Source organism: Oncorhynchus mykiss, chromosome 30 (genome assembly GCF_013265735.2).
Source record: "Oncorhynchus mykiss isolate Arlee chromosome 30, USDA_OmykA_1.1, whole genome shotgun sequence".
Taxonomy (NCBI): domain Eukaryota; kingdom Metazoa; phylum Chordata; class Actinopteri; order Salmoniformes; family Salmonidae; genus Oncorhynchus; species Oncorhynchus mykiss.
The window spans coordinates 13255598-13399776 of NC_050570.1; the positions used below are offsets into that span (position 1 = coordinate 13255598).

Sequence of the window (144179 nt, forward strand, 5' to 3'; positions counted from 1 at the left end):
TGGAGGCCAGAGGAAAAAAAGGGTCAAAAATCTGGTAATAGCATCCAGCCTAGCTGACGCGATGCTATCTGAGAATGAAGGTTACCTGACAGGCTTTCCATTGAACTCGCCATCTTTCTTCTCATATCCGGAGAACATAAAACAATATAGAGGAGAAGATAGATATACATTTTGAGACATGACATGTAGTATTTTAATATTAGTATGTGCTGTTCATATTACTGAAAAGTTTCTTCTTTTTCGAAGACTTCTCACAAAAACAAGCGTACAGTGGTTCCTCCTTTAAAAGTTGCGTCATACTGCGGCACACCTTGCGGGCTGCCGCAGCATTCTGTGGCACGTCATTTAATTGTCAGCCATTTTTTTCTGTTAATGCAAGTTAGTGCTAGTTTGACCACTAGAGGGCATTTTTGAGAAGCATTCAATAGTCTTCCATATTGCAGGTACGTGGGACACCGGGGTTCAATTCCCCACCGTGAGGAAGGAGTAGGCTGTCCTTGTAAATAATCATTTGTTCTTAACTGATTCCATATGTTATTTTAAAGTTGTGATGTCTTCACTATTATTCTACAACGTAGAATAAATCAAATCAAATCAAATCTAATCAAATTTTATTTGTCACATACACATGGTTAGCAGATGTTAATGCGAGTGTAGCGAAATGCTTGTGCTTCTAGTTCCGACAATGCAGTAATAACCAACAAGTAATCTAACTAACAATTCCAAAACTACTGTCTTATACACAGTGTAAGGGGATAAAGAATATGTACATAAGGATATATGAATGAGTGATGGTACAGAGCAGCATAGGCAGGATACAGTAGATGGTATCGAGTACAGTATATACATGAGGTGAGTATGTAAACAAAGAGGCATAGTTAAAGTGGCTAGTGATACATGTATTACATAAGGATGCAGTCGATGATATAGAGTACAGTATATACGTATGCATATGAGATGAATAATGTAGGGTAAGTAACATTATATAAGGTAGCATTGTTTAAAGTGGCTAGTGATATATTTACATAATTTCCCATCAATTCCCATTATTAAAGTTGATGGAGTTGAGTCAGTGTCAGTGTCAGTGTGTTGGCAGCAGCCACTCAATGTTAGTGGTGGCTGTTTAACAGTCTGATGGCTTTGAGATAGAAGCTGTTTTTCAGTCTCTCGGTCCCAGCTTTGATGCACGTGTACTGACCTCGCCTTCTGGATGATAGCGGGGTGAACAGGCAGTGGCTCGGGTGGTTGTTGTCCTTGATGATCTTTATGGCCTTCCTGTGACATCGGGTGGTGTAGGTGTCCTGGAGGGCAGGTAGTTTGCCCCCGGTGATGCGTTGTGCAGACCTCACTACCCTCTGGAGAGCCTTACGGTTGTGGGCGGAGCAGTTGCCGTACCAGGCGGTGATACAGCCCGCCAGGATGCTCTCGATTGTGCATCTGTAGAAGTTTGTGAGTGCTTTTGGTGACAAACCAAATTTCTTCAGCCTCCTGAGGTTGAAGAGGCGCTGCTGCGCCTTCTTCACGATGCTGTCTGTGTGAGTGGACCAATTCAGTTTGTCTGTGATGTGTATGCCGAGGAACTTAAAACTTGCTACCCTCTCCACTACTGTTCCATCGATGTGGATAGGGGGGTGTTCCCTCGGCTGTTTCCTGAAGTCCACAATCATCTCCTTAGTTTTGTTGACGTTGAGTGTGAGGTTATTTTCCTGACACGACACTCCGAGGGCCCTCACCTCCTCCCTGTAGACCGTCTCGTCGTTGTTGGTAATCAAGCCTACCACTGTTGTGTCGTCCGCAAACTTGATGATTGAGTTGGAGGCGTGCGTGGCCACGCAGTCGTGGGTGAACAGGGAGTACAGGAGAGGGCTCCAACTAGCTAGCTACTTCCAGACACAAATGAGACCACTCTGACCATTTTACTCGCCCTAGCAGAGCTGGTTAGGCAGTTTTCGTGTTAACCAGAGCTTTGGTGACTGTAACTGTGTTGCTGGAAACAATTTAATTACGCTTTTTTTTGCCAACGTTTACTGACACCGGCCATATTCAATGGGTGTTGAGCACTAGTAAATTCATTATTCTGCGCTCTGGTACACTCAGACTAGAGTGCTCTGAAATTGGAGTAGATAGCCAGAGCGAATTTACGAAAGCACCCGAATGTCCATTGAGAACACACAACGACTATACCATTTAGCTAAGCTAAGAATGACAAGAATAATCAAGTCAATAAATGTTGGGTAGTTAGCCTATAGTTAATATACTGTCAAGTTTGATGTATAACTACTAACGTTAGGTAGATAGCTAACATACCGACTCAGCGGCTTGGGCATGCTTTTGGTGCACAGTCGGTAGCGCGCTGGACTTCGGGCAAGAAGGTTGAGGGTTCGAAACCTGCTCCCTGCTTGTTTCATTTGAAGTCGTACACAATTATCAGTTTATTATTTGGTTTATATTGCCCATTCATTGTCAGTTAGAGACACAGTAGTGCATTGGGACCCAAAGCATAATCAGTGCTTTAACTCCCCCTGGGTCGTTAGAGCAAATCTGGTCTGTGATAGGACGGGTGTTTTTCACACCTAGCTCGGATATTAGATTATTATTTAGTAAACGCTGAATAGTCTATTGTTCAGCTATTAGCCCCCCTCCCCACCTTGCAACAAACGGATGTCTTTGTCAAAAGCATAACTTTTATTTTCAATAAAAAAAATATTGTTCTGAAAGCAAAAACGAGGCTTCAAAGTTACAAAAAAATATATTCATGATTATTCTATATATATTTATATTAATATTTTGTAATGGAGCAAAACTTTATTCATTTTATTCCCCTAAAATATTTAGAGAACAAAAAATGCATTTGAAAACAAAACTCCAATTTAATTTAGCTATCAACCACCCTCCATTTTGACAATTGTTTTAGTGTCAGTTTGGCTACAACCAATACTGTTCAGCCTTTCTTTCCGACACAAAGGAAGTCATAGCGGACACCTACAAAGGACTGTGTGATGATGGCATCTCAGGTAAGCAGCACTGGGCGTTCTTCCGTGCAACTTTTACATAGCTAGTAGTTAGCTCCTACGATTCAGTGTCGGTTCATAACATTCTACTATATTACATGCATACCGTAGAATGATAAATCATGCAATTATTATTCTCAAGCTAACCAAAAGCATTTAGCTCCGAACACCTGTTCTCGCCATTTTCAGTTGAATTAATCTAACTTTCTTTCATGGCAACTCATAAGCAGGCCATGTCCTATTTGTTTCATAGTCGATATAGGAGGAGGATGTGCTCAAGTTCCTGGCAGCCGGGACCCACCTGGGAGGTACCAACATGGACTTCCAGATGGAGCACTACACGTACAAGAGAAAGAGTGATGGTGTGTACATCATCAACCTGAAGAAGACATGGGAGAACATATTTCATGACAGTGTAACGGTTAGCTTTTTTTTACAGAAGGATGAAAGAACACAATATGTCTGTCAGGGAATGCTATTCTGATATGTCAGATGAAGAGTTAGACCAGAAAGTCAGCGCCATTAAGAGAAGGATGCCCCATGCGGGCTTTAGAATGGTCAAAGGAATTCTCAGAGCAATGGGCCATCGTGTACAATGGAGAAGAGTTAGGGAGTCTCTGCAGAGTGTAGATGGTGCATGTATCATTGCCAGAATGACCAAGCTTCGTAATATTGCTCAGCAAAAATACTCTGTTTCTGCTCCCTTGTCTCTCGTCCACATTGATAAACATCATAAATTGATAAGGTACTAAGATGTATAATGTCTCCATCATTTCATTCTTACTTATTTGTAGACACATTTTCGCTGATGTATGAAATTGGAGTTCTTCATCAACTGGTAATACATTAATAATGAAGCAAGTTAATAGGTTAAACATTTCACTTTAATTCCAATGCTTTTCTCAAGATACAACATTGTCATCTTTGGCGGTATAATGAACAACCACAATACCAGTCTGGTGTTCAGCTTTCTGTGCTGTATTGACGTATCCTGAAAATGACATCTGCTCCTTTAGATTGGACAGTCATATCTCAGTTATTGTTTTTGTATCTGAAAAAAATAAGCTGTTTTCTTTACTTTCAGAGTGCGAGTTGATCAAGGGGTCGAAAATGTAGACATTGCCAGATGTTCACTGTCCGAGGAACAGGCCGTGGAAGCTGTATTGCTGGCAAGTGTCCATAACCAGAGGTAATTAAACTGTTCCGTGTTCTTTTTCTCTCTTCCTCTCTGCCTGTCTTGTTGTACATAGAACCTGTCTCACATGCACAGTTTGGAGGAAGAAGGATACCTTGACCTGTCAAATTCTATCCACCTCTTCTGTGTGGGATATGTGTTCCTACCTCGTCTGCGGGCAGATCTGCAGTATTTCACAGAGTTGGAATAATCACCCTTTAAGTACAGAGGCGAACTTGACACCTCACAGGTGTGGCATATCGGAATGCTCCAAAGACGTGCACATTTTTGTTTTTGCCTTAGCACTACACAACTGATTCAAATGATCAAGTCATCATCAAGCTTCAAGTGGTATTTGTCTAAAAATGACTATATTCTATTGTTTGTCCTCGTGTGTCTGTTTTTCAGCAAGTACTGTAGCCACTTAGTGTGGACACCAGGTACAATAACAGTCGCTCTCCTTCACTTCATCCCTCTCCCCCTTCTCCTAAATCCTCTAGGTTATATCAGCTGTTGGTAAACCCCTCCCGCATCTGAACTGGCTGACAGAGGGCATAGCGTGGTCATAGGTGAGAGGTTTCCTGGTCGGGTCAACAGGAAGTATTATTAAAGAGATGCTTTACATCGAAATACAGATAGAGATGTAGTAGTCCCAGAGTTGATCCAAGGTCAGTTTTGCATTTCACCTCCTGATGATTATGATGACTGACCGTGTTAGAATAAAAAAAACAAGCTTAATCATGCTCTCTCTCTATCCACCTCTCTCATCTGCAAGTATGTTTTGATGTGAGAGAGGAAGCCAGTCCCGTCATCACCACCTCAACTATTATTAAGATAACCTTCGGGCCGACTGGAAATCCAAGGCTGGTTAGGAGACACCACTAGAGACACTGTAATTGTGATGAACTGAGAGAATATTAGGGTAGCACTGTAATTGTGATGAACTGAGAGAATGTTAGGGTAGCACTGTAATTGTGATGAACTGAGAGAATGTTAGGGTAGCACTGTAATTGTGATGAACTGAGAGAATGTTAGGGTAGCACTGTAATTGTCATGAACTGAGAGAATATTAGGGTAGCAATGTAATTGTGATGAACTGAGAGAATATTAGGGTAGCACTGTAATTGTGATGAACTGAGAGAATATTAGGGTAGCACTGTAATTGTGATGAACTGAGAGAATATTAGGGTAGCACTGTAATTGTGATGAACTGAGAGAATATTAGGGTAGCACTGTAATTCATGAATCATACGCTGTCTGCCTCTGTTCTTACAGCTTTCCCTTTCTGTCTTCTACACCTCTCTCCCCACCTCGTCTTTCTTCCTCATTTTATAATGCACACCCATATGTGCATTGAAGTACAAATTGAACTTGTATTTCTAATATACTATTAGAATTATCATCATTATAATGCATGTATTATGTATTTATAACACCTGGATAATTGACTTCTTTCAATAAAGCGTTTCACATTCTCAACTGGTTGAAATTAGTATCTCATATCCTGTGACATCAGATGAAGGGAGTTAGATAGGCATGTTTTATTTTCTGTATATATGAATTACTAATCAGCCTTTACTTCAATCATGATTCTAGTCTATTGCATAGTTACAATGTGTAATCATTGATGTCCCAGGAGTAGGAGTGGTAAATACTCTTGAAGTTTATTAATTGTAATACATAGATACAGACACAACATCATTCAAAGAACGGCACACTGAGCGTACTGCAAGCTTTTATTTTCAAAGCCTTTTAGTTCTATTTAATTCAGCTCGTGTCATGCTAATTCACCCATTTGCTTCCCGCGGAAGCAATTTGGAAGACGACGACCACAAAATGTGGAATGTAAAGTTTCATGAGATTATTATTGGATGTATTAGTTTTACGAAATCTGACTTTAGGATATGATGTTAATGATAAACTCAGCAAAGTCCTCACTGTCAACTGTGTTTATATTCAACAAACTTAACATGTGTACATATTTGTATGAACATAAGATTCAACAACTGAGACATAAACTGAACAAGTGTCGCAGGCATGTGACTAACAGAAACACACGAGCAGCATGGCACCAGCCATACTGCACACCAGCAGTATGGCTGGTGTCATGCTGGAGGGTCATGTCAGGATGAGCCTGCAGGAAGGGTACCACATGAGGGAGAACGATGTCTTCCCTGTAATGCACAGCGTTGAGATTGCCTGCAATGACAAGCTCAGTCCGATGATGTTGTGACACACCACCCCAGACCATGACGGGCCCTCCACCTCCAAATCGATCCCGCTCCAGAGTACAGGCCTCGTTGTAACACTTCCTTCGATGATAAACGCAAATCCGACCATCACCCCTGGTGAGACAAAACCGCGACTCGTATGACAAAAGAGCACTTTTGCCAGTCCTGTCTGGTGCAGCGACGGTGGGTTTGTGCCCATAGGCGACGTTGTTGCTGGTGATATCTGGTGAGGACCTGCCTTACAACAGGCCTACGAGCCCTCAGTCCAGCCTCTCTCAGCCTATTGCGTACAGTCTGAGCACTGATGGAGGGATTGTGCGATCCTGGTGTAACTCGGGCAGTTGGTGCCATTCTGTACATGTCCCGCAAGTGTGATGTTTGGATGTACCGATCCTGTGCAGGTGTTGTTACACGTGGTCTGCCACTGTGAGGACAATCAGCTGTCCGTCCTGTCTCACTGTAGCGCTGTCTTAGGCATCTGACAGTACAGACATGGAAATGTATTGCCCTGGCCACATCTGCAGTCCTCATGCCATCTTGTAGCATGCCTAAGGCACGTTCACGCAGATGAACTGGGACCCTGGGCATCTTTCTTTCAGAGTCAGTAGAAAGGCCTCTTTAGTGTCCGAAGCTTTCATAACTGTGACCTTAATTGCCTACCGTCTGTAAGATGTTAGTGTCTTAACGACTGTTCCACAGGTGCATGTTCATTAATTGTTTATGGTTAATTGAACAGCATGGGAATCAGTGTTAAAACCCTTTACAATGAAGATCTGTGAAGTTATTTGGATTTTTACAAATTATCTTTGAAAGACAGGATCCTGAAAAAGGGACATTTCTTTTTTTGCTGAGTTTGTTGGAGATAGATCCCACTGAAGGATCCAAAACATGAAGAATCAGATTTGTCTCTGTGAAATGTATTTTATTACATAAAATATGGTCAAAAAGTTAATATTCAGTTAACTCATACCCAAATAATATTGTTGATTCATCCTATACATGTAATTGTGGCCAAAGCATAAGTTGAAGAAAAAAACACTTCAAAAACACCACCTAAAACTTCTCAAACAGACAGTTTATAAAAATGCTGACTATTTCCTCATAGAGGATGATATCATCCTCCTGAGGAGGACGAGCTGGCCAATCAGCGGTCTACTCGCATGAATTATTTTGATGACCATGTTACAAATGCACAGAGGCTTATAGGGCTTTCTCCTATAGAGCTCAATTTTTATGGAATGGTCTGCCTACTCATGTGAGAGACGCAGACTCAGTCTCAACGTTTAATTCTTTATTGAAGACTCATCTCTTCAGTAGGTCCTATGATTGAGTGTAGTCTGGTCCAGGAGTGTGAAGGTGAACGGAAAGGCACTGGAGGAACGAACTGCCCTTGCTGTCTCTGCCTGGCGGTTCCCCTCTCTCCACTGGGATTCTCTGCCTCTAACCCTATTACAGGTTCTGAGTCACTGGCTTACTGGTGCAATTCCATGCCGTCCCTAGGAGGGGTGCGTCACTTGAGTGGGTTGAGTCACTGACGTGATCTTCCTGTCTGGGTTGGTGCCCCCCCTTGGGTTGTGCCGTGGCGGAGATCTTTGTGGTCTATACTCGGCCTTGTCTCAGGATGGTGAGTTGGTGGTTGCAGATATCCCTCTAGTGGTGTGGGGGCTGTGCTTTGGCAAAGTGGGTGGGGTTATATCCGGCCTGTTTGGCCCTTTCTGGGGGTATCGTCGGATGGGGCCACAGTGTCTCCCGACCCCTCCTGTCTCAGCCTCCAGTATTTATGCTGCAGTGGTTTATGTGTCGGGGGGCTAGTGTCAGTCTAATATATCTGGAGTATTTCTCCTGTCTTATCCGGTGTCCTGTGTGAATTTAAGTATGCTCTCTCTAATTCTTTCTTTCTCTCTCTCGGAGGACCTGAGCTCTAGGACCATGCCTCAGTGCTACCTGGCCTGATGACTCCTTGCTGTCCCAAGTCCACCAGGCCGTGCTGCTGCTCCAGTTTCAACTGTTCTGCCTGCGGCTATGCAATCCTGACCTGTTCACCGGACGTGCTACCTGTCCAAGACCTGCTGTTTTCAACTCTCTAGAGACAGCAGGAGCAGTAGAGATACTCTGAATGATCGTCTATGAAAAGCCAACTGACATTTACTCCTGAGGTGCTGACCTGTTGCACCCTCGACAACCACTGTGATTATTATTTTCTGACCCTGCTGGTCATCTATGAACATTTGAACATCTTGGCCATGTTCTGTTATAATCTCCACCCGGCACAACCAGAAGAGGACTGGCCACCCCTCATAGCCTGATTCCTCTCTTGTTTTCTTCGTAGGTTCTGGCCTTTCTAGGGAGTTTTTCCTAGCCACCGTACTTCTACACCTGCATTGCTTTCTGTTTGGGGTTTTAGGCTAGGTTTCTGTACAGCACTTTGAGATATCAGCTGATATAAGAAGGGGGTTATAAATACATTTGATTTGATTTGATTTTAATTTGTGCAATTAAACTGAACGTCTTTACTTCAGATCAACACAAACTTACTCATCCAATTCTCACCTCCGTACATTCGAAATGTGCCTGACAAATTCTTAAAGCAACAGTATTCAATACTCAACTGAGGTATGAAACCATATTACTGAACACAGCATCCCCCCAACCCCACCCACTCTAGTTCACATGGTCATTAAGCCACGAGGGAGGAGCTATTACCCGTTGGGGTCTCCCAGTGTTCAGAGGTGCGGCTGATGACAGGGGAACTGCAGGCATTTGAGGTGGAAGGGCCCTGAACTTAACCTGGTGTAGGGTTGGAGGTGCAGGAGCCCCTTGATCTTACTCATGCCCATAGTGAGTTGTGGACAGACAGGTCAGGAAAGGATACCCCACAGGCAAATGGACCTTTCTGAGGCGATTTGCATGCCAGCGGAATCCATCAAGAAGTTTGAATGTTGCAAGCCCTAGCCATCGTTCCACTTTCAGGGGCTTGGACCAAAATGAGGAGAGCTTGTTCCGACAGTTGTCAGTCCTGATCTGCACGCAGTCCTGGGCCTTCAGGCTTAGTTGTTTCACTCTGTTTCACTCTGTTCTGACTTAGAATATGTAGACAACTACAAATACCTAGATGTCTGGATAGACTCTCCTTCCAGACTCACATTAACATCTCCAATCCAAAATTAATCCTAGAATCGGCTTCTTATTTCACAACAAAGCATCCTTCACCCCTGGCTCCAGGTCATCTATAAGTCTTTGCTAGGTAAAGCCCCGCCTTATCTCAGCACACTGGTCACCATAGCAGCACCCACACATAGCATGTGCTCCAGCAAGTGTATTTCACTGGTCAGCCGCAAAGCCAATTCCTCCTTTGGCTGCCTTTCCTTCCAGTTCTCTGCTGCCAATGACGAACTGGAACGAACTGCAAAAATCACTGAAGCTGGAGACATATCTCCCTCACTAGCTTTAAGCACCAGCTGTCAGAGCAGCTCACAGATCACTGCACCTGTACTTAGCCCATCTGTAAATAGCCCATCCAACTACCTCATCTCCATACTGTTATTTATTTTGCTCCTTTGCACTCCAGTATCTCTACTTGCACACTCATCTTCTGCACATTTATCGCTCCAGAGCTAAAAATGTTTTTGCCACTATGGCCTATTCATTGCCTTACCTCCCTTATCCTACCTCATTTGCACACACTGCATATAGACTTTTTTTTGTATTTATTTTTTGTATTATTGACTGTATGTTTGTTATTCCATATGTAACTCTGTGTTGTTGCTGCTAACTCTGTGTCGCACTGCTTTGCTTTATCTTGGCCAGGTTGCAGTTGCAAATGAGAACTTGTTCTCAACTAGCCGACCTAGTTAAATAATGGTGAAATATATATATTTTTTTATAGGCACAGAGCCACGTCAAAAAGTTATCTCTCAGCCAAGTTGGCTGGTATTCCTTCCTTCAGGATTCTGTTCAAGCTTTCCACCCCCCTGTTTGCTTGAGGGTGGTACACAGCCGTCCAGATGTGCTTGATGGATTGCTTTTCAAGGTACACAGACTATTATTATTCGAGACAAGCTGGGGACCATTGTCTGTCGTGATGGTGCTGGGCAACCCCCACTGACAGAACAGCTTATCCAGTGTTTGGATGATCATCTGTGAGGTAGTAGAGGACAACGGCACGGCTTCTGCCCATTTCGAATGCAAGTCATGAATGACCAGTAGAGCCATAGAGACTTATGTCCAGAGCCCTGTGTGGCCAGCAGTGCTGTGAGGGTTTGATCGTCTGTGTGGAGTTTGAATGTTCTGCCTTACAATTACAAGTGCCAGCGCTCGCACACCCACATGCAAGCCATGGCGTCCTACTCTACCACATAGTACTTTTGTTAAATCGGAGACAAGGCCCGTGAGGCAAAGGCCACTGGCTATTCCACGCCTCCATGCAGTTGAGACAAAACAGCTCCAAAGGCCACTGCCGAGGCATTACAGGGGACAATAATTTGTGTTGATGTGTCAAAGTGAGCCAGTGTTGGTGTTGATGTAAGCTGCACCTTGAGCTCCTGCACAGCATCCCGACAGTCCTAGCCGTTAAAGAGGAGCAGTTGTTCACAGTCCTGAGGTCCATGCAGATCCAAAGATTGCAATTCTTCTTGGGCACAACGACCAGGTTTGAGACCCATGGCGAGGCGTCAAGGAGGTTGTCAAGTCCCTTGTCAATGGGCTCCCGAAGTGTCAGCGGAACCCTCCACAATGACTGGATTACTGGCTTGACCTCTTTGTTGACTGTAGGTCGGTGGACAAAACCGCTGAGGTGACCTGGCCCCTCAAACAGTTGTGAGTACTCCATAGGTACTGGTGCAGGCAACGTAGACCTGGCTGGCCGGTGTGGTTTTGTTGTTGAAACAGACTGGCAGTGATTGAGATCGGTGTGTGGTTGTAGCTGTAGAGGGATACTGCTGGCCTCTGCAGTGGAACATGTGAGAATAATTAGTCATAAGTGGCTTTGTTCAAATGTGACATATTTTCTTCAGTGTCAGTCACCAGTGAGGTTTTAACACCCTCGATGTAGCAGTCACATTGCTTGGCCACAACTGAGTCATCATGTACAGAGTTAATGGAGACTGGTGAACTTCGACATCTGCATTGCTTGCTGTTTGGGGTTTTAGGCTGGGTTTCTCTGCTGCACTTTGTGATATCTGCTGATGTAAAAAGGGCTTTATGAATACATTTGATTGATTGTTGCCCCCCAGTGGTTTTGTGCACCTTTTGGACTGGTGGCTCAGCCAGTGTGTGAAGCCCTGCCCCTTGAGATGCGCTCGGTAGGTCAGTGAGAACAACTTCCATTTGTTTTCCAACAGTAAGTCTTTAACAAAAATTTATCCCTCAGTGGAGAACATGACGTTGTTTTCAATGATCTGATCATATACAAATTTGTTTTCTAGTGGTCCCAATCTGCATGGTCCCACTAGGTACTGTGCTACGGACTCACCCAGCAGTTGGGCTCCTTGTCTGAAGAGAAAACAATGCATGATCACACTGCTTGAGCTACTGTAGTGTTCCTCGAGAGCTTGGGCAGCCGATGTAAACTTGTTCTCCACTGGCTGCAGAGTGGAGAAGACACATTGTCCCTCAGCGCCGAGGTAGCGGAGTAGAATCACCCGTTTGTGTGTGTTGGCAGCTCCATGCAGATTGATAGCTACCATATACAACTGAAAGGATTGAAACCAGTGATTCCATGGAACAGGTGGATCTCCAGGGACAGGGAGAAATAGAGATGGTGGAGATAAGCTAAGCCATCCTTGTCACCAAATGTTACAAATGCACGATGGCTTATTGTGCAACTAAACTGAACGTCTTTACTTCAGATCAACATGTTAACAACTAGTACCAACTCACCCATCCTATCCTCACACCTCCGTACATGCACAATTTGCCTGATACATTCTTAAAGCAAACAGTATTCAATACACAACTGAACTACGACACAAATTACTGAACACAACAGACCGGACCCATATTATTCTGTTGTTGGGATATGCGGATAAAATAAAATACACTGGTTGTAATAAATACACTGGTTAGCAGCACTAACCCGTCCATGTGGATGTTCCAGAGGTCCTTTGTGGTGACGTTGGCATAGTGGAAGTCCCCAGTGTAGTATGCAGGGTCAGTCCCACCCAGCAGTAGCTGTCCCCCTGGCTGGTTGGAGGAGATCCTGTCACAGAACAGTAGCGCCCATCAGAAGACAGCATCTGCAGTTCATTTCCAGTGGCACAAGTCGATTTCTAAAACTGCCATGTTAACTTACAGCTCATTCAGATCTCCCTTGGGAAAGAGTTCTTCTCAATGGGACTTTCTGGATAAATAGGTATAAAATACAATACTGATCTGCGTTCCACTTCACTATCGCCACTCACCTGTGGTTGAGGTAGAAGGAGAAAACATTCTCCGCCAACAGCTTCTTTTTCATTATGTTGTCAAAGACAGGGCTCATGGCATCATCTGTTGGGTAAGACATTCCCAGAACTCCATCGAACTTAGCACCAACGAAGTTCGCTCCATATATCTTGACGGCCTCACCAAACACCTGATCTTTTACGGATACACTTCCAATCTGACAGAAGAGCAAAGCAGATGATTTAAACCTATATAATCTGTCAGTGGCAGCCATTCATTTCTCCTCCTTTCCAAACTTACTGTGCACGTATCCTGGCTGAGGTACCCAGTTACACTTCCCAGTCCATAATGAATTGAAAACTTTCTTCCACCCTTGACATATGTGCTGGACTTGGTATCATTGTATTTCCGGTGAATCACTGCAATACAACGTTAAACATACATTATCAGTTTGATATGGTGTTTTCTGAACAAAAAACTAGCTAAGACAGGAAGTCACAATTCTCATGTTTATTCCTAGTATTGACATAAATGATGTCACTCAGACATGAAATCAGCCGTGGGTTTTAACTCTTAACTCTCTCTATCTTTATTTTTAAACCTTATATCCATTTACTTCAATGTGCAAAACATTAGAAACACCTTCCTATTATTGAGTTGCACCCCCTTTTGCCCTCAGAACAGCCTCAATTCATTGGGCTCTACAAGGTGTCGAAAGCGTTCCACAGGGATGCTGGCCCATGTTGACTCCAATGCTTGCCATAGTTATGTCAAGTTGGCTGGATGTCCTTTGGGTGGTGGACCATTATTTATACACACAGGAAACTGTTGAGCATGAAAAACCCAGCAGCATTGCAGTTCTTGACACATTCAAACCGATGCGCCTGGCACCTACTACCATGCCCTGTTCAAAGGTACTTAAAATGTTGTCTTGCCCATTCACTATTTGAATGGCACACATACACAACCTATATCTAAATTTATCTCAAGACTTTGAAAGTCCTTCTTTAGCCTGTCTCCTCCCCTTCATCTGCACTGTTTGAAGTGGTTTTAAAATATGACATCAACAAGGGATCATAGTTTTCACCTGGATTCACCTGGTCAGTCTGCCATGGAAAGATCAGTGTTCTTAATGTTTTGTACACTCAGTGTATATTTCCATACGCCTTTAACTTTCCTATACTCTGGCTGTGCTAACATTACATTGCAGTAACATATGATATACATGATATTCCTACAGTAAAAATGTTTTGTACTTTAAGTGTATATGCTACAGGGAATAGTCTAGCCATGTGCACAGTGCATGATGAGAGACTTACAGCATGTGATGTCAGCGACGGAGCACTTGGAAGAGGGCACCCAGAGATTGTTGGATCCAGTGTCAAAGGTCACCCTGACCATTTGAGGTGGGGTTCCTAAACTAATCTCTCCATAGAACTGAGCCTGAAGACACAATCACATCAACGATGAAGAAGATATATCAAAACCAATGCATAATGAGTAATGCATAATGGGTGAAGTATGACTTGAGTTACTGTGCATAAGGCCACTAACTGTGCAAATGAAATAGGACTTTTATATGACTTATACTGTGCATAAGGCGGGCAGACCCTTACGTCAACATAGTTCCTCAGAGCCACTTTGCTGGACCCACTGGCGTCATCGTCGTCAAAGTTGTCGGAGTAGGAATCATGGAATAGACGACTGAAATCCCCCTCTGAGTCAGACATAGATTGTCTCAAGGAGTTACACTTTGTGAGGGGTATACTGGATAGCAAAATAAACAAAAAAGGTACACAGGACATAAGGATCTTCTCAGTGCCTCTGGGACCTTTGTCGAGCCTTCACTAAGTATGAACGAAAAAGGTCTCTAGACAGCAGCAATCTATTTTTATCACTACATAATTCATATAGAATTACTGCATAATTTAGGTAATGTCCAGTTGCAAACCACACATTAATGCAGTTAATAATGCAGTTAATAATGCCGTTTTATAAATGAACTAGAAATGCTATTAAAAACACATCTGCCGTGTATCATACCGTATGAGTGACTCGGACGTCCACGTACATGCTGCTAACACACAGAGATATAGAATCTTCATTTTGAGTCTTTCTTGTGGTTGTTGTCAATGCAAATTCTGATGGCTTCTCTACCACTGCTGTGGCGTTGGACAGTAGAGTAAGGATCCATACACTGGATATCATCTCTCCTGAGAGCAGTTTATACAAATCATTGTTTGCTTGTTTCTGTGTACTTGTCACTCCTGTCATCCAACACATTACCTACCTGAGGCTAATTCACAGGTTCAAATATTGGAGCTAAGATAATTCTTATTGATGTAGACTATGCCGGCGGCAGGCAGCCTAGCATTTAAGAGTGTTGGGACAGCAACCAAATGTTGCTGGTTCAAATCCCCAAGATGACTAGGTGAAAAATCTGTCAATGTGCCCTTGAGCAAGGCATTTAACCCTAATTCCTCCAGGGTCGCCATCAATAATTGACTGATCCCTCGCTGTGACCTCACTCTCAGAGGGTCTCTCAGGGGGAGTTGGGATATGCAAAAATCACGTTTCCAATTCACACATGTATATAAAACACACTTGTGTGAAACTGGACAAATATATGCACCCACCTAATTATTATCAGGCACTGCTCCACCTGAGGAAGAATGTGTGTCATTCAGAATGCATTTTGTGCTTCTGCTCTTGGAGTTTATTCAATATTTTTACTTCGTTGTGTAAATGAATATTGAAATATTATGTTAATCTTGATTGTTTAATTTGTCAAATCTGTTTAAGCAGTTGCTTCAATGATATACTGAAGGTGGCAGCTGTTGTATGAATGATGAATGATAAACGTGACAGTGAAATATTTAAAACTGGAGCCAAAAAAAAAGCTTTGCAAAAAAAGTTAATCTGAAAATCTAACAGAAAAATATCCCAAAATATGCAGTATCTTCTCCCCATCCATCTGCCATCAATCATGACATCGTGGTGACCCCCTCCATGTGATACAGGCCGTCGAAAAATTAGAAAACAAACAACAACACGAAGAGTTATCTATCTAAAACAGTGATGTATGGATAACCACTTCTCCAATATTTTTGGCTCTATAACAAAGAACAAACAATAAAAACATATACACGATTAAATATAAATATTAGAATCAACTATTAAAGACTACCATAACTCACTGGATTCTCCAATTACATTGAGTGAACTACAGGACAAAATACAAACCCTCCAACCCAAAAAGGCCTGTGGGGTTCATGGTATCCTAAATTAAATGATAAAATATACAGACCACAAATTCCAGTTGGCTATACTTAAACTCTTTAACATCATCCTCAGCTCTGGTATCTTATCCAATATTCGGAACCAAAGACTGATCACCCCAATCCACAAAAGTGGAGCCAAATTTGACCCCAATAACTACCGAGGGTCAACAGCTACCTTGGGAAAATCATCTGCATTATCATTAACAGACTCGTACATTTCCTCAGTGAAAACAATGTACTAAGAATATTTTTAATTGGCTTTTTACCAAATTACCGTACGACAGACCACGTAGTCACCCTGCACGCCCTAATTGACAAACAAACAAACCAAAACAGAGGCAAAGTCTTCTCATGCTTTGTTGATTTCAAAAGCTTTCGACTCAATTTGGCATGAGGGTCTGCTATATGGAAAGTGGTGTTGTGTGAAAAACATACAACATTATAAAATCCATGTACACAAACAACAAATGTGCGGTTAAAATTGACAAAAAAAACAAAAATGTCTTTCCACAGGGCAGCTTAAGCCCCACCTTCTTCAACATATATATATCAAGGAATTGGCGAGGGCACTAGAACAGTCTGCAGCACCCGACCTCACCCTACTAGAATCTGAAGTCAAATGTCTACTGTTTGCAGATGATCTGGTGCTTCTGTCCCCAACCAAGGAGGGCCTACAGCAGCACCTAAATATAAAGCACAGATTCTGTTAGACCTGGGCCCTGACAGTAAATCTCAGTAAGACAAAAATAATGGTGTTCCAAAAAAGGTCCAGTTGCCAGGACCACAAATATAAATTCCATCTAGACACCGTTGCCCTAGAGCACACAAAAAAACGATACATACCTCATGCTAAACATCAGTACCACAGGTAACTTCCACAAAGCTGTGAACAATCTGAGAGACAAAAGGAATATAAAGGAACATAAAAGGAACATAACATTTCACATACCAATTAGGATCTGGCTAAAAAAATACTTGAATCAGGTATCGCACCCATTGCCCTTTATGGTTGTGAGGTTTGGGGTCCGCTCACCAAACAAGAATTCACAAAATGGGACAAACACTAAATTGAGACTCTGCATGCAGAATTCTGCAAAAATATCCTCTGTGTACAACGTAAAACACCAAAATAATGCATGCAGAGCAGAATTAGGCCAATACCAGCTATCAAAATCCAGGAAAGAGCTGTTAAATTCTACAACCACCAAAAAGGAAGCAATTCCAAAACCTTCCATAACAAAGCCATCACCTACAGAGGTCCTGGGGCTCTGTTCACAAACACAAACAGACACCACAGAGCCCCAGGACAGCAACAGTTAGACCCAACCAAATCATGAGAAAACATTGATGATTACTAGACACATTGGAAAGTTTTACAAGAAAACTGAGAGAACTAGAATGCTATTTGGCCCTAAACAGAGAGTACACAGTAGCAGAATACCTGACCACTGACTGACCCAAAATTAAGCAAATCTTTGACTTGCTATTGAGAATGGCTGCCAAAGGCAGACCTGGCTCAAGAGAAGACAGGCTATGTGCACATTGCCCATAAAATGAGGTGGAAACTGAGATGCACTTCCTAACCTCCTGACAAATTTATGACCATATTAGAGACTCATATTTCCCCATATTTCCCTCAGATTACATGGCTGGCTTTTTTTATGACGGATTTGGTGAAGTGGCTTCTTCCTTGCCTTTTTTCCTTGCCTTTCAGGTTATGTCGATATAGGACTCGGTTTAATGTGGATACAGATACTTTTCTACCTGTTTCCTCCAGGTCCTTTGCTGTTGTTCTGGGATTGATTTGCACTTTTCGCACCAAAGTATGTTCATCTCTAGGAGACATAACGTGCCTTCCTGAGCGGTATGACGGCTGCGTGGTCCCATGATGTTTATACTTGTGTACTATTGTTTGTACTGTTGAACGTGGTACCTTCAGACATTTGGAAATTGCTCCCAAGGATGAACCAGACTTGTGGAGGTCTATAATTGTTTTTCTGAGGTCTTGGCTGATTTCTTTTGATTTTCCTATGATGTCAAGCAAAGAGGCACTGAGTTTCAAGGTAGGCCTTGAAATACATCCACAGGTACACCTCCAATTGACTCAAATTATGTAAATGAGCCTTTCAGAAGCTTCTAAAGCCATGACATTTTCTGGAATTCTCCAAGCTGTTTAAAAGCACAGTCAACTTAGAGTATGTAAACTTCTGACCCACTGTAATTGTGATACAGTGAATTACAAGTGAAATAATCTGTCTGTAAACAATTGTTGAAAAAACGACTTGTGCCATGCACAAAGTAGATGTCCTAACCGAAACTAAAGAAATTGTCCTAACCGAAACTAAAAAAATTGTGGAGTGGTTGAAAAACGAGTTTTAATGACTACAACCTAAGTGTATGTAAACTTCCGACTTCAACTGTATATGCTGTATTGGGTAAATAAATGACACAAACTCCAGTAGGCTAATCTTTCTGAGTGTGAACTGTATTATTGTAGGCCTAGTGTATTGTTTTATACTGTATTATATGGACTGGAATTACGCTCCTCGTTCAAACCATGATCAAGTTGGGAGAGAACATGCAATTCTGGTGCAGCACATGCGAATTTGATTTAAATGTTGAATTATAATAGGGCCTATTTCTATAATTAGTAGGCTTGCATATATATACACCTTTTACAATATTTCCCCTAATATTATAGCCTACGTCCTCTTTCTCTCTCCATTGTTGCTTCATTCGTTCCTCGCTTTCAACGGTTCAATTAAATACGTTTCGTTATCCTTATCATCACAATTCTAATGACATGCTTGCATAATATAAGACTAGAATTAGATGCAGACAGCTTCTACTTCTCTTCACGAAGATTGAATGGTTATGGGGTCTGAATAAATAAATGCTATATCCTACGGGCCATCTCGCGTTCGCACTTCTTTCAAACTACCCATGAGTTCTATTGGCTGCTTCATTTAACATTCAGCAAACATGAGCTTGCATCCCTCATTGAATAGTCTATTGGTATAATAAATGCACACAAAAAATGACCAGCAAGCTATTATAGTCTATCTTTTCTTGCATGGGACTCAAAGAGCTAAGGAGCTTTTTTTTAGGAGAAAGGCCAGCGGAGCACAGGTGGTGTGCGTATTGCGCAAGATACAGAGGCTATAAGTTAGAAGCTTATTATGCATAGCCCATCATTCATTAGCTAAATATAAGGCTAAATCGGCATTGAATGTATTTCCTGAAAGTGGTAGGCTTGGACATCTATATACAGTATATGCCTATATGCATCTTAAACGGGATAATCTATTTTGGATGATTGACCAAACAGGGAGCAGAGAGAATTATTATTATTATTTTTTTTTTATTATTGGAGAAACACCAGTACACATACATACAATAACTATTTAAAAAAAACAGACTGTCACGCCTGCTCCCGCTCTCCCTCTCTGGCGCTCAAGGGCTACCCTTCATCATGCACACCTGTCACCATCATTACGCGCAGGAAAGCTCATTGGACTCACCTGGACTACTTCCCGTTGTTGATTGCCTCGTGTATAACTGTCTGCTCCCACGTTTGTTCCCTGTGTCTGCATTAATGCTGTCATCTGTTTACGTCCAGGCGCTGTCCTGTCCTGTCCTGTCCCATGTCCGTCGCAATTAAATGTTCCCTCCATGTACCTGCTACCTGTCTCTACCAGCGTCGACCCTTACACAGACAATGATAACATGTGCTAAGGGGTACAACAAATTACAGATTATACAAAGAACTTAAAAGATACACACATATTGACTGTTATAACAGCTTTCTTATTAAAATAATGTAGAATGGTCTTAATGTACTGCTCATTACTGAATTTACCACAATTAGATTTATGAGGTAAAATTGTTTTTCTTTATCCTTATTATAGTTAAGGAAATCGACCAGCACGTTCTCCCATAATAAGCAAAAGTCATCAACAATATTAACAATGATAAAACTATAATTATCTTGCCATGATTTCTTTACATGTGCCAAAATAAATGCAAAACTGTTTCTGGATGCTCAACACAAAAAGTACTGTTAATGTTAATGTCTTTTTTGAATTTCTTCAGGTAATGATTTGCTGGGTAATACTTATGGATCATTCTGAACGAGACCTCTTTAACCAAGCAGGTATTTGTTTGGTAATAACCATACATTTTTCCAACAGATATTATCAAATCAAAATCAAATCAAACTTTATTTGCCACATGCGTCGAATACAACAAGTGTAGACTTTACCGTGAAATGCTTACTGACGAGTCCTTAACCAACAGTACAGTTCAAGAAGAATAAATATTTACCAAGTAGGCTAAAATAAAAAGTAATAATAAAAAGTAAAACAATAAGAATAACAATAACGAGGCTATATACAGGGGGCACCGGTACTGAGTCAGTGTGCAGTCTCCGACAATTTTCTGGGCTTTCCTCTGACACCGCCTGTTATATAGGTCCTGGATGGCAGGAAGCTTGGCCCCAGTGATGTACTGGGCCGTTCCCACTACCCTCTGTAGCGCCTTACGGTCAGATAGCGAACAGTTAACGTACCAGGTGGTGATGCAACCGGTCAGGATGCTCTCGATGGTGCAGCTGTAGAACCTTTTGAAAATCTGGGGACCCATGCCAAATCTTTTCAGTCTCCTGAGGGGGAAAAGGTTTGGCATGCCCTCTTCACGACTGTCTTGGTATGTTTGGACAATCATAGTTCGTTGGTGATGTGGACACCAAGGAGCTTGAATCTCTCGACCCGCTCCACTACAGTCCCGTCTATGTTAATGGGGGCCTGTTCGGCCCACCTTTTCCTGTAGTCCACAATCAGCTCCTTTGTCTTGCTCACATTGAGGGAGAGGTTGTTGTCCTGGCACCACACTGCCAGTTCTCTGACCTCCTCCCAATAGGCCGTCTCATCATTGTCGGTGATCACTGTTGTGTCGCCAGCAAACTTAATGATGGTGTCGGAGTCGTGTTTGGCCACGCAGTTGTGGGTGAACAGGGAATACAGGAGGGGACCAAGTACACACCCCGGAGGGGCCCCAGTGTTAAGGATCAGCGTGGCAGACGTGTTGTAGCCGACTCTTACCACCTGGGGTTGGCCCATCAGGAAATCCAGGATTCAGTTGCGGAGAGAGGTGTTTAGTCCCAGAGTCCTTAGCTTACTGATGAGCTTCGTGGGCACTATGGTGTTGAACACTGAGCTGTAGTCAATTAACAGCATTCTCACATAGGTGTTCCTTTTGAATAAGTGAGAAAGGGCAGTGTGGAGTGCAATTGAGATTGCGTCATCTGTGGATCTGTTGGGGCAGTATGCGAATTGGAGGGGGTCTAGGGTGTCTAGGAGGATGCTGTTGATGTGATCCATGACCAGCCTTTCAAAGCACTTCATGGCTACCGACATGAGTGCCACAGGGCGGTAATCATTTAGGCAGGTTACCTTCGCTTCCTTGGGCACAGGGACAATGGTGGTCTGCTTGAAACATGTAGGTATTACAGACTCAGTCAGGGAGAGGTTGAAAATGTCAGTGAAGACACTTGACAGTTGGTCCACACATGCTTTGAGTACCCATCCTGGTAATCCGTCTGGCCCAGCGGCTTTGTGAATGTTGACCTGTTTAAAGGTTTTGTTCACATCGGCTACCGAGAGCGTTATCACAGTCACCCAGAGCAGCTGGTGCTCACATGCATGCTTCAGTGTTGCTTGCCTCAAAGCGATCATAAAAGGCATTAAGCTTGTCTGGTAGGCTCATGTCACTGGGCAGCTCATGGCTGGGTTTCCCTTTGCAGTCTGTAATAGTTTTCAAGCCCTGTCACCTCCGACGAGTGTCAGAACAGGTTTAGGATTCAATCGTCATCCTGTATTGACACTTTGTTTGTTTGATGGTTCGTCTGAGGGCATAGCACGATTTCATATAAGTGTCCGGATTAGTCACCTGCACCTTGAAAGTGGCAGCTCTAGCCTTTAGCTTGATGCGGATGTTGCCTGTAATCCATGGCTTCTGGTTGGGATATGTACGAACAGTCACTGTGGGGACGACGTCATCAATGCACTTATTAATGAAGCCGATGACTGACGTGGTGTATTACTCAATGCCATTGGATGAATCCCGGAACATATTCCAGTCTGTGCTAGCAAAATAGTCCTGTAGTGTAGCATTATAGACAAATGTATTCCATTATAGACAAATGTATTCCAGTACACAGTGGAATAAGGATACAGATACAATAGATACAATAGATACAATATCAATATATACAATATCAGATACAATATCAATAAATACAATATCAATAGATACAATAGATACAATATCCCTTTGAAATAAAGCACTATGGATATGTTGTTCTGAGGGAGCAAAGAGAAACACACGTTTCCAATTGGAGAGTCAACTGGATTAAGCGAGGGTAGCTCAAGAAGGTGAGGTCTGGTTACAACTCTAAACAACATGAGAGTTCCAGATGGAATAGCATCGAAGACTATGGCGAACTCTCAACAGTAGGTATAACAGGGATTCTGTAACGAGATACAAAATTCCTCATAATTGAGTAACAGTCCTTCTGCATTAAACAGTTGACTGACCAGTAGGATATGATTATTGAACCAGTTCTTAAAAAATAAAGACTTGATTCTATACAAAATATCTTTACTGTTCCAAATGAAATACCTATGCGGGGAAAAAGTATGTTCATATATTAATGACCACGCTAAGAATACTTGTCTATGAAAAGCAGATCATTTTGTAGGAATCTTATCAATGTTATATATACAGTGCCTTGCGAAAGTATTCGGCCCCCTTGAACTTTGCGACCTTTTGCCACATTTCAGGCTTCAAACATAAAGATATAAAACTGTATTTTTTGTGAAGAATCAACAACAAGTGGGACACAATCATGAAGTGGAACAACATTTATTGGATATTTCAAACTTTTTTAACAAATCAAAAACTGAAAAATTGGGCGTGCAAAATTATTCAGCCCCCTTAAGTTAATACTTTGTAGCGCCACCTTTTGCTGCGATTACAGCTGTAAGTCGCTTGGGGTATGTCTCTATCAGTTTTGCACATCGAGAGACTGACATTTTTTCCCATTCCTCCTTGCAAAACAGCTCGAGCTCAGTGAGGTTGGATGGAGAGCATTTGTGAACAGCAGTTTTCAGTTCTTTCCACAGATTCTCGATTGGATTCAGGTCTGGACTTTGACTTGGCCATTCTAACACCTGGATATGTTTATTTTTGAACCATTCCATTGTAGATTTTGCTTTATGTTTTGGATCATTGTCTTGTTGGAAGACAAATCTCCGTTCCCGTCTCAGGTCTTTTGCAGACTCCATCAGGTTTTCTTCCAGAATGGTCCTGTATTTGGCTCCATCCATCTTCCCATCAATTTTAACCATCTTCCCTGTCCCTGCTGAAGAAAAGCAGGCCCAAACCATGATGCTGCCACCACCATGTTTGACAGTGGGGATGGTGTGTTCAGGGTGATGAGCTGTGTTGCTTTTACACCAAACATAACGTTTTGCATTGTTGCCAAAAAGTTCAATTTTGGTTTCATCTGACCAGAGCACCTTCTTCCACATGTTTGGTGTGTCTCCCAGGTGGCTTGTGGCAAACTTTAAACAACACTTTTTATGGATATCTTTAAGAAATGGCTTTCTTCTTGCCACTCTTCCATAAAGGCCAGATTTGTGCAATATACGACTGATTGTTGTCCTATGGACAGAGTCTCCCACCTCAGCTGTAGATCTCTGCAGTTCATCCAGAGTGATCATGGGCCTCTTGGCTGCATCTCTGATCAGTCTTCTCCTTGTATGAGCTGAAAGTTTAGAGGGACGGCCAGGTCTTGGTAGATTTGCAGTGGTCTGATACTCCTTCCATTTCAATATTATCGCTTGCACAGTGCTCCTTGGGATGTTTAAAGCTTGGGAAATCTTTTTGTATCCAAATCCAGCTTTAAACTTCTTCACAACAGTATCTCGGACCTGCCTGGTGTGTTCCTTGTTCTTCATGATGTTCTCTGCGCTTTTAACGGACCTCTGAGACTATCACAGTGCAGGTGCATTTATACGGAGACTTGATTACACACAGGTGGATTGTATTTATCATCATTAGTCATTTAGGTCAACATTGGATCATTCAGAGATCCTCACTGAACTTCTGGAGAGAGTTTGCTGCACTGAAAGTAAAGGGGCTGAATAATTTTGCACGCCCAATTTTTCAGTTTTTGATATGTTAAAAAAGTTTGAAATATCCAATAAATTTCATTCCACTTCATGATTGTGTCCCACTTGTTGTTGATTCTTCACAAACAAATACAGTTTTATATCTTTATGTTTGAAGCCTGAAATGTGGCAAAAGGTCGCAAAGTTCAAGGGGGCCGAATACTTTTGCAAGGCACTGTAGCTACAAAATAACATACATTTGAAGCCACCAAAACGGAAGAAGATATAATGAGGGATGAAATTCCAACTTTAAGTTGGATTCTTTAAGAAATGTTTAGCCCAATTTATCTTAAAAGTCTTATTCAATGTAGAAAATGTTTTAAAAAATTGATACCACTATTTTCATGTGTTCATAATGACATATTTCCTAATATTATGTGTACAATTTCTCCAGATGATGTTGAAAAGCATCTGGTCAACGAGAATCCAGATTTAGGCATCACATATAATTTAACAGTTACATTTCACGTCATGCTGTTCATATGAATAATTTATGATAATTTACCGGTTTCTCGCAGTTATTTATATTCGGAAAAGGGAGTGGTTTTAGGTGATAAATCTTGGTAACTGGGTTCCTGCCCTTCAAACCTAATCGGGATTGCACACCATTAAAAACATCCATCTTGATAAAGCGGAAGAGAGTGAAAAAAATGAAAAAATAACCCAAACAATCTCATACTCCAAGTTTTTTTTATGAAAACAAAAGTAAAATGTCAATAGACTCGCAAATAGGCATTTGTGCACAATTGTCTTTTTGAATAGGCTATAATGACAAACTTCAGCATGTGAGGAACAAATAATGCAGAATAAGGAATCATTTGGAACAGTGCTTGGATCGCCTTTATATACTGTATATCCCACATCAGATTGCCCTACCTTGTTTGCCTTGCTACAGTGTTTTTCCGTACTGAGAAAAAGATACTGAACCAATACTGCTATCTGCTGCACAGGAGTAGTAGGACACGCAAAACTACACAAGTTATCCCCTAAAAACGAATATTATTATAATCAAGGTCATATTTGTACTCCAAAATTAATATTAAGAAAAACTACAGCTTAACCTTATTGATAAGATTCTTAATATTTGATTGGACTTGTTATGGAAACCATATAGCCACAGCGGAAGCTATGATTATTATTAGCAACTATTTAAATATGTATTTTTATAAATGCATGACAACTTTCAACATGAATAAAAGTCAAAGAGCTACACCTATAGAGCATATGTAGATTGAATATGATTGGAGATAAATATGAATAGTTATTTCCTCAATAAACAGACGATGGAGGGGTTGACTATTGACTCATGGAGGGACCGATGTTACTTTGTTGTAACTGAACCGGTTCAGTCTAGGCATCTTCTATGCTAATGCAAGTGTTTGAACCTTAGTTTCCTTTCAAGATGGAATATAATACCTTACTGTAGTATTGGTTCATCCCATGTTTACACAACATATCCAGACTGCTGTTATACTGTTCTACTGTTCTACTGTTCTACTGTTCTCTTCTCTAATCCTGAGGTGGAGCCAAACATTCCAATGCTGTGCGTGTTCCCTGACACACACACACACACACACACACACACACACACACACACACACACACACACACACACACACACACACACACACACACACACACACACACACACACACACACACACACACACACACACACACACACACACACACAGTGTGGTGTCACCGTGTGTACATGAGGCGTGATAGTGTGTTGAGGAAATACATCAAAACTCCCTATCATCTACAAGTTGTAACAACATGGAGGGAAGGGATGATTGGGATCAAGAAATAGACTGGACACATCATTGGATTTCACATTTCTGGAAACAAACGTGTCAATTATCATTGGAGAAAAGGTGAGTAAATCAATTTACCAGTGTGATATTTACACATTTAGAAGTAACCCACTCAATCACCATTACAGAAAAAAAAATTGTAAACCATAATACACAGTTTATTGAGCTGTTTAATATTAGTAAAAAGCATCGGTAACATAATTTACTCAAACATTTTATTGTAAATGAAAGTGTGATACTGCAGGACAATATTGAAGGCTACACCCTAACTGAGATGACCTTTCTTTGTTTAGCAATGAACTATGTGAAATGCATGTATTGGTCTAAGCAGAAGAATAGCTATTTATCTTCCACATGAGACCACTTCTTGATCAAACACTTTATACAGAATGTTTATGGGCCGATCCAGCCACTTTCAGGCTTTCAGGGCCAAGTGACTTCCTTCCCCTCATTTGTTATAATCCCTCCCTTTTGCTGGAGAACTGCATGGGTGAATGATAAAGTAATACAGTCTTCAAGTAGGCTACAGTAAAAAGGATACAAACTACGCTGGTACTGAAACAGTGAGTACTACTTTAGTTTTTACTTATACGTTTCCCTATATTGTAAGTAAACCCTGATTCTCTCAGAATACAGGTATCTGTTAATACAAAATGGTTTTTGCTGTTGTATGGTTGTTGGTTGTGTTCATGTGAACAAAGACTCAAGCTCTTGTGATACAAGCTCTTGTGGTACTCTGTTTTTTAATTACCTTTTGTTCTAACGCTCAAATTCTGTGTGTTCGAACTAGCAGCTACTGTATAAAACACCTTGTATTGGGTTTTAGGGACAATGTCCATTGGGTGTGAATTTCTTTGTATTGACTGTTCCTTACCTTTGACACATTCCAATTGGAAAGCACCTGTATGAATGCATTTACGTCATGTAAAGCAAAGAAAAGTAATCCGCCGTGCTGTGGTCATTTAGAAAGGGATGTTATCAGAGAGTGCAGCACACCCTGTTTTAAGTTGCCTGTGTGGAGCTGTCAGCACTCAACCATGCAGTTGTTTAACAATGGTGGTGGCTAAGTACTCTCCTCTGTCATTGCAACCAAGTTTTTGGAAGCAGAGGCACAATATTTTGTGTGTAAGAAAGAATGGGTGTTGGCCACAACTTGAGTTTAAACCAGTGGTGTAAAGTACTTAAGTAAAAATACTTTCAAGTACTACTTAAGTTGTTCTTTAGGTATCTGTACTTTACTATACAAAAGTTTTACTTTTCCTCCACTACATTCCTGAAGTAAATAATGTACATTTTACTCCATACATTTTCTCTGACATCCAAAAGTACTCGTTACATGTTTAATGCTTAGCAGGACAGGAAAATGGTCCAATTCACACACTTATCAAGAGAACATCCCTGGTCATCCCTGCTGCCTCTGATCTGGCGGACTCACTAAATATAATTGCTTAATTTGTAAATTATGTCTGAGTGTTGGAGTGTGCCCCTGACTATCCGTAACTTTTTAAAAACAAGAAAATAATTTAATCTGGTTTGCTTAATATAAAGAATGTGAAATGATTTAGACTTTTAATATACTTAAGTATATTTAAAACCAAATACTTTTAGACTTTTACTCAAGTAGTATTTTGCTAGGTGACTTTCACTTTTACTTTAGTAATTTTCTAGTAAGTTATCTTTACTTTTACTCAAGTATGACAATTTGTTACTTTTTCCACCACTGGTTTAAGTTTCAACATCAAAGCTATGATCTCCAAACAGTTATCTGTTAACCTAACAAAAATGGTTTAAGGCAAAGAAAATGATTAGTGCTTTATCTTACCAGAGGAGAGTGATGAGGATCAACAGTACAGTAACTGTGTTAAAGTAGAAGTTGGGGTCAATAAACACAGTAGCAACCTGAGCTATGAACTAATCAAATTGCTTTTCCTCATTGTCTGTGTTTTCTGTTTGCGCTCGATTCTAGGCCACCGCTACACCATGTTTGCTACAATCCCATTAGCTAAGAGCACCGTAACCCCTAACACTACAGCCAGCCACACTACCGCCGCTCCCGGGTTTATAGACCAACTACTGAACAAGATTCCCTGTGAGTAACCCCCTAAATCCCCCCGCCTCTCACTCTACCCCCCCTCCTCTGCCCCCCACCCCTCCTGAGTGGGCACCCCTATGCTGCCCCCCTTCTGTCCCACTTTCAACAGACATGGCAGGGGAGAGCTGCCTGCCCGGACACCTGTCTTCATGTGTCATATCTAATTCCACTCCCAACACACATTTCTTAGCTCTCCATTTTCACTTATTATACAAGTTTATATCTCCTGAATCTTGCTGACTGTGCTCTTGCTGCATGCTTCAGATGTGTGTCATAGTGAGACAAGTTGACTACACTGACTCTCTCAAGACTCGGCAGCTAGGGGCTGCTACTCTCACATAAATACAAGGCGTATGTCTTTTCGAATAGCTCTCCATTTCTACTTGTTACAAGTTCATCTCTCCTTAATCCTGCTGGCTGTGCTCTTGCCTCATGCTTCAGATGTGTGTCACAATGAGACAAACTGCTGTCTTTTTTTTTGTCTCACTCAGTGCCAAGATGGGCCATTTACACCATCTTTGCTGTCATTGTCTTGATGTTTTTGGTGTGTATTATATGCATCTGTGCGAAATGCTGCTGCAAGAGCAAGAAAAAGATCAAAAAGAAGCCGGACAATCAAATCAATCTACAAGGGGTGATTGGTTCCTCGACTACATCGCTAGTAAGTACTGGGAGTAGTAGTCGTCGTAGCTAGATCTTGGTGGGATAGCACAGAGCGTCTGCTCCATTCTATCCATTTATTTTTGTTTAGACTGGTTGCCATTGTGAAGAAGGAGTGAGGTAGAGGTGCAGCTTTAGCTCCTCATGTCTGTTAGGATGGGCCGCTGATTGAGGGATTGGTTGGCTGGCCGATGAATGTGATTGGCTGGTTCAAGGTATGACAGTGTTCTTGATGGGCAGGTCCAACATGGCTCGGATGATGCAGGCTACGGCTCAGCTAAAAACCGGGGGAGACTACTCTATTCTCTGGAATACAAGGCACAAGAGGTTAGAATGAACTTGATTAGTCTTTTGAACTTGTAACTTGATCAAAATACTGTAGCCACCACAAGCCATAGATCCAGAGTTCCCCTTTGATCACAGATTTAACAATATATTCATTATCACACATATAAAGATAAATGTCTTATTTTTCAAAATATCACTGAAGTAGAATTCAGTGTGTATTTATTTTTCTACCATACAGTGATATCGTGTTTTTCTGGAACCCTTATCTTCCCCTACTATCTTTGACTATGCTGCCATCTCTCATACCCTGCAGCTGACAGTGGGGCTGAAAGAGGCTGCAGCTCTGACAGCCATGGACCGGAGTGGCACCTCTGACCCCTATGTTAAAGTCTACATCACTCCCAACAAGTCAAAGACATTTGAGACTAAGGTCTACAGGAAAACCCTCAACCCTGTGTTCAATGAACACTTCACATTTAAGGTATTTGAAGGGTATTATACACATGTTATTATAGCAGTATTACCAGACAGTATACCAATTTGAGATGTTTTTAAACTGTTTTACATACCATACACAGTGTGAGTCTGTGTTTCTGCACCACTCTTGACTCGTGCCTGACTATCTTGTGTCCAGATTGACAAGGCTGAGCTCAATGAGTCCACCATAGTCATGAAAGTGTTCGACTTCGATAGATTCTCCAAACACGACATCATCGGGGAGCTGAGGCTGCAGCTCGGAATCATCGACTGGAACCATGTGATTGAAGAGTGGGAAGACCTGAGAGAACCCTCCAAGTTTGAGGTCAGGAGATTTACTTGATTTCTGGAACCAAATAGTGCAGGTCAAAAGTTTTTTTTCAAACAGCATTTGAATATCACAAAGTTGTTAAATCTAGCCATAGGCCTACTTTGCCTTGACATCTATAGGCCCACATACTGAATTTCCACATGTGATTACAGGATGAAATTCTGGGGGAGATCTGCTTCTCGTTGCGCTATGTCCCCACCACTAACAAGCTGACTGTTGTCATCCTGGAAGCCAAGAACTTAAAGAGTATGGACAAAGGGGGCTCATCAGGTAGGTGGAAGCCTGGCTCTCTGAGAGGAAGACTGAGTGGTTGTTTTGCTGAAGAGGCTAGTTATGATTAGCCTGGAATCCAGACCTGTTTTGTGCTGACATTCCACTCCTTGTTCTCAGTCAGTGTCATGCAACAAACATGTAACACGGAGAAACAAAGAGTGGAATGTTACCACAAAACAGGTCTGGATTCCAGCCTAAGTTATTAATTAAACAAATAACATTCTGTTATTATTGAGGCCAGTTTCAATTATCACAAATAATAGGGCATTATTTGTGAGGCAGTGGATGCTCAAAATACTCTCTACTGTACTCATGAACACTGTAGATCCCTATGTAAAAGTGCAGCTTGCTCTGGACAAGAAGAAGTGGAAGAGAAAGAAGACATCTGTTAAAAAGTCCACACTGAATCCCTACTTCAACGAATCCTTTACGTTTGATGTGTCATTTGAACAAATTCAAGTAAGTATGATCTTATCTCAGAATATGGCTAAGATGAGGCCAGTTACAAGCTCAACAGCCTGCATGCTATGGAGCTCCAGAAAAGAGGCCATCTCTTTACATTATAATGTTATTTTGTTGGCAAAATAATTTAAACAAAAAGATTATGGGACTGACTGTTCTCTGCTGTCGCTCCCTCTAGAGGGTTCACCTGATGATTTCCGTGTGGGACCATGACAAGTTGAGCAGGAACGATGCCATAGGGAAGATTTTCCTGGGTTGTGATGCTGCAGGGAACCAGCTGAGGCACTGGGCAGACATGCTGTCCAATCCCCGTAGGCCTGTGGCTCAGTGGCACAACCTGCTTTCCAACGAACAAGTGGACTCCACCCTCGACCTCAAACACACAGTTAGGATCCCCTTCATCAATAAGAACTTTTGAGAAATCTTAGACTCGCTTGCCAGACTCATGGCATTCAAGTGGCTATGGGAAGAGGTTGGAGAAAATCCTCCTCAATGGCCCGACATAACCAGATTCCTCCTTCTACTTCACTAAGCTAATAGCAGCTTGGAGGCCCTAGCACTTTTAAACGCTGCAAAATACAGTGCCTTCAGAAAGTATTCACACCCCTTGACTTTTTATACATTTTGTTGTGTTACAGCCTGAATTTAAAATGGATTATATTGAGATTTTTACGTCACTGTCCTACACACAAGACCCTATAATATCCAAGTGGAATGATGTTTTTAGAAATATTTACAAAAAATATTTTTATGAAAAGCTGAAATGTTTTGAGTCAATAAGTATTGAACCCCTTTGTTATGGCAAGGCTAAATAAGTTCAGGAGTAAAAATGTGCTCAACAAGTCACATAATAAGTTGCATGGACTGTGCAATTATTGTGTTTAACATGATTTTTGAATGACTACCTCATCTCTGTACCCCATACATACAATTATCTGTAAGTTCCCTCAGTCGGTTAGTGAATTTCAAACACAGATTTAATCACAAAGACCAGGGAGGTTTTCCAATGCTTCTCAAAGAAGGGCACCTATTTGTAGATGAGTAAAATTTTTTTTTTTTAAATCAGACATTGAATATCCTTTTGAGCATGGTGAAATTACACTTTGGATGCTGTATTAATACACCCAGTCACTTCAAAGATACAGGCGTCCTTCCTAACTAAGGAAGAAAACTGCTCAGGGATTTCACCATGAGGCCAATGGTGATTTTAAAACAGTTACAGAGTTTAATGGCTGTGATAGGAGAAAACTGAGGATGGATCAACAACATTGTAGTTACTCCACAATACTAACCTTATTGACAGAGTGAAAAGAAGCAAACCTGTACAAAATAAGGCAATAAGGCACTAAAGTAAAACTGCAAAAAATGTGGCAAAGAAATTAACTGAATGTCCTGAATACAAAGCATTACGTTTTAGGGAAATCCAACATAACACATCACTGAGTACCACTCTTCATATTTTCAAGCATGGTGGTGGCTGCATCACGTTATGGGTATGCTTGTCATCGGCAAGGACTAGGGAGTTTTTTGGGGGATAAAAATAAATGGAATAGAGCTAAGCACAGGCAAAAGCCTAGACAGAAACCTGGTTCAGTCTGCTTTCCAACAGACACTGGGAGACAAATTCACCTTTCAGCAGGACAATAACTTAAAGCACAGTTGCTTACCAAGCCAACATTGAATGTTCCTGAGTGGTCTAGTTACAGTTTAGACTTAAATCAGGCTTGAAAATCTAAGTAATGGCTGTCTAGCAATGATCAACAACAAACTTGACAAAGCTTGAAACATTTTAAAAAGAATAATGTGCAAATATTGTACAATCCAGGTGTGAAAAGCTCTTAGAGATTTTCACAGAAAGACTCACATTTGTAATCTTAGCCAAATGTGATTATAACATGTATTGACTCGGGGGTGTGAATACTTATGTAAATGAAATATTTCTGCATTTCATTTTCAATACATTTGCTAAAAACATGTTTTCACTTTGTTATTTTGAGGTTTTTGTGTAGATGGTTGCAAAAGAAAATCTATGTAATCCATTTTGAATTCAGGCTGTAACACAACAAACTGTGGAATAAGTGAAGGGGTATGAATACTTTCTGAAGGCACTGTAAATGCTGCCATTTTTATAGACATTTCATGATAAACACATGATAATTTAGGAAAAATAGAATTATAGAAGCTCAACTATTTTCTATGTAGTCCATTGTTTATTGGTTTTATCCTCAGTTTGAATAGCCTTACAGGCAAACTTGAACACTGCACATATGACTGGCATGTTCATAAAAAAGTAATTACAATTTGTCTCCGTTGTAGAACAACAAGTTATTCAACAAACACTGCCCCTATATGGAAATATTCTAAAACTCTTACTTGATGGTAATATGCAATAAATCCATGTATGGCTTCTAATTTCCCCAAAGCATCTGATTGAATGTGTCTGATTGAATCTCAGATGATGTGCCCTACCTTGAGTCAATTAACCTGAGTTCAGCAGCCTCCTCTCTCCCAGTTGACACAGGGTTGGTACAGTGGGAAATCAGGGAGCCACAGCAGTGTCAGCCTATAATACCTTTAGATTAACATGGATCCCTATGGGAGGGATAAAACAACAGAAGCAGAGCTTGGAGTCTGAGCCAGCGTTGTCAGCACCTACTGTGCACATGCTCATTACAGCTACCTAATTAGGAGCTATGTTTTGGACAGAGCACTGGAAGCACTGTGGCCACGACAAGACGGGATGTTGCTTACTGCTCTCACAGGTGGTCAGGTGTAACATATTGAATGGTATGAAATAAGTAAAGGAGTTTTTTCATGGCTTGAGTGCATGTTGTCAAACATACCCTTAATACAATAGTATTGCAACACATTTAGCAATATTGCAACAAATATGGAAGTTTGAGTATAACTTGGAAAGGTTTAGACTTTAAATCATGATACTTTGATTGAACTGGGTTCTAACCATGCTAGGTCAGTTATCATAGAGTGAAATTCAAAGAAGTGGCTATGCCTATAAGAGGAAATTAGAAGGATTCAAGGAAAAAGTCTTCAATCTCCAATTAAATTGGGTTTTTATGGTTGTATTGGAAATTAAATGGACCTTCCCTCATTTCCAATTATAATTTTTCAATGGAAATCAATTAGATTTTCTCAGAATCCTCTTCATTTTTCCGGTGAATTGTTACTTCCTGGAAAGAGATGAATGGATGACCAGTGTGTGTGAGAGCAGAACTGCACGTGTTTCCAGAACATAAGGATCTGAGTGATGATCCAACAGCAGAGCCAAACCAAAGGTCATCGCTCACGCTGCTCTGTTTTTCGCCCACTCTGTCCTGTGACACAGGCTCTCCCGCTGGGTGACCTGGCCTGTGGTGAGCCTCCCAACGCTGGGCACAGTAACATCAAAGAGCCCCTGGGAACCATGGAATATGCCTGTTCTGATCCTGACTACAGGCCTGATCAATAAACCATGGATAGCATACTCCCTGGTAGAGTTAGTGAGCCCACTCCCTGGTAGAGTTAGTAAGCACACTCCCTGGTAGAGTTAGTAAGCACACTCCATGGTAGAGTTAGTAAGCCCACTCCCTGGTAGAGTTAGTAAGCACACTCCATGGTACCAGACACATCACATGACACCAAGAGTCATTTAGCATGAGGCAAATGGGCAGAAAACAAGCAGATAATCTGTCAATGGGACTCCATCTAATTCATAATGTGGTTGTTAGTTCTCTCTAAGCATATTGTTTGAAGTGCTTCTGGAGTCATTGTTTGCGTAAAGACCCAAGCGTCACAAGCAGGTGTTGAATAATAGGTACAGAGGAGAGAGAAAGGCCTCGGAGAGGCAGGTGTCTTGGCAACAGGCAGGCAGGGCCTTCCCTTGCCGTCTCGCGGGGTTCTTATCGACACATATCTTGCACCTGAAAATTAAGAGCTCAGAAGCTTGAGGGGTTCTTTGAAATGTAAATGGCGCCCACCCACCTACAAATCTACCCCCCCCCCCCCCCCCCACCCACCTACACACCTACCCACCCACTCTCTGGACGTTGTGTGTCTGTATATCCATGCATTTGTAAGTGTCCAACACTACACCAACACTTCATTCACACCGACACCACAAATGCCCTGGACATTTCACAATGGCACCTCAGTCATGATGTTTGTCAGTAAATGTTAAGTATGACACACTGCTGGACTGACTCCTCTGTCATCATGACTATGAGATATTCACCTTAAATTATAAACCTTTTGATGTTACCTATTGCATGATGCATATTAAATAGAAAGAGGCGTGTGCAGCTTACAATGCTGACATAGAAATTGCTATTGTAACGTTTTCAAGGACACAGTTACAACATCTGGCCTACTATCTCCCTATGAACCACCCTATCTAGTGAGTTCCCTATGTCCTCCATAGTCAGATGGGCTATGTCATTGAGATTCAACTATTCCTTCACTATGGGCCTATGTCATAGAGATAAAACTATTCTATCACTATGGGTCTATGTCACAGAGATAAAACTATTCTATCCATATGGGCCTATGTCATGGAGATAAAACTATTCCTTCACTATGGGCCTATGTCATAGATAAAACAACTATTCTATCACTATGGGCCTATGTCACAGAGATAAAACTATTCTATCCATATGGGCCTATGTCATGGAGATAAAACTATTCTATCACTATGGGTCTATGTCACAGAGATAAAACTATTCTATCCATATGGGTCTATGTCATGGAGATAAAACTATTCTATCCATATGGGTCTATGTCACAGAGATGCAACTATTCTATCACTATGGGTCTATGTCACAGAGATAAAACTATTCTATCCATATGGGTCTATGTCATGGAGATACAACTATTCTATCACTATGGGCCTATGTCACAGAGATAAAACTATTCTATCTCTATGGGTCTATGTCACAGAGATAAAACTATTCTATCTCTATGGGTCTATGTCATAGAGAAAAAAGTATTCTATCACTATGGGTCTATGTCACAGAGATAAAAGTATTCTATCTCTATGGACTATGTGCTCAGCTGCTCTGTATGCAGCAGGGTGACATCATGTGACTAGCGTTTCCAGGATACCTGGAGTGCGGCTAAGCTGCCCAATTAAAGCTCGCCTTGAAAACCATTGCCTCATACAGTTTAAGTGATTGCTCTCGATGAGGGTTTGCTTCATGCAGATTGCAACCAGGGTATGACAAGAAGGATTATTTGTCAATTGAGAGACGACGAGAGAAAATCCAATAAAATCAGAGGCTATAACTACACAAGGTGAGTGTTTAAACCTTTTTGAATGTGAATTAGGCATAAGCAACTTAGTATCCCAGATAGTTAGCCTACAAATGATTAAGGAACAATGTGGGATAATATGATGCTCTATGGTAATTTAATCTAATGATATAACCATTTGATTATTGAAGAATATAATAATTATATGAGCACACTCTATTGTTACACAACATTTAAGGTTGTTTTCTACTTTTTTTTTGTTATCTGAATTCTTTAAAAAAAAGTGTCATGGACTGTCAGTCCCTTGAATCGATTGCCCAGACGAATTTGAGAGTTGCATTTCTCCAGACCATTTATACCAAACCATTGGGACTGGATCACTATCAGACCAAGATGTCAAGATTTATATTTTAATATTCCATCAAATCAATTGATGACATTTGATACGTCTAATGCAGGCAATATTTGTTCAATTTTGTTTTTTTGTATATTCAATACCATTTTTCCTTGACAGTTGTCAACACAGGGGCCACAACCGACCCAATTTACCGGGGGTGTATTTATTACGGAAACCGTTTACCGTTTAACAACCAAACGGAAGCAAACAGAGAAAATTGAACGAAATGGGGCGGGACCTATTTGATTTTGTCCAATAGGAACTCTCGTTGGCCTTTTCCTCTTGGAATGGACGGTTTTTGCAAAAAAAAATAACAGACGAAACGTTTTGCAACAGAATCGGCATAATGATTACACCTCAGTAGAATTCCTAATCTCGTTATTGAGGTGATTTGTCTACGTGAGCTTCCGTACTGTTCATTCAGCTGAGAGCTGCAAAGAGCGAGTGGATGGGGGGTTTGTGCTATCTGGAATTTCTATCCATTTCATTCTTGTTGTATGGACATCTATGCAATAGTGTACTGTTTGTCTACATTATTTCGAATGGGCATTTCTTGTGTGTGTGTCTTTTGCTGATTGGCAAGCATTCATTAAACAGCGACACTGCACCAACCTTTTCTGGCTAGCTAAATTTGCTAACAGTAGCTAGCTAACTAACGTTAGCAAGCTGTGTGCATACGGCATACCATAGCAGGCAGCAATATTATAATGCAATACATTAATTTAGCAGAAATATGCTATGCTAAAAATGATTTGATTAGGCTCGGTTAGTCAATGCACGGCTTGGCACACGTCCACAGGAATCCTACCGCTAGCTGATTAACTGGCTGGTAAAAACAGCAGCGAGCCGATGGCCACCACCACAACATGAGTCAGATTAACGTTAGATGTCGGACTCTTTGAATGCTCTCTCTGCTGCTACTCCTCATCATTCATTTCAGTTCTCCGGCGGCAGAGGGAGATTCTCTACTATGACAATTGATATATTTAGTTACCTAGGCTGTGTTGATTGATGGTTACAGATTGTCAGTAGCCATTATCAACACAGATATCGGATAGCTTTGGAAAATGTTGAAACCCATGTTGATCATCAGAATCCTCAATTAATCTGTCTGTCTTGTTCATCAGGAGGCAGAAAATGGAAACCGTGGAAAAATGGAACAAATGCCTAATATCACCTAAATTGTTGGATAGAAAAGTATTTCCCAAACAAAATGGCAAGACAGGTACTTGTTCTTCATGGGTTGCACTTTTAGTAATGTACACATAAAACAATGTTGCTTAACAAGTCATCGTGTATGAATGAATGGTAAATGAAAATACAGAACTGAAAATATAAATGTTATTTCATTCACAGGCATGATTGTGAAGCATCTTCACAACACATTCAGACTTCAACATAGTTTGCAGATACAGTCCATCAGTCGCTCAGAATGTGCCACTGGTAAGAAAATATTTGTCCTGAAACCTAGTGCCCTTTTTTATTCTGGTAATATTTCAATGTTGACAATTTTTTTAAGCACTGCATCTTAAATGTTGGGGTTGGGTTTTTGATAATCTGTTTTGGCACTATGCATTAGCTACAGCATATACAGAGGGTCCATTCTTATCATAACTAATTACATTGTAACACAGGTAAATATTCACACTGCCTTTGTCAATCAGGGATATCTCAGTGTTAATGTTTAGCCCCTCAGCAAGCAACAATTGGTCTAATATGAAAGGCTCCATTTTCTAGTACAGGGTTTCCCCAAACTCGATCCTGGCCCCCTCCCCGGGTAAACAGTTTGGTTTTTGCCCGAGCACTACACAGCTGCTTCAAATAATCAAAGCTTGATGATGAGTTGGTTATTTGAATCAGCTGTGCAGTGCTAGGGGGAAAACCAAAACGTTTACCTGGAGAGGGGACCAGGATCGAGTTTGGGAAACCCTGTACTAGTAGAACAGAAATGGCAACATTCACAGAGTGGTTGAGCTATTTATAAAACCACAGATGTGGCACTGTGACTATCCTTTTGCTTGTATGAGGCACTATGCTGCTGAGGCCTTTCTCGTAGTTTTAATTAAAATTGTAAATGAGAACTTGTTCTCAACTTGCCTACCTGGTTAAATAAAGGTGAAAAAAAAATACAAGTTCAAGAAACATTATAACAGCAAAGTTACAGAACTTGGCAAGGCCTAATCTCTGGATGTTTTCCTACCTGTATATGTAATTCAGGCTCCTGTCCAAATTTGATGATGAGTAGGAATGAGCACCACGAGCCTCGGCCTGTCCCTGTTGCCCTCACCCCCCAGCTTGTCCCAAGGGCCCACCGGCCCCTCTGCCTCTCCGTCTCCTCGGATAGCAATGGCCGCTTCAAAGCTCTGGAGACCCAAGAGTGGAAGAACAATCTCAAAGCCCAGGTATGTCTGTCTACTAGGCCTAAACTGGTGGGTTTCCCCATCAGTGACTACTGTTAGCTATGTGGGTGGCTGTAGTACTTGCATTGTAACCAGGGGTTGGAACCAAAATTCTTTGCCCAGAACCACAATTTCTTTCTTTCCGTTCCACTGTTTCGACTAGCAAAATAAAGTTTTGAACCAGTTCGAACACCAAAAAAGAAACTGTTTATCGTTCCTTTTTGTTCCCTTTTAAACCACTGAAATCAAATTACTTCACCAATGAATAGAGCTGCTTGCTATGGAGCTGGCAAGCTATGTACGTACATGCATTGGACAGACAAGTTTAGCGAAGGGTATGACATGTGACTGACATTGGAATGTCTTTGAACTTCAGAGTTGGCTTAACTAACGTTGGACCAGAGCTAGCCCTTGATTATGAGTTTTTTGAGAGCTAGACCAGAGCTAGCTAAAAAGCTAGCTATAGTGCAATTGGGAAGTATTCAGACCCCTTGACTTTTATCACATTTTGTTATGTTACAGCCTTATTCTAAAAATGTGTGAATTGTTTTTTCCCCTTATCAATCTATACACAATACCCCATAATGACAAAGCAAAATAGTTTTTTTATACATTTTTGCAAATTAATATAAACAATGAAAATAATATCACATTTACGTAAGTATTCAGACCCTTTAGTCAGTACTTTGTTGAAGCACCTTTGGCAGCGATTACAGCCTCGAGTCTTCTAGGGTATGACGCTGCAAGCTTCGCACACCTGTATTTGGTGAGTTACTTCCATTCTTCTCTGCAGATCCTCTTAAGCTCTGTCAGGTTAGATGGAGAGCGTCGCTGCACAGCTATTTTCAGTTCTCTAGAGATTTTGGATCAGGTTAATGTCCGGGCTCTGGCTGGGCCACTCAAAGACATTTAGAGACTTGTCCCGAAGCCACTCCAGCATTGTCTTGGCTGTGTGCTTAGGGTAGTTGTCCTGTTGGAAGGTGAACCTTCACCTCAGTCTGAGGTCCTGAGCACTCTGGGGCAGGTTTTCATCAAGGATCTCTCTGTGCTTTGCTCTGTTCATCTTTCCCTCGATCATGACTAGTCTCCCAGTTCCTGCCACTGAAAAACAACCCCACAGCATGATGCTGCCGACACCATGCTTCACTGTAGGGAGAGTGAAATGTTTCCTCCAGACGTGACGCTTGGCATTCAGGCCAAAGAGTTCCATCTTGGACCAGAGCATCTTGAGTCATTTCTTTGCCTTTTGACAAACTCCAAGAGGACTGTCCTGCCTTTTGCTGAGGAGTGGCTTCTGTCTGGCGACTCTACGATAAAGGCCTGATTGGTGGAGTGCTGCAGAGGTGGGAGAAACTTTTCAGAAGGACATCCATCTCCACAGAGTAACTCTAGAGCTCTGTCAGTGACCATCGGGTTGTTGGTCACCTCCCTGACCAAGGCCCTTCTCCCCCGATTGCTCAGTTTGGCGGCCAGCTCTAAGAAGAGTCTTGGTGGTTCCAAACTTCTTCCATGTAAGAATGATGTAGGCCACTGTGTTCTTGGGGACTTTCAATGCTGCAGACATGTTTTGGTAACTTCCCCAGATCTGTGCCTCGACACAATCCTGTCTCTGAGCTCTACGGACAATTCCTTTGACCTCATGGCTTGGTTTTTGCTCTGACATTCACTGTCAATTGATGGACCTTACATAGACAGGTGTGTGCCTTTCCAAATTATATCCAATCAATTGAATTTACCTCAGGTGGACTCCAAGTTGTAGAAACATCTCAAGGATGATCAGTAGAAACAGGATGGACCTGAGCTCAATTTTGAGTCTCATGGCAAAGGGTCTGAATACTTATGTGAATAAGTTATTTCTGTTTTATATTTGTAATCCATTTACAAAAATTTCCACAAATCTGTTTCCGCTTTGAATTTATGGTGTATTGTGTGTAGATTGAGGAGGAAAAACTATTATTTAATCAATTTTAGAGCAAGGCTGTAATGTAACAAGATGTAGAAAAAGTCAATGGGTCTGAATACTTCCCGACTGCACTGTACCAGAAATAAAATAAAATAACATGTCTTACACTTTCGTAGATAATAAATCCAATGTGAAACATGAAATCTATAGTGTCCTTAACTAGCATTAAAAAAGGTAATGCATTGTTCTCTACACTAAACAAAAATATAAATCCAACATGAAAAGTGTTGGTCCCATGTTTCATGGGCTGAAATAAAAGATCCCAGAACATTTCCATACACACAGTGCTTATTTCTCTCAAATTGTGTCCACAAATATCTTTACATCCATGTTCGTGAGCATTTCTCCATTGCCAAGGTAATCCATCCACCTGACAGGTGTGGCATATCAAGAAGCTGATTAAACAGCATGATCATTACGCAGGTGCACCTTGTGCTGGGGACAATAAAAGCCCACTCTAAAATGTGCTGTTTTGTCAGACAACACAATGCCACAGATGTCTCACGTTTTGAGGGAGTGTGTAATTGGGATGCTGACTGCAGGAATGTCCACCAGAGCTGTTGCCAGAGAATACAGTTTTAATTTCTCTACCATAATGTTGTTTTAGAGAATTTGTCAGTACGTCCAACTGGCCTCACAACCCACGTGTAACCATGCCAGCCATGGACCTCCACATCAGGCTTCTTCACCTGCAGGATCGTCTGAAACCAGCCATCCGGACAGCTGATGAAACTGTGACCTGACTGCAGTTGGGTGTCGTAACCGACTTCAGTGGGCAAATGCTCACCTTCGATGGCCACTGGCACACTAAAGAAGTGTGCTCCTCACAGATAAATTCTGGTTTCAACTGTACTGGGAAGATGGCAGACAGCGTCTATATAGCATTGTGTTGGCGAGCGGTTGGCTGATAACAACGTAGTGAACAGAGTGCCCCATGGTGGCAGAGTGCCTGTATTCCAGCCATGTGAAATCCTTAGATCAGGGCCTAATGCAATTATTTAAATTGACTGATTTCGTTATGTACTGTAACTCAGTAAAATCTTTGAAATGGTTGCGTTTTATGTTTTTGTTCAGTGTAAAATCTCTCCCTAATTTCTGAATGACGCCTGTAACATCAGTAGCTACAATAGACTATGCTTCGGGGAAGGGTCAGATACCCTACACATGCACACACACTGGCAAAGATTTCCAGCTGGCAGGCAGACACTGGAATTAGTTTCTGAGTTGACAGGGAGGGCTTTGCATAGGCACTTTTTTTTTTTTTTTGTGGGACTGGGAATAAATGTCCAGAATGTTAAATAACGTTAACCGGTTCCCATGCTTTTTAAAAAATAATGGCTCTGTTCCAGAACAATGTAGATCACATTTGTTGTCAGTTCTGGTTCTGTTCCTCTAAAATAAATTACCTTTTCGTTTCCAACCCCTCATTGTTACTAGTATTTTAATGTATTGCTGACATCCCAAAATTAATTTCTTTGAAAAAATCTGTGTCCTATCTTTTGGTATGGTGCCCTACTTCAGTATGCTTTGTGTGTGTGTGTGTTTGATGTTGTTTGTGTCTCACTTCAGATGGAGCAGGCCCACTGTGCAGGAGCAGCCAGCAGCACAGGCTCCCTGGAGAGGGCCTCATTGTTTTGTGCCTCTGGTTCCACCACAGCCTCCAGCTCTGGCCTATCCAGCCCTGTGGAGAACCTCACCAAGAGCAAGTCCTCCAGCCGCTTCTCCCTATTTTCCCCTCCCTGGAACAGTAGCTCAGAGTCCGATTCCAACCCCCCCTCCCGCTCCGGCTCCAAGAAGCTGCGTAACTACAGCATGAGAGCTGCCACAGGTCCGGCCGGGGTGGGGTCAGTGGGCAGGGCGGGTCCACCAGACACCCCAGACACGCCCAAACTGAACGTCCCGGAACACTTCCAGTACTCTGAGCCCGTCATCTCCAAGGTCACGGACTACATCTTCGTGGGCAACCTGAACGCAGCGTACAACGGGCGCACGCTGTGTCGCAACAACATTGACAGCATCATCGACATGAGCAGCATGCCAGGGGACTCCGGCCCAAGTCTCAGCCTTATCCCCTGCACCTGCTCCCGAGGAGCCCGCCACAGCTGGTCCCGCCTCAAGGTGGACATCTGTGATGTCCCAGACGCACTGGGCGAGGGAAGCCCCGCCCTGAAGCAGCACTGCTTCGAGGACATCAACGAGTGCATCGAGGCTTCCACGGAAAAAAGGAAACGAGTGCTGGTCCACTGCCGTGACGGGTACTCCCTGGCTCCGACCTGTATCATCCAGTACCTCATGGTGAAGCAGAATATGCGGCTGATCTCGGCCTACGAGCTGCTGAGGGCCAAGTACCCCGTTAACATCAGGGAGTGTCACCAGAATGTGCTGGTGAGCCTGGAGAGAGCTCTGCGGCCTGGAGGCAACGTGGACCCAGAGTGCTTCAAGCAGGCTATCTCAAGGAAAGTGGCCTGGACCTGACCTGGCTCCTCCCCCTCCACTCCCCTTTCCCTGTAGTTTGGCCCTCTTTATTTTTCTAATCTAACCGTGGCATTCAATGGATATTTTTCTATGGACAATTTTTGAAAGGCAGCTTTACTTTCTGTCATAGTCAACTGGATATGGAGATGTTGCCACTAACAGTGAGCTTCAAAAGTATTGGGACAGTGACACAGTTTTTTAATGTTTTGGCTCTACTTCAGCCTTTTGGATTTGAAATGATACGATGACTGAGGTTAAAGTGTCAGACTGTCAGCTTTCATTTTAGGGTGTTTTCATCCATATCTGGTGAACCATTGTAGAAGTGTTTAGAAACCATATTCTATTCTTATTTGCAATAAAAGTGACACTACACATTATTTACCATTCATTTCTATTGAGCACAAAATAATCTGAAACACCACCAAAGCAAATGCCTCTAACAAGTTCGTAGAGTCTCACAAGCTTGATGTAATCTTTGCGTGCTAGGAATATGGGACCAAATACTAAACTTTTGACCAGTTTAATGCAAATATAAGTGAATTTGTCCCAATACTTTTAGTACAGCACTTTTTGCACATACCTTCTTAACGGTTCACCAGATATGGATGAAAATACCCTCAAATGAAAGCTGACAGTCTGAACTTTAACCTCCATCGTCTCATTTCAAATCCAAAGTGCTGGAGTACAGAGCCAAAACCACGACAAATGTCAGTCCCAATACTTTTGAAGCTCAATGTACTTGCAACACATCAAAATTCTTGTGAAAATGTAAATGCAAGTTGATGTATTTGTCCTCTTCTGAGCCTGTGAATTTGACTTTGTGATGTTTCTCCATAAGCGATTAGATGTTTTACTCTTTACATCTGCTAGATATGGAAACTGTTTCATTCTAGACAGTGACTTCAGGCTGAATAAGCCCTGTGCTACCTTGGTTTTATTGTGGTTGTGTTTTTATTTCAGGGGAATTTGAATGGGAGTTCTCAGGAGAACTAATGATGATGTCATTCCAATATAGCTGCAAACACTGCTGATCTAATCTGAAAGCTCTGTGTGAATAATGGAGGATGCCACTGCTCTCCTGGATCTACATCGGCCAACCACAGGAGCAGATCATTACTGTACTATATCAGCGACATGCAGGGGACTTTGCACATAGATTCCGATTTGTTGTTGTTGTAAATCCCTCCCTCACACCTCAATTGGTCTGTGACCCTCCTGCCACAGACAGACATAACAATGTGGTAGCCTCCTCAAGACATTTTCCATCATGGTTCAGAAGACCAGGTGGAAGACAATGATTTATCATAGATCATCCTCTATGAGGAAAACTAACTTACATGACGTTCCCTATCACTTTAACTCACCGTTGTAAACATTTGCTGTGCTACTTCTTGGAAACTGTGGCTTTGTAATTTCAGCTGTTGTGTATGCAATGAAAATGGATGGTCAGTATCTATCTCTCTGGAATGTCAGTATTAGTATATTAAAAATCAGACTGAATGGTGATTCAGTGTTGTACTACGGGAAATTCTATTGCACTACCTAAAAAGGTTCTCCAGAAATGCACAGTTTGATGGGTATTAGAAAGCTGACATGAATCTAAACACCAGTTAACTTTTTTATTGTCATTGTTCTGTGGTATGGAAATGTATTTTTACAATGATTGTTTTGAAGACTTTGTGCTCTAGTGTTCGATTCAGTTAATTTGGTCCCAATATTTTTCCCTTAAAGGGACAGTTTGTTCAAAAGTAATATTTCAATTATTTGACTTATCTTGGAAGTAATAGACCAGTAGTGACTACGTCTAGGATTAGGGTTTCATTATTTGACTTATCTTGGAGGTAGTCATAGACCAGTAGTGACTACGTCTAGGATTAGGGTTTCATTATTTTGCTTCAGCCACAACAGGCTAAATGTTAGCATTCTCTACCTCAACACAAGGGTTGAATGTTGCCCATCTTTAGAACTGTCTGAATTGCAAAATCAACTCAAATTAACATAACATTGGAAAGCAAAACTTTATATCCAGGGAGTTGTGTAGAGGCTCATATGATTTATAAAATAGTTACATTTCTGTAAAAAAATATAAAAAAAAGATGGCTTGCTAAAGTAACTTATCATATTCATAAAATGCCACTGATCCAATGTTATTGTAGTATGATTATGATCATAAACCACTTTTATCTGACAGACTTAATATTAGAAATGCTTATTTTTGTCAGCAGTGGTTGTAGTACATGTTTGTTGTTCTGTGACCAGTATGGGTGGAATGGAAGCTTCAGTACATGAGTATGGTGCCTTTGCTTGAATTTGTCTTGTGCGACTGTACAGTGACACTTGCACACTTTGTATGCAGTTGTTGGGCGTTGATAAACATTTTTCTACTTTAAAATGTTGCCTATTGATGCTGTCAATGTTTTTAATTGGAATACACGACGTAAGGATCTTATGAAAGAATACAGTTATGTGAATTGGTTATTGCTGTAACATGTTTTGGTGGTCAGTGAGTGCACAGTCTTATGTACTATGCGAAATGTGGCTGTGACCATTCATCCATGATGTGATCAGGGTTACAGAATGACCCTAACTTTCCCAAAATTCCCAGGTGTTCCAGAAATCCTTTTTGGAGGATTCAGGATTTTCTGTGTATTTCCACCTGATTCCTGGAATCTACCAACTGGGATTTCTGGAAAACCTGGGAGTTTTTAAACCCTAGATGTGATGATTCAACATTTTGTGCACTTCTGCACGCCATACAATTTAGGCCATAGACGGATGTTTTAACATTTTCATGGTGAATATACTATATTTAAAAATAAACGGTTATAGAAGGTTTATTTGACCCTTGTGATGGTGTCTTTGGGTCGTCTCTCAACTTTGGTTTTAAAACGTGTTCTCAGGTGAGCTGTATGATGGCCCAGAATGTTTTGACTGAACTGTGTATGAAACCAGAATATGTGAAGCTACGCATTTCCTGTCGAGTTTTTAGTAGGTGTACATATTAAAAAAGACGTTACATCATTGCCATATGTATATTGTTTGACCGGATTATTCTGTATAGAAACGTAAACAAAGTTGAGTCTTTGTGTTCTCAGGGTTCTATTCATTAGTGTATACCATAAAAATAAGTTTCTTATCAGCTCAGGTTCAGGTAGTCCATCCCCATTTCTGTCCGTTTTCTTCCATTTAATGTCTAGTGAATTTACACGAGGCTAATCTTGGATTCCCCACATCAATATCAGTCGTGATGTGAACAAGTGCACTCGGGGAGGGCGGAAAGGGTAGAGAATCATAGGAAAATGGGGGCTTCAAGGTTTGAGGTCGAGCATCAGGAAACTATTATTCTGCTCTCTGAAGAGGAGACACATACACACAAAATACCCTATGCAGAATAAGGAGCCAGGCTCCAGTTTTAAAATAATCAGCTTTAAACACACATTCGTGAAGAAATTACATCTTGACGACATCAGACATTCCTGCAGAGGGTGAGGGGGGGCTTTCTGACCCTGACCCCATCACAGTATTATTAGCCTTATTCCACACACAGAGCTAACACACTGCTGCTGTGGCCTGTCTGTCACCAGCCTCCATGACTTCTATGACCTGCACGACTTCAGCTTTCCCTTCCTTTATTCCATCGCCCTGCCCCTCTTCTGGCTCTCACTGGTCCTTAAGTACTACATATCCCCACAGTTTGCCTCTCTCCTCCCCTCCCATCTCCCCCATTCCCAGGCCGCTGTATTCACTTATACCCACCTGTCCAACCCATTAGTGATGTGACGTCTGCATTAGAGCCTTTTTCATGCGATCGGGCATTTGATATCATTCCAACCCTTTGCCCATTGTAACACAGTGTTAGATTTAATGTAGTCTGGCTGTCTGGAAGAAACAGCTCTTCAGCTAACGTCATACTATGAATCATACCATACTGTATATGGCACTAAATTAAACATTCATATTCAGTGGCAGATATTACATATCATATTATTACTAAAACAAACATTCTTCTGTTTAGTATAAACACTTTTTCTCAGTGCTATGGTGACCGCCACCTCAACCTGATATGTTCTGGAAGAAATGCCAAAGCATGATGCTGGTATATATTGATTCTCCTCTAACACATCACCATTAACTGCTCACTGATTCTCTAAAGTAGCTTGCGCTGTGCTGTTGTTACTTCTGGTTAATTATACAAGTCCATTGGTCATTTCATGTACAGCTTCCTGAATAGTCTTCACTGTGCAGCCAAAACAAATTCCCTGGACCATTCTCACACCTGCTGCCTCCTTTACTTTCATCACTGAGCATTCCCTCGTTCTTTTCTTCAGCCTGCTCAAACTGGTGGTGGTGGTATCACACTGCCACTTCTCTGTAGAACTCTTTCTGAATGGTCATCTCCCTATCAAACGCACTAACAACCCTAGCCCTGTCTCTCAGTTCTTCACTCTTTCTGAAGCTAAAGTGGCAATCCGACTCACAGCAGTAAACCAAGCTACCCACAACTCATCAGACCACCACTTTCTTCTGTACTAAATAAGGCTGTTGTCTAAAGGAATTATCACATAACAATCACAATATCATCAGAGTAAGGTTATTTATAACGGAGGAGGTGGGAGTCAGATATAGTATTTCAGGTGCTTGCCTATTGGTCTGAGGATGAATCTACTTCCATAAACAGAAAGATGGGATTTCCTTGGCCATTGGGAATTGCAATATATACCATCTTATGATTCCATCTGCTGCTGTAGCCACTAGCCGGTCTCACCCAAAATCTGTCGCGCTCCTCTTCCTGCTCAGCTCCTAGGTGAGGACTGCTCTTCTTTCAGCCGGCTCTAGCTTGACTGCTCTGTGCTACTGGTGAATTGTTTGGATTTATTCAGTGGTCCATCTAGTTTCAAATGACTTTGTGCCGGTTTATGTATGGGTTCTATTTGAAGGATTTGGGACTTATTGCTTCTTTGTTTGGATGTGGTGGTTTCTGTGGTGGGTGTTGCCTATTAAAGCATTTTTCCTGGTTTTATGCAGTTTCAATGAGATATTGTCAATCCGTTGATGATTAGTGTAGGTTTTTATGGAAGTACAATGCAAACATTTGTGAAGGAGACATTATCCAGCACTTTCTACATTATACAAGGACAATGTAGGTTGTTCTAGACCTAGATGCTGTTTATGTGGGCTGTTTGAAATTACTAGACACCTTTAACTGATGGATGTGAAATGCGATACCCCCAGTGTTTATCTTGGTGTCAACGCAAACAATTTTTCACTATATAACACAGATGAGGATTTGGCTGGAACATAATCTCAAACCCGGAGGATGTTATGTTGGTTGTGGAGATGGGAAGGCAGGTTGCCGAATTGGATAATAAAGTAGATCATAGAGTGTTATACCAGGCTATCACTGAGGTAATATCAAGGGTAATGTGATGAAGTGATTGTCAGGGTTTCTAAACGTGTCTTTCTTTGTAGTCCTACATTTTATATCAATGTTTAATGAAGTGTGGCATTACACATCACATTTTAGATCAGAATTTAACACCCACAGTGTTAAATGTTACACTTATAAATGATATGTGACCCACCAAAATAGTGTAAAACTAACACTTGGTTCCCTAACACCATTTATTAGAGTTGATGCTGTTATACTTTCTCCGTGTTAGGGAATTACACATGTAGTGTTACAGTATTTGGGGGAGGGGGTTGTTTTAACACTGTAGGGTGTAATGCCATGTTTGCATATTTTCCAGCATGCCTTTCAAATCAAATGTATTTATAAAGCCCTTCTTACATCAGCTGATATCTCAAAGTGCTGTACAGAAACACAGCCTAAAACCCCAAACAGAAAGCAATGCAGGTGTAGAAGCACGGGGGCTAGGAAAAACTCCCTAGAAAGGCCAGATCCTAGGAAGAAACCTAGAGAGGAACCAGGCTATGAGGGGTGGCCAGTCCTCTTCTGGCTGTGCCGGGTGGAGATTAAAACATAACATGGCCAAGATGTTCAAACGTTCATAGATGACCAGCAGGGTCAAATAATAATAATCACATTGGTTGTCGAGGGTGCAACAGGTCAGCACCTCAGGAGTAAATGTCAGCTGGCTTTTCATAGCCGATCATTCAGAGTATCTCTACCGCTCCTGCTGTCTCTAGAGAGTTGAAAACAGCAGGTCTTGGACAGGTAGCACGTCCGGTGAACAGGTCAGGGTTCCATAGCCGCAGGCAGAACAGTTGAAACTGGAGCAGCAGCACGGCCAGGTGGACTGGGGACAGCAAGGAGTCATCAGGCCAGGTAGTCCTGGGGCATGGTCCTAGGGCTCAGGTCCTCCAAGAGAGAGAAAGAAAGAAATAATTAGAGAGAGCATACTTAAATTCACACAGGACACCGGGTAAGACAGGAGAAATACTCCAGATATAACAGACTGACCCTAGCCCCACGACACATAAACTATTGATTTCAATTTAATGTAAGCGATACCTACCCATGACTGTATTTGTAAGTGACAGATTCATGGTAGTTGCATTCAATAATTTTTAGCCCTGAAATGACCTCCTAAGTGAATGTGTTTACATTTAAAGTAAAGCCTTTATGACCATATATTATACATTTTGTAAGGCCTTTAGTTATGGCCTAGTTATCCTCGACATTGTGGTATGAAAATGCTTGCACATCAGACCTGCAAGTCACAATACACTGCTTTGTGAAGTGATTAGTAATTCCTATCGGAATCCAGCCAGATGGAGGAAATCCAACAATTTGAATATTTTATCACTCACAACCTGCAATGTAAGTCATTTATCTTTGATATAGTTTAAGATAAATCAATCAATGTGCATGCAGACACAGATATTAAAACAAACTTTTGCTAACAATCAATCTGGAACAAAGCTTGTTAGGAAATATGATAATGAATACCCCTCCCACTTGCTTTTCAATCAGAGATTTAACAGAAATGTCACTAGCAAACATAGTCATGGGTGGTACCTCTAAAATACACTTGAAATGCACCCTGGGAAACACATATGCAAATAAGACTTTACACCCTGCCTACAGTGTTAAAACAACACCCAAAAACCAGTTACTGTAACACCATAAGTGCTAATTCCCTAACGCTGAGAAAGCATCAACTGTAATAAAGTGTTAATTTAAATTGGAATTTGCAATACCCATAGTGTTAGGGACCCTAAACTCTTGAGGTGTTAGTTTATCAACACTTTGAAAAGTGTTAGTTTAACACTATTTTGGTAGGCCACGTATAATGACTAAGAAGGTGCTCAATTTAACACTGTGTTAAACACACACAATTTAACACAGTGTCCATGGTGCTATCTGCCAAAGATAAAGATTCAAAGCCACATCTCATTCTTTATGAAAGCACTGGGATTATCAATTTACAATACATTTTTTACAAGAGATACAGGTTCAAAAGATTTATCCAGAAGCTTTTATTTTGGTGTTTGACAGGTCTTCTAACCATAAAAGGGCAATCCGTGATTGGTACATCCATTTTTTTTCTTTTAAATTAAAGATATATAGCTGTTTTTTAATTTGAAAGTGATTACATTTCTCCAGCCCCATCCCACCGCTGTTTACCAAAACAGTGTTAGGGTGGCCACTTTATTAATGTTTGAATCCCCGATTGCCCCTTTAAACAGTCAAAGCTCTATTGAAGTGCTGGATCAAGTGGACTTTTCCAGGCAGATGAGCCCTTATTTCAGATGTGATGGTGTAACATCTCTGCCATCTCAGGGATATTCTAGAGGGTAGGCTGGGCATCAACAGAGGTGGTATCAGGTTGTTGATAATCTCCCAGCCTTCCATTATGGAGCTACTCAAGGAGAACAGCTGGCCTTCATATTCTTAGACTCATTTAGACCCTGCTGCTTTTCCAGGGCCAAATGGCCCTCACTTGTGTTGGGAGGCTATAGTGTTTCCTCTCAGCCCTCACGTGTGTTGGTAGGCTATAGTGTTCCCCCTCAGTGGAACAATTATGCATGACTGCCCTATATAAGGAACTTCCATGGTGATTAAACTCAGCATGACTTCTGATTGATCCTCCTTGAGAGATTCCTGGAGAGATTCATTGGTACATCTGTTTAGATTAGGTGAACAAAATAGTATCTAATTATATCCACCTAAATTCCATCAATGTTCGTCTGAAAAAGAAATAGAAAATACATCAACGAATTGATAGTTTGATAATCAACATACTCAACATTAGAACATGTCAACAGTTCTGACATTTGACCATTGTAGTTGCAGTATACATCACATACATTTACATAGTTGTGAATTGTGTTCTTATTCTTTGCCACTGTAAAACAAAGCCATGCAGTTGATAACAGAAAGTACACAGAAAAATAAATATGTTTTCCACTTGCAATTTGTAAACAGGACAAATTTTTGCAGCCTTAAGAAAATATTTAACTGACATGACAGGCGATTGGCAATGCAGTAAATGTATTTCTTTTAATTAGTTAGAAATTTATATGAAATAATGACCTCTTTTTTTCACAGAGTGTGAAATCAAACAAACGCCAAGATGTCGGAGTGAGTAATTTATACATTGATCACATCTCATATTTTTGGATGTCGATGTGTAATACATGAAAATGAACATGATATTTTCTCTCACCTTTTCATCATTTTATCTCTTCAGGAAAAAGATGTCTTCGAGTCGGAGGCATTACCTGAAGGTAAACACTTTCAAATATCGGATCTTAATTTGATACTTGTCAACAACTATCAATACAAGGAGAATAGAGGGGAACACAAGTATACAATATCTCAAGGTTCATGTTTTACACGAAATGTCCTAATTCTGTTATAGCTGGGCTTTTCACACGTGTAACCTGCATGCCTCATTGTCTCCCAGAGCTTGATGCTCTCCATTGCTAAAGGCTTACTGGAAGACGAGGCAAAGGAGAACGAGCAAGAGAGAATAAGATGGATGGCGGAGAACTGCCCTCCCCTGTCCCTGCCAGGGGGTACTCAACAGTTACAGGTAAACCAAACAAACAATCAATCAAAGCATTACTACATAATCCCACAATGTAAAGTGGTAGTTCACTCAACAATCAACATTTGGTCAAACCCCAAATCAATGTAAAATATATGCCTTCATATATATGATGATTACATCATTATTTACTGTATTCAAATGTATTGAATAAAGTGTTCACTATTGTTATTATGATTATTGTTATGAATAGTAGTAGTAGTACTAGTTGTAGTAGTCATAGTAACAGTAGCAGTAGTAGTAGCACTAATATAAGTAGCAGAAGTACTGCAGTAGTAGTAGCAGTAGTAGTAGTAGTAGTAGTAGTAGTAGTAGTAATAGTAGTAGTACCAGCAGCAGCAGTAGTAGCAGAAGCAGTAGTAGTAGTAGTAGCAGTAGTAGCAGCAGTAGTAACAGTAGTAGTAGAAGTAGTAGCAGCAGTAATACTAGCAGTAGTAGCAATAGTATTTGCAATAGTAGTAGCAGCAGTAGTAGTGATGGTAGTATATATTTGTTTTATTGGTATAATGATGATGATGATTATTATTATTAATGCTTGATTTTTATTGATATCACCTCAGGAGTTCTTGAAAGAGCTGCATCATAAGATTGACGTGATAGATGAGGAGAGATATGACCTGGAGAGCAAAGTGAACAAAGCCACTAAGGAGGTATACTGTATTCACTTTACCTCACACCAACTGAAACTTGGAATGCATTCCATGAGTAATTATGTGGTGCCAGTTAGATCAATGTTGTTGTTCTCCTCTTCTTCCATTGGTCAGATTGAAGATTTGAACATTAAAGTTATTGACTTGAAGGGCAAGTTCAAGAAGCCAACTTTGAGGAAAGTGCGTATGTCTGCTGATGCTATGCTCCAGGCTCTGCTGGGCTCCAAGCACAAGGTGTCCATGGATCTGAGATCCAACCTGAAACAAGTGAAGAAGGAGGTCAAAGAGGAGGTGGGTAACTGTTCAGTAAAATAGAATATTGTAGAGATGTCACCTTGGGTAATCTCTCGTGGATAGATGCACATAACATAGATGGTGGTAGTATCTGGTGACAGACTGTGCGATGCGACGACTAACAACTTTGTTGCAAGACTCAGATTTTTCATCACTGATCATTTGAATAAATCCCAATTTCGCAGGTGCTCGCATATTTCAAATTTCAGAAGGGGAGGGGACATTTGGCCCATAGACTTGTACAAAACTGGCTGAGAGTTTCTGTTTAGAGGGGTAGAGACTTCACGAGTCTCCTTAGTACAAAGTACATTTTATAACACGTCTCCCCCCAGGACTTAATCCAGCATCAATTTCACAAGATTTGTTCTGTCCGAGATTAGCCATTGGCAGACATTGTTATTGTCCAACCTGAGGCCTTGTTAATCTACTCTAAGAGGTGAAATGAATTCACACATAGATAAGCTCAGCAGAGCGCACCCATGTTATAAGGCTGTTCGATTTGATGTTGTATAGAGTGGCCAAACCACTGATACAGGGTCAGATATATTTTCATAGCTTTGGGTTCTTGGGTCATCTACAGTTATACAACTTCTGCCAAACAACTGCTCCACTCCGACATGACGACATGTTGTTTGGCTTCAGCACTCAAATATCTCAAGGTTATAATTTACTGAATTTTTAACCCTGAACCTTTGACTATGTTGCTATTGCAGGATAAGGAACTGCGTAATGTTGGAGACTGGCGTCAGAACATTGAAGACAAGTCCGGAATGGACGGGAGGAAGAAGATGTTTGAGTCCGAGGGTTAATTTAGTCTATCATTTCCCTGTATAGATCCCGCTAAGCAACACAAAACTCTCACTTTTTTGAACATTTCTCGTATTGAGCACTATGGTATCATTTGAACCAGTGTATGTGTGTAAAACGAAAGGACAATTAAATGTTTCGAGTGGAACAGTAACGTGCGTTAATAAATGCTTTTCAGATTGTCACAATTTCTTGTACCTGTGTGATCAGATCTATGTTTTGTCTCTGTCTTGTCTAAATGTACCTCTAGTCTAGAACATGTGTTATGTTTGTTAGTTCAAATATATATGACAAACATATTTTCTGCCAGTTTTTATCTTCTTTTGTTTTTCCTGATGTATCAATAGACACAATTTCCTTATTTTAACGATTGTCGTCTTCTTCTGATGAGGAGTAAGAGAGGTCGGACCAATTTGCAGCGTGGTAAGTGTCCATTTTAATAAGACAAACTGAACACTACAACAATACAAAATAACAAAGTGAAACAAACCAAACGGTCCTGTGTGGTAACAAACACTAACACGGAAAATAATCACCCACCACTCAAAAGTGAAACCAGGCTACCTAAATATGGTTCTCAATCAGGGACAACGATAAACAGCTGCCCCTGATTGAGAACCATATTTAGGTAGCCTGGTTTCACTTTTGAGTGGTGGGTGATTATTTTCCGTGCTAGTGTTTGTTACCACACAGGACCATTTGGTTTGTTTCACTTTGTTATTTTGCATTGTTGTAGTGTTCAGTTTGTCTTATTAAAATGGACACTTACCACGCTGCAAATTGGTCCGACCTCTCTTACTCCTCATCAGAAGAAGACGACGATTGTTACAGAATCACCCACCACCAAAGGACCAAGCAGCATGGTAAGGAGCAGCGCTATCTGGAGGAGGTTACAACATGGGACGAAATAGAGAGGAGGTCGGTCGACTCAGGGATAGTGCCGGAGCCCGGCTGGGATTCTCTGGAACAATGTGAGGAGGGATACAGGAGAATGGAGTTGGCATGGGGGTCAAGGAAGCCCGAGAGGCAGCCCCAAAAAACAGGGAGTGTGGCTAAGTCAGGTAGGAGACCTGCGCCAACTCCTCGTGCTTACCGTGGAGAGAGGTGGACCGGGCAGGCACCGTGTTATGCCGTGAGGCGCACGGTGTCCCCGGTGCGCAGGCATAGCCCGGTGCGGTACATAGCAGCGCCTCGTATTGGCCGGACAAGAGTGGGCATCGAGCCAGGTGCCATGAAGCCGGCTCAGCGCATCTGGTCTCCAGTGCGTCTCCTTGGGCCGGGGTACATGGCACCTGCCCTTCGCATGGTGTCCCCGGTTCGCTAGCACAGCCCAGTGCGGGCTATTCCACCTTGCCGCATTGGCCTGGCTACGGGGCGTATTCAGCCAGGTAGGGTTGGGCAGGCTCAGTGCTCGAGAGCTCCAGTGCGCCTTCACGGTCCAGTCTATCCGGTGCCACCTCCACGCACCAGCCCTCCGGTGGCAGCCCCCCACACCAGGCTGTCTCTCCGTCTCCTCCCTACAGGTGCTCCCGCCTGTCCAGTGCTGCCAGAGTCTTCCTCATGCCCAGCGCTGCCAGAGTCTCCCGTCTGTCCTGAGCTGCCAGAACCGTCCGTCTGTCCTGAGCTGCCAGAGTCGCCCTCTGTCCTCAGCTGCCAGAGTCGCCCATCAGTCAGGAGTTGCCAGAGTCGCCCGTCAGTCAGGAGCTGCCAGAGCCGTCCGTCAGCCAGGAGCTGCCAGAGTCGCCCGTCAGTCAGGAGCTGCCCTAGTCGCCCGTCAGTCAGGAGCTGCCAGAGCCGCCCGTCAGTCAGGAGCTGCCAGAGTCGCCCGTCAGTCAGGAGCTGCCCTAGTCGCCCGTCAGTCAGGAGCTGCCAGAGCCGCCCGTCAGTCAGGAGCTGCCAGAGCCGCCCGTCAGTCAGGAGCTGCCAGAGCCGTCCGTCAGTCAGGAGCTGCCAGAGGCGGACAAGGACTACGGTGGAGTGGGGCCAGAGCCGCCACCGAGACCCTCCCCAATAGGTTCAGGTTTTGCGGCCGGAGTCCGCACCTTTGGGGGGGGGGGGGGGGGGGGCCTGTCACGTTCTGACCTTAGTTCTTTTGTTATGTCTTTGTTTTAGTATGGTCAGGGCGTGAGTTAGGTGGGTTGTCTATGTTCGTTTTTCTATGATTTGCTATTTCTGTGTTTGGCCTGGTATGGTTCTCAATCAGAGGCAGCTGTCAATCGTTGTCCCTGATTGAGGACCATATTTAGGGAGCCTGTTTTCTATTGTGTTTCGTGGGTGATTGTTTTCTGTTGTGTGTCTGCACCAACAAGAACTGTTTTCGGTCGTTTCTCTTTGTTATTTTTGTTATTTCCGTGTTCATTTTAATAAATATGGACACATACCACGCTGCACCTTGGTCCTCACCTTCTTCCACCAACAACGGCCATTGCACTTACAGTACATGTAAGCCTGACTAGACTGTGCAGTATGATAGGCACAGTGGTATCACGTGATATGGAGTGAAGTGCCACCAATGTCTATCACTCTAGAATCATATTCACAAGTCCTCTAGAGGAATTGCCAGCCAGTGATTTACAACCTGACTGACAGATATAATGCGACCTGACCACATTAAATCTTCAGTAATAGCACATTCTGACCTTACCCACTGGGCATGGACGTCAATTCAACGTCTATTCCACGTTGGTTCAACGTAATTTCATTGAAACATTGTTGATTCAGCCAGTGTGTGCCCAGTGGGTAGAGGTTTGGCTAATTGTATGTTCTGGTTTGCTAGAGGTACAGTATCAGTTGATAGTAAACAGTATTTAAGAAACAAGCATAGCACTATTGGTTGTTGCCTGGGTAACCACTTATTAGATATAAAGAGATGTTGTCAGGTGGTGCAGCTGTGGAGGGTGGGAGTGAAGAAGAGAAGAACTCTTCTTGGGAAGTGGGGTAAGTGAGGCGAGCCGCAAGGCAGGCCTACTGCCTGGCCATGGCTCTGTTAATTGATTAAATATGTGAGAACTGATTACAAATGTTAGTAATTAGGTAGCATTGATGGATGGTTTCAAGTAGCACTCAAGATGTTTCCAGTTTCATTCTTTCATCCACAGTGAAAAGTTGAGTTAGTAGAGAAAAAGATATCCATGAACCATCCTTGTCCATCTTACTTGTCTTTCAGTGGGAGATCTGACAGTGACAGAACTGTCATCAGGTCCTTTGGGCGCCTCAGAAGCCACGGACATAAATCTCAGACACATGATGCCTCCGAGGTACTACCAGTTCAATAGTTTGCCATCCTTTTACGATAAACATCATGGGTGCCAGTTGCATGTCTGGCCTTCTGAAAATGTGTGAATTATAGCATTCTCTATTACTGTTGGTGTGAGTGGCCTTTAAAGTTCTGAGTACTGGCCATGCATGCTCCTTATGGGTGATGGCATATGCTAAATAAAAGATGATGAAATAAGAACAACCATCTTGAAGGACGTGTTATTTATACTAGAGCCGCTGGGGGAGGGGAGGGAACAGGGAAACACCGTACTGTATTTCATGACCTTGTCAGCCCATTGGTTTGGTCTGTAATCCGCTTCCATAAAGAGAAATGGAGGATTATAGTGAGGGATCAGAAAATGCAATATATACCTTCTTAACACTTGAGCTGCCTGCGATCAGTCAGTCAGTTGGGGATCTCTTAACAAGCCTGTGCTGCTCTCTTTAGTCCCGAGGTGAGAACCAACGTTTACAGTATGTCTGTCTGTCCTGTACTTCTAACTAGTTAGACACTATTTGAAGGAGAGAAGATGTATTAAGATTTTACTCAGGTTTTAGTTTTTGGAGAAACTACATTTTTTCTAGCTATGATATACAGAAGCAGTGCGGTCTTTGCGCTAACTTATTCATGAGAAATTGCAGAATTATAGTGATATGCCTATTTAATGTCAATACTTGGCTGTTGGTTGAGGAAAAGAAGATAGTTTTATAAAGATTTCAGCATGTGAAATGCATTTTAGTATTTGTATTGCACTGTAGCTAATTATTCATTTGTATTTGGTTGGTATTGTTGGCTCTAGTCCAAGAGTGTTAAATGTCTTTCCTGTAGTCATAAACTGATGTGTTTGGATTGTTGCTTTATGTAGTAATGCTCTTTTTATATGACATCTTATCCTTATTCAAATATATTTAATGTCTGTCACTAATGTTTAAATGACTGAAATTATATATAATTTTAAAAATATTAACACCAAAGTTTAAAAAATCATAACTGAATTACTTGGTTTATTTCAATACATTTTATTGATATTTTACTTGTTTAGTACAGTATTTCATGATTTATTTTGTCGGTGTATCTTAATTTGTAAACTTTCAATAGTAGTATTTGCATAAGAAAATGTTCTCAGGTACCAGTAGTGTTTTGAATATGTTTAGTGAGCATCTGTGCGGTGGTAAATGATAGATCTAAATGGACTCATGATGTGACATGCAGAAGGGTACACCACCACAAGACATAAATCTGAAAGCGATCGTCAAATGTTTTCCTTCCTCTCAACACCATATTTTAAACATACCTACACAGCCTGTTACAACGTTATAGACATCTCTGATACATCACCTAATTGGCAATCTGGACAAATATATACATATATATATATATATATATATATATATATATATATACAGTACCAGTGAAGAGTTCGGACACACCTATAAATTCAAGTGTTTTTATTTATTTTGACTATTTACATTGTATAATAATATTGAAGACATCAAAACTATGAAATAACACATATGGAATCATGTAGTAACCAAAAAAGTGTTTAACATATCAAAATGTATGTTATATTTTGGATTCTTCAAAGTAGCCACCCTTTGCCTTGATGACAGCTTTGCACACTCTTGGCATTCTCTCAACCAGCTTCACCTGGAATGCTTTTCCAACAGTCTTGAAGGAGTTCCCACATGCTGAGCACTTGTTGTCAGCTTATCCTTCACTCTGCGGTCCAGCTCATCCCAAACCATCTCAATTAGGTTGAGGTGGGGTGACTGTGGAGGCCAGGTCATCTGATGCAGCACTCCATCACTCTCATTCTTGGCCAAATAGCCCTTACACAGCCTGGATGTGTGTTGGGTCATTGTCCTGTTGAAAACAAATGATAGTCCCACCACTGCAGAATGCCGTGGTAGCCATGCTGGTTAAGTGTGCCTTGAATTCTAAATAAGTGTCACCAGCAAAGCACACCCACAACATCACACCTCCTCCTCCATGCTTCACAGTGGGAACCACACATGATCATCCGTTCACCTACTCTGCGTCTCACAAAGACACGGCGGTTGCAGGCAAAAATCTCAAATTTGGACTCCTCAGACCAAAGGACAGATTTCCACCAGTCTAATGGCCATTGCTCGTGTTTCTTGGCCCAAGCAAGTCTCTTCTTATTATTGGTGTCCTTTAGTAGTGGTTTCTTTGCAGCAATTTGACCATGAATGCCTGATTCACACAGTCTCCTTTGAACAGTTGATGTTGAGATGTGTCTGTTACTTGAACTCTGTGAAGCATTTATTTGGGATGCAATCTGAAGTGCAGTTAACTCTCATGAACGTATCCTCTGCAGTAGAGGTAACTCTGGGTCTTCCTTTCCTGTGGCGGTCCTCATGAGAGCTAGTTTCCTCATAGAGCTTGATGGTTTTTGAAACTGCACTTGAAGAAACGTTCAAAGTTCTTGAAATGTTCAGTATTGACTGACCTTAATGTCTTAAAGTAATGATGGACTGTCGTTTCTCTTTGCTTATTTGAGCTGTTCTTGCCATAATATGGACTTGGTCTTTTACCAAATAGGCTATATCACCTATACCTATTAACAACACAACTGTTTGGTTCAAATGCATTAAGAAGGAAATAAATTCCACAATTTAACTTTCAACTAGGCACACCTGTTAATTGAAATGCATACCAGGTGACTGACTACCTCATGAAGCTGGTTGAGAGAATGCCAAGAGTATGCAAAGCTGTCATCAAGGCAAAGCGTAGCTTCTTTGAAGAATCTCAAATATGAAATATATTTTGATTTGTTGAACACATTTTTTTTGAAGAATCTCAAATATAAAATATATTTTCATTTGTTTAACACTTTTTTCGTTACTGTATGATTCCATATGTGTTATTTCATAGCTTTGATGTCTTCACTACTATTCTACAGTGTAGAAAATAGTAACAATTATTTGTACTATTTTCTACATCTACAATACATACATACATACATACATACATACATACATACACTATTGTTCTAAGGTTTGGGGTCACTTAGAAATGTCCTTGTTTTTGAAAGAAAATATGTGTACTACTCCCTTCACAGAACAGCGCAAACTGGCTCTGAGCAGAATGGAAAGTGCACCGGAGCCTCCCACTCCTCTTTCTATTCTGGTTAGAGCCAGTTTGCGCTGTTCTGTGAAGGGAGTAGTACACAGTGTTGTACGAGATCTTCAGCTTCTTGGCAATTTCTCACATGGAATAGCCTTCATTTCTCAGAACAAGAATAGACTGACGAGTTTCAGAAGAAAGTGCTTTGTTTCTGGCCATTTTGAGCCTGTAATCGAACCCACAAATGCCGATTCTCCAGATACTCAACTAGTATAAAGAAGGCCAGTTTGATTGCTTCTTTAATCAGAACAACAGATTTCAGCTGTGCTAACATAATTGCAAAAGGGTTTTCCAATGATCAATTATCATTTTAAAATGATAAACTTGGATTAGCTAACACAATGTGCCATTTGAACCCAGGAGTGATGGTTGCTGATAATGGGCCTCTGTATGCCTATGTAGATATTCCATAAAAAATCTGCCATTTCCAGCTACAATAGTCATTTACAACATTATCAATGTCTACACAGTATTTCAGATTCATTTGATATTATTTGAATGGAAATTTGATTTTCTTTCAAAAACAAGGACATTTCCAAGTGACCCCAAACTTTTGAACGGTGGTGTATATTCAGTGTAGTTAATCATGGAGAATGGAGACAGTTGATGAGTACAATGAACTGACCTGATGGAGCAGCAGCAGTTATTTTTGAGACAAGGCCTAATGTCTTGGTCATCTAAGGGATGTTCTGGAAGGCAATGGCAGGGCTGGTGGCAGGGCTGGCACCACCAGCTGCGGTGTTGGGTTACTGTGACCTCTCGGAGACAAGCCTACAATAACACAGAGCCATTTTAGACAAGATCTGGGCCCAATTTAGATCTCCTCAACACAAGATAACTTCCCCATCTCCAGGGAAACGATACTCAGAGCCCAGACCAAAGATTTGGAGTCGACTGAGTTTAAGGAATTCGGAATGTATTCTTATCACTTGTCTCAATTACAAGAGCAAGTAAGAAGACCGTTGTAAATCATAGCTGCATGCCATGGCCCCCGTTGGAAGTAGGGCAGAACAGGGATAATTGTAAAAAGGGACAGATTCAATAACACAAATTCGAAATAGCCTAGAGTACTCTTATTCAATGTGCTTCAAAAATATATACTTTTTCAGATTTTGATTTTGACTACTTTTTTGTATTGACTGGTCTAGCATTCTCAATGTACCTTATCCTATATAATAGTATCAGTAATCTTACTGGTGTAGTTTTGTAATTGGTATAGTTGAGGATATACCAGTATTGTTGGTAAAATGTTAGCTGTTATGAGTACATAATTCATGATTACTATTGTTTTGCATTTCTAGGAAGTGACGACACAAAACAGCCAAGATGGCTGAGTAAGTATAGGCCAATACATTGTCTACATGGTGTGTTTCAAGTGTTTAGGTAGTTGTACTTAACCTGACTTTCTTTCCTTGGTCCAATAGCAAGAAAGGCAACGTGTCCTCAAGCCGTAAGCACACTCTGAAGGTAAGGAATCCCACACAGCCATTCCTTTAATGTTTTACGTAGAATAAAACATTTAATAATGTATAAAAATCACAATATATCATACTTTTAAAAAGTAGTAAAACAAAGGGAGATATAGGTCAATTATCTGTCAACTGTCATAATTTGTCTCCAGAGTTGTATGCTGGCACTTGCTAAGGATTGGCTTGAAGCTGAAGCATTAGAGAAAGTTAAAGAGAGGGAGAGATACATGGAAGAGAACTGCCCTCCTCTGGAGATGTCCCACTCCAAGGACGATTTGATGGTATGATATTCAGATATTCAAAGACAGACATTATGAAAACATATCATACCTGCTTGATACAGTGTGTTGTATGAATTGTGCTTCTATCCGGTTCAGCAGTACTAAGTTCAAGCATAAAAATTGGTATTATATGAAGACAGTTACATTTTCCTTTGTTGCATTCTTTCATTAGGAGCTTTGCAAAAAGATGTACGACAAAATTAATGTGATTGATGAGGAGAGATACAACTTAGAATATAAAGTGATCATGGTTTGCAATGAGGTAAGCATCTGTCTTGTCTGTTCATTTTTTTATGTTTCAATATAAATATACAGTGCCTTCAGAAATACTTATTCCACATTTTGTTGTGTTACAGCTTGAATTCAAAATGGATGAAATAGATTTTGATTCTCACCCATCTACACACACAATACCATGTTAATAACATGTTTTTTGACATTTTTTCAAATGCATTGAAAATGAATTACAGAGACATCTCTGAGTAAAATCACATTTGGCTGTGATGACAGCTGTGAGTGTTTCTGGGTAATTCTCTAAGAGCTTTCCACACCTGGATTGTGAAACATTTGCCTATTATTCTTTTCAAAATTCTTCATTCTCTGTCAAATTGGTTGATCATTGCTAGACAACCATTTTCAGGTCTTGCCATTGATTTTAATGTAGATTTAAGTCTAAACTGTAACTCGACCACTCAGTAATATTCACTGTCTTCTTGGTAAGCAAATCCAGTAATGATTTGGCTTTGTGTTTTAGGTTATTGTCCTGCTGAAAGGTGAATCAATCTCACAGTGTCTGGTGGAAAGCACACTGAACCAGATTTTCCTCTAGGTTTTTGCCTGTGCTTAGCTCCATTTCGTTCCATTTTTATCCTGAAAATTTGCCCAGTCCTTGCATTGGAAAACCTCCCTGGACTTTGTGGCTGAATCTGTGTTTGAAATTCACTGCTCGACAGAGGGACCTTACAGATAATCGTATGTGTGGGCTATAGAGATGAGGTAGTCATTCACAAATCATATTAAACACTATTACTGCACACAGAGTGAGTCCATGCAACTTATTATGTGACTTGTTAAGGCTTGCCGTAACCAAGGGCTTGAATACTTATTGACTCAAGACATTTTAGCTTTTCATTTTCTAATTGACTTGAAAAAATGTCGAAAAATAATTCCACTTTGAAATGATGGGGTATGGTGTGTAGAAACACGTTTATGAATGTTAAATTCAGGCTGTAACAAAATAACATTTTGAAAAAGTCAAGGGGTGTGATTACTTTCTGAAGGCACTGTATGTACAATATATATATATAAATATAACAGTATTGTTGGTATATATGGAATATGATAAATATATTTTATATATATACAGTTCCTCTGTTGAGCCCACCTGAATCACTGATTTCCCTGTTCCAAAATTACACCCACTAGGTTTTAGACCTAAACATCAAAATAGTTGACCTAAGGGGCAAGTTCAAGAAGCCAGCTCTGAAGAAAGTGCGTATGTCTGCTGACGCTATGCTCCAGGCTCTGCTGGGCTCCAAGCACAAGGTGACCATGGATCTGAGATCCAACCTGAAACAAGTGAAGAAAGATGAGAAGAAAGAGGTGGGTCCATTAGGTTGGATATCGCATTGGGAGACATTGTCAATGTTGAACGAACTTTAGGCCTTGATATTCTACACTTCATTGTCTTCTCACCCTTTCTACCATCACAGGATAAGGAATTGCGTGACGTTGGTGACTGGCGTAAGAACATTGATGACAAGGCCGGTATGGATGGCAGGAAGAAGATGTTTCAGGGAGATAATTAGATCATTGGGCTGTGTTTGTGTGATGTGACTGACTACTGTCCTGTAATGTCTTACTGTCAACCACATACTGATTGATACTCATTACAACCAGTATTGTAACTATATGACATATCTTTGTTTCTTTTGAAGACACAAAATAAATAGAAGGAAACAGAAACAGAGAGTAAGAAAGTCTAAGGAAGATGTGTGTAATGGTCTGTATGTTGGTTTAATGCTTTACTCCCTGTAGTAGAGTAGCCTACTGTACAGTGACAAACTTTTCAAATAAATTGTCTTAAGGAAATCATTCAAAATTTCTATTATTTCTATTTTGTCATTCTGATACACTAAGATAACTAAAATGCTAAATCTTGCAACCACTAAATAGAGTTTCAATAGAGTGGTTCCCTGCTAATGTTCTAGACTGGAGTGCCGAGTTGCCCATATCTCTTTCTTTTCAAAAGTCACATATCCAGATCACTCCTATAGTTAAAGATACGTTATAAAGGTTTTCATTCATTTCAGACAGCAGTTTTGAAAGTAGTGCTCAAAAGTCCAAACGGGCTCCTGAAAATTGTGCACAATTGTGTGCAACGTCACCCATTTTGTATGATACGTTACATCCTCCAAATTAAAAATAAGAATACTTTTAAAATCCCGTTCAATCTCTTTAATACTCGACTCCGATTTTCTAGTCTAATTTGTGCAGCATGTACAGTAACACGTTTCTAGAGGCTTTGAAATCAATGCTTTCTGTCATGTTGTACCATGTTATCTGGAACATTATTCAGTTATTGTTGGATAAAGAAAACTTTATGTTAAGTAAAATCATGAGACTTGTTTTATAGATTTTATTCATTCAACAGTTCAGGCTAATATGAGAAAAAAAAACCTGTCAACAATTGGGCTCAGCAATGTTTTCTGCAGTCTTTTTGAGGTCTTTGTCATTGTCACTGAAATTAAGGTGAGTTACTTCATTATTTTGCATTTTTCCCTTTTGTATTACAAAGTAAAAGCAAGTATATTATTTCATTGTTCACTCTTACAATTGAAACAAATTGACTAAGCAATTCTATGTTTTCAAAATTGTAGTTAAATGTTTCCTGTCTACAATTTGCATTTACTGTAATTTATTACTTTCCTACTCTCAACAGATAAATACTCACTTAAACATCAGATGGAATCTTATTGACGCTTCAGTGGTAAGTGTCTTTACAGTGCACTTGGAAAGTAATCAGACCCCTTGACTTTTTCCATATTTTGTTATGTTACAGCCTTATTCTAAAATGGATGAAATTTATTTTTTCCCTCATCAATCTACACACAATACCCCATTATGACAAATCTACCAAATAAAAAAAACAGAAATACCTTATTTACATAAGTATTCAAACCCTTAGTTATGAGATTCAAAATCTATCCCAGGTTCATCCTGTTTCCTTTGATTGGACATGATTTGGAAAGGCACACTCCTGTCTATAAGGTCCCACAGATGACAGTCAATGTCAGAGCAAAAACCAAGCCATGAGGTCGAAGGAATTGACCATAGAGCTCGAGACAGGATTGTGTCAAGTCAAAGATCTGGGGAAGGGTACCAAAACATTTTTGCACCATTGAAGGTCCCGAAGAACACAGTCGCCTCCATCATTCTTAAATGGAAGAAGTTTGAATCCACCAAGACTCTTTCTAGAGCTGGCCGCGCAGCCAAACTAAGCAATCGGGGGGAGAAGGGCCTTGGTCAGGGAGGTGACCAAGAACCCGATGGTCACTCTGACAGACTCCAGAATTCCTCTGTGTAGATGGGAGAGCCTTCTAGAAGGACAACCATCTCTGCAGCACTCCACCATCAGGCCTTTATGGTAGAGTGGCCAGACGGGAGCCACTCTTCAGTAAGAGGCACATGACAGCCCGATTGGAGGTTGCCAAACGGCTCCTAAAGGACTCTCAGACCATGAGAAACAAGATTCTCTGGTCTGATGAAACAGAGATTGAACTCTTTGGCCTGAATGCCAAGCGTCATGTCTGGACGAAACCTAGCACTATCCCTACAGTGAAGCATGGTGGTGGCAGCATCATGCTGTGGGGATGTTTTTCAGCGGCAGGGACTGGGAGACTAGTCAGGATCGAGGGAAAGATGAGCAAAGTAGAGAGAGATCCTTGATGAAAGCCTGCTTCAGAGCGCTCAGGACCTCAGACTGGGGTGAAGGTTCACCTTCCAACAAGAAAACGACTAAGCACACAGCCAAGATAACGCAGGATTGGCTTCGGGACAAGTCTCTGAATGTCCTTGAGTGGCCCAGCCAGAGCCTGGACTTGAACCCGATCTAACATCTCTGGAGAGACCTGAAAATAGCTGGTCAGCAACCCATCCAAACTGACAGAGCTTGAGAGGATCTGCAGAGAAGAATGGGAGAAACTCCCCAAATACAGGTGCCAAGCTTGTAGCGTCATACCCAAGAAGACTCAAGGCTGTAATCGCTGCCAAATGTGCTTCAACAAAGTACTGAGTAAAGGGTCTGAATACTTATGTAAATAAGATATTTCTAATTATTTTTTGCAAACATTTGCAAACATTTCAAAAAACTTGTTTTCGCTTTGTCATTATAGGGTAATGTGTTGAGGGGAAAAAAACAATTTAACAATTTTAGAATAAGGCTATAAGGTAACAATGTGGAAAAAGTCAAGGGCTCTGAATACTTTCCGAATGTACTGTATATTGAGGATTTGTATATATTCTTCTAGTAGCACAGTTTACATGAATATTATATTCTGACTAATGTAACAAGTTATTTTAAGACACAGTGGCCGTGAAAGGGGGTGTTGGGATATGCAAAAAACCAGCAGCGGGATATGAGAATGAAAAACCCAGCAGCATTGTAGTTCTTGACACAAACCGGTCTGCCTGGCACCTACTAACATACCTCTTTCTAAGGCACTTAAATATTTTGTCTTGCCGATTCACCCTCTGAATGGCACACATACACAATCCATGTCTCAATTGTCTCAAGGCTTAAAAATGTTTATTTAACCTGTCTCCTCCCCTTCATCTACACTGATTGAAGTTGACATCAATAAGGGATCATAGCGTTCACCTTGATTCACCTGGTCAGTGTGTCATGGAAATAGCAAGTGTCCTTAATGTTTTGTACACTATAGGACAAATATAAGCACCCACCAAATTATTCTTATTATATAGAAAGCATTTTGTCCAGATGTCTCCGCGGGTAATAAAGGAATCTGCAGAGGATCTAGCTAGTTTCAGTTTAGTTTCAAGTTTTATTAGTCGTATGTAAAGAACACGTAGTATACAAAGTCCAACAAAATGCTTACTTGCAGGTTCCTTCTCAACATTGCAAAACAATAAGAAATAATAAAAGATAAGAACATAAAGTAAATGGCATTTGACCATACATATATTACATGAAGGCACAATTTATAGTCCAATATGTACACGTGTATCAGGGAGGATTGGGGGGGGGGGGGCAATCTCTGGTGGTCACACACTTAGTAAACACCTACTGGGTTATGTACCTTAAGTGTGGTTCCCAGTCCTGGAAAGAAAAGTGACTGGAGACCAATATCTCCTCCATCCTGTCTGGGAAAATTCCAGGAAAGGTCCATTGTGAAGAGCTTCTACCTACAGTAGTTGCTCTTCAGGAATGCAAAAGCCAGTATGCATACTTGGCTAACCACAGCACAACAAATGAGCTGGTCAGAGTCACACACACCTGGCTTACAGAGACAGACTTAAAGCAAACCACGGTGGTTCAGGTTCTGGTGGCTGACATGTCACAAGCTTTTGATCGTGTCAACCATGCTAAACTCCTCCAGCATCTGGCCAGTCTGGGTCTGTGTCCAAGGCTACTCACCTGGCCTCACAGCTACACAACAGGGAGAACACAGAGGGGGATGGCACATGGAATGTACAGCTCATGGACAGAGGTAACATCTGGGGTCCCACAGGGTGGGGTTGTCTCGTCTTACCTCTTTCTGCTCCACATGTGCACTCGGAGAGTCATCTTTGATTTGTCCTGTTCTCTAAGGCTAGAAAACATTGAAAATGACACCTCAATGGAAGAGGAGTTGAAGTAACTGGATGAATGGGCGGAAGACAACAACATACTTCTGTCCAACTAATTTGTTTCTCTAGAAATCCCCACCAGCAGGCTCCAATGAACCTGGGTAGACAGGCTGTTCCAGTTGGAACAAAATACCTTGGCTTCCACTTGGACAACCAACTCAGTGGTAACCAACATATTGACCAGGCAGTGAAAAGGGCTTCAAAGCATCTACCCTTCCTGACTGTGATGGCAAGAAACAGTCTTCACACTGAGGACCTTGTGGAAATCTACACCACAGTGATCCCACCACGCCTTGAGTATGTCAGTATGTTGCTGGTGGGTGGCACAAAGAAGCAGCAAGCTGCACTGGACAGGGTACAGAAAAGGACAAGCAAGATAATAACAAAGAATAGAGACATCCCACTGACTCTTCACCCTTTTGCAGGAGAACTTTCCTGTAATGCAGGAAATGTAAAACTTCTAGTGTATTTGAGGTTTAAAAAGGCTTCTAATTCCCACTTGGAAATTTCAGACTTGATTTTCCCTTACGAAAAATGTATCAACCCCTACAAATATGTCCATTAATTATAATACACACAATACTACATATTTCCTGTTGCTTGCTGCAAGATTATTTTCCTGCTGTAGCAAACTGCCTCAAATTAAGATCCTACATCTCTACATAATCTCCTGCCACAGAGAAGGGTAGACAGTACTTGCAGAGTCCTCCGAAACCAGAACTAATTGTCCACCATCAACTCAAGGACAAATAGGCTGAATAATTCTGCTGTACAGTCTTGGTCTTCACTGTACGTTTGTAACTCATCTTGCAATTGACAGGCGGTTACATAAATAAGCAATACAACTACAATAACAATCTTGAAGGGTTGCTTATGTATATGAAGGCAGCAGGGAGGTTGGGTTGTGACTAGAGTTACAGCAGCTTGCTGAACCATTGGTCTGGAGCTGGACTTCAATCCAATTCCATAAAGAGAAATGCAGAGTTTTTCTGACCTGTCACAGTATCCCATTAAAACCCTCATAACATTTCAGTTGCCTGTCACAGTCCCAGACGTGTGTACTGCTCGATCGCCAGCTTTCTCTAACAGGTCTATCCTGACTCTCTATCTGCTCCCTGTTTTCAGCTTGGTTAAGAATCACAGGATTTCAGCAACTCCACTGGTTTTGCTGTTCTGGATTAGCACTCCTCCTTCGGTTTGGAAACCCTGCAATCAGCTGCACACGTGAGATCAGACCAGGTGTCTCTCTGTGTGCAAAAGCACTGTTTAAATCGGTTTAGATAAAGCTTTGGTGATAAAGAAACTAGTGATAAACCTTTAATGTTGGGGGGGGGGTATAGTCCTGTCAAAACACCCATATTATAGAGCATTGTTCAACGGTTGGGTCTAATCCTGAATGCTGATTGGTTAAAAGCGCAAACACCGGCTTCTCGAGCATTATCACTTATTTAACAACTTTGCTCACTTGTCTTTTAGTCATAAAATTATCATAAAATAAATCTCACAAGAAATAAGAATGTGCAGGGTTAACATGTTTATCTTATTTAATACGTTTGTTTGAGTTCAATATAGTCTGGAATGTAGCGTTAAATATATCTAATTGTGTAACTGACATGACCGAATCAGACCGTGGCAAATTCTGGCGAACATCGCTGTTCAATGAGGTGTAGCAAATTCTTGGGAACATTGCCAGCTACTTGATATTTTTAAACCATACTCCTACATGAGAAATTCATTTAGAAAGCTATACTCACTCGCCAGTCTCCTTTGACGTCAGTGGACATACATTTAATTTGATTTTGTCAGTTGTCATGTATTTATGTCATGTGCATCATGCCAAAGTACATTTGGTTTTGTTTACAAATGTAATGATTTTTTTGTAAGTTTATAATTACTAGCATTTCCAATTTGATTGTTGTTGGATCTTCAAAGAGTAGTTTGAAATCGTTTTAATTTGGAATGCGAATATGTCTTGGGTCGTCACATACATCACAGATAATCACCTCTGTCCTTCAAGACCACATCCTCAGTCACTGGCAGATGCTTACAAATATTGTAAAGTACATGTAGCATGTTTCATCATTTTGTCCAATCATTATTTTTTAGGGGGCGAAGGCTGCGTGGTTGTAAATCTATTGATTATTCTGTATGTTGGGGATGAAGCTCCTTCAAATCGTCGTCCTTGGCTGTCTCAGTGGTGTACTGTGCTACAGTACAGTTTGGAGGCACATGAGAAAGTGTTAGGTTATAATTGACCTGCTGATGACAACTGACAGTATCAGAAGAGAATCCCAAGAAGACAGCTGGCTCCTTCCTTAGACACAATTTTAGAAATGAGCTCCTTTCCCTGAACACAGCAGGGAAATAACTATCCTAACCCTCTTGCGTGAAACTAGCGTCAGTGTGCTGCTAACAGTGCTGTCCCTGTCCCCTTTCTGGGCTTGAACTACTGGTCCTCTGGTCGCAAACACACGTGACCGCCAAAACTAGTTGTGCTGTAGAAAAGGATCCAATTTGATAGCACCATTGGTGACATTTCAAGCTAGCTGTGGAGTGAGTTTACGGCACATTCTTAACTGTTACATGAGGGAGCACAATGTTACCTCTCATTCATCGAAGTCAATTCTGTTTGGTAAAGTATTGCTATTGGTATTCAAATGCTATTCAAATGAAAAAAAAAGTTGTCAAGAGTGCATAAATATTTGCAAGTTAGGGTTAGGGTTAGGGTTAGGGTTAGGGTTGAGTTTATTACATTGTTGTATTGTCGTTTCTTTCCAAAAGGGTCTTAAGCAAACAAGAGGCCAAGATGTCTGAGTAAGTTCCAATATGTTCCTCTGATTTTTATGACTATATTTGTCTGCCCTGTGTGAATAATATTAACTTCACTACTATATTGGTGTTCATCAATGGAATAGCCTCCCATTAGGGGCAAGTGGGGTAAGATGGGATATTTTATATATGCTCAATGTGGGAAAATAAATATAACATTCACTCTATGATGTATACTTCATGATCTTGGACATCCATGCATACAGTATCAATAAATTGCCTTTTTTTTTATTAATGGTTGGAAACTCATCTTTACCTCTCCAGTGCCCCATGTCCCATTTAAAAAAAATCAGAAATGTAAACATTTCTATGAAATTCACACATCTTTTGATCAACTCTTTTAGGAAAATAATGGCATCGAGTCACAAGCATCATCTGAAGGTAATTTGTCACGAGTAAAATTGAATTCAATTTTTTGTAATTAAACTTTATCTTGAGCACAATATGTTATAATGTTACATTATAATGAAAGTCTTTGTGCGTTGTGATGTGTATTCCACTGTTAACCTTCATCCAGTTGTGCCACTATTCCTGCTTCTCTCTCCTTCTCCAGAGCTTGATGCTCCAGATTGCTAAGGGCTTGCTAGATGCAGAAGCCATAGAGGCAGTGGAATATATATATTTTTTACATGGATGAGAACTGCGCTGCATTGGACATGCCTGGGTCATTGGCAGAACTGCAGGTACAGTATCAAATGCTTAAACTACATTTTCAATCGACACTGTTAGGAAATTCCCTTTCGTTGCGCCACAGTGCAGGTGGGTTGTTTTTATTACATTCAGTTCTTCATTTCAATCTTTAGTTGTTCAAGGTTCATTTTTGTTAATAACCTCCTGCAGGAAGTGTGCAAGACAATTCATCACCAGATTGATAAAGTGGATGAGGAGAGATACGACCTGGCAGACAAAGGGGGCAAGTGTGACAAAGAGGTACAGAAACCAAAGTTAATCTGTCAAATGAAATCCTATTGTAGCCATTTGAGGTTGATTATGTTTGTTGATTTTCTCTCTTGTTAAGAGTGCAGATCTAGTCTTTTTACTGACTTCCTCTCTTCACAGATTGAGGATTTGAGGATTAAAGTGATTGAGTTCCAAGGCTTGTCTGCTGACTCCATGCTCCAGGCACTGCTGGGCTCCAAGCACAAGGTGTCTATGGATTTCAGAGCCAACCTGAAAGAAGTGAAGAAGGAAGTCAAAGAGGAGGTGGGTATTTGTGTGGAAATCTACAAAGCAGAGAATTGGTATAATACTATGGAAGGATATCAGTGAATACCCATGGGAAGATGTAAAATGTTTTGAGTTGGGGGGGGGGGGGGTCACCTTTATAATAAAGCGTTGCCTGTCTCTATCATTGAATTTGCGTATAGTGGTGCAGAAGACAGAAGCAGAAGACATTCTATAATTTAGCAAAAAGCATTTCATGCAATTCTACATAATTTTACATGAAGGGAGACATTTTCAAAATATTTTTTAATACCAAACAAATAACACATAATGACAGGGTCCTCTGACTCTGAAATAACCATAACTACAGGGTACTCTGACCCTGAAACAACTGTAATGACAGGGTACTCTGACCCTGAAACAACCGTAATGACAGGGTACTCTGACCCTGAAACAACCGTAATGACAGGGTACTCTGACCCTGAAACAACCGTAATGACAGGGTACTCTGACCCTGAAAAACTGAGATCAATAGAAACAACTTAGTCTTGAATGCAACCAATAGCCTAGGCCAAGTATTCCCAAACTGGGGTACGCAAAATGCCGTCGAGGGTAGGTCAAATAAAACATTTAAAAAAATATATATATATATTTTTCCCCTCACATTTTCAAAAAGTCCAACGGGGCTATACATTTGGGTGAGGTTTTTTTCTCGCCTGAGTAGCCTTGTTTCACTGGCAAAAATTAAATGAAACCATCTAGTGTTCAGAGTAATAACAACACAATGTCAAATACAGGTAGCCTAGTCAAATAATTAATCACATTAACCGTTAATTCCACCAGTCAAATGTAGCTGCTGCTCATTTCGTTGGCTCGAAAATTGATAAATGCTGCCACGGATATGGCTGGGACAACGCTGGGGGAAAAGGCCAAAAAAACTATACAGACAATGTCTTCATCAAACAACACTGTTTCACGACGCATCAATGACATGGCAGGAGATGTTTTGAAACAATTACTGCTTCGCATACAAGCCAATGAATTCTGTGCGTTACAGCCGGAGGAGTCAACAGACGTGGCGGGCCTGGCACAGCTCCTGATAAATATCAGTTACGTTTATGGGGGCCATTAAGGAAGACATCCTCTTCTGGAAACCAGGACAACAGGAGAGGATATTTTGAAAGTACTGGACAGCTTTGTGATATCAAATGGACTTTGGTGGTCAAGATGTGTTGGTATCTGTACTGATTGGTGCAAGAGCCATGACAGGGAGACATAGTGGAGTGGTAATGTGAGTGCAAGCAGTTGCTCCTGACCCCACTTGGGTACACTGCACTTGGGTATTTTCTGCACTATGCAATGATATGGGCAGCGACCATGTAACGCTTTTGCAACATACAAAAGTGCGCGGGTTATCAAGGGGCAAAGTGCTGACACGTTTCTTGAATTGAGAGACAATCTTAAAATTTTCATTTGTCTGACCGCTTGCATGGTGACGAGTTTCTCACATGACTGGCCTATCTGGGTGATGTTGTTTCTCGCCTGAATGATCTGAATTCTAGGATTACTGGGACTCTCGGCAACTATATTCAATGTACGGGACAAAATTGAGGCTATGATTAAGAAGTTGGAGCTCTTCTCTGTCTGCATTAACAAGGACAACACACAGGTCTCTCCATCATTGTATGTTTTTTTTGTGTGCAAATGAACTCAAGCTTACGGACAATGTCAAATGTGATATAGCGAAGCACCTGAGTGAGTTGGGTGCGCAATTACTCAGGTACTTTCTCGAAACGGATGACACAAACAACTGGATTCGTTGTCCCTTTCTTGCCCTCCAGTCCACTTACTGATATCTGAACAAGAGGGTCTCATCGAAATTGCAACAAGCGGTTCTGTGAAAATGTAATTTAATCAGAAGCCACTGCCAGATTTCTGGATTGGGCTGCGCTCAGAGTATCCAGCCTTGGCAAATCGCTCTGTTAAGACACTGATGCCCTTTGCAACCATGTACCTATGTGAGAGTGGATTCTCGGCCCTCACTAGTATGACAACTAAATACAGGCACAGACTGTGTGTGGAAAAAGACTGAGACTCTCTCCAATACAACCCAACATTGCAGAGTTATGTGCATCCTTTCAAGCATACCCTTCTCATTAACCTGTAGTGAGTTATTCACCATTTTTGTTGATGAACAAATAAGGTTTTATATGTAAGATGGCTAAATAAAGAGCAAAATTATTGATTATTATTATATTGTTATTTGTTATATTGTGACAAATGTTTAATAAATATTGTATAGTGTGTGTGGCAGGCTTACAACGATGCCAAAAAACGGCATTTGAGAGTGTGCAAACCCTGGTGCTAGAGGGGGTACGCAGCTGGAGGTTGAATGTTTAAAGGGGTACGGGACTATAAAAAGTCTCTCAGTCCCTGCCGCTTAAAAATATCCCCACAGCAGGATTCTGCCACCACCATGCTTCACTGTAGAGTTGGTGCCAGATTTACTCCAAACGTGACGCTTGGCATTCAGGCCAAAGAGTTAAATCTTGGTTTCTTCTGACCAGAGAATCTTGTTTCTCATGTTTCGAGAGTCTTTAGGTGCCTTTTGGCAAACTTCAAGTGGTGTGAAAAGTGCCTTTTACTGAAGAGTGGCTTCCGTCTGGCCACTCTACAATAAAGGCCTGATTGGTGGAGTGCTGCAGAGATGGTTGTCCTTCTGGAAGGTTCTCCCATCTCCACAGAGGAACTCTAGAGCTCTGTCAGAGAGACCATCTGGTTTTTGGTCACCTTCTTGACCAAAGCTCTTCTCCCCTGATTGCTCAGTTTGGCCGGGCAACCAGCTCAACAAAGAGTCTTGGTGGTTACGAATTTCTTCCATTTAAGAATGATGGAGGCCACTGTGTTCTTGGGGACCTTCAATGCTGCAGACATTTTTTGGTGCTGTTCTGTGCCTGGACACAATCCTGTCTTGGAGCTCTATGGACAATTCCTTTGACCTGGTTTTTGCTCTGACATTCACTGTCAACTGATGGACCTTTTATAGACAGGTGTGCCTTTCCAAATCATGTCCAATCAATTGAATTTACCACAGGTGGACTCCAATCAAGTTGTTGCAACATCTCAAGGATGATCAATGGAAACAGGATGCACCTGAGCCCAATTTTGAGACTCATAGCAAAGGGTCTGAATACTTATGTAAATACGTTTTTTTTAAAAATGTTTTATACATTTAAAAAGATCAAAAAAATCTGTTTTTGCTTTGTCGTTATGGGGTATTGTGTGTAGATTGCTAAGGATTTTATTTTGTTTCATCTATTTTAGAATAAGGCTGTAATGTAACAAAATGTGGAAGAAGTCAAAGGGTCTGAATACTTTCCAAAGGCACTGTATGTGTGCTCAGCGGTGATGGCAGATGCACTCTTGCCAATAACCTATCCCTCAAAGATACTTTGTAAAACAATGCTGTTCGCTCAATATTGGGAGTTGATCAAATATCAGTAGTGGAAAAAGTACCCAATTGTCAAACTTGAGTAAAAGTAAAGATACCTTAATAGAAAATGACTCAAGTAAAAGTGAAAGTCACCCAGTAAAATTCTACTTGAGTAAAAGTCTAAAAGTATTTGGTTTAAAATATACTTAAGTATCAAAAGTAAAAATCTAAGTATGAATAATTAAAAGTTTTTCATATATTTACAAAATAAACGGCAAAGTGTTCTTGTTTTTTTAAATTGACGGATATCCTGGGGCACACTCCAACACTCAGACATATTTTACAAATGAAGCATTTGTGTTTAGTGAGTCCGACAGATCAGAGGCAGTAGGGATAACCAGGGATGTTCTCTTAATAAGTGTGTGAATTGAAACATTTTCTGTCCTGCTAAGCATTCCAAATGTAACGAGTACTTTTGGGTGTCAGCGAAAATGTATGGAGTAAAAAGTACATCATTTTCTTCAGAAATGTAGTGAAGTAAAAGTTGTAAAAAATATAGATAGTGGAGTAATGAACAGAAACCCCCCAAAACTACTTAGGTAGTTCTTTAAAGTATTTCTAAGGGTTTTAGGCTGGGTTTCTGTACAGCACTTTGAGATATCAGCTGATGTAAGAAGGGCTTTATAAATACATTTTGATAAATTTGATACTTCACGAGGCTATGTATCAGTGCCTACATACAGTCGTGGCCATAAGTTTTGAGAATGACACCAATATTAATTTCCACAACGTTTGCTGCTTCAGTGTCTTTAGATATTTTTGTCTGAAGTACAATTACAAGCATTTCATATGTGTTAAAGGCTTTTATTGACAATTACATGAAGTTGATGCAAAGAGTCAATATTTGCAGTGTTGACCTTTCTTCTTCAAGACCTCTGCAATCCGCCCTGGCATGCTGTCAATTAACTTCTGGCCACATCCTGACTGATGGCAGCCCATTCTTGCATAATCAATGCTTGGAGTTTGTCAGAATTTGTGGGTTTTTGTTTGTCCACCTGCCTCGAGGGTTGACCACAAGTTCTCAATGAGATTAAGGTCTGGGGAGTTTCCTGGCCATGGACCCTAAATATCGATGTTTTGTTCCCCGAGCCACTTAGTTATAATTTTTGCCTTACGGCATGGTGCTCCATCATGCTGGAAAAGGCATTGTTCGTCACCAAACTGTTCCTGGATGGTTGTGAGAAGTTGCTCTCGGAGGATGTGTTGGTACCGTTCTTTATTCATGGCTATGTTCTTAGGCAAAATTGTTTAGTGAGCCCACTCCCTAGGCTGAGAAGCAACCCCACACACGAATGGTCTCAGGATACTTTACTGTTGGCATGACACAGGACTGATGGTAGTGCTCACCTTGTCTTCTCCGGACAAGCTTTTTTTTCGGATGCCTCAAACAATCGGAAATTGGGATTCATCAGAGAAAATGACTTTACCCCAGTCCTCAGCAGTCCAATCCCTGTACCTTTTGCAGAATATCAGTCTGTCCCTGATGTTTTTCCTGGAGAGAAGGGGCTTCTTTGCTGCCCTTCTAGACACCAGGCCATCCTCCAAAAGTCTTCGCCTCACTGCGTGCAGATGCACTCACACCTGCCTGCTGCCATTCCTGAGCAAGCTCTGTACTGGTGGTGCCCCGATCCCGCAGCTGAATCAACTTTAGGAGACGGTCCTGGCGCTTTCGGTACTTTCTTGGGCACCCTGAAGCCTTCTTCAAAACAATTGAACTGCTCTCCTTGAAGTTCTTGATGATCCGATAAATGTTTGATTTAGGTGCAATCATACTGGCAGCAATATCCTTGCCTGTGAAGCCCTTTTTGTGCAATGTAATGATGACGGCACTTGTTTCCTTGCAGGTAACCATGGTTGACAGAGGAAGAACAATGATTCCAAGCACCACCCTCCGTTTTAAGCTTCCAGTCTGTTATTCAAACTCAATCAGCACTCACACCTGTGTTAACGAGAGAATCACTGACATGATGTCAGATGGTCCTTTTGTTGCAGGGCTGAAATGCAGTGGAAATGTTTTTGGGGGATTCAGTTCATTTGCATGGCAAAGAGGGACTTTGCAATTAATTGCAATTCATCTGATCACTCTTCATAACATTCTAGAGTATATCCATATTGACTAATATCACTATGAATACCCGTAAAGCTAAAATTTTAAATAACCTAAACAAATAGCTTAGATTCTCTATTGACCTGATCTCTCTGCTGTAACACCCACTCTACCCTTACAGGACAAAGAGGCAGTTGGTGACTGGCTTAAGAACATTGATGACAAGGCAGGCATGGACGGCAGAAAGAAGATGTTTGAGGCAGCATAATATCTGTGGCACGACTCAGTCCCATTTCACCTGCCTTTCTCTATGTCCTAATAATAAGTCAGTTGTTGTCAGCCATGGCTGTATTTTGTATTTAGATGTTAGATATATAAAGTAGTTTTGTGGTTAAGTCAGATATGGATTTGTATGACCATGTTGTCGACTAAGATCATTTCCCTTTTCACAGCAACTTGAACATATTTTGAAGAACACTTGCTGTATGAAGAAATGTACTTAAGTATATATGACTGAACATTAAATAAATATTTGAACCTTTACAACTGGAATAGCATTTTTATTTTGCTTGCATGTCTTTTAGGGTTTTGTGATGAATAAAAAGAGAACACGACTTATGCACTTACCTACTTGATTTGAGTATGAGTAGAACACTATTCAATGTTCAATAGCAGATGGCAATTAGAAGCTAGTTGTAAAAAAGAAATGTAACGACTGAAGGACTTTAATCTTAGGACATCATTTCTTAGAACATGTCACACAAACCAAAAGGTGTATGCTCTGTGCATGTTCTCTCTCCCTCTCTCTTTTTCTCTCTGCCGAATCCTGCTGTAATTATGACTCCTAGAATTGGTAGCATCTCTTTATTGTTTGGCCATCTTGTGCATGGAAACTGATACAAACATATTTAGGCTAGGATTTAATCAATTGTAGAGTTAATCAATTGTTCAATACTAATACTAATACAAAAATACAATCAGTAATTTTATATGAAAAATGAAGAATGAATATAGTGTAACATGTTATAACAACTTTCATGACTATGCATTACTAAACTATTTATAATATATTAGTAAATAAGTATTTCATTATTTGTAAACATTTATAAACATGTATACAAGAAACTATTACATTTCATAAGCATTAGAAACATGTATTTTAACTTTGGCCTATAATGGCTAATTCGTTAATTACCGAATATTGGATTGTTAGTATTTCTCACACAAAAATCAGCATGCATAGTGTGTTGACCAGGGTAGTTGAGTATTCATGATGTTTTCTTGTATTCATGATGAAAAAGCTATGTTTTCTTGTATTCATGATGAAAAACCTATGTTTTCTTGTATTCATGATGAAAAATCAATGTTTTCTTGTATTCATGATGAAAAAGCTATGTTTTCTTGTATTCATGATGAAAAAGCTATGTTTTCTTGTATTCATGATGAAAAACCTATGTTTTCTTGTGTCTTATGACACCATAGGTTGGTGTTGTATCTTGTGACATCTCCGCTGTAGCGAGAGCAAGACAGCGGTGGACTAGCATGGATATGACGCCCTCTACTGCCTCACCGTAGCACACACAGCTGCAGGTATGGGAGAAATAAGAAACCTGTTGGCTGGCCATGGTAATCAATTCAGATATGGATCATCTGTATAATAGATCTTCTTTGCGTTTTTGCCTACTACAGCTTTGATGTGATTTACTGACAAGTGCTTTGGTTTTATTGTCAATCACAGTGTAGAACACAATCTGGGTAGATGAAAAATTGAGAAATCTGGATAGATATATATATTGAATGGAAAAAGGATATTAGGTGAGTGATGTAAGGATTGTTTTTGGATCATGGTGCTTTATCAGATATAAAAGAAATGGTTGTAGTTGTGATTGTATTGTTAAAGCCTATTGGAGAAATAACTCTGTGTGAACAATGCATGACAATATCTTCTATAACTGATCAACCAGAGGATGCATGATTCCCATGTCTGTATCTTCTATAACTGATCAACCAGAGGATGCATGATTCCCATGTCTGTATCTTCTATAACTGATCAACCAGAGGATGCATGATTCCCATGTCTGTATCTTCTATAACTGATCAACCAGAGGATGCATGATTCCCATGTCTGTATCTTCTATAACTGATCAACCAGAGGATGCATGATTCACATGTCTGTTTCTTCTTCTTGCACATTTGCAAAACCGTTTCTTTTACTTTCAAGGTGACACTTTTCACTGGGTATCATATTTAACAATCTGTGTCTTTAAAGGACAAATTAGATGCTGCTTACAATATGTCCTCTGTGGTTCATTTGGTACTGCTTGGTGCTTGCAATGCCAGGATTTTGGGTTCGTTTCCCACGTGGGACCTGTGCGAAAAAATATTAAAATGTAGGTACTCACTACTAAGTCACTCTGGATAAAAGCGTCTGCTAAATAACTAAACTGTAATACAGAGCCACAGAAATATTTGCCACCACAAATTCCCCCAAAAGATTCCTAGGAGGGGCCATTACATTTTAGCAGATGGCTGGTGGATATAGAACTAGGCTAATTCTGGTGCCAAATGACCTAAATACAAAGTCAGGATGGAGGATAGTCAAAGCAGGGCCGGCTCCAGGCATAAGCAACATAAGCGGTCGCTTAGGGCCCCCAACAAATTATTATGATTTATTTATGACATTTTGGGGGGGAATTCAGTCGGATCTCAACTTACTATTTCAGAGTGAGAATAGTTGAATACCCCAGGTGCAATTTCGAAATGTGGTTGTGTGTCAGCAGTTTTTCTCTTGGTAGTTAGTCTAGCCAGCTATCTAAACTTGTAGAAAGCATGGCTGAATACCGACCGTGCACGCAGGGCTCGTGCCCAGGGTACCTGACCTCCAGAGGGGCCTCCATTGATTTTGTTAGTCATTCTCACTCATATCATATTAACACGGCATAAGTCCTTACACAATGTGTATAATTGCAGAAAATTTGCTTTAAAACTGCAAAAAAAAAGTATCTCCATCCATGGCAAAATAGGTAGATTGTGGGAAATTTGTTGTAAAACTAAAAAAATTAAAAAATGATCTCTGTCCCATGTCACAATTCATAGGATTGCAGTAAACTTGCTTTAAAACGGCAACATTTTCTCTATGCCCCATGGCAAAATGTGTAGAATTGCAGTGACTCCTAGTGACTCCTGCGATGCAGTGCGTTAGACCACTGCGCCACCCAGGAGGCCCTACTATGTCCTTTTTTTATTTGGCAAATTGCTCTTACTTTTAAACTCTGCATTGTTGGGAAAAGGGCTCTTAAGTAAGCATTTCACCTGTTGTATTCGGTGCAAGTGACAAATGAAATGTGATTTGATTTTGATTGTTTTCAATTAAAATTGTCAGTGTATTCCAAACTCATAGTATGGAAATATGTATAAAACAAAGGAAAATACACTGGGCCTTTAAAACAAGCATTTTTTTCTCCACCGTCAAGAGCGGTGCCTCTCAAATGTTTTGCCGTGATGTGGGGGGCCCCCCTACCAAATCTTGCTTAGGGCCCCCAAAAGGCTGGAGCCAGCCCTAGGTCAAAGTATGGGATCAGACCCCTATTTTTATTTTTTATTTAACCCTTATTTTACCGGGTAAGTTCCTACCATAAGATGCTTTATTTCCAATGCTTATTATATCTGGCCCTGTAGTGTAGGGCTACTTTGACCACATTCACTTATCATTCATCGATTAAGACTTGATCACAACAAGAAACTATAGAGGGGATGACATTGTGACAAGCAGTTGCACTTTGCTTGTTATTATTTAAGTTACAGCAAGATGTGGAAATATTATTGATACTTTAGTTATCTGGTTTGGAAATATGGAGCCTATATTTAGATAACGGGGCATGTTACAGGGCATGTATATGTTACAGGGCAGTATATCAGGCTGACAGGGGGCCGGCAGCATCACTGACCACTACCATAAAGACTGACCTACTGGAGTAAACATTACCATGTTGAGGGAGGGATAAACCACTGGTGTCCACCCATCAGTATTTAATACTGTGTACTCCCTCATTTAATCTGCTATTGGCTTGCCATCCTCTCCCTCTCCATCTCTCACAGCTGCTCTTCATTTTTCATCATTATTTTTCTCACAGGTGAGGATAATAGTGGGATCTTATAGTTCTCCAGCATGCATAATGTGCTCCTGTCTCTTGACTGCTTTGAACTGTATGTAGTGTTGCAGCTGTTGGTTTCTGCACATTGACAGATCATACGATCACCGTAGTAACATGGTCCTGTATGGCTCAGTTGGTTGAGGACAGTGCTTGTAACACCAGGGTTGTGGATTCTATCCCTATGGCCACCCACATGGTAAATGTATGCATGTGTGCTGGCTAAATAGTTTTGGGATATAAGGGGGAAACAAATACAGGTCTGTATTCTCACCTTTCTTTTTTTAAGCGATAGACGTTATTTTCAATGATTCATTATGTGCACATGATTGACAGATATTAAGGAATTTGAATGTTTTAATTGAATGAATTGAATTGCTGAATTGTTTTGTGTCACCAGATGTGAATCTAGCTATTCAGGAAGTAGAGCTAGCTCAACAGTTTGAGCCTTCTTGGTCACTAGAAATATTATACTTCGTAGGCTGATTGCATGTATCAGCCCAACATGATGCTCAAGGGGACCTTGTTACCTGGATGTTTTTGTTCTGCTCTGTGTGTGCAATCGTATGCCATTTGTTCCTGAACAGGTGGTGTTCTAGATGTCTGGAATCTACAGAAATTAAAAATAAATAACCATCAGAATATGAAACCTTTTGTGTTTCATGAATGAATAAAACATTTTACATGATTTATTTGCAAGATTTGAACATTCATGAGTAAAAAAAAGTGAATATATCACTGTTTAAAGTGATAGTTCACTTTTTGGAAATATTAGCGTATTTTCGACTTTAGGGTGTTTCCTCCAAACTGTATTTTAATTGGTTGGCTAGTTATTGGTTTCCTTCAAACTGTATTTCAATTGGTTAGCTAGTTATTGGTTTCCTTCAAACTGTATTTCAATTGGTTAGCTAGTTATTGGTTTCCTACGAACTGTATTTAAATTGGTTAGCTAGTATTTAACTTGGTTAGCTAGCTAGTTATTTTTAAATAGTTTGGAGAAAACAACAACAACTTAAGGAAATTGGAAGAAAAGCTACAATTTACATTATACAACATTATAAAGAGTGACTCATTGTTTTAACAAATTAGTAAAATTGTAGTTGTAGTTATATTCAAATGTAGGTCAGCAGCTCAATAATTAACTAGATCAAAGTTTAGCATGCCAAATACCAGTTTAGATTTGTCGTCCTCAGGGAAATAAGAAACTATCATTCAGAATGTATATATGTTTTGGCATCTGAATAAGTTGAAACACTATCTGTTTAAGAATAAAATTGTTCCAAGTGGCAAGCAGCAATATGATACATGTTTGTGAATACTTCATATCTGCATGCTTATATCTGCAATGTGAAACTAGTTGAAAGGTGTTCTATTGCCAATATCTAGCTGCCATAATAATATGCTAAAATCGCAGGTTGTCCAAATGTCCTGCATCAGCATAAAGATAAAAATAAGTACATGCCCAGTGAAGTGAGCCAGGGTAGACTCCTACTTGCTTAGTAATTAAAGTGATCTCTATATCTTATGTGTGCTACTGTTATTTTGTGGATTCATTTTGGCATTATGACTGCTCTTCTGAGTCTATCACAGTACAACATATACATTTATAACAACACTTGTTCTGTCAAAGTTTTGAATCTTTTAATTTCTGTCTCATACAAGGTGTGAAAAAATAAACAAGCAAGATGTCAGAGTAAGTATAATATTACATTAGTCTCAATAACATCTGAGAGGTGACTGATTGTCTGAGTGCATCGCAAACATCTCATGTATCTACTTCTTCCTCTCACAGGAAAAAGATGAATTCGAGCCGCAGGGGTCATCTGAAGGTAAACATACTGATTTAACCCAATTTCAGCTTCCAATATGAAAAACTGTTTTGTTCTTACTCTCCTTTGATTGAACATTTACAGTACCCGTCAAAAGTTTGGACACACCTACTCATTCAAGGGTTTTTCTTTATTTTTACTATTTTCTACATTGACGAATAATAGTGAAGATTTCAAAACTATGAAATAACACATATGGAATCATGTAGTAACCAAAAAAAGTGTTAAACAAATCAAAATATATTTTATATATTCAACGTAGCCACCCTTTGCCTTGATGACAGTGTTTTGCACACTATTAGCATTCTCTCAACCAGCTTCATGAGGAATGATTTTCCAACAGTCTTGAAGGAGTTCCCACATATCCTGAGCACTTTGTGGCTGCTTTTCCTTCACTCTGCAGTCCAACTCATCCCAAACCATCTCAATTGGGTTGAGGTCTGTTGATTGTGGAGGCCAGGTCATCTGATGCAGCACTCCCTCACTCTCTTTCTTGGTCAAATAGCCCTTACACAGCCTGGAGGTGTGTTGGGTCATTGTCCTGTTGAAAACAAATGATAGTCCCTCTAAGGGCAAACCAGATGGGATGGCGTATCACTGGAGAATGCTATGGTAGCAATGCTGGTTAAGTGTGCCTTGGATTCTAAATAAATCACAGAAAGTGTTACCAGCAAAGCACCCTCACACCATCACACCACCTCCTCCATGCTTTATGTTGGGAACCACACATGATCATCCGTTCACCTACTCTAAGTCTCACAAAGCCACAGCAGTTGGAACCGAAAATCTCAAATTTGGACTCATCAGACCAAAGGACAGATTTCCACCGGTCTAATGTCCATTGCTCATGTTTCTTGGCCCAAGCAAGTCTCTTCTTCTTATTGGTGTCCTTTAGTAGTGTTTTCTTTGCAGCAATTCAACCATGAAGGCCTGATTTACGCAGTCTTCTCTGAACAGTTGATGTTGAGATGTGTCTGTTACTTTGTTAAGCATTTATTTGGAAAGCAATTTCTGAGGATGGTAACTCTAATGAACTTATCCTCTGCAGCAGAGGTAACTCTGGTTCCTACTTTCCAGTGGTGGTCCTCACGAGAGCCTGTTTCATCATAGCGCTTGATGATTTTCGCGACTGCACTTGAAGAAACTTTCAAATTTCTTTACATTTTCTGCATTGACTGACCGTCATGTCTTAAAGTAATGATGGACTGTCATTTCTCTTTGCTTATTTGAGCTGTTCTTTCCATAATATGGACAAGGTATTTTATCAAACAGGGCTGTCTTTATCCAATGTATATCACCCCTACCTTGTTACAACACAACTGACTGGCTGAAACGCATTAAGAAGGAAATAAATTCTACAAATGACCTTTTAACTAGGCACACCTGTTAATTTAAATGCCTTCCAGGTCACCTTCCACCTCATGAAGCTGGTTGAGAGAATGCCAAGAGTGTGCAAAGCTGTCATCAAGGCAAAGGGTGGCTACTTTGAAGCATCTCAAATATAAAATATATTTTGGTGTGTTTAATGCTTTTTTGGTTACTACATGATTCCATATGTGTTATTTCATAGTTTTAATGCTTTCACTACTATTGTACAATGTATAAATAAATGTACAGTACATTTGAGAGTGCCTGAAATTGATGCTAGGCCTAACTTTGCACTGGTGAGTCCTACATGTTTCTGTGTAGTCGTGTTAGCTGCTCTGACACCCTTTCTCCCCCTGACATCCAGAGCTTGATGCTTGCGATTGCCAAAGACCTCCTGGAGAAAGAAGCAGCAGACTTGATAACGGAAAAGGCAGCTTTTATAGCAGAAAACTGCCCTGCTCCGGTATTGTCTGGGGGTCTTCCTGAGCTGCAGGTATTTTACCATTCTAACCAGTTCATTCTCATTTAGTCTGCTTTGAATGCCTGACATACAATAATTCATACAACCATACAATTGGTACCACAAAAATCGTAACCTATTTATCTTTCATGTTACATATTTGATTTTGAGATATGTGTTAAGGCTGCATTTGGATTTATTTGATTTGCATAGAAATGAAAATTAATTGAATGAGATTGATCTGTGCCAAAAGCTGAAGACACCATTAAGATACACTGTGTTTCTCATACAAATGATCTGTGATATGTTTGTGTGTCAACAGGAAATGCTTAAAAAGTTGGCCCAGACCATTGACAAGGTTGATGAGGATAGATATGACGCCGAGGCAAAAGTGAAGAAGACAGACAAAGAGGTACAGTACGTTGCATTCCATATTGTCCTCATCCTGGAAACATATAGCGCTGGTCTTGACTATGTGTTGACTCACCCTCTTCACAGATCGAGGACCTGAAGATGAAAGTGGTTGAGATCCAGGGCATAAAGAAGCCAGCTCTGAAGAAAGTGCGCATGTCTGCTGATGCTATGCTTGCAGCTCTGCTGGGCACCAAGCACAAGGCTTCCATGGATTTCAGAGCCAACTTGAAAGAAGTGAAGAAGGAGGTCAAAGAGGAGGTGGGTATTTGTGGGGAGAATTACGAAGCAGAGAATCACAGTACTTTAGGAGTTGGCGGCAGTTGTCCCGAATGTGCTCAGAACTTTGAGGAAATGATCAGTTACATGAATTTCATATTACATCCTCAAACACTAAGAATGTCACATCGTACATTTTATGTCATGCAGGAGGAAGTCGGTGACTGGCGTAAGAACGTTGATGAACAGGCTGGCATGGACGGCAGGAAGAAGAAGTTTGAGACCGCATAAATTACTGAATTTGTTTTTTAATACATCTTTTAGGTTGTTTTGTTATACCGTCACAGAGTTAGAGTCATTTTGTCAATCTATTTAACTTAAACGTATGTCTTATGTCAATAGTAAAAAGCTATTGAAGAAAACGTATTTTACCTATGTCCAACATTCATGCCAAAGCTCAGTAATTAAATAAATGCTTTGAAGAAGACAGTCTTTTTTTGTTACTTTTGACATGTATATTTCTTCAATACAGTGGAGGCTGCTGAGGGGAGGACGGCTCATAATAATAGTTGGAACAGAGCAAATGGAAGGGCATCAAACACATGGAAACCATACGTGTGTTGTATTTGATACCATTCCACCCACTCCGCTCCAGTCATTACTACGAGTCTGTGCTTTCCAACCTCCTGTGCTTGAACATTGTTATGCATGTTTATTTCTTTATTACTAATTTGGCACTGAAATAGTGGGGCATCCATAACTAGGGCTTTTCCAAATATTAATGGGTTGCACTTATGTCACTTATGTGCACCTACCAGACAGCTGTGTCAAGGTTCTCTATTCCCGCCCCCAAGGAAATATCGACCTATCAGGAACATTGAAAATCACAACCTGGCATAAGATACTACTGGTGTAAAAAGACGCCTAAGCAGAGTCCACACTTCCGGTTTCCAGGAGAAACTGAAGTTAGGTTGAAAACACTGTATCCCTAAAAAAACGGTAACATTTGCTTTTTGCAACCCCACAGTGAATTAATCTAATATATTTGTTGTAAGAATATATGATTATATTTCCTACAAACATTTCATCATAAATGTCAATGTCATTAGAGTATAATGTGTCATGCGAAATAACTTGATGAAAACACAATTTAATTAAAACTCAATAACGATTGGCTTGATTTAGTTACACATTTTAGATGTGTATTAATCATTTAAAAAATGTTTTATATTTAATTAAACCTTTCATATTTGAATAAAGAATATAATAAACCATTTACAAGAATATAGTTATGATATAATTAGTAATATAATATATAAATAAATAAATATCCTCTCTCCATCACTCTCTATCGCTCTCTCTCGCTCTCTTTCAATCTCTCGCTCCTTCTCCCCATCTCACCTTTGAGCAAAAGAGGGCTATTTGCTTGCCCACTTTTTTCTCAGGAATTTGTCATTATTTGTAGATATTCAATTTACAGTGTATTGCCATGCAATTGAAGTTGGATTGTGGAACTCTAGTCCTGCAAATGGTGAGTAACACTTTTTTCTACTTTAAAAAAATACTTAACAAAATGGATTCCAGAAGTCAAAAATGGTTCTGACAATAATGACAGACACAGAAATTGTTCACTTATATGCAATTGTTAGCATGGTTCCCTTGTTAAAGTTCACGACCCCTTTCCCTTTTTTATTTTACAGGTGCAATCTGCAATTGGTACTTCCATTTTTTTACTTAAAAATTATTTCTATATACACATTGATTGTTGAAGAACTTTTTGTCAAAACAGTAGCTGGGAAGTCACTTTTTATTGTTTGAACTGCAGACTGACCCTTTAACAATAGCCTTCTTATTATTGAAAATGGAATTATCATCAATCAACCAAAAGTGGTTCAAGAATATATCAACGTTGACCCTTGCTTACCCGGGTTTATCTATCCATGTTGTCCGTGCTTAACTGGGATGGCTTTGTCAAACCTTTCCAACGTCGTTGGAATGGAAGCCAAGTGGCAGCTCAGGTTTTGGGAGACACCTTGCAGAAAGGGAAATTTATGATGTGAGTTGGAGGAAAGGGTTGGTGGTATTTCAGGAGCCCACAGTTCCGTTGGCCTAAGGAGTCTCCACCACCACAAGGAGGTCTCTGGGTTTCTGCTGATTCATCACTAGTCTACATATATATACCCTGTTGGATTTGTTCTTTGCCTGTGACTTACCAGTTTCTCCCCTTCTTCACCAAGTGTGTCCTGTCCTCCTCATCGCATAGGTGAGAACCTCTCTTATCTTTCGATCACACAGGATCTGTCTTACTGATAAATAAGGTTGAATGTGACTTAATGATAAATGAAGGAATATAGTCTCACCGTGGAGGGGGGTAGTTTTACCTGTTAATTAAGTCTTACACAGTGCACATTTATAGACGTTGATGTAAAGGTGATTTCATGGCTACATTTACACAGATATTATTTTATTTTTATTTTTATTGAACCTTTATTTAACCAGGTAGGCTAGTTGAGAACAAGTTCTCATTTACAACTGCGACCTGACCAAGATAAAGCATAGCAGTGTGAACAGACAGCAACACAGAGTTACACATGGAGTAAACAATAAACAAGTCAATAACACAGTAGAAAAAAATTGAAAAAAAATACCCATTAACAGGTAGCACCTGGAAATAATCGCACTAAGTGACACCTGTCACAAGTTCACTACATTTGAATACAGGTGAATACATTGAGATAAATATATCAGGGTGGATACTATGAAAGACTATTGAGCCTGTCTAGACAGAATGATGTGGCCGACGGGCCTCTGTGTTAGACAGTGTGACCCTGTGTGGAAGGCGGGGGGGACTCCTGCTCAAGGGCTATACTCTCGCATGGAAGGCGGTTGAAGACATTAACTTAGCTATACCCATACCAAAAGCAAGTTGTTTTTTGTGGTATTTAAGGCATTACTTTTTTTTGTGATGTGTGTTGCTCAAATATTCAATGTGTATAACTGTCAAGGATAGCGAAATGGGATTTGTGATGGAGATCTAGAATTTTGATTATACTGTAACTCGAATGTGATAACTAGGTTACAGCAGACAGTGTTTACTGAATGGGGCTTCTAGGCCCTTGGTTGGTGGTCCGTTCCTCTTGGGCTACAGCTAACATTTGGTAACCTACAGAATAGTTTCAGATCCACTGGTCAGTTGATAGACATGGCATAACAGTTGAGCGTTGCAAGCACCATGCTCTATCAGGCATTTGAAAGTAACAGTTTAATACATATTTGGATTATCATGTATGTTCCTAGTTGAACAGATTGGAAAAGGATGTGTTGGCAAGAGTTTTTATTGTCAATTTCTCTGTTTGCTGAAGTATACTCAAAATAGTAGCATTTATTTGATCATTTGAATATGAATGAATTTGAACGTATTTGAACTGCATGTATCATTGACTTTAAACTAGAGAAAACAGAGAAGTTATTAAAAACATCATTCCTATTCTTAACATTGCTATTCATTGATGCGGTGGGGTTTAACAACAGTGTCTTACAACATTTGAGCCAATCTGTATTGCTTAAAATAATAATCAATGATTCGATTGAGGGGCTTTTCATGACAGAAAGTGTGCCCCCCAAAATGCAGTAGGAAAAGTGAAAGCGATGTAATGACGGGGTTCACTGAGAACGCAGGTTGTAGTGATTTGAGTGATACCAAGATGTTCTCAGGGTGGAGCAAGACGATGATGCCTGCAGAAGATTTGTGTGCTAATGACATCAATAAAGTAACAGCCCATGAATGTCAGGGGTGACTCTTGTCTCCAGCTGTCCACATTTAGCCTGATCAAAATTGTTCCAACAAGTTTTAATAGTCAAATGGATCAGATTTCCCCTCCCTTCCTTGAAGTGTCCAAATTGCTCCATTAGCAGCCAGTGTTCATTAATCATTCTTGAGCTGGATACACAAGCCTGTTCTAATTTTAGGCTTATGAGGCAAATAGCACCCTAATGCTAAAAACATTTCTCTTCCTCATTGTCTTGTTGTTACAGGGTCTGAAGCACACATTCCTCCATCATGTCTGAGTAAGTATCCATTACCTTGATGTTTGCCACATGTTATTCTTTTCACAGGATTTTAGATAGCGTTGCAAATATGCGGTAGCTTTCCAAAAATTCTCCAGTTTTCCAGAAATCATGTTTGGAAGACTCCCGTAATCAGGAGTGAATAAGCAGGAATCTGGAATCCTCCAACCAGAATTTCGGAAAAACCTGGGAATCTTCGGAAAGTTACAGATTTTTGCATCCCTAGTCTTAGACAAACATAGTGTTAGAAAGTAGGGATTTTTTTTATACCAAATCAGAATAAATAAACAAACAGACAAAGAAACATACAAACAAAAAACAAGCAGCCAACCCTAACCCTAACATCAAACAATTGCTAGTATGCCTAAACCGTACTCTAACATGGGTAAATATACACACATACAGTACCTTCAGAAAGTATTCAGACCCCTTGACTTTTTCCACATTTTGTTACATTAAAGCCGTATTCTAAAATGGATTTAAAAATAAAAAATCATCAGCAATCTACACAATATACCACATAATGACAAGGCATACCAGGTTTTTAGAATTTTTTGCAAATATATTAATATATATATATATATATAAATAACTTATTTACATAAGTATCTAGACCCTTCCCTATGCTCAGGTGCATCCCGTTTCCATTGATCATCCTTGAGATGCTGCTACAACTTGATTGGAGTCCACCTGTGGTAAATTCAATTGATTGGGCATGATGTGGAAAGGTACACACCTGTCTATGTAAGGTCCCACAGTTGACAATGCATGTCAGAGCAAAAACCAAGCCATGAGGTTGAAGGAATTGTCCATAGAGCTCCAAGACAGGATTGTGTTGAGGCACAGATCTGGGGAAGGGTACCAAAACATTTTTGCAGCATTGAAAGTCCCCAAGAACACAGTGGCCTCCATCATTCTGAAATGGAAGAAGTTTGGATCCACCAAGACTCTTCGTTGAGCTGGCTGCCCGGCCAAATTGAGCAATCGGGTGAGAAGGGCCTTGGTCAGGGAGGTGACCTAGAACCTGATGGTCACTCTGACAGAGCTCTAGAGTTCCTCTGTGGAGATGGGAGAACCTTCCAGAAGGACAACCATCTCTGCAGCACTCCACCAATCAGGCCTTTACGGGAGAGTGTGCCAAGACGAAAGCCACTCCTCAGTAAAAGGCACATGACCCCCCGGCTTTGATTTGCCAAAAGGCACCTAAAGACTCTCACACCATCAGAAACTAGATTCTCTGAACGCTTTGGCCTGAATGCCAAGCGTCACGTCTGGAGGAAACCTGGCAGAAACAGGTCTGCCAAGCTTGTAGCATCATACCCAAGAAGACTCGATACTGTAATGGCTGCCAAAGGTGTTTCAACAAAGTACTGAGTAAAGGGTCTAAATACTATAAATGTTATATTTCCATTTCTTTATTTGTAATACATTTGTAAAATTTTCTAAAAACCTGTTTTTGCTTTGTCACTATGGGTTATTGTGTGTAGATTGATGAGGGAAAAAAACAATTGAATACATTTTAGAATAAAGCTGTAACATACAAAAATGGGAAAAAAGTAAAGGGGTCTGAATACTTTACGAAGGCAATAATATGTAAATAATGTATGAAATAAATTACATAGAAATTGAGCAGGATGCTTACACTGAGCACAAATATAAATGCAACATTTAAAGTGTTTTTCCCATGTTTCAGGAGCTGAAATGATCCCTGAAATGTTCCATACACTCAAAACCTTTATTTCTCTCAAGTATTGTGCACTCATTTCTGTATTCCTAGTCATGTGAAATTCATAGATTAGGGCCTAATTAATTTATATGAACTGTAACTCAGTAAAATCGTTTAAATTGTTGCATGTTGCATTTCTATTTCTATTCAGTATACATTTTGCAATGATACCATATTGCTCATGGCCATCATAAAAACTATTGGGTTTGAGTCTTTCACAAACAACGTGAGAAAAGTAAATTAGATATTTTTTGACCTTCCCAATCTATTCAGCATGCTATAGAATATCACTGATACAAGCCTTGGTCAACATATTGACCAGTCATGTCTCTTCAGCATATTGATCAGTCATGTCTCTTTAGCATATTGATCAGTCATGTCTCTTCAGCATATTGACCAGTCATGTCCCTTCAGCATATTGGTCAGTCATGTCTCTTCAGCATATTGATCAGTCATGTCTCTTCAGCATATTAATCAGGCATGTCCCTTCAGCATATTGACCAGTCATGTATATAACAATCCAGTATGTCAAACTCACCTTTCTTCACAGGAAAAGGATGTGACAACATTCTATGTATTCTTATGCTTGGCAAGTTAGGTGCAAACTGCATTTTGTCAATGAGTTTCCTATATGAGCAGTATATGACTCTGTGTATGCCAATGTGCATTTCTATCTTTTTGACCTCCACTAAGCACATCAGCGTGTCCTGAATGTACACCAAGCCAGGTACTGGACTAGGTTTGGCCTCACTGTGCTTCCTTTTCCTCCAGAGCTTGTGTCTCTCGATTGCGGCTACTTTTCTGGCAGCAGAGAAAAAGGAGTCCATGCAAGAGAAAGAAGATTTCATGGCTCAGATCCCCATCATGGATTTGTCTGGAAATCAAGCGGCGCTGGTAGTACCATACTGTTTATTGATTTGAGTTTGTCGTAATGAGGTGGGATTCGTAGATGTATACACACTCCATTGTCTTCCTTTTGTGGTTGCTAATGTCTTATTTTAATTCCACAGCGGGGGATATAATTTCACACAGACGTCTTGGCAAAGCCTTCATCAGTATGTCAAATGAAAGGTTACCACCTCTCCCTCTGTAGATAGCTGTTGCCTGTAGAAAGTGGTTAATTCCACCCTCTTTAGCTACTGGTGCCATACTGATGCCTCTCATACAAATGATCTGTAGTGTGTTGATGTGCACACAGGAAATGATTAAAAAAAGTTGGCCCAGACCATTGACAAGGTTGATGAGGAAAGATATGACGCCAAGGCAAAAGTGAAGAAGACAGACAAAGAGGTACAGTACTTTGCATTCCATATTGTCCTCATCCTGGAAACATATAGCGCTGGTCTTGACTATGTGTTGACTCACCCTCTTCACAGATTGAGGACCTGAAGATGAAAGTGGTTGAGATCCAGGGCATAAAGAAGCCAGCTCTGAAGAAAGTGCGTATGTCTGCTGATGCTATGCTTGCAGCTCTGCTGGGCACCAAGCACAAGGTGACCATGGATTTCAGAGCCAACTTGAAAGAAGTGAAGAAGGAGGTCAAAGAGGAGGTGGGTATTTGTGGGGAGAATTACGAAGCAGAGAATCACAGTACTTTGCGAGTTGGCAACCTTTTCCCCACATGTATTCAGGGCTTTGATGAAAGGATCAATTACATTTATTTCATATTATATCCTCAAACACTGAGAATGTCATATCGTAAACTTTATGTCATGCAGGAGGAAGTCAGTGACTGGCGTAAGAACGTTGATGAACAGGCTGGCATGGATGGCAGGAAGAAGAAGTTTGAGACCGCATAAATTACCAAATTAGTTTGGGTGTTCAAAACTATGGAGGATACAGAGTGATTGATCTATCTTTTATGTTATTTTGTTGTGCTGTTACAGAGTTGGATATGGAAGACCTAAGGTCGAGATTTGAGGCAAAGACATGTTTATCTTACAGCATAAGATAAGCCCTTATACTAACTGTAAACTGTAATTGAATTGTAACTTATTTTCCAAATATATAGGCTTACTGGAAATATATACAACTGCCAAACTGCAGTAATTCAATAAATGTTGGCAACATGGTGGAAACATGAACATGGTGGAAACATGAACATGGTGGAAACATGAACATGGTGGAAACATGAACATGAACATGGTGGAAACATGAACATGGTGGAAACATGAACATGAACATAGTGGAAACATGAACATGGTGGAAACATGAACATGAACATAGTGGAAACATGAACATGAACATGGTGGAAACATGAACATGGTGGAAACATGAACATGGTGGAAACATGAACATAAACATAGTGGAAACATGAACATGAACATGGTGGAAACATGAACATGAACATGGTGGAAACATGAACATGAACATGGTGGAAACATGAACATGAACATGGTGGAAACATGAACATGAACATAGTGGAAACATGAACATGAACATGGTGGAAACATGAACATGCACATGGTGGAAACATGAACATGGTGGAAACATGAACATGAACATGGTGGAAACATGAAACATGGAAATGGTATCAATTTTATGATTCTGTGTTGTGGTAAATTATTTTACTCCTTTCAGATTTGGTCCCTCCATGCTTTTGGATGTAAGGTATTCTGGAGTATGGTTGGAAAAAAGTTGGCTTTCTGAAAAATCATCTTATTTGCTTCTTATTCTGGGAATCTTCCAACCGGGATTTCTGGAAAACTTGGTAATTTTGGGAAAGTTACTGGAATTTTGTAACACAAATTCTGGAGACACCTAGAACATCTGGGGTGGAGGTTATTTATTAAATACATCTATTAGGTTATCTATTAAACCACAAGATGTCAGTATAGTAGAGTACCTTTAATTTCTGCTGATTCTTCCTCTCTCTCTCAGTCACTCTGCCCAACTCTCAATTTAATACAATCCCCTTTCTCTGAAAGTATAGCAATGGAAAAATGGGGGAAGTTGGTGAGTTTTGAACAAACAATGGCAATCTGCACTGTTCCCCAAATGTAGCCAAGCATAATCATGAGTAGAGTAGCATTTCACTTACTACGTGTTATTTACTAGTTTGTTTAACTCCATTTGTCATGTGTTGGCCTGATTAAGCACTCAACATATTATCAATATGGCCTAACATATAATTCACAGTTGCTGTGCTTTTAGGTTTGAAGGAAACATGATGGAATTGAGGTTTATTGTGTTTTGTCTTTAAGACAATAAATCAATTTCTGATTTCAATACAATTTAAATTTCTGAGTGCTTTACTGATTCGATAAAATAACCACTTTTAAAACTGTATTAGGATTTTCAAGAACTTGTTTTTCTAGAATTGATAATATGATTCACTTGTTGAGTTATGTTACTATGATTCACTTGTTGAAGTAGACTCCCACTTCAATTAATTTAGATTTTAGAAATACAGTATCATATTTTTTATATTCACTCTTATCTATAAATACTTTCCCTATCCCTCCCATACTGAACTGTAATTCTATACTCACTGCTCAGAGCAACATATGTCTTGAAAGACATCTTGAAGGAAAGAACATTTATGAGGTGAACAGGGCTGGGCATAGTGTATTTCAGGAGCTCGATGTTCCATTGGTCTGACATGGAAACTACTTCCATAAAGAGGACCCAGTGTTTCTGCTGATGCATCATCCGACACCATATATACCGTTTTCATGTTTCACCGCATGTCGCTTGTCAGTGTGCTAGTCTTCCATTCTTCCTCCTGGTGTGTTCTGCCCTCCTCCTCCTCCTCTTCCTCTCATAGGTGAGAATCTCTCTTTTCCTGTCTCTCTATCAAACTCTCTGATTGTGTTGCATCACTGGGATTAAAAGCACAAGGAATAGAAATAGACTAAAGGGCCTCCCAACCAATGGCAATCTTAACAATCCAACACACTCACTGCACATGGGTGTATTTCTGTTTACCACTTTATGGATCATTACCAAATGGAGCATATGGAACAGATATAATCACCTGGCAAAACAGGTGAGGTAAATAAGTCAGACTTTCTTTCTTTTTGTAAAACTTTGACTAGGGTTCTGGTTAGGGGTTACACTCTAGCAGTCAAAGCTGGTAAAGACACAACATAAATACAGACTTCTGAGTTATTGAGTTTCAGATAAAGATCTCAGGCACAGAATGTTCTGTGTGAGATTCATTGATTACATTTAGATGATTGTTAATTCAATATAAAATGGTAAGTTCATAGTGTTATACACTGTGATGGAGAATATGATAGCTGGGAAAGTTTTTCGTTTTCCATTCAAAAAATGTGGTGCATGTTTATTTGAGGTGGTGGATGGAGTAACAGCTTTGTAATACTGTGTAATAGACAGCATGCTAAATGCCATGTTAATTGTCATGTATAGGTCAACAAAAATAAAAAGTGGAGTTTTGCGATAGATCTTAGCTTGCTAAATTGTGTAGTTGACATGATGATTTGAAATTAAATCATTAATTTGATTAGATTATGAATGACTGGGAAAGTAACGCTTTTTTGATGTTTTCAATTATCAATAACTTTTAACTGAGACTTACTTGGGGAAGAAAATAGCAAACCATTATATCCATTGATGAGTGTGAGGACCTTGATTCAACACAATCACATCTGTCTACAGAATGAAGAAGATGCTGTTGATTGATGTATTTAGGAAGGGTTTTCTGATATACAGCACCGCAGCAGGTTAATTAATCGAGACTTGCGTCTCTGAAGGCAGCAGCAGTTAGAGTTTATTAGGGTTTCACATTCTAACAACCATTAAACAAGTCAGACAACTGACTCTAGCAGTCCAGATATAGCTTTCTCGGAATTGCCTCAGACTCTAGCTCTGAAAATGTATCATATTTCCCCTAAGAACCTAGTTTGGCCAAGTGTTCCCCAATCTTCAGCTCAATATCAGAATATGATCTTTAGACGAGACATGTCTCTCGCTTTTGCACCTGTTGCACCTATTGCACCCTACTGATATTCTAAATGTTTATTTTTTAATCATAAGTATCAAGCACGCGCTCCAGCAGGTGTATCTCACTGATCATCCCTAAAGCCAACACCTCATTTGGCCGCCTTTCGTTCCAGTTCTCTGCTGCCTGTGACTGGAACGAATTGCAAAAATCGCTGAAGTTGGAGACTTTTGTCTCCCTCACCAACTTCAAACATCTGCTATCTGAGCAGCAAACCGATCGCTGCAGCTGTACATAGTCTATCGGTAAATAGCCCACCCAATTTTACCTACCTCATCCCCATACTGTTTATATTTATTTACTTTTCTGCTCTTTTGCACACCAATATCTCTACCTGTACATGACCATCTGATCATTTATCACTCCAGTGTTAATCTGCATTCGCCTACCTCCTCATGCCTTTTGCACACAATGTATATAGACTCTTTTTTTCTACTGTGTTATTGACTTGTTAATTGTTTACTCCATGTGTAACTCTGTGTTGTCTGTTCACACTGCTATGCTTTATCTTGGCCAGGTCGCAGTTGCAAATGAGAACTTGTTCTCAACTAGCCTACCTGGTTAAATAAAGGTGAAAGAAAAAAAATACAAAATAAAAAAAGCAAGTTTTCTCTGTTGTGCTTCCATTCAGGGTGTGAAACACAACAACAGCCAAGATGTCAGAGTAAGTCTTGAAATTTGTCTAACATTCACTAAAAGTGTAATTCCAGACTTCCAGCCTGACACAAAACATGTCCAATCCACCCTTATGTTCTCTCAGCAATGCACATAACTGTTATATCCCTAACAACATGTCAAATCCATGTTTTTTTCACAGTAAAAAGATGACATCGAGCCGCAGGCATCATCTGAAGGTGAACCAAGACAATGAATTATGGTCCATTGGATGAAACAAGTATTTCACACCAATGTCCAGTACTTGACTGAATTAGTTTGGGCACAAATTAGACTGGTTTTATAAATTTCAACCTCTTTAATCCTTTAGGTAATCTTTTGTGCCCCAATACTACATAGTAGACTGGGTTTGTCTTTACTATGTTTCTTTGTCCTACAGAGCTTAGTGCTCCAGATTGCGTTTGAGCTTATTGAAGTGGAGAAAAAGGAGGCTGTGCAGGAGAAAGCCAATTTCATGGCTGAGCTCCCCGCCCTGGATTTGTCTGGAGATCAAACGGCGCTGGTGGTACGATACAACGCTAATAATTAATTCATTTACACAAACTTCACGCATCTGGAGACCTACATTTCCCTCACTAACTTTAAACATCAGCTATCTGAGCAGCTAACCGATCGCTGCAGGATCGCTGCAGCTGTACATAGTCCATCTGTAAATAGCCCACCCAATCTACCTACCTCATATTGTTTTTCTTCACTTTGCTGCTCTTTTGCACACCAGTATCACTACTTACACACCGTCATCTGATCATCATCATCTGCTCATCTATCACTCCAGTGTTAATCTGCTAAATTGTAATTACTTTGCTACTATGGCCTATTTATTGCCTTACCTCCTCACGCCATTTGCACACACTGTATATAGACTTTCTTTTTTTCTATTGTGTTATTGACTGTACACTTGTTTACTCCATGTGTAACTCTGGGTTGTTGTTCGTGTCGCACTGCTTTGCTTTATCTTGGCCAGGTCGCAGTTGTAAATGAGAACTTGTTCTCAACTAGCCTACCTGGTTAAATAAAGGTTCAATAAAATAATAAAAAAACATCTACTCCAATGTATTTAGGCCTCACATTGGTGGTTCTTGTAATAAGCCGTGTGGATTTGCCTACAAAGTACACAGACTCTAAATAACTGTTGCCTAAAGAGACTGATTCCTTCAGGAGAGAAGAGTTTCTCATAGGGGTGGCAGGGTAGCCTAGTGGTTAGAGCGTTGGACTAGTTACCTGAAGGTTGCAAGTTCAAACCCCCGATCTGTCATTCTGCCCCTGAACAGGCAATTAACCCACTGTTCCTAGACCGTCATTGTAAATAAGAATTTGTTCTTAACTGACTTGCCTAGTTAAATAAATAAAAGAGAGTTACCCTGATGAAGACAGCTTGGCTGTTGAAACAGTGGTAATTACATTTTTGCATCTGAGCTCCTAGTGTGCGACTCTCTTTTATCTTTAAGTTTTCCACTCCGCTAGCCAGCACCTCGTCTTAATAGGTGTGCGTTTCTTTTTCTTCTAAATAAATACAAATTACCTGACTGATTTCATGTGTTTGTGTACCAACAGGAAATGCTCAAAAAGTTAGCCCAATCCATCGACAAGGTTGATGAGGAAAGATATGACGCAGAGTCCAAGGTGACGAAGGCAGACAAGGAGGTATTTTCTATTCCATCTTGTCCTCATCATGAAACAAACACATACCCATAGAATTTAAAATTGAAACACAACAAACACACAACCCTGGATTGAACAACCAATTATTATTTGCTATGTAACCAACCTCCTATTTAATCCAGATTAACAAATTGTTATCAGATGTATACCGTAGTTTGTAAAAAAAAAAACGTCTTACCCAAATTTCCTTGACTAACCGGTGCCCCCACACACTGACTCTGTGCCGGTACTCCCTGTATATAGCCTCGCTACTGTTATTTTATTGTTACTCTTTAATTATTATTATTATTATTATTATTTAAAAAAACTACAGTTTATTTGAGTAAATACTTTCTTAACACTTTTATTCTTAAAACTGCATTGTTGGTTAAGGGCTTGTAAGTAAGCATTTCACTTTAAGGTCTACACCTGTTGTATTTGGTGCATGTGACAAATCAAATTCGATTTTTGACACGGCAAATTTTATCTTCCTCCTGACTTGCTCACTTCACAGATTGAGGATTTGAGAATGAAAGTGGTTGAGATCCAGGGCATGAAGAAGCCAGCTCTGAAGAAAGTGCGTATGTCTGCTGATGCTATGCTTCAGGCTCTGCTGGGCACCAAGCACAAGGCTTCCATGGATTTCAGAGCCAACTTGAAAGAAGTGAAGAAGGAGGTCAAAGAGGAGGTGGGTATTTGTGTGGAAACCTACAAAGCAGAGAATCACAGTACCCGAGTATTGTGTCCCAAATGTGTTCTGAGCTTTGTGGAAAAAGGATCAGTTATTTCATATTTTATCCTCTATTTGTGACATCATAAACTTTCTGTCATGCAGGCAGCGGATGCAGTTGGTGACTGGCGCAAGAACGTTGATGAACAGGCTGGCATGGATGGCAGAAAGAAGAAGTTTCAGGGTTAAACACATTCCGTTTTCAGTCATAGCCGACTTTTGTGTTTTGTCGTATTGTGGTACAGAGACGGATTTATATGACCTTGTTGTTAGGTATCCCTGCAGGAAGAGGATCTTTGATTTTAAAATGCTATTATTTTTTGATACTGTAGGTTCAAATATGTATTTGACACTATGGTTTTGGATATCTCTCTCTCCCCTCTCCCCCACTCTCTCTCTCTTTTTCTCTCGCTGTCTCTCTTTCTTTCTATTTAACTTTTCAGTGTAATTTGCAAATGTTTTTGGCTATTGTATAGTGAGATGGAAAGGGTAAATATTTGTAGCTTCACCCACTCTTAACATCACACAGCTTCCCATCTGCATCTGTAACATTCACTAAAAGGAGTATATTCACTAACAGAAAAATAAAAATAAAAACAATTGTAAAAAGCGTGTGATTGTTTTTGTAGTGTTTTCCTACAAGATCATTGCCAGTTAGGCCAAAATTGTCACTGGGCGTGCTTCTGCCAGCAAAAACATTACACTCAAAGAATGCGTGCATATTTGCCCAGATGAGCCCTTAGATCACAATATCTTTGAGTCTGTAAGGTTCTGTAATTGATCCAGCAGCCTTGCTGTAGGATGTTGTTTGTGTTATGCCAAGCTTGCATTTAGATCTGGAAATTGGACCTGTGCAATGAATAGATCCAACCCAATGCATATAACTAACATTTACAGGATTCCATGGATCTAGATCAGAGGAAAATGATTAAATACTTAATATATCTATTTTTGTTATTTATATTTAGAATTTAAAATTGAAACACAACAAACACACAACCCTGGATTGAACAACCAATTATGATTTGCTAAGTAACCAACCTCCTATTTAATCCAGATTAACAAATTGTTATCAGATGTATACCGTTTGTAAAAAAACATCTTCTTAACATCTGTTTTAGCTAATGGAAAGGCATTGGGAAATGGTCATGTGATATTAGTGTACCATATTTGTTAACACATGAATGCCCTTCAAAAATAATAATAATAATAATAATATTAATAATGATGATGATAATAACGGATTTCATATATATAGTAATTTTCCAGATGCTCCACCAGAGGCCTCCACATGTTGAAATATTAGGAAGTTTGGGCTGCCATTGTCTTTTTACCTTTATTTTAGCAGGGAGTCTTATTGAGACCGAGTGTCACGCCCTGACCTTAGAGCGTTTTATGTCTCTATTTTGGTTCGGTCAGGATGTGATTTGGGGTGGGCATTCTATGATCCTTTTTCTATGTTTTTGTATTTCTTTGTTTTGGCCGGGTATGGTTCTCAATCAGGGACAGCTGTCTATCGTTGTCTCTGATTGGGAACCATACTTAGGTAGCTTTTTTCCACAGGGTTTTTGCGGGTAGTTAATTTCTGTTTAGTGTTTTGCACCTTTCTGGACTGTTTTGGTTATTGCCTTTGTTATTTTGTTATAGTGTTCTGTTTTAATAAAGAAAGCATGAACACTTACAACGCTGCACTTTGGCCCGATGAGTCCTCTTCTTCAGAAGACGAATACCGTTACAGAACTACCCACCATAAATGGACCAAGCAGCGTGGTAAAGTGGAGCAGAGGGTTCAGGACTCCTGGACTTGGGAGGAGATATTGGACGGACAGGGGCCCTTCAGTCCGGAGCTTCCAGAGGCGCCCTTCAGTCCGGAGCTTCCAGAGGCGCCCTTCAGTCCGGAGCTTCCAGAGGCGCCCTTCAGTCCGGAGCTTCCAGAGGCGCCCTTCAGTCCGGAGCTCTCTACGAGGGTGCCCAACCCGGGCCCGCAACGAGGGTCCCCAGTCCGGGGCCCGCTACGAGGGTCCCCAGTCCGGGGCCCGCTACGAGGGTCCCCAGTCCGGGGCCCGCTACGAGGGTCCCCAGTCCGGGGCCAGCTACGAGGGTCCCCAGTCCGGGGCCCGCTACGAGGGTCCCCAGTCCGGGGCCCGCTACGAGGGTCCCCAGTCCGGGGCCAGCTACGAGGGTCCCCAGTCCGGGGTCGGTGGTGAGGGTCCCCGCTCTAGAGGCGCCACCTAAGTGGGCCAAGCCAGAGGTGGAGCGGGGTCTACGTCCCTCACCAGAGCCGCCACCGCGGAGAAATGCCCACCCAGACCCTCCCCTATAGGTTCAGGTTTTGCGGCCGGAGTCCTTTAGGGGGGGGGGGGGGGGGGGGGGGTACTGTCACGCCCTGACCTTAGAGCTTTTTATGTCTCTATTTTGGTTTGGTCAGGGTGTGATTTGGGTGGGCATTCTATGTTCCTTTTTCTATGTTTTTGTATTTCTTTGTTTTGGCCGGGTATGGTTCTCAATCAGGGACAGCTGTCTATCGTTGTCTCTGATTGGGAACCATACTTGGGTAGATTTTTCCCACAGGGTTTTTGCGGGTAGTTAATTTCTGTTTAGTGTTTTGCACCTTTCTGGACTGTTTTGGTTATTGCCTTTGTTATTTTGTTATAGTGTTCTGTTTTAATAAAGAAAGCATGAACACTTACAACGCTGCGCTTTGGTCCGATGATTCCTCTTCTTCAGACGACGATTACCGTTACACCAAGGTTTGTTTTGACAAGACCAGCAGCAATTCCACATTGAAAGTTATACAAAAATAAAATTATAGAAAAACAATCCTCTGTGAAGAGGTCCTATACCAACAATGTGAACTGCCGAAAGGCACCAATGCATCCAACTGAAGGGTATTCTGAAGATTGTTCCATAAGTGAGGTACGATTAAAACTAAAAGATGCTTCAACTACATCTGTATTGACGGAAGGATTTCAAGAGTTAGCTATCCAAGTATGGTTTCTCGTAAATATAACCAGAGTATGTCAAAATAGATACATGTATTAAGACATTAGTGGATAAACATATGCAGCAAGCTATTTACCCATGAACATTATCAGTTAAACACGGATTTACTCAGATGTGCCCATCCTAGAACCAAACCAACCATTCATGCTCAATATCTGAACTGTGGAGGTATGTTAAATGCTTAGCCTTAGACTGTTCAGAGTATCGATATCAAACCTCCAGGCAGCCAGCTCCTCCCACTGGCATAGTGACACCAAAGCATTCCGTCTATGGTCATGAAGGCCTGCCTGTATTTAACGGCTCTCCAGCAGTAAGACCTGGGCTGGGCATCTTAGGTTACCTCCAAGTAGCTCAAATGCAGGGCTGAGACTGGAGGACTGGCTTAGTATATCCCTGACCCTGCTTCCGAATGCAAGGAGATGCCACAGTGCTATATTTGGATCATCTGACTTCACCAACTTTAATATTATTACACTTATCAAGATAACACCCCTGGTCATCCCTACTGCTTATGATCTAACGGACTCACTGAACACATGCTTTGTTTGTAAATGGCAGTGTTGGAACGTGCCCCTGGCTATGTGTAAATTTAAAAAACAAGAAAATGGTGCTGTCTGGTTTACTTAATATAAGGAATTAGAAATTATTTATACTTCTATTTTTGATACTTAAATATATTTTAGCAGTTATATTTACTTTTGATGATTAAGTATGCTTAAAACCAAATACTTTTCGACACTTACTCAATTATGATAGATCGGGTTCTTTTTCCACCACTGTTCAGGAGACTCCTTGGAGGAGATTTACTGTCAGTGATTTCCTGGGGAAGAAATGCAGTCTGCTGGACCTGGTTTAATGTGGCCTTGGTTCAACTCTAGTGGGGATGCGTTGATCATAATTTGGCTGCTGATCCTCTGTCTCCACTTCCAAATGGAGGATGTTTTTCTTATTACTTGAGAGGGGCAAAATGAGAAATTTAGTGAAGAACAGTTTTTTTAAAACTTGTATTTAATCAGGCGAGTCAGTTAAAAACAAATTCTTATTTACAATGACGGACTGGTTGTTATTGAGACAGTTAGGACCTTTTTAATGTTACAATTTTGTTGTTGTTCAGACAATTAGGGCCCTTTTAATGTTACAACTTGGTTGTTGTTCAGACAGTTAGGACTCTGTCAATGTTACGACCTGGTTGTTATTCAGATAGTTAGGACTCTGTCAATGTTACGACCTGGTTGTTATTCAGATAATTAGGACTCTGTCAATGTTACGACCTGGTTGTTATTCAGATAGTTAGGACTCTGTCAATGTTACGACCTGGTTGTTATTCAGATAGTTAGGACTCTGTCAATGTTACAACCTGGTTGTTATTCAGATAGTTAGGACTCTGTCAATGTTACGGCCTGGTTGTTATTCAGATAGTTAGGACTCTGTCAATGTTACGACCTGGTTGTTATTCAGATAGTTAGGACCCTGTCAATGTTACGACCTGGTTGTTATTCAGATAGTTAGGACCTTTTCAATGTTACGACCTGGTTGTTATTCAGATAGTTAGGACTCTGTCAATGTTACGGCCTGGTTGTTATTCAGATAGTTAGGACCTTTTCAATGTTACGACCTGGTTGTTATTCAGATAGTTAGGACCCTGTCAATGTTACGACCTGGTTGTTATTCAGATAGTTAGGACATTTTCAATGTTACGACCTGGTTGTTATTCAGATAGTTAGGACCCTGTCAATGTTACGATCTGGTTGTTATTCAGATAGTTAGGACCTTTTCAATGTTACGACCTGGTTGTTATTCAGATAGTTAGGACCCTGTCAATGTTACGACCTGGTTGTTATTCAGATAGTTAGGACTCTGTCAATGTTACGACCTGGTTGTTATTCAGATAGTTAGGACCCTGTCAATGTTACGACCTGGTTGTTATTCAGATAGTTAGGACATTTTCAATGTTACGACCTGGTTGTTATTCAGATAGTTAGGACCCTGTCAATGTTACGACCTGGTTGTTATTCAGATAGTTAGGACCTTTTCAATGTTACGACCTGGTTGTTATTCAGATAGTTAGGACTCTGTCAATGTTACGACCTGGTTGTTATTCAGATAGTTAGGACCCTGTCAATGTTACGACCTGGTTGTTATTCAGATAGTTAGGACCCTGTCAATGTTACGACCTGGTTGTAGGACAGATGCCGTGCGGATGCCGTGCGGAAATAAGACATGACATTGATAGATGAAAAATGCTCACATTTGGTAGTCATATCGCCTCTACTGGCATACCCAGTCTGCAGCCAAGCATGTGTTGATATTCTGTCAGTAATAGCATGACTTGCAGTGGGTTCCGTCTTATTTCAAACCCATGAGCATGTGAGAGAACACACTGCTGGTGGACCGTCAGCCCTAGAAACAGAGCCAGCATTCACAAGGTAGCATTTATCAGCTGGCTAGAGATACGGAATCAAGTCAACATATGGAAAAAATCTACTTCAGCTAAGTCCCCTTCTGTTTTCCTTATGATCATCATGGCCCTTATTTCACCGACCTGAACCTGCTTCTGACTGAAGCAAAGCCCAAAAAACAGACACCACTGGCGGCTTGCACAGTAAAGTTGGCAGAGATTTGAGTTGACCTTGTGTCCGTTTCCTGTCTCTTTATCCAGAAAGAACTGAAATGTCTCTATAATACCAACAGTTGACAGAGCCAACAGGGCCTTTGTGATCACCCAATGATACCCTCTGACATTCAGTCACTGTTTTATCACCTTCACTGCTGTACCAAGCTCACAGTACAGTGAGAGAATAGGAAGGGTTACACTGTACCCCAAATCCAGGTTAACCATAACAGGGTCACCATTACCAGAGCCACCAATGACGCATGTTAACTACGACTGTATCAGCAATTGAGGCATTTTCTGGATTGCCTTGCTGCCATGGATCGGTGCCAAATGCCCCCAGGACACAGGCGGCTCATAGCAGGGATATGAGGTCATACTGCTGCCAGCCTGCTCTAATGACCCATAGTAACCCAGTCAAGACTCTTCCTGTTTGATGTTGAGCCTTTCGCTTCGGCCTGTGGAATGTTCCAGGTCCTGAGAACATTGGGCTATGGCTATCATAAATGGCATCCTGTCAAAAGTAGTGCAATATATAGGGAATAAGGAGCCATTTTGGACACAGCCCAGGTCTCTAGGGTTATAGAAGCCTCTGTTCCCATAGAAAAGCCAGGGCCTCTGCCTGCTGCAGACTAGGAAGAATGTGCGCCCCATGGAGGATTGAATGTGAGACATACTGACCCTGGTGGCATTAGGAATTAGAATGGGAATGTAGTCTCAAAGCCCCATGCACTTTGTGAATATCTGGTTGATCACAGTTTTTTCCCCTGATGACGAATGACCATACATGTAACAGCCCAACTGGATACGATAAGGAATATGTACTTGTACTACCAAACTAGGCCCCAAATACAGGCCTTCAGACACACATTATTAACATGAATTCAAAAACAAGAGATGTGTCAATTACAGTCATTTGGTTTGCTGTGGTTAATTTGCCCCAATCACTCCATAGATTTCCGAGTTTTGCCTATAGTTTTAGTACAGTAATTTACCTCACTTCACCAGTCCCAGGAATGGTCAGCAGAGGGCATGTTTGCTCTTTTTAACTTAAACTTGTTTGGGTATCTAGCTGCTATGTTAGCTAGTACTATTGACTGAAGCTGTGCTGTTATTAAACAGCTGATCATGCAAAAAATAGCCGTTTGACCATAGGCTTTAATTCTGAGGTACATGAACACACATTACTTATACAAATAAACAAGGCACAAAATATCTCACGGATCAAAGAGCAATCCACCTTTTGAAAGAGGTTAATCAAAAGTATTCAGTCAATAGTGAAGAAATACATTTAACTGGTGTTTCCTGGTATTTTCTTTGTCTTTCCCTATGGTCGGTAGAATAATCAGCCATGCCATCCTTACCCTCCCTGGTTAGTCTCATTGTAGAAAAGGCCATGCCTGTGCACGTGACTTTCCCCACAGTTCCGTTCTTTAAAAAAAAATATTATTACATTTCAAATTACAGTATAATAACAAAAAAACCATAGGACATGACTACATGTATATTTTCTCTGAAGAAACATAAAATAACATTTAAGTAAAAAAAAAAAAAAATCATTACACATGAATTGAGTTTCAAAAGTACCTAAAATAAAATATATATAATAAGGTCAGGGGTTACAGTTGTACAACCCTATGATGGGGTTATAAGAATACAGTGTTTTTTTGTTATTAACTACTGCTAGAGATTTTATTAAATATTGGATTTCAAGTAAAAACATATTGCATTTGGGGACAGATTTCAAATATTTGTTTTTGTGTATATACATTTACCAGAGAGCATTCTGAAATTAAAGACAAATTCAGTAGTTTTGTTTTCATTTGAATAACAACATTTGACATATTTCATTGAAAGTACATAGGTCTTATTTATGAAATAAAAAATGTAAATACTTAACTCGGTCCAAAATAACTCCTAAAAAATGTGCATTATAGTTTCACCTTCTTTATCACAGATATGTCCTCTAAGTCCATTCATTTAGATGAATTTATTGCAAGGGTTTATTTTGTGCAAGATTTTAAACTGAATTTATTTTACTTTATTTGATATACAAAATTTGTGAGGGAGCAACCAAACTTTCTTCCATTCAATTTCAGTAATATATACATTCCAGAATAATTTCCCTCTAGGAGAGATCTTGTTCTTGGAGTTAAAAAGTTATCTAAAGGGGCCTCCCGAGTGGCGCAGCAGTCAGCATAATAAAATAATACAATAATAAGTTCAACATTTTTACATTAAAATAAACAAAATATTTTGCCCCTCCTCAACTATCCATCACATCCTCCTGGTTTCCATCAATCCCATGGCCGAATGCACATTTAGACTCTGACCCCTCCCACTCCAGGTCAGAGACTGGCTATCATTGTTGGCAGATGAAGACGCAAATTCAGCTGCAGATCAAGTTGTCATTGTGTTTACTAGGAAGATTGTGCGTCCATTCCTATGTATCACACAAAAATCACTTTCTAATAGAAGCAGATGTGTCCGTGTGTATGGTGGTAACAGACAATTGTCTAATAAATGGGCCTCAACATTACGTTCTGACAGGACAACACTGAATTGATTTTACTGAATCAGCATAAGTTACTAGTGGGTGAGGGCATTCACAGCCGACCGCTCAGACAGGTGAGGGCATTCAAAGCCGACCGCTCAGACGGGTGAGGGAATACCAGCCAACCTTTTTTACATTAATGTCACAACGTCCTTAAATATTGCTCCCCATTAGTCTCATAAACGTAACACAAGCTGAGCCGCATAAGTGACCCAGGTTGTAAAGTAATTTAAGGTCATTACGTGTCCACCCCGCTCAGGTCATCGTAAAGGTTCAGTGTGCTGTTAGATTTAATGCCTGCTCAAAATCTCATTACGTTTTTTCTCTATTTGTGTTGCGTCCAAGTCCCCATATGTTTTCATTTTGTGCAGACTGTAACCTACTGTACATGCAAGGTATAGCTTCTGCTTCCCTTGACTTGGCAGGATAATAGCTGCTTGAATATCAGTGTAACTCTGTATGTACGCACGCACAGACACACGTCAGACCTGGATTGATGAAGATTTATTTCTCATTCAATTCCATCCTGCATCTGATGTACTGTAATCTGTGTTTCCATGGCCAGAGAGTTAAGTGTGTCACTTCTAAAGTGAACAACACATCTGGTAGTTTAGCGGTTAAGTGTGTTAGGCAAGTAACTGAAAGGTTGCTGGTTTGAATCTTTGACCTGACTAGGTAAAACATTTGTCGATGTGCCCTTGAACAAGGCACTTAATCCTAAATGCTCTGGATAAGAGTCTCTGCTAAAATGTTTGTGTGTTTTTTTGTCATTCAGTAAGGGAGAGATTTAAGTTCTCTGTTTCAAAACGGTCCTGTCCTCTGGCTCTCTACTCTACCCCTGTTTGAGTAAGTACAGTCAGGTATCTGGATGTCAAATGTCTCAAACAAAAATGTTCAATAAATGGAGATTAAAAAAGAAAAGAAACATCTGGCGCCACAAAACAAATATTCAAGTCTATAAATATGTTGGCCGCGATTATTCAGGGGGCCACAAAAGGCAAATAAATGTTTGAGTGGATTGCAGGAGGCCGAGGCATTGGAGTTTTGGAGAGGAATGCATTCATCATCATCTCCAGGGGTCAATAATAGAGTTGTGGGAACTCAAAGAACCAATAAGCAGGTCTTAGTTAGCCAGGCCACTGCTGCAATGGAGAGATGAGGATACCTGATAATGGAATAATGAGACATTTTATTGTCTATACTGTCCCTTCCACACACTTTCCTCACAGTTTATTTACAAATAAGAAGGGGGAAGGACAGTAAATCTATTCTGGAAAAAAGTGAGTGGAGTGGTGGTATACAGAAGATTGCCCTATTTGGTAACAAGCCAAGTCCATATTATGGCAAGAACAGCGCAAATAAGCAAAGAGAAACAATAGTCCATTATTACTTTAGGACATGAAGGTCAGCCAATAAGGAACATTGCAAGAACTGCTCCCTCAAGAACTGCTCCCTCACAAATGTTGTATATCAAATAAAGTAAAATTATGTGATTATTGTATTATTTTATTATGCTGACTGCTGCGCCACTCAGGAGGCCCCTTTAGATAACTTTTTAACTCCAAGAAAAATATCTCTCTTAGAGGGAAATTATTCTGGAATGCATATATTGCTGAAATTAAACGAAAGAAAGTTTGGTTGCTTCCTCACAAATTTTGTATATCAAATAAAGTAAAATAAATTCAGTTTAAAATCTTGCACAAAATATACCCTTGCAATAAATTCATCTAAATTCATGGACTTAGAGGACATATCTGTGATAAAGAAGGCGAAACTACAATGCACATTTTTTACGAGTTATTTTTTTCAGCAAGAATGCCACCTGGTGATAGATTATGACAGTGATGTTGGTCTGGGGGAGTGCTGTGGTGTTGGGGTCAATTCCATTCAGAAAGTACATTTAAATTCCAATACCATCACACCTCCTCCATGATTCACGGTGAGAACCTCACATGCAGAGTTAATCTGTTCACCTTCTCTGCGTCTCACAAAGACATGGCTGTTTGAACCAAAAATCGCAAATTTGGACTCATCAGACCAAAGGACAGATTTCCACCGGTCTAATGTCCATTGCTTGTATTTCTTGGCAAAAGCAAGTCTCTTCTTATTATTGGTGTCCTTTAGTAGTAGTTTCTTTGCAGCAAATTGACCATGAACGCCTGATTCATGCAGTCTCCTCTGAACAGTTGATGTTGAGATGTGTCTGTTACTTGAACTCTGCAAGGTACAATCTGAGGTGCAGTTAATTGCAGATTTCTGAGGCTGGTAACTCTAATGAACTTATCCTCTGCAGCAGAGGCAACTTTGGGTCTTTCTTTCCTGTGGCGGTCCTCATAAGGAAATGTTCCTGATCATGTCCTAAAGTAATGATGGACTATTGTTTCTCTTTGCTTATTTGCGCTGTTCTTGCCATAGTATGGACTTGACTTGTTACCAAAAAGGACAATTTTCTGTATACCACCCCTACCTTGTCACAACACAACTGATTGGCTACAACGCATTAAAAGAAGGAAAGAAATTCCACAAATGAACTTTTAACAAGGCACACCTGTTAATTGAAATGCATTCCAGGTGACTACCTCATGAAGCTGGTTGAGAGAATACCAAGAGTGTGCAAAGCTGTCATCAAGGCAAAGGTTGGGTACTTTGAGAATATCAAATATAAAATATATTTAGATTTGTTTAACACTTTTTTTGGTTACTACAGTACATGATTCCATGACTTTATTGACTGGCTTTCATCAAGCTCCCCACTTAAGAAAAAACTGTAACCAGTGCCTGCAACCTGGTTCAGGTTGTCAGTCAACCTACCAGGATAGTTACAAACTGTACAGGAATGAAATCATCAACATGTATTGATCACATTTTTACTAATGCTGCAGAAATTAGCTTGAAAGCAGTATCCAGATTCTTCGGATGTATTGATCACAATCTAGTGGCCATATCAAGGAAAACTAATGTTCCAATGGCTGGGCCTAATATAGCGTATAAGAGGTCATGCAATACGTTTTGTAGTGATTCCTATGTTGTAGATGTAAAGAATATTTCTTGGTCCATGGTGTGTAATGAGGAACAAACAGATGCTGCACTTGAAATAGCTTATTCCAGTTACTAATAAGCATGCACCCATAAAGAAAATTACTGTAAAAACAGAATAGATAAATGGTATGTTTGAGAGGGATGAGGCAAAACGAAAGGCAAATAAGTCTGGCTGCACAACCGATTGGCAAAGTATTGCAAATTGAGAAAACATGTGACAAAGCTAAATAAAAAGAAGAAGAAACTACAATATGAAACAAAGATAAATGACATAGAGAATGATAGGAAAAAGCTTTGGAAAAAAGGAAAACTCAGCTCCATCATTCATTGAATCAAAACCAACTGATTTTTCTAACTACTTCAATTATTTTTTCATTGGCAAGATTAGCAAATTTAGGCATGACATGCCAGCAACAAATGCTGACACTACACATCCGAGTATATCTGAACAAATTATGAACAAATGTATTGTTGTCCATCAACAATGACAAGTCACCGAGGTCTGACAACTTGAATGGAAATTTACTGAGGATAATAGCAGACGATATTGCCACTCCTATTTGCCATATTTTCAATTTAAGCCTACTAGAAAGTGTGTGCCACCAGACTTGAAGCGAAGCGAAAATCATTCCACTACCTAAGAGTAGTAAAAACCCCTTTCTTAGCTCAAATAACTGACTAATCAGCCTGTTACCAACATTTGGAAAATATAGTATTTTACCAGATTCAATGCTATTTTACAGTAAACAAATTGACAACAAACTTTCAACATGCTTATAGGGAAGGACATTCACCAAGCACAGCACTTACATAAATGACTGATGATTGGCTGAGAGAAATTGATGATAAAAAGATTGAAAGGGGCTGCTTTGTTAGACTTCAGTGCGGCTTTTAACATTATCATAGTCTGCTGCTGGAAAAACTTGTGTGTTATGGCTTTAGACCCCTGATATATTGTGGATACATAGTTACCCGTCTAATAGAAAACAGAGGGTGTTCTTTAATGGAAGCCTCTCCAACATAATCCAGGTAGAATCAGGAATTCCCCAGGGCAGCTGTCTAGGCCCCTTATCTTTACTAATGACATGCCACTGGCTTTGAGTGAAGCCACAAACAGGGCAGCACGGCTGGCCCTTGGATGTACACAGAGAGCTAATATTAATAATATACATGTCAATCTCTCCTGGCTCAAAGTGGAGGAGAGATTGACTTCATCACTACTTGTGTTTATGAGAGGTATTGACATGTTGAATGCACCCAGCTGTCTGTTTGAACTACTGGCGCACAGCTTGGACACCCATGCATACCCCACAAGACATGCCACAAGAGGTCTCTTCACAGTCCCCAAGTCCAGAACTGTCCATGGAAGGCGCACAGTACTACATTGAGCCATGACTAAATGGAACTCTGTTCCACATCAAGTAACTGATGCAAGCAGTAAAATTTGATTTACAAACCAGATAGAAATACAACTTATAGAACAGCAGGGACTGTGAAGCAACGCAAACATAGGCTTAGACACATGCATACACACACATGATAACATACACACTATACACACACGTACACATGGATATTCTACTGTAGATTTGTGGTAGTGGTGGAGTAGGGGCCTGAGGGCACACTGTGTTGTGAAATCTGTGAATGTATTGTAATGCTTTTAAAATTCTCTGAACTGCCTTAATATTGCTGGACCCTAGTGACTTTTGTCCTCTGTTTTGTTTTTCATTATCAATTTTAGATGACGCACCTTCCAGGGTTACAGTCTGCAGTAGTAGAGTTGAGATGAATAATAGAGCCTTGCTATTGGGTAAAAGTGCTGGGATATATAGGTACGCCCTATTATTCAACTCTACTACAGACCCTGTAATCATGATCTGAGTCACACTGTCTGTCTACACACTGAGTCACACTGTCTGTCTATGCATAGTCATTTTACCCCTACCTACTCTACATGCACATATTACCTCAATTACCTCGACTAACCTGTACCCCTGCACATTGACTCGGTACATATTAAATATTATCCTTAGCTCTTATTTTTCTTAAAACTGCATTGTTGGTTAAGGCTTCACTGTTGTATTCGGCACATGATTTGATACACACTCGTATTCCGGAAGTTCATTTTTACTCAGGCTCCACTTTCTATACAGATTCTTCCTCTTTTCATGTCTGATCTTCTGTTGATGTTAAAGTTTTGAGCTAAATTGAGGATTTAGTACTTATATCATTGAGCAAGAGTTTAATCTCAAAACCCCCATGGATGTCTCAATCAGGCCTCATTGATACTCTGCGATGTAGTCTCTCTCTCTTTCCTACAGTTTCTCAAGCATGACGTAACACATTAAGAAACAGTAGCTTAATCTAAACCTACTGTGACATAACAAATCATTACTTCATATCCCACCAACGTGGAGGCGGGAGGTCAGGTGACATGACAGGTGTTTATCCTGTCAGCAATCAGTGTCACCTCTTCTCCTGTTATCCAACTCAATCGGAATGCACCCAGGAACACTCTTCCTGTTCCTCTGAAACACAATGAAACATTTGATCTCAATACAGTTTTCTGTTCCCAAAACTAGAATATTTTACAAACAGAGTAGCAAAGTTTTGTAGACTTTACCCTTTGCCAAAGTTTCATAATATTGCATTATTGCACACGCACATTTCACAGCGTAGGCGTTCCCTAATGGAAATATGCAAATTCATGCTAGAACGCGCCAATAGGATCTTGCTAGCTCAAGTTTGGCTTTACCCACCTCCTTGCTTGTTCTGCCCACTATGACTCATTTGTTCCCATTGGAAATGACAGGCGATGGTCTATCTTAGTTATACAAATATTTGACTAAGGTGAGGTTAATGACCCTCCTCTGTAGAATGTGCATTTTTGCAGCTGAGGTGGAATTAGTGAGGCATTACTCTGTCAGTACGCACATTGCCTACAATGTTGTAAACCTCTAGGAGGGGGTAATAAAACCCTACACTGCTGTAAAAACTACTCCCCCAGCACCTCATAAAACATGAGGGGGCTTAGGACCATGTGGGCAGTATTAGTACAGTACCCTCAGGTCTCTACACTGTTTATGTACCTTCATTCTCTAGCTGATTCTCTAACTACCTATATGCAGTCCTTAGGAAGAAGAAAAGTGCTGTAAGACAAGCTTGCTTTTCACTGGAGAGAGACATTTTGATCACAGATGTACTGATTAAATCAGTGAGGACATGAGCTTACAGATCGTGTGTTACTGTTGGTTTGATTTGTCTCTGGGCCCAGACCCCGATGAAGGAGTCTTGAAGGTTCCAACTTCCAGATGTGCCATCACACATGTTTGATCCACATAATGAAATAGTCATGTGATGTATCTCTATGGGTCTACTGGAGGCCATTAATTACAGAGCAGATGGTTGGAGTTACTTACTGTTATAGCACTATTATTATGGCTGTTCTGACACTTTTATGAATATATTTTTTATTCTTTCCACAAAAAAGAAAACAGGTATGAGATATTGTGTTCATATAGCAAGGAGAGATATTATGATGTAATTAAAGACGTCTGCGTCCAACTCACACTCCCAAACACTTAGATCCCCGGAAAGCAGCCCACTTTCCAGCTCACTCTCCAGATCCCAATCACCGGAATTCTAATCACCTGTTCACACACCTGCATGTCATTATGCCACACTATCTAGTTCAGTTCCTTGCACCCCATCTCTGTGAGATATTGTTAGTTTTGAGACACTTTTCGGAGCTCTGTTTTTTCCTGTCCTTCTCTCCTCCCCTGTATGATAATTTTGCCTGCCTCACTCACGACACCTTTTGCCTATTCCCTGCCTGTACTGTTGCCCTTTAAGGACCTACCGTGTATGACCTTCTGCCTGCCCCTGGACCCAGCCACCTGCCTCCTCCTATGGTCCCTTTCACTTAACACCTGCTGCACTCCGCGCTTGAAACCAGCTCACTGTCTCCCTCGTGTTCATTACAAAGACATATTCAAGAGGAAATAAATGCAATGACAAACAAATAAAACGACTGAACATAAGCAGTCTTTTTTGATCAGGTCTGTAGCTATTTACTTACGTATAAAATAAAATATCCTGACACAGCGTTGGACTGTTTGAATGAATTGGCAAACCTAGGTTACAATGATTACATTGATTAGTATACAGTGCCTTCGGAAAGTATAGGGGGCTTTTTGGAAAAACTAATCCTGTGAAAAGTTCTCTGGATTAATGCACAAACTGGGATTCCCCAGCCCTTGACTTTTTCCATATTTTGTTATGTTACAGCCTTAATCTAAAATGGATGAAAAAAAATCCTTGGCAATCTACACACAATACCCCATAACGACAAAGCAAAAACAGGTTTTTATAAATGTATAGAAATGTATTAAAAATAATAAATATGTTTTATTTATTTTGTATCTACGCCACTACCATTAATTTAAAGGTGTCTGTGACCAACAGATGCATATCTGTATTCCCAGTCATGTGAAATCCATAGACTTGGGCCTAATTCATTTATTTCAACGGACAGATTTCCTTCTATAAACTGTAACTCAATAAAATCTTTTAAATGGTTGCATGTTGAATTTGTACTTTAGTTCGGTGTAGATAAACTATTTGTTCATCGGTTAGGTCTAGGTGCGAAGCCCTATTCGGACAGGACTGTTATTACCAGATATTTTGGTAATGTCATTAGAATCCCAGTTTGTGCATTAATCCAGAGAACTTTTCACACAGGATTAGTTTTTCCAAAAAGCCCCCTATAATTTGTATTTTTCGTTCAATTGACTCTTATGATGAAAGCCTGGAGGTTTTCTGGGCGTAAAGATATTTTAACATAATGTCTAGAAATCAAATAAAATGTTATTGGTCGCATACACATATTTAGCAGATGTAATTGCGGGTGTAGCAAAATGCTTGTGTTTCTAGCATCAATAGTGCAGTAATATCTAACAATACACAATAGACACAAATCTAAAAAAGTAAAAGAATGGAATTAAGAAATATTAGGACGAGCAAAGTATTCAGATGCCTTGACTCTTTCCACATTTTGTTACGTTAGAGACTTATTCTAAAATGGATTAAAAAAAAAAATCTAATCAATCTACACACAATACCCCATAAGACAAAGCAAAAGCTGTTTTATTTTGATCCATTCTAGAATAAGGCTGTAACGTCTTCAGAAATGTTAGCATATTTATAAAAAATATATACAAAATACCTTATAAGTATTCAGACCCTTTGCTATGAAACTTGAAATTGAGCTCAAGTGCATCCTGTTTCCATTGATGATCCTCGAGATGTTTCTAAAACTAGATTGGAGTCAACCTGTGGTAAATTCAATTGATTGAACATGATTTGGAAAGACACACACCTGTAGGGTCCCACAGTTGACAGTGCATTTCAGAGCAAAAAAAGACACAACGTCATAGGGATTGCCGTAGATCTCAGAGACAGTATTGTGTCCAGGCACAGATCTGGGGAAGGGTCCCAAAAAATTCCTGCATCATTGAAGGTCCCCAAGAACACAGTGGCCTCTATCATTCTTAAATGGAAGAAGTTTGGAACCACCAAGACTCTTCCGGCCAAACTGAGCAATTGGGGGAGAAGGGCCTTGGTCAGGGAGGTGACCAAGAACCCGATGGGAAAATCTTCAAGAAGGACAACCATCTTTGCAGCACTCCACCAATCAGGCCTTTATTGTAGAGTGGCAAGACAGAAGCTCCTCCTCAGTAAAAGGCACTTGAAATTTCGCTTAGTGTTTGCCAAAAGGCACCTAAAGGACTCTCAGACCATGAGAAACAAGACTCTTTGGTTGGATGAAACCAAGATTATATTATTTTGGCTGAATGCCAAGTGTCACGTCTGGAGGAAACCTTGCACCATCCCTACAGTGAAGCATGGTGGTGGCAGCATCATGCTGTGGGGATGTCTTTCAGCGGCAGGGACTGGGAGACTAGTCAGTATAGTGGGAAAGATGAACGGAGCAAAGTACAGAGAGATCCTTGATGACAACCTGCTCCAGACGGCTCAGACTGGGGTGAAGGTTCACCTTCCAACAGGACAACGACCCGAAGCATACTGCCAAGACAACACATGAGTGGCTTTGGGACAAGTCTCTGAATGTCCTTGAGAGGCCCAGCCAGAACCTCTTCTCTGAAGAGACCTGAAAAAAGCTGTGCAGCTATGCTCCCCATCCAACCTGACAGTGCTTGAGAGGATCTGCAGAGAAAAATGGGAGAAAATCCCCAAATACAGGTGTGCCAAGCTTGTAGTGTCCTACCTGTAACGGTCGTCGTCTGGAGAAAGAGAGGAGGACCAATGCGCAGCGTGGTAAGTGTCCATTATTTTAATAAAACAACTGAACACTGAACAAAACAACAAAACGACAAACGAACAGCCCTATAAGGTGACAAAAAACACTAAACAGAAAATAATCACCCACAACTAAAATGGGGAAAACAGGCTACCGACAGCTGCCTCTGCTCTGATTGAGAACCATACCAGACCAAACACAGAAATACAACATAGAAAAAAGAACATAGACTACCCACCCCAACTCACGCCCTGACCAAACTAACACAAAGACAAAATAAAGGAACTAAGGCCAGAATGTGACACTACCAAAGAAGACTCAAGGCTGTAATCGCTGCCAAAGGTGTTTTAACAAAGTACTGAGAGAAGGGTCTGAATACTAATGTAAAGGTGATATTTCAGTTTTTATTTACGTATACATTAGCAAAAAAAAAATTAGAATAAGGCTGTAAAGTAACAAAATGTGGAAAAGTCAAGAGGTCTAAGTACTTTCCGAATTAATAAATATAAAGTTGAAGTTGGAAGTTTACATACACTTAGGTTGGAGTCATTAAAACTCATATTTCAACCACTCCACACATTTCTTGTTAACAAACTATATTTTTGGCAAGTCGTTTAGGACATCTATTTTGTGCATCACACCAGTCATTTTTCCAACAATTGTTTACAGACAGATTATTTCACTCATAATTTACTGTATCACAACAACAGTGGGTCAGAAGTTTACATACACTAAGTTGACTGTGCCTTTAAACAGCTTGAAAAATTCCTGAAAGTGATGTCATGGCTTTAGAAGCTTCTTATAGGGTAATTGACATCACTTGAGTCAATTGGAGATGTATCTGTGGATGTATTTCAAGGCCTACCTTCCAACTCAGTGCCTCTTTGCTTGACATCATGGGAAAATCAAAAGAAATCAGTCAAGACCTCAGAAAAACAATTGTAGACCATCACAAGTCCGGCTCATCTTGGGAGCAATTTCCAAATGCCTGAAGTTACCACATTCATTTGTACAAACAATAGTACTGTTGTGTCTTTGGCTATGCCAGATTAAGTGATATGACATGATATTCTATAAAATCCTTTCTCTGTAATCAATATTACCTGATTGAGCTAATCATGTAAATGTAATTAACTAGAAAGTCAGGGCACCACGAAATACTATTTATAGAGCAGTTAACTTCCGAATAAACTCTTAAAGACCTAGTAATATTTTACATCAATAGCAGTCAATATTAATTGTCACCTTAATTCAGTCTCATCTGAAAGCCGTAAATTCTTGGTTGATGTTACGAAGTTGTATTTTTAGTTGTCACTCTGAAATTTCCCCTGATGTTGGTCCCTGTACGGGGATCGCAGCCATAACAAGTTATCTTCACGAACCCTGGCTAACAAGTTGAATCAGCAATACAAAATTGGGTTTAATTATTTATTTACTAAATACCTAACTAATCACACAGAATTACATACACACAGAATGAACCATATACATTGATTACAAATTATGTCATAAAGGAAAACGGAACAGATATGATATGATATGGTCATAGAAAAGGGGGTTGGGTTTGAGTGAAAGAGCGGGAAGACTGATGGACAAAGGAAGAAGCGATGTCTCTATCGTAAATACAGGATCTTGTGCATTCTAAATTACAGCCCATTTGGAAAAGGAAAATGCAATGAATATTTACTCTGAGCTGCACTTCAATAGGTTGGTGGTAGATGGAAGGCCGAGTTGCCCAAGAGTTCTTCCATCCTTTGAAGAGCGTCTCTGGTGGTAAACTGTACCCGTTTTAGTAACGTCGTTGTGTGGTAGACGGTATACGTTGTCTGTCTTTTCCCAGTCCAAGCTTGGCGGCTGGAGTAAATCAGTGTTCAAAGTTCATACCCCGTTGTCATGCTTATATGCTCATACTATATTCTGGATTCAACGTGTCGATCGTCCTCTTCACGTGGGAATTCAATGCTAATTTCGTTAGGTAGCTGAGATTGGCTTTGCTCTGTAGGTGTCACCTGCCCTTCTAACGTCAAGGCCGTCGCCTTAATGCCCCCGGAAAAGGAAGTTATATTGTCGTCAAGGCATTACATAGGAAGGGAGAGGAGGGCGTGTTTCATAGTTTATAACCAATGTCTCTTCACGTGGGCGGGCCACTGAGTCGGGCCAAATTCACTCATGAAAACCCAATTCTCACATTTTAGAAGCTAAAATCACATTTCATCCCTCACAAATAATTTCATATTCAAACATTTAAATGTGTAGACTTTCCACTGTACAGTTTATGTCATCCTATCATTGATGAGAATGTCTCAGATGACAACCGAACTGACATCATATTCATTAAGTACCAACACATATGTTCAACTGGTTGGATTATCAAAATATGGTTAATTTCCCCCCACCTTCTGATGTTCCCAGAATCTCTATGTTAACCAAGTGATTTTCAATAGTCACATCAGTAGGGTAGAGAGAGGAAAAAAGGGGGGCAAGGTATTTATGACTGTCATAAACCTACCCCCAGGCCAGCGTCATGGCAGTACGCAAGTATAAACACCGTGGGACCGGGCAGCCGTCATGCCGCTCAGGAAGGAGACACGTTCTGTCTCCTAGAGATGAACATACTTTGGTGTGAAAAGCGCAAATCAATCCCAGAACAACAGCAAAGGACCTTGTGAAAATGCTGGAGGAAACAGTTAGATACGTATCTATATCCACAGTAAAACGAGTCCTAACCTGAAAGGCCGCTCGGCAAGGAAGAAGACACTTCTCCAAAACCAACATAAAAAAGCCAGACTACTGTTCACAACTACACATGGGGACAAAGATTGTACTTTTTGGAGAAATGTCCTCTGGTCTGATGAAACAAAAATATAACTTTTTGGCCATAATGACCATCGTTATGTTTGGGGGAAAAAGGGGGATGCTTGCAAGCTGAAGAACACCATCCCAACCGTGAAGCACAGGTGTGGCAGCATCATATTGTGGGGGTGTTTTGCTGCAGGAGGGACTGGTGCACTTCACAAAATAGATGGCATCATGAGGTAGGACAATTATGTGGATATACTGAAGCAACATCTCTTCCAAATGGACAATGACCCCCAAGCATACTTTCAAAGTTGTGGCAAAATGGCTCAAAGACAACAAAATCAAAGTATTGGAGTGGCCATCACAAAGCCCTTACCTCAATCCTACAGAAAATTTGTGGGCAGAACTGAAAAAGCATGTGCGAGCAAGAAGGCCTACAAACTTGACTCAGTTACACCAGCTCTGTCAGGAGGAATGGGACAAATTTCACCCAACTTATTGTGGGAAGCTTGTGGAAGGCTACCTGAAACATTTGACCCAAGTTAAACAATTTCAAGGCAATGCTACCAAATACTAATTGAGTGTATCTAAACTTTTGACCTACTGGCAATGTGATGAAAGAAATTAAAGCTGAAAGAAATAATTATCTCTACTATTATCCTGACATTTCACATTCTTAAAATCAAGTGGTGATCTTCACTGACCTAAAACAGGGATATTTTACTAGGATTAAAGGTCAGGAATTGTGAAAAACTGAGTTTAAATGTATTTGGCTAAGGTGTATGTAAACTTCCGAATTCAACTGTGTATATATATGTACATGTACCTGCTGGATAGCGTGCTACTGGTGGGTGCTGCTATGGTGACCAGTGAGCTGGTGACCAGTGACCTAGCAAAGGCTTGATATCCCAGTTTAGGTCACCTAACAGTACGAACTCTGAAGATAGATGGGGGTAAATCAATTCACGTATGGTATCGAGGGCACGGCTGGGGGCAGAGGGAGGTCTGTAGCAAGCGGCAACAGTGAGCAAGCAACAACTTGTTTCTGGAAAGGTGAATTTTTAGAAGTAGAAGCTCTAATTGTTTGGGTACAGACTTTGATAGTAATACAGAACTCTGCAGGCTATCTCTGCAGTAGATTGCATCTCCGCCCCCTTTGGCAGTTCTATCTTGGTGGAAAGTGTTATAGTTAGGAATGGAAATTTCAGGATTTTTGGTGGCCTTCCTAAGCAATGATTCAGACATGGCTAGGACATCAGGCTTGGCAGAGTGTGCTAAAGCAGTGAATAAAAAAAACGTAGGGAAGAGGCTTCTAATGTTAACATGCATGAAACCAAGGCTTTTACGGTTACAGAAGTAAAAAAAGGGCCTGGGTTAACCTCTACATCACCAGAGGAAAAGAGGAGGAGTAGGATAAGGGTACGGCTAAAGGCTATAAGAACAGGTTGTCTAGTGTATTTCAGAACAGAGTGTAAAAGGTGCAGATTTCTGGGCGTGGAAGAATAGATTCAAGGCATAATGTACAGACAAGGGTATGGTAGGATGTGAGTACAGTGAAGGTAAACCTAGGCATTGAGTGATGATGAGAGAGGTTTTGTCTCTAGAGGCAGACCAGTAGTGATGGATCGGCGGGGCTCCGTGTCGGCAGTAAAGGGTCCAGGCCAATTGGCAAAAGAGGTATTGTAGCCCAAAAATTGTGGACAGTATATGGATGTAATATGTAGTATATCTGAAGAATACATTGGAAAGAATAGTACAGTATATATACGGCAATAGTTTAAGGATCTTCCCTTGTTTTCCAATTTTCGCCTAAAATGACATACCCAAATCTAACTGCCTGTAGCTCAAGCCCTGAAGCAAGGATATGCATATTCTTGGTACCATTTGAAAGGAAACACTTTGACGTTTGGAAATGTGACAGGAATGTAGGAGAATATAACATAATAGATCTGGTAAAAGATAATACAAAGAAAAAAACAACCGTTCTTTTGTATTTTTTTGTACCATCATTTTTTAAATGCAAGAGAAAGGCCATAATGTATTATTCCAGCCCAGGTGCAATTTAGATTTTGGCCACTAGATGGCAGCAATGTATGTGCAAAGTTTTAGACTGGTCCAACTGTATTTCTGGACAAAATTGTGCACTCTCCTCAAACAATAGCATGGTATTATTTCACTGTAATAGCTACTGTAAATTGGACAATGCAGTTATATTAACAAGAATTTAAGCTTTCTGCCTATATCAGATATGTCTATGTCCTGGGAAATGTTATTGTTACTTACAACCTAATGCTAATTGCATTAGCCTATGTTAGCTCAATCGTCCTGTGGAAGGGACACTGATCCCGAAGAGCCTTGACTAGAATACAGTATATGCATCTGAAATGGGTAGAACAGTATGTAAACATTATTAAAGTGACCAGTGTTACATTATTTAAGTGATCAGTGTTCCATGTCTAACGGTTGGTAGCCGGCTAGTGACAGTGACTAAAGTTCAGGGCAGGGTACTGGGCGGAGGTCAGCTAGTGGTGACTTTTTAACAGTCTGATGGCCTTGAGATAGAAGCTGTTTTTCAGTCTCTCGGTCCCAGCTTTGATGCATCTGTACTGACCTCACCTTCTGGATGGTATCGGGGTGAACAGGCAGTGGCTCGGACGGTTGAGGTCCTTAATTATCTTTTTTTTTGGCCTTCCTGTAACACCGGGTTCTGTAGATGTCCTGGACGGCAGGCAGTTTGCCCCCGGTGATGCGTTGATGCGAGCACTCTCTGGAGAGCTCTGTGGTTGCAAATGGTGCTGTTGCCATACCAGGTTGTGATACAGCCTGACAGGATGCTCTCAATGGTACATCTGTAAAAATGTATGAGGGTCTTTCATGTGAAATATACTGTCATGACTTCTGGCGAAGTCGATTCCTCTCCTTGTTCGGGTGGTGTTCGGCGGTCGACGTCACCGGTCTTCTAGCCATCGCCAATCCATTTTTCATGTTCCATTTGTTTTGTCTGATTGTCACCTGGTTTCAATTCCCTAATTACATGTTGTATATGTTCCCTCTGTTTCCCCCATGTCCTTGTCGGGAATTGTTCATTGTAAGTACGTGTGCCTTTTGTGACTGGTGCGAGACAGGTTTTGTGCCCGTATGTTTTTTTGTTATTTTTTGTAAGCCGTGTGGTTTTTTGTTATTTTTTGTAAGCCATATGTTTTTTTGTTATTTTTGGTAAGCCATATGTTTTTTTGTTATTTTTTGTAAGCCATATGTTTTTTTGTTATTTTTTGTAAGCCATATGTTTTTTTGTTCTTTTTTGTAAGCCACGTGTTTCTTTTGTTATTTTTTTGTAAGCCATGTGTTTTTTTGTTATTTTTTTGTAAGCCACGTGTTTCTTTTGTTATTTTTTGTAAGCCACGTGTTTTTTTTGTTTTTTTTTGTAAGCTGTGAGTTATGTGCATTAAAATGCAAGTTCTGCTCTACTGCGTTTGACTTCCATGCCACCAGTTACGCACCCCTTGACATATACTGTGTGGGTAGCACTTTGTTTTAAGCATCAATTGATCAAACCAGTTCTATGTTTTCTTATTTAAACTGTGAGCAATACTGTCAAACTCTGTAATGTCAGGGAAAACACAGGGATGTCAATACGCACAGGATTAGTATTATAAAAGGACAAAAACAGTAGGTTATTCTGGCTGCAATTGTTACTCTCCTGCCATGTGAAAATGACTGCCATGGCAGATTCGCACACCCCGGTAAATCCCGTCCGGATAGGCCTTAGTGAACTTTAACATCCATTTCATGCATTATTCTGAAAGTGAACTTTAAGCATGGTAGCTGCATCCTAACTGCTTTATTCCTGTATAATAACATGATTCATGAAAGCAGCATGTTTATTTATTTCCATTGACAGAGCAACATCAGGAAGCCCTTCAAAATTTCAAACAAGAACAGTAATCCCTCTTAGAAAGTCTGCAAAGTGCAGAACAGCTCAATAAAGAATGTGAGGTTAGTATGTTGTTTTGTACTCCAATATGCTGATGAAGAGAATATTCAAAACACAGGTAATGCAATTCATCATACATATGCCAAGGGGGGCATACGTTGGTCATTTTACATTCGATATTGTTATTTAGCTTTATGTGGAGGTAGACAGTACTGATAAACTCAGCAAAAAAATGAACGTCCCTTTTTCAGGACCCTGTCTTTCAAAGATAATTCATCAAAATCAAATTAACTTCACAGATCTTCATTGTAAAGGGTTTAAACACTGTTTCCCATGCTTGTTCAATGAACCATAAACAAATAATGAACATGCACCTGTGGAATGGTCGTTAAGACACTAACAGTTTACAGACGGTAGGCAATAAGGTCACAGTTATGAGCAGGACACTAAAGAGGCCTTTCTACTGACTCTGAAAAACACCAAAAGAAAGATGCCCAGGGTCCCTGCTCATCTGCGTGAACGTGCCTTAGGCATGCTGCAAGGAGGCATGAGGACTGCAGATGTGGCCAGGGCAATAAATTGCAATGTCTGTACTGTTAGACGCCTAAGACAGTGCTACAGAGAGACATGATGGGCAGCTGATCGTCCTCGCAGTGGCACAACACGTGTAACAACACCTGCACAGGATCAAAACATCCGAACATCACACCTGCAGGACAGGTACAGGATGACAACACCAACTGCCCGAGTTACACCAGGAACGCACAATCCCTCCATCAGTGCTCAGACTGTCCGCAATAGGCCGAGAGAGGATGGACTGAGGGCTTGTAGGCCTGTTGTAAGGCCGGTCCTCACCAGACATCACAGGCAACAACGTTGCCTATGGGCACAAACCCACCGTCGCTGGACCAGACAGGACTGGCAAAAAGTGCTTTTCACTGACGAGTCGCGGTTTTGTCTCACCAGGGGTGATGGTCGGATTTGCGTTTATCATCAAAGGAATGAGCGTTACACCGAGGCCTGTACTCTGGAGCGGGATCGATTTGGAGGTGGAGGTTCCGTCATGGTCTGGGGCGGTGTGTCACAGCATCACCGGACTGAGCTTGTTGTCATTGCAGGCAATCTCAACACTGTGCGTTACAGGGAAGACATCCTGCTCCCTCATCCCTTCCTGCAGGCTCATCCTGACATGATTCTCCAGCATGACAATGCCACCAGCCATACTGGTCGTTCTGTGCGTGATTTCCTGCAAGACAGGAATATCAGTGGCCATGGCCAGCCAAGAGCCCGCATCTCAATCCCATTGAGCACATCTGGGACCTGTTGGATCGGAGGGTGAGTGCTAGGGCCATTCCCCCCAGAAATGTCAGGGAACTTGCATGAATACATCCTGGAGTCGTATGTTATCTTGTTTTGGTGTTACTGTTTAGCCACTTTATTCACATTTTTCAAGGCAAAATATGTCAAATGCTTGTTGTTTTGACCAAACTTGCCTCCTTTGAGTCCATTCAACATGAATACATTCCTTACTGCATGAAATGTAATTTAATTGTTCGTAAAATAGTTTTTGCTAATGCTGTTTTTATCTTCCTATATATTACATTTGTCAACATTGTATGATGTTCTGTTATTTGTTATTATTTATATTAGTACCAAATAAAATAAAAATACAATCAGCAAAATCTGTCAAATGTGTAAAGAAATGTACTGTATACAACAATGCAATTGATGAACTGATTGATTTTACTTCATTTTCAAGTAATACATTTTTTTATTCCACACATAACCACCGTGAGATTGCACTGATGTACTTGATGAGACTAAAGACTTTGTCAATGCAGAAATGGTTGTTTGGTCCTGTGAACATTTATGAGCATTATTGGTGTCGTCATGGTACGCTGATCCATGAGGGAACAGACAATCTTTAGTCATAATATTCACATGCTCAATGGACTTGGAGGGAGGCCCTTTGACTGACGTCGGCAAATAAGCACAAAAATACACTTTCAATCACGTGTTTCATACGTGGAGGATGACCATGATGTGAAAGGCTTCATTAACACTAATACTTTCTTACACCTAATTGCGGGCAGTGGGTGAACACCAGACACCAACCAGTGATGGTAGAATTCACTCACCAGCTACACCTCATCCCCCACTGAGATACATGACTGGGGTTTAACCCTTATGAATGGAAGTTGCATTAAACCCGTCAGATGGGAGGTTTTACCTGCCAGGACAGCACTCTACCGTGTCACGTAGTAATCTCCACTGTGTGAGGTCTGGGCTGCCCGCATGGCTGCTGTGATAAAGCGAATACATCTCTACAGGCAAACAAGCACTTCATTCACAAGCTTATTAGATAAGTGCATCTGCGGTTTGAACAGATCTGGGCTTCATTCCATTCTTTCCGTTAATATACAGTTTCCTCAAAGAAAGATATATTTTTGTATTATTCTCGAAACATGTCACATGGATATTTGCATCCAAATCTACACTGTGTCCAAATGTAAGATGGATGTGTGCAGATTTTAATGGAAAGAAACTCAAAGGCTTATGGCATTTCCCCATTTCTATGAAAAGTATTCCTCACTTAGTTTTGTGAGTGTCTGGGGAGAATCCAGGTCTCTGCAGAAGGGTTGTTACCAAGGGCTGTGTGTGTGTGTGTGTGTGTGTGTGTGTGTGTGTGTGTGTGTGTGTGTGTGTGTGTGTGTGTGTGTGTGTGTGTGTGTGTGTGTGTGTGTGTGTGTGTGTGTGTGTGTGTGTGTGTGTGTGTGTGTGTTTGTGTGTGTGTGTGTGTGTGTGTGTGCGTGCGTGTGCGTGTGCGTGTGTGTAGGCCTTATCCCGTCACACACACAGGGTTATACTTTTCTTCCATGGATCTTTCACTACAGAAAAATATTTAATGATTGATATAGAAAAGTTAAACTCCTTCATGACATGTGCACAGCCTTAGTTTCTATTAGGTCCTTGGAATCCAGCATCCTTGGGACTGACTCTGACGTAACCCCATTGAAGTTGATATTTGAAAGGGTTATGGTAAGGGCTCTTTGCGAGGCATTGGAAAACCTCCCTGGTCTTTGTGGTTGAATCTGTGTTTGAAATTCCCTGCTCGACTCGGGGACCTTGCAGATAATTGTATGTGTGGGGTAGAGAGATTAGGTAGTCATTCAAAAATCATTTTAAACGCCATTATTGCACACAGAGTGAGTTCAGGCAACTTATTATTTTACTTTAATTTTTGCTTCTGAATTTATGTAGGCTTGCCATAAAAAAGGGGTTGAATACTTATTGACTCAAGACATTTCAGCTTTTCCTTTGAATTAAATTGTAAAAATGTCTAAAAACAATATTCCACGTTGACATTATGGGGTACTGTGTGTGGGTCAGTGACAATTAAAAAAATAATTATCCATTTGAAATTCAGGCTGCAACACAACAAAATATGGAAAAAGTTCATGGCTGTAACTATTTTCTGAAGGCACTGTTTTCAGTATGACAGACCTGTGATAAATTACGGTCTGAGCCCTACCAGAGTAGAGAGAGTGATTTAGACCGGGCTTCAATCTGATCCTGGGTTGATGACAATGTGGCTTTTAAAGGGATTTTAAAGAGATTGCATTCAAGGTAAACAGCTGCAGATGTCGGTTCAATAGGAAATTACCTTTAAATGTTGCATTGTAGACAGGCGAGGTCGGCATAATATTAAATCCCGGCATAAATGCCCCCGTTACCTAGGATACATGTATCTTTGTGTGAATACATTTGCTGTGATAGTTAAGTTTGTCACATATTTGATCCTAGCTGCCATGGCAGTGTGTCATTGTTCACCAGAACAATTGAGGCAGGTATCACACATAATTGCCCCCAGGGATGGAATCAAGAATACAGGAAAATCCATTGTAACCAAATCTATGCAGTCCAGTAACTTCACACGGGGTGTTTAGAATATACACAGAGGTGCTCCGAGCCAAACCAACAAGCACATGTTCATTCTTTTTGTAATCTTCAAGTTTCATCTTACCTCTTTTTTAACCTCATCTGACCGTATTCATCTTCTTTTGATTATTTGAACAAGAAATGACAAACCATGCATTTATCTCTCTAAACCTGTCCTGAAGTGTTCACCATCTACCTCAGGTAAAAAGTCTGCAACTTCAAGCGAGGAAACACATCTGAATCTGGAATACTATAACTTTTATAGTTTTGTATCAAAACTGCATCAAAACAGCTCATAGCTGGAGGGAGGAGAGCCTGGGTATCAGAAGGAGGAGAGGACACACATTCCAGGTCACAGGTCAGCACTCAGCTCCTGGAGATGAGAGGATTTAGTTCTCCTGGTCACTTATCAGCACAACCACTCCTTGGTATTACAAGGGGAGAGGGTTGAATCATAAGCTTTACCCCAGTTTAAACACTCCTCAACATACAGATGTGCTATCATAATTTGTCCAGTTTCTCACAGCAGGAAAATAATCCTGCAGCAACAGGAAATGTGAAATATTATGTGGATTATAATTAATGGACATTTTTGTAGAGGTTGATACATTTTTCGTTCGGATAAATCCAGTTTGACATTTCAAAGTGGAAATTAGATACTTGATAAGCCTTTTTAAATCTAGAATATACTACAATTTGCATTTCCTGATGTGCAGGAAAAGGATCTGCAACATCAGAGTGATCAAATTAAGACAGCACACCTGTACAGTATATACAGTACTGTACTGTACCTGTAATACATTGCTATTGTGACAATGATATGTAGACAGATATTCGTCCCTAGCTCTAACTTCACATCCCACCCCGGCTCAAAGCTAGCCCTAACACCAACTCTAGCTTCATGTCCACACCCCGGCTCAACGCTAATCCTAGCCATAATCCTAACCCTAACACCAACCCTAGCTTCCACACCCCTCAGAGTAATTACCCAGTTATAACAATACTGTAATGTAAAGTCTGATAAATTCCTCTGTATACCTTCAGCCCCAGTTACAGCACAGTTTATGCCACAGCATAATTACAGACCTCTTCTAGTGTGTCTGAGGCTGCTGGCAGGCAGTGGTGGAAAAAGTTCCCAATTGTCATACTTGATTAAAAGTATACATACCTTAATAGAAAGTTACTCAAGTAAAATTGGAAGTCAGCCAGTAAAATACTACTTGAGTAAAAGTATAACAGTATTTGGTTTGAAATATAATTATTTATCAAAAGTAAATGTAATTGCTAAAATATATTTAAGTGTCAAAAGTATAAATAATTAAAAATTCCTCATATTAAGCAAAGCAGATGGTACCATTTTCTTGGTTTTAAGATGTATGGATAGACAGGGGCACATTTCAACACTAAATAAAGACATTATATACAATATATGTGTTTGTGTTTAGTGAGTCCACCAGGCCAGAGGCAGTAGGGATGACCACATGTTCTCTTGATAAGTTTGTGAATTTGACCATTTTTCTGTCCTGTTAAGCATTCAAAATGTAATGAGTACTTTTGGTTGTCAGGGAAAATGTATGGAGTAAAAAGTATAATATTTTCTTTAGGAATGTAATAAAGTAAAAGTAGTCAGAAATATAATAGTAAAGTACAGATACCAATAAAAACAACTTAAGTAGTACTTTAAAGTATTTTTACTAAAGTACTTTACACCACTGCTGGCAGGTCACTGTGGCACACAGCAGCTGCAGACAACCTCAGACTGCAGTAAGACATGGATCATTGTCCATTGATGTGTTTTGGCTCTGGCCACCTATTTTGTCTCCCCCCTCCTATTGCACAGTAAATAGAGATTTCAGCTAAGTTTGTACTGTATATCTCAGGATTGAATAGAAGTTATCGTAAATGTCCTGTTTAGTGTATGCAGGTGAGCAACATATCATGCTGTCCAGGAATTATATTTGTTATCTGTCATTAGCAATAAAATGTTCTCCATATTATAGATCTGTTTGTTTCCCTCTGCACAGTATGGTCAATCAGTTCATACACTGATTGACCATACACACGTAGACACGTAGACACAAAGACACGTAGGCACAAAGACACGTAGACACAAAGACACGTAGACACGTAGACACAAAGACACGTAGACACGTAGACACAAAGACAAGTAGACACAAAGACAGGTAGACACAAAGACACGTAGACACGTAGACACGTGGACAAAAAGACACAAAGACACGTAGACACAAAGACACGTAGACACAAAGACACATAAACACGTAGACACAAAGACACGTCGACACAAAGACACGTAGACACAAAGACACATAGACACAAAGACACGTAAACACGTAGACACAAAGACACGTAGACACGTAGACACAAATACACATAGACACAATGACAGGTAGACACAAAGACACGTAGACACAAAGACACGTAGACACGTAGACACAAAGACACGTAAACACTTAGACACAAAGACACGTAGACACAAAGACACAAAGACACGTAGACACAAAGACACGTAAACACGTAGACACGTAGACACAAAGACACGTAGACACAAAGACACGTAGACACAAAGACACGGAGACACGTAGACACAAAGACACGTAGACACAAAGACACGTAGACACAAAGACACGTAGACACAAAGACACGTAAACACGTAGACACGTAGACACAAAGACACGTAGACACAAAGACACAAGGACACGTAAACACGTAGACACAAAGACACAAAGACACGTAGACACAAAGACACGTAAACACGTAGACACAAAGACAAGTAGACACAAAGACACAAAGACACGTAGACACAAAGACACAAAGACACGTAGACACGTAGACACAAAGACACGTAGACACAAAGACACGTAGACACAAAGACACAAAGACACGTAGACACAAAGACACGTAGACACAAAGACACGTAGACACAAAGACACAAAGACACGTAGACACAAAGACACGTAGACACAAAGACACAAAGACACGTAGACACAAAGACACGTAGACACGTAGACACAATGACACGTAGACACGTAGACACAATGACACGTAGACACAAAGACACGTAGACACGTAGACACAAAGACACGTAAACACGTAGACACAAAGACACGTAGACACGTAGACACAAATACACATAGACACAATGACAGGTAGACACAAAGACACGTAGACACAAAGACACGTAGACACGTAGACACAAAGACATGTAAACACTTAGACACAAAGACACGTAGACACAAAGACACAAAGACACGTAGACACAAAGACACGTAAACACGTAGACACGTAGACACAAAGACACGTAGACACAAAGACACGTAGACACAAAGACACGTAGACACGTAGACACAAAGACACGTAGACACAAAGACACAAGGACAAGTAAACACGTAGACACAAAGACACAAAGACACGTAGACACAAAGACACGTAAACACGTAGACACAAAGACAAGTAGACACAAAGACACAAAGACACGTAGACACAAAGACACAAAGACACGTAGACACGTAGACACAAAGACACGTAGACACAAAGACACGTAGACACAAAGACACGTAGACACAAAGACACAAAGACACGTAGACACAAAGACACGTAGACACAAAGACACGTAGACACAAAGACACAAAGACACGTAGACACAAAGACACGTAGACACAAAGACACAAAGACACGTAGACACAAATACACGTAGACACGTAGACACAATGACACGTAGACACAAAGACACGTAGACACAAAGACACGTAGACACAAAGACACGTAGACACAAAGACACGTCGACACGTAGACACAAAGACACGTAGACACAAAGACACGTAAACACAAAGACACGTAGACACAAAGACACGTAGACACAAAGACACGTAGACACAAAGACACGTAGACACAAAGACACGTAGACACAAAGACACGTAGACACAAAGACACGTAGACACAAAGACACGTAGACACAAAGACACGTAGACACAAAGACACGTAGACACAAAGACACGTAGACACAAAGACACGTAGACACAAAGACACGTAGACACGTAGACACAAAGACACGTAGACACGTAGACACAAAGACACGTAGACACAAAGACACGTAGACACAAAGACACGTAGACACGTAGACACGTAAACACAAAGACACGTAGACACGTAGACACAAAGACACGTAGACACGTAGACACAAAGACACGTAGACACGTAGACACAAAGACACGTAGACACGTAGACACAAAGACACGTAGACACAAAGACACGTAGACACAAAGACACGTCGACACGTAGACACAAAGACACGTAGACACAAAGACACGTAAACACAAAGACACGTAGACACAAAGACACGTAAACACGTAGACACGTAGACACAAAGACACGTAGACACAAAGACACGTAGACACAAAGACACGTAGACACAAAGACACGTAGACACAAAGACACAAAGACACGTAGACACAAAGACACGTAGACACGTAGACACAAAGACACGTAGACACAAAGACACGTAGACACAAAGACACGTAGACACGTAGACACGTAAACACAAAGACACGTAGACACGTAGACACAAAGACACGTAGACACGTAGACACAAAGACACGTAGACACGTAGACACAAAGACACGTAGACACGTAGACACAAATACACATAGACACAATGACAGGTAGACACAAAGACACGTAGACACAAAGACACGTAGACACAAAGACACGTAGACACAAAGACACGTAGATACAAAGACACAAAGACACGTAGACACAAAGACACGTAGACACGTAGACACGAAGACACGTAGACACAAAGACACGTAGACACGTAGACACGTAGACACAAAGACACGTAGACACAAAGACACAAAGACACGTAAACACGTAGACATGCAGACACAGACACACAGTCACAAAGCAGTGTCTGATGATGATCCACCTCCTCCTTCGTGTCTTCGTAATGGCCTCAGATGGGATGGCTGCCATGGCCTGGATTAAATGTCAAGGGAGGAATGCACAATGACAGGGTTCTGTTCTGTGTGTGGATCAGATCCTGCGTGTGTGTGTGTGTGTGTATGTGTGTGTGTGTCTGTGTCAATCCCTGGCCCTGCAGCTGTAGATCAACCACACCGGTGGTATCATACTGTGGAGTTGGCTGGCATTTGGCCTTCTCTCTGATAAGTGATCCACTGTACGGTGGGTCAAATACGGTACACAACTTGCTGAGACTTGAGAATGTGTTAAATATAACCTTTTGAAAAGAACAATGGATAATATTATTCCATTATAAAGGAACACTACAGTAGAATGTAATGTCATCTTTTCTCAGTCATTACTCACTTCGGGCGCCAGTACTTGACCGTGTAGAAAGTTAACAGTAGAGACGGAGTAGTGACTTAGTTACACTACTGTATAGTTATTAATCAATTATGGTGTTGTAACGGAAACTAATAACACAAAAGCCTTTTTAAAAATGAGGGGGGAAAGCTGGTCAGACTAGCAGATCTAGATTTCCCAGTGTCATGGCCAGGTAGTGTCTTACACTTATGGGACTGTTTATTCTGTGTGTCTGGGATATGACCAGCGGGATACGACCAGTGGGATACGACCAGTGGGATACGACCAGTGGGATACGACCAGTGGGATAAGACCAGTGGGATACGACCAGTGGGATACGACCAGTGGGATACGACCAGTGGGATAAGACCAGTGGGATAAGACCAGTGGGATACGACCAGTTGGATAAGACCAGTGAGATAAGACCAGTGGGATACGACCAGTGGGATACGACCAGTGGGATACGACCAGTGGGATAAGACCAGTGGGATACGACCAGTGGGATAAGACCAGTGGGATATGACCAGTGGGATACGACCAGTGGGATACGACCAGTGGGATAAGACCAGTGGGATGCAGCCAGTGGAAAAAGACCAGTGGGATAAGACCAGTGAGATCCGACCAGTGGGATACGACCAGCGGGATAAGACCAGTGGGATACGACCAGCGGAATGCGACCAGCGGGATACGACCAGTGGGATAAGACCAGTGAGATACGACCAATGGGATAAGACCAGTGGGATACGACCAGTGGGATACGGCCAGTGGGATAAGACCAGTGGGATGCAGCCAGTGGAAAAAGACCAGTGGGATTAAGACCAGTGGGATAAGACCAGTGGGATCCGACCAGTGGGATACTACCAGCGGGATAAAACCAGTGGGATACGACCAGCGGAATGTGACCAGCGGGATACGACCAGTGGGATAAGACCAGCGGGATGCGACCAGCGGAATGCGACCAGCGGGATACGACCAGCGGGATAAGACCAGTGGGATACGCCCAGAGTTGTGTTCAAACATTATCAGAAATCTTTCAAATAGTTTGAACATTTGCTATAGCGTGCCCACAATGCCAGATGGGCTGTGTTTCACATTTTGGGACTATTTTTTTGGTTGATTAAGTCAGGGAAACTTAATCAAGCAGAGATAAAGTACTTACAATTATTATTATTTCAAATAGTATTTAAACCCAGGTTTAGATACAACCAGTGTTCAGGTCAGTGAGGGTGCCATAAAGTATTTTATTTGGTTTGGGTTGTTCTACATGTCCACCGCTGTTCCCCTGTTGCTGTGAGCAGCTTCTCCTGATGAGGGGGGTGGGACGGTGGGAGGGCCAATCTACGTCGGGCTCTGACAGGCTGAGTACTCCCTTTGTCCGACGTGTCACAGAAAGAGTCTCAGCAGCACAGGAGGCGTGAGTGGTGGGCAGCTTCGCCATGGTAACGGCAGTGACTATGCCGTCGCCCTGGTGACAGTGTACTTTGGCGGGGGGGGGGGGGGGGGGGGGGGTACATGAGAGGCTGAACAGAAAAGGAAAGTGTGTTTGTCTGTGTGTGTTGAGTGGGTTGTGATTGTTCTTCCGTTGGGGCCTGAAAAAAGTGCACGTTCTCATAAAACGGAAAGTCCATATAGGAACTATAAATCATGTTATAAAGTTTGAATAGTGTAAGAGTGACGCTATGCTACCACTTGTCTGCTGACGCTATGCTACCACTTGTCTGCTGACGCTATGCTTGTCATTTGTCACACACACTGAATACACAGGAGACTCCCCAATGACCTGTTGTTGCATGTTCAGAATATTCCCTGATAGTTTTCCAAGAAAACTGAACTTTGTCATGTATCTTCTACCTGGCCTTACTGACACCAAGTCCCACTGAGAGTGTCAGTTTCCAGACAGCCTGGAAAGGAACATAAACAGTAGGACCACCAAAGTGACACACAGCACTTCTCCAAATGCCACATGCCTCTAAATAAATCATATTTGATAAACGAAATGTGTTCATTCAAAATGTTTTTACTACTTTATGATTGGTAAATAAAACTGAACCTACTCAATATTTTTTTTTACTGATTATTAGTAATTTGAGGTAGTGTGAACAGGACAAGCATTCATATGTGTAGGACCATTAAGTGTTGTTTGTTCCCAAACACAAATATCTCAATTGTTTTCATCATCTTTTCCAATCTGAGTGAAGATTGAGATGTAGGGAGTGGATGGGCCCGGGGGACAGACAGAGGGACAGGGGGGTATTAGGGGTCTGGATTGGAGGACGTTGGGTGGGGGTATCATCTTACATCTCCCCCAGGGAAAGCCACATGACCCTGCAGAACGGGTAAGGGAGGAAAAAAGATATTGGGCTACGGTCTCAGCACTCAATAAGAACCACATGTTGCAGAGAGGAAGAGGAGGAGGAGAGAGGGAGAGAGGAGGAGGGTGAAGGGGGCAGTAACTAAAGTCTGTCTCTGTGAGAGGAAAGAGAGTGCTGCTCTGAGCTTTCCTCACATTTTCAACAGGCTACGTGGGGGCCAGCATCTAAGAGAAGAGGGAGCCCTGGGGGTGTGTGTCTGTGTGGCTAGGTCAGAAAGTGTATGTGCCTTCTCGTCTGAGGGACAAAAGAGGAGTACAGAGATCTGTCCTATAGAAACCTCATCACTGGCCGTTGGGCTCAGGACTGGAAAAGACAGAGAGGTTCTGTCATTCTGTCGGAGGAAGAGGAGCTACACTTGTGATATTTTGATTCCGAATAAGAGGGTCAGAAGAGGAGAAAGGAGACATGTCACATGCTATCCTGAGAAGAAACTCCAGCAAGCAAGGTTTGCAGAACCTCTTGAAGTGAGTAAAAACATGAAACCCGTTTTTGGAGTAGAGATAGTTTGAATAGAGAAAGATAGTTAAGTATGCTGTTTTTCAGGTATGCTCGAGAAAAAAGGTGCTCAACTCTAGTAAATTGAGTCACAGCACTATGTTTGTAGCCTGCTAGAGTCCATTGCGTACCATAGCACGGCATATCGTACACTATACCGTGGTATGACGCAACTTTTAATTGAGGAACCACTGTATTTTTTTTTTTTTTTTTTTTTTTTTTTTTTTTTTTTACCTTTATTTAACTAGGCAAGTCAGTTAAGAACAAATTCTTATTTTCAATGACGGCCTAGGAACAGTGGGTTAACTGCCTGTTCAGGGGCAGAACGACAGGTTTGTACCTTGTCAGCTCGGGGGTTTGAACTTGCAACCTTCCGGTTACTAGTCCAACGCTCTAACCACTAGGCTACCCTGCCGCCCCGGGTAAACCATGCTAAACCATGTAGCCATATATCCCCAGTTCTGGCTAGCCAGCCTCATTTTAGTGAACATGTTTGTCAGATCGAGCACCAGAGAGATGGATCAGTGTACTGTAGATGTTGGTCAGAGGTAGATCCCACAGCAGCTTCCACAAATGTTCTCGGAGTAGGAGTGCTGATCTAGGATCAGCACACTTTTGCCTTCTATATCATAATGACTAAGAGGGGGGACCTGATCCTAAATCTGCACTCCTACTCTGAGTCGCTTCATGTATACAGACCCTGGGCTTTCTCCTGTTGCTATGATTACAGTAGGGGTAATTCAATGTCCACTGCCCTGGGTCTTATCACTGTTGACAACACAACCTGGACAGGGACTGAAGTTAATCAAATACCACTACTGACTGTTTCCTTGTTGAGATTCAATGGCCACATGGGCAGTCTGTGGTTGTATTTGATTAACGTTTATAGAAAAAATATGGATTTCAGCAAACAAAGAAAGGCAAGCAACTTCAGAGGACAAACATAGGTACAAGGTGGGCTTTTCCTAATGAAAACATTTGTGAAGTATTGACCTTGGGCGAATCGATGTAGTCAGAGCTAGATTTCACAAAAACGAGTCTCGTCTCCAGTGAAGTTGGTGAAGTTCATCAGAAACTTCCTTCACCACGGAGTGGAGTTTTGTCTGCTAGGACTGAAGCAGTGCCTCTGACACCACAAACAGACCTTTACATCAGATCTCCTTGGTTGTTTGTTTTTCCTCTCGAAGACTCTGGGGGACATGGAGAGAGAAAGAGAGAGAGAGAGAGAGGGACAGAGATAGGGAATAAGAAAGAGAGAGAGAGAGAGAGAGAGGGGGGGGGGCAGAGATAGGGAATAAGAGAGAGAGAGAGAAAGAGAGAAAGGACGAAAGAAAGAAAGAGAGATTATGAGATTGGTGCCCCAGGCTTTCGCTTCTGACTGAAACTGAGGCAAATTGGGGCTGTGAACTGTGTCAAAGGTGACAGGGGTGACATGGGCCACTCCCTTGTGAAAAGGGGCCGCTTATGGGTGGCGGCATGTTAGGTATTTCTCTTTATTTTACATTTCCTTTCCCCCAGTGTTACTCTGAGGGAGAGAGCCAGTAGTGAAAGTAAAGTGTAGGTGGTCTGTAAACCGATAGCCTCCATTTAGTGCAAGTCCAGAAATCACTCAACATTCAGATTCAGAGTGTTTAATAGTCTCATGGTCAGGGTTGGAGGTGTGATTGCAAGGCACAGTGAAAATCTTATGCTTCCAGCTTCAACTCGCAGGACTAGTGAAATAAAATAATGAAAACGGTAATAAACAATAGAAATAGAAATATCACTATAACATGAAGGGGGGGCAATTACACAATTAAAATACGAGAGACATGAAATAACATAGATTCCATCTATCGAGACCCATTTCAGTCTAATTTCCAAACAGCGGATCAGTCGATCCAGAGCCTTCCCTGATTGATCAAACACAGAACACTGTTTGGGAAAAGGAAGACACTTCAACTGTCATGATTAACAAAAGAATAAGTGAAAGAGAGTAAATGAATGCAGCATTCAGTCTTCACTGAGAATTCAAACTTTTGTTTTGATTGTCTATTCAGAGTGTTCCAGTTTTGTCAATGGGAGAAGAAAGACATGCTTGAGGATTTCCGGTGGAGCAGAGCAGGTGTGGTTTATGAAACAGCTGAGAGTTGAGGCTTAGGCACTTAGGCTGCTCAGAGGGTGTGGAAAGTTAGGAGGTGGGTAGAAGGCACTTTATCCAATGTCTTTAGGGAACATAAATTCTATACAGCCAGGCCTGGGGGGGTGCATCAACACTGTGTTCCCACGAGACACTTGGGCTAATCCTCAGTGCAGATGTTCCCACTGGGAAAGTGGAGAGAGATGGATGACATCAGCTTCAGACAGACACTTCTCCATCCCAACCTTAGTGTCAGATAATGCCAAACCTCTCACACGCTTGTCTACATGTTCTGTTGCCCAATATTTTTTTATCAAGTGAGTCCCATCCCATCATTAGAAAGTATATGACAATGCCAAACCCTTGGAAGTGTTTATTATTTGTTTACTGAAACAAAAATATGGTTTACAGTTTGTTCATGATCCTTCATCCTCTTGATTAAATGTTATGTTGCCTCAGATTTACTATTAAGTGAGTCAGAAATACTGATGTTAGAAGCCAAACAGACTCAAATTTGAGTCTTATTGTTGGTGAAAAGCACCCTTACACTAAGCAGTGAAACTGTCCCAAAGAGGAGGTATTCACAGTAAAACCACATTAAAACCTCCAAGAGCGCTGTGTCGATACCAATAAAAGCAAACAGAACACAAATGGAAACAATCAGAAAAAGCAGTGGCCACTAAACACATTTTATCTGATGTTGTGCCATTCATCAGAATGGGTCAAGGAAAGAATGTGAGGTGGATCTGTTTTGAATGAAGTCAGAGAGAGACATACATAGAGACAGAGAGAGACAGAGAGAAACATGGAGAGAGAAAGAGAGTAAGAGAAAGAGAGGGTGAGAGAGTGAGAGCGAGAAAGAGAGAGAGAAAGAGACAGAGCTTTTCTCTTTTCCGTCTTCCTCGTCTCTGATCCTCCATCACTCAGAGGTTTGTGATGAGATCATTCACAAGGCATCCAGGGAAGCGTCAAGCAGAGCAAGCCTGTCTGTTTTGTGCACCCTTCTGCTAGCCTGCATTAATGCACACACACTCATACTACAGACCCACCCCACCTTGGCCTGTTCACCCCTATGCTAGCCTGCGTCTATATTGTCTATATGTAGACTATGTGTAAATGTATATTTTGTCTATTGCAGGCAGCACCATTTCGCAAAGATAAATTCTGGGTATATTAAAATGTCCTTGACGAATAAAGGCAATTCTGATTCTGATCAATACAGGCACATTAATACTACAGATCCACCCACCTCAGCCTGTGACCTCGGTGGACTAGGTGTTCTCTCTGTTTTACGATAGGGGGGAGAGATAAGAGACAGAGGAATGTGGTGGGCTTTGCCAGTTGAGTGAAAAGGCAATGAACTCTGACTATGTCCCAAATGGCACCCTGTTCCCTATATAGTAAACTATGTTTGACCAAGGTTCTCCGTTGCCCTTGCCATGGTGTGCCTTACCAAAGGTTGTCGGGTTTTGGAGGGCAACAGGAGAAAGCAAACACCCAGGTGTTTCCCTCTCCAGAGATCACTCTCTTTAGAGCAGGAAGGGAAAGAGGTGATAGACAGACTGGCTTTCTGACGGTTATCTCTCCTGCCTTGGTCAGTTAAGATCCTATAGGATAAGATAGACTCAATGGTGGATGGATTTTATCTCTATTGGTCTCACCATGGACTTAAAACCATCAAATCCCACACAGTGAGATAAGATGAAGTGCAAATGTATTCACCAGACCTGCTCATTGAACAGCTGTATCAGGGTATTCCATGCAGTTGAGACCAACGCATTAAGACGCTTTATGTTGGTGTTTTGCTTTATTTTGTCAGTTACCTGTGTGTAATGAGCTTTGACTAAAGTCCGCAGGTAAACAAACCAAAAGGACCCTGGTGTTCCCAGACTGTAGTAAATGAGCTGTGCTCCATTTGGGCTCTGCACGGGGGACCAGTCGAGAGCCATAACATGGCGATTAGTGATTACTGTCTCCTCTACTGGCTTACAGGGGGAGCCCAGGCAGGCCTGGGTCCATGGCAGCCAGAGGAGGCTAGTGGGATGAGCTATAGGAGGACAGGCTCATTGTAATGGCTGGAATGGAATAAATGGAACAGTCAAACTTGGTTTCCCTGTTTTATGTGTTTGATACCGTTCCATTTATTCAATTCCAGCCAATACAATGAGCCCGTCCTCCTATATCTCCTCTCACCAGCCCCCTCTGATGGCAATGCAGTCAGATTGCCTGGCAGTCACCTCCATGGTCATAGTTCATCCTCCCCAGGTGACCGTGTGTAAACGTCTGCCATAAACATGTTGCATTTCACTGAAAATGACCAGCCATTTTGGAATGACTGGAAAGTGTCATGATGATGTGGCATTCATAGTAGACTTTCATTCGTTTGAGTAGAGACACATAAGGCTACAGCTGACTTGGTTTTAATCTGTAGTTCAAGTTAGGTCATGGCAGTGTGAATTGGCAAAAGCTCCTCTCAGTTAGTGACTTGTTCACCCGATTCTTGGAAAAGTAATCTCCTCAGTATCGTCAACAACATAGTATTGTGGCTGGCTGATGTAATGGCGTCCACATAGCAACTGTTCTAACTTGTTTCATGACAACCATGACATCATCCTGGACATTTTTCACAGCACCCTCTCTTCAGTGTCTGTCTGTTTGGCTTTTAATAGAGGAAGGAAACCATGTTATTATATAATCGTTCAGCGAGTAGCGAAGAGCTAAACAAGTGTTCTGAACCTTTCTAACTTTAAGATAATAATGACTGTGGTTTCCTGTGAAATACTTACTTTCTTAACTAATGCATCTCTAGTCAAGTATTACGTACAACGGTCAAGCAAAGGGTGTGTGTGTGTGTGTGTGTGTGTGTGTGTGTGTGTGTGTGTGTGTGTGTGTGTGTGTGTACATGTAAATGCTACACAACAGAAGGAATATATGGCTCGGTCATAATTTTGGCTCAAATTTTCACAGTGTGGCAGGAAACCCGGTGTGTCACAGTGAGATGTTAGGGGTCACCTCTCTTCCTGTACTCCATTGATCTTTGTGATCTCCGGGTGGCCAGTCAATCATCTTTAACAGCCAGGTGTCAAACCTAACAAGGGAGTCAGAGATGGGAATGAACTACCAGAGGGGTTCACATTTTGTTCCATAATCATTCCAACCCTCAGTGCATTTGATATTGCTGGGGTAGATCATGTCATTAATTTCCAGAGCAAAATTCACTCAGGCTGCCTGCAACCCGCACTTTGCTAACCAAATACAGTACATTATCATGAAACATCATGAAACATGGTCAACATGGACCGTCAAACTTCTCCCAATATCTGAACCTCCAGTCTGAAACCCAGGAGTGGCCTTTTTCTGTTAAGTTTGTTGGTGGCCTATGCTCTAGGAGGAATAAAATCCCTCAGTAAGTAAGATTTGGTATGGTCCCTCAGATCCTCAAGAAGTTCTACAGCTGCACCATAGAGAGCATCTTGACTGGCTGCATCACCGCCTGGTATGGCAACTGCACCGCCCTTGACTACAGAGGGTGGTGGGGATGGCCCAGTACAGAGCCTTCAGAAAGTATTCACACCCTTTGACTTTGTCCACATTTTGTTGTGTTACAGCCTGAATTTCAAATGGATTCAAATTGGCCTACACACAATACCTCCGTAATGTCAAAGTGGAATTATGTTTTTAGAAATATTTACAAATGAATTAAAAATGAAAGCTGAAATGTCTTGAGTCAATAAGTATACAACCCTTTTGTAATGGCAAGCCTAAATAAATGAATACAATTATCTGTAAGGTCCCTCAGTCGAGCAGTGCATTTCAAACTCAGATTCAATCACAAAGACCAGGGAGGTTTTCCAATGCTTCGCAAAGAAGGGCACCTATTGGAAGATGGGTAAAAAAAATTTAAAAAAAGATATTGAATATCCCTTTGAGCATGGCAAAGTGATTAATTACACTTTGGATGGTGTATCAATACACCAAGTAACTACAAAGATACAGGCGCCCTTCCTAACTCAGTTGCCGGAGACGAAGGTACTCAGGGATTTCATCATGGGGACTTTAAAACAGTTGCAGAGTTTAATGGCTATGATAGGAGAAAACTGAGGATGGATCAACAATATTGTAGTTACTCCACAATACTAACCTAATTGAAAAGAAGGAAGCTTGTACAGGATATATATTCCAAAACTGTAAAGCCCTAAAGTAAACCTGAAAAAAATGTGGCAAAGAAATTAACTTTATGTCCTGATACAAAGCATTGTTTGTGGCAAATCCAAAACAACACACAACTTAGTACCCCTCTTCATATTTTCAAACATGGGGGTGGCTGCATCATGCTATGGTTATGCTTGTCATAAGTTTATTTGGGCGGATAAAAATAAAGCACAGGTAAAATCCTAGAGGAAAACCTGGTTCAGTCTGCTTTCCACCAGACACCGGGAGACAAATTAATCTTTCAGCAGGACAATAACCTAAAACACAAGGCCAAATATACACTGGAGTGGAGTTGCTTACCAAGGTGACATTGAATGTTCCTGGCTGACCTAGTTACAGTTTTGACTTAAATCAGCTTGAAAATATATGGCAAGACTTGAAAATGGCTGTCTAGCAATGATCAACAACCAATTTGACAGAGCTTGAAGAATTTTTGCAAATATTGTACAATTCAGGTGTGCAAAGCTCTCAGAAACTTTCCCAGAAAAACTCACAGCAAGTAATCACTGCCAAATGTGACTGTAATCTATTGCTTACTTATCTAATGAATATCTATGAATGTTTATTTTCCATGAATTTTATACAAATGTTAGATTTTTTCTTCCACTTTGACATTACATAGTATTTTGTGTAGATCGTTGGGGGGGGGGTATGAATACTTCTTGAAGGCACTGTACATATCTACCTCAAATACCTCGTACCCCTGAACATTGATAGGGTATTGGTACTCCTTGTATATAGCTTCATTCTTGTGTGGTATATTTCCTCATGTGTTTTTCACTTTCTTATTTAACTCTGCATTGTTGGGAAAGAGCTTGTAAGTAAGCATTTCACAGTATTCGGTGCATGTGACAAATAAAATGTGATTTGATAAGTAAATAAGTATTTCAGAAAGGTGAAGCATCTGGCAGTTCCCACTCCAAGAACTCTGCTAATCACACTCCCCTGTGACACACAACACCGACCCATCTGGTCTGGAGAGGCAGTTGTCTGTTTGTTTTCAGTTTTGTGTGGAGACAACAGTGGCATGCTCAGGCTTGCTCTAGTGTGAATTTACAAAGGGGAAAAACAGCCCCAAATAAATCCACTTAACAGTCTAACTGTCGGGATCTGTCTCTTTGGCCCTGTGGCTTTTGAACATTATTTAGAGGAAGTCGAGATTAGATGTCGTTACAATTGTCAGGAAAGGCAACATAAGCCCCAATGTAAACCAGATTCTTTGGCGTGTCTTTCCTCACTGCTATTCCCCCCCACCTCCCACGGTTGCAGATCCAGAAGACAAACGGGGTGAGAAAATGGGTCTCTTAGATTAGGTTTAAACAAGAACAGATTTAGACAGTGAGTGAAAGAGGATGACAAAGAAAGAAAGGCCATCGATCCAGTCACCAACAGATTAATGACATCATCATCTGAGTCAGACGTTTGACTGGTGCCAAGAATGAGATAATCCCATAATGCAAATGAAAGGAAAAAGAATGATAGGGTAAGAAGTTAAGTCTGACTGCCACATCCTCTAATACCATACCAAATGGGATGGTGTGCCTGCGTTCTTGTCTCCACAATGGTTGTGTTGTGTCAACATTTTTGAGGAGACAAAGTCAAAAATGATCCTTTGTGTCTCAATCGACATATCAAATGAGTTATACATTAGTTTTTCAACCCGTCCGTGAAGTCGCCTTTGTGAAACCATGACAATACTT

General features: G+C 40.8%; 9 protein-coding genes and 1 pseudogene across 15 annotated transcripts in view; 9 read left to right on the plus strand and 1 right to left on the minus strand.

The window, feature by feature from the left end:
* Nucleotides 1-12386: 12386 nt before the first annotated feature.
* On the minus strand, nucleotides 12387-14524 carry LOC110521353 (cathepsin D). Its single transcript, XM_036968579.1, is given in 6 exon segments — nucleotides 12387-12612; nucleotides 12815-13011; nucleotides 13095-13213; nucleotides 14114-14240; nucleotides 14243-14248; nucleotides 14411-14524. Coding segments are annotated over 6 exon segments (789 nt in total).
* Nucleotides 14525-26026: 11502 nt separating this feature from the next.
* Nucleotides 26027-31527, plus strand: LOC110521354 (synaptotagmin-2). 2 transcript variants are annotated; one of them, XM_021598856.2, is made up of 10 exons: nucleotides 26049-26182; nucleotides 26626-26685; nucleotides 28089-28211; nucleotides 28706-28875; nucleotides 29115-29201; nucleotides 29476-29643; nucleotides 29797-29964; nucleotides 30123-30240; nucleotides 30569-30702; nucleotides 30884-31527. In XM_021598856.2, the coding sequence occupies exons 3-10, from the start codon at nucleotides 28103-28105 to the stop codon at nucleotides 31121-31123; spliced, it is 1194 nt and encodes a 397-aa protein (XP_021454531.1). In that variant the 5' UTR covers nucleotides 26049-26182; nucleotides 26626-26685; nucleotides 28089-28102; the 3' UTR covers nucleotides 31124-31527. The 2 variants fall into 2 exon arrangements, with proteins under 2 accessions (XP_021454530.1, XP_021454531.1); XM_021598855.2 differs by lacking the exon at nucleotides 26626-26685 and having other exon boundaries at nucleotides 26027-26182.
* A 5065-nt stretch (nucleotides 31528-36592) lies between these two features.
* LOC110521355 lies at nucleotides 36593-46209 on the plus strand. Of its 3 annotated transcripts, none has more exons than XM_021598858.2 (5): nucleotides 36593-36798; nucleotides 37471-37568; nucleotides 37700-37786; nucleotides 38561-38745; nucleotides 42275-46209. In XM_021598858.2, the coding sequence occupies exons 2-5, from the start codon at nucleotides 37481-37483 to the stop codon at nucleotides 43178-43180; spliced, it is 1266 nt and encodes a 421-aa protein (XP_021454533.1). In that variant the 5' UTR covers nucleotides 36593-36798; nucleotides 37471-37480; the 3' UTR covers nucleotides 43181-46209. The 3 variants fall into 3 exon arrangements, with proteins under 3 accessions (XP_021454533.1, XP_036824850.1, XP_036824849.1); XM_036968955.1 differs by having other exon boundaries at nucleotides 36595-36729; XM_036968954.1 differs by lacking the exon at nucleotides 36593-36798 and adding an exon at nucleotides 36802-36860.
* A 1663-nt stretch (nucleotides 46210-47872) lies between these two features.
* On the plus strand, nucleotides 47873-54133 carry LOC110521357 (troponin I, fast skeletal muscle). The gene is made up of 7 exons (XM_021598861.2): nucleotides 47873-47984; nucleotides 51693-51725; nucleotides 51835-51871; nucleotides 52051-52179; nucleotides 52755-52844; nucleotides 52959-53135; nucleotides 53852-54133. Exons 2-7 carry the CDS (start codon nucleotides 51718-51720, stop codon nucleotides 53945-53947), a joined length of 537 nt encoding a protein of 178 aa, XP_021454536.1. The 5' UTR covers nucleotides 47873-47984; nucleotides 51693-51717; the 3' UTR covers nucleotides 53948-54133.
* Nucleotides 54134-57454: 3321 nt separating this feature from the next.
* Nucleotides 57455-64195, plus strand: LOC110521356 (troponin I, fast skeletal muscle). Of its 2 annotated transcripts, none has more exons than XM_021598859.2 (7): nucleotides 57455-57658; nucleotides 61653-61685; nucleotides 61776-61818; nucleotides 61973-62101; nucleotides 62274-62363; nucleotides 63527-63703; nucleotides 63814-64195. In XM_021598859.2, the coding sequence occupies exons 2-7, from the start codon at nucleotides 61678-61680 to the stop codon at nucleotides 63907-63909; spliced, it is 543 nt and encodes a 180-aa protein (XP_021454534.1). In that variant the 5' UTR covers nucleotides 57455-57658; nucleotides 61653-61677; the 3' UTR covers nucleotides 63910-64195. The 2 variants fall into 2 exon arrangements, with proteins under 2 accessions (XP_021454534.1, XP_021454535.1); XM_021598860.2 differs by having other exon boundaries at nucleotides 57588-57677.
* Nucleotides 64196-67369: 3174 nt separating this feature from the next.
* On the plus strand, nucleotides 67370-78045 carry LOC110521360 (annotated as a pseudogene).
* A 3353-nt stretch (nucleotides 78046-81398) lies between these two features.
* Nucleotides 81399-86427, plus strand: LOC110521358 (troponin I, fast skeletal muscle). Of its 2 annotated transcripts, none has more exons than XM_021598862.2 (7): nucleotides 81399-81635; nucleotides 83316-83346; nucleotides 83446-83482; nucleotides 85215-85343; nucleotides 85633-85722; nucleotides 85809-85982; nucleotides 86151-86427. In XM_021598862.2, the coding sequence occupies exons 2-7, from the start codon at nucleotides 83339-83341 to the stop codon at nucleotides 86229-86231; spliced, it is 519 nt and encodes a 172-aa protein (XP_021454537.1). In that variant the 5' UTR covers nucleotides 81399-81635; nucleotides 83316-83338; the 3' UTR covers nucleotides 86232-86427. The 2 variants fall into 2 exon arrangements, with proteins under 2 accessions (XP_021454537.1, XP_036825409.1); XM_036969514.1 differs by lacking the exon at nucleotides 81399-81635 and adding an exon at nucleotides 81834-81852.
* Nucleotides 86428-92559: 6132 nt separating this feature from the next.
* Nucleotides 92560-93882, plus strand: LOC110521361 (troponin I, fast skeletal muscle). The gene is given in 5 exon segments (XM_036968580.1): nucleotides 92560-92628; nucleotides 92933-92941; nucleotides 92944-93024; nucleotides 93111-93284; nucleotides 93453-93882. Coding segments are annotated over 5 exon segments (414 nt in total). The 3' UTR covers nucleotides 93534-93882.
* A 1378-nt stretch (nucleotides 93883-95260) lies between these two features.
* On the plus strand, nucleotides 95261-100355 carry LOC110521359 (troponin I, fast skeletal muscle). 2 transcript variants are annotated; one of them, XM_021598863.2, is made up of 7 exons: nucleotides 95261-95500; nucleotides 97329-97361; nucleotides 97515-97551; nucleotides 97752-97877; nucleotides 98927-99016; nucleotides 99528-99701; nucleotides 99849-100355. In XM_021598863.2, the coding sequence occupies exons 2-7, from the start codon at nucleotides 97354-97356 to the stop codon at nucleotides 99930-99932; spliced, it is 519 nt and encodes a 172-aa protein (XP_021454538.1). In that variant the 5' UTR covers nucleotides 95261-95500; nucleotides 97329-97353; the 3' UTR covers nucleotides 99933-100355. The 2 variants fall into 2 exon arrangements, with proteins under 2 accessions (XP_021454538.1, XP_036825410.1); XM_036969515.1 differs by lacking the exon at nucleotides 95261-95500 and adding an exon at nucleotides 96908-96942.
* Nucleotides 100356-135709: 35354 nt separating this feature from the next.
* Nucleotides 135710-144179, plus strand: part of LOC110521363 (non-muscle caldesmon) — a 41722-nt gene continuing 33252 nt past the window's right edge. The window contains exon 1 of the mRNA XM_021598869.2: nucleotides 135710-136117. Within this exon, the coding sequence (XP_021454544.1) occupies nucleotides 136059-136117 (59 nt within the window). The 5' untranslated portion in view covers nucleotides 135710-136058. The remainder of the gene's footprint in view (nucleotides 136118-144179) is intronic.

Bases quoted from the DNA above. Each gene is read 5' to 3' on its own strand.
- LOC110521356 (XM_021598859.2), top strand. The intron at 62,102-62,273 runs GTATGATATTCA...TTCTTTCATTAG, and splicing joins ACTCCAAGGACGATTTGATG to GAGCTTTGCAAAAAGATGTA. The intron at 63,704-63,813 runs GTGGGTCCATTA...CTACCATCACAG, and splicing joins AGAAAGATGAGAAGAAAGAG to GATAAGGAATTGCGTGACGT.
- LOC110521357 (XM_021598861.2), top strand. The intron at 51,872-52,050 runs GTAAACACTTTC...ATTGTCTCCCAG, and splicing joins GTCGGAGGCATTACCTGAAG to AGCTTGATGCTCTCCATTGC. The intron at 53,136-53,851 runs GTGGGTAACTGT...TTGCTATTGCAG, and splicing joins AGAAGGAGGTCAAAGAGGAG to GATAAGGAACTGCGTAATGT.
- LOC110521355 (XM_036968954.1), top strand. From the start codon at position 36,841: ATGGACATCTATGCAATAGT. The intron at 36,861-37,470 runs GTACTGTTTGTC...CTTGTTCATCAG, and splicing joins ATGGACATCTATGCAATAGT to GAGGCAGAAAATGGAAACCG. The intron at 37,787-38,560 runs GTAAGAAAATAT...TATGTAATTCAG, and splicing joins TCGCTCAGAATGTGCCACTG to GCTCCTGTCCAAATTTGATG.
- LOC110521358 (XM_021598862.2), top strand. The intron at 83,483-85,214 runs GTAAACATACTG...CCTGACATCCAG, and splicing joins GCCGCAGGGGTCATCTGAAG to AGCTTGATGCTTGCGATTGC. The intron at 85,723-85,808 runs GTACAGTACGTT...CCCTCTTCACAG, and splicing joins TGAAGAAGACAGACAAAGAG to ATCGAGGACCTGAAGATGAA.
- LOC110521354 (XM_021598855.2), top strand. From the start codon at position 28,103: ATGTTTGCTACAATCCCATTAGCTAAGAGCACCGTAACCCCTAACACT. The intron at 28,876-29,114 runs GTAAGTACTGGG...CTTGATGGGCAG, and splicing joins GTTCCTCGACTACATCGCTA to GTCCAACATGGCTCGGATGA. The intron at 29,965-30,122 runs GTCAGGAGATTT...ATGTGATTACAG, and splicing joins GAGAACCCTCCAAGTTTGAG to GATGAAATTCTGGGGGAGAT.
- LOC110521359 (XM_021598863.2), top strand. The intron at 97,552-97,751 runs GTGAACCAAGAC...TTTGTCCTACAG, and splicing joins GCCGCAGGCATCATCTGAAG to AGCTTAGTGCTCCAGATTGC. The intron at 99,702-99,848 runs GTGGGTATTTGT...TCTGTCATGCAG, and splicing joins AGAAGGAGGTCAAAGAGGAG to GCAGCGGATGCAGTTGGTGA.